General features: G+C 36.6%; 1 protein-coding gene across 5 annotated transcripts; it reads right to left on the bottom strand.

Moving 5' to 3' along the window:
• Window positions 1-4,860: 4,860 nt before the first annotated feature.
• On the bottom strand, window positions 4,861-59,272 carry RBBP8 (RB binding protein 8, endonuclease). Of its 5 annotated transcripts, none has more exons than XM_081952543.1 (19): window positions 59,143-59,272; window positions 45,954-46,174; window positions 39,526-39,568; window positions 37,334-37,429; window positions 35,355-35,467; window positions 34,495-34,570; window positions 33,260-33,417; window positions 28,987-29,088; window positions 26,121-26,206; window positions 24,335-24,414; window positions 22,700-23,510; window positions 22,346-22,469; window positions 21,749-21,840; window positions 18,174-18,288; window positions 11,242-11,394; window positions 10,992-11,061; window positions 10,372-10,468; window positions 8,177-8,318; window positions 4,861-5,400 (listed from the first exon to the last, which is right to left on the bottom strand). In XM_081952543.1, the coding sequence occupies exons 2-19, from the start codon at window positions 46,063-46,065 to the stop codon at window positions 5,303-5,305; spliced, it is 2,568 nt and encodes an 855-aa protein (XP_081808669.1). In that variant the 5' UTR covers window positions 46,066-46,174; window positions 59,143-59,272; the 3' UTR covers window positions 4,861-5,302. The 5 variants fall into 5 exon arrangements, with proteins under 5 accessions (XP_081808669.1, XP_081808671.1, XP_081808668.1 ...); XM_081952545.1 differs by lacking the exon at window positions 59,143-59,272 and adding an exon at window positions 58,171-58,315; XM_081952542.1 differs by lacking the exon at window positions 59,143-59,272 and adding an exon at window positions 47,769-48,743.
• Between the last annotated feature and the right edge of the window lie 63,811 nt (window positions 59,273-123,083).

Below are 123,083 nucleotides of genomic sequence, written 5' to 3'. Positions count from 1 at the left end.
CAGGATTGTGTTTGACCTCGGGAGGTCGGGGTAGGTGTGACCAGGGTGAACATAGCCAGCTTGATATCACTTGTGTCAGTGGGCGCCTGTGGTGGCCCCAGCACTCTGCCAAATAAAACAGGCTCCCGAGCTCCGTTTACAGCCATGACTGCCTCCTGCAACCCTCTACAGCTCTGTTTTTGCTGGCAGACGGGTGCAGAAGGCCGTTGCGGCTGAAAATGGAGCCTGGGCGGGCCACGCATGGCCCTCCCAAGCTCCGTTTTTGCTGACAGAGGCACCACGAGCTGGTCCTCTATTTCCAGGATGGCTGCACGGGCCAGATCTAAGCACCCCATGGGCTGGATCCGGCCAAAAGACCTTGAGTTTGACCCCCCTGGCTTAGAGAGTGATTTACCCAGTGAGCTTCACAACTGATGATCTGAAGACTTGAGTCTCCCTACTCCAACATCTTGACTTCTATACTACACTGGTTTTCATAGCTTATAACCAGCCAGGAAATACCATTTGTAGTGACTCATAGCCTGTGATTATTTATATTAGCAAACCTGTGGCCCATTGGGTCATTGTTCCGAAGATATTTCCTTAGCAGATTCCTCAGTTCCTTCAACAATGGCAGAGCTTCTATTATACCGTCATCATTGGAAAGTGTGGGAGGGAGATATTCAGAGAGGCATCTACTTTGAAAATAGCCTGTTTTATGACATTTCATATTATGTCATAAAATGTTTTATTATAATTTTTATGTCATAAAATGATTTATAAAATTTGCCAAACTTTAAAAAATGAGTTTTAGTAGTACATAAATAAACCACATTGTAGCTAATGTGAATGTTCAGCTTCTGTTTTAGCTGCTATAAACCAAGACTAATTATGTGGTATCACATTGTTTTCAACTCCTAGCAACCATATCGACAGATTTTCTCCATGATGGTATATCCCTAATCTGTTCTTTCAAATCTTCCAAGGATGCGCTCTTCACTACTATAACCATGTTGCACAAATATAGACACCACCTGTTTCCAATAGCATCATCTGTCTGACCAATTTGATCCTGCAGGATTGACCTTCGATATCATTTATTGGGATTTCAGAAATATACCTTTTCTGTAGCAACACTTGCCTTCTGGAATTAGTTTTTTCCTAAGTTCTGAATAGCCCACTCTGTTGTTGCTTAAAAGATCCATGAAGACCTGGGTCTTCACCCAGAACTTTAGTGAGAGAGAAATCCCTATCTTTGTTCCATCTGGTCTGGTATGCTTGCCATTTTTTATCATTATTTTATTGTAATTTCTTAGATTGTTGCAGTGTAATCTTAGATTGACAGTTGGGAAGCATGCATGTTTATGATGATAATATGCAGGGAATCAAAATTTTATTCAAACTAAAATTGATTTATTTTTTGTTTAGCTTTTAAGTGTTTTCTTTCATCCTGCTGCCTTTGCCCTTTCCCTTAATAGGATTGCTGGACTGAACAGTGGCAATAAGAAAATAGTGAATAAGAATATCTTTCCCAGTTCATAATGAAAGTCTAACAGTTATAAAACTATTCTGCCTTAAACTATTAAGAGTGCATTAGAAATAAGATGGTGAACGAGCAGAAAGGACATTTCTTTTTATGCAGAATAAACATTTAAATTGATTCCCTATGTATATTGCAAAAAAAAATTCCCCACAATCAAGGGAAACTTTAATTTGTACCTTACTTTTCCATGCTGAAACACCTGGGCTTCTTATGTAATTCTTGGTGTCAATTTTAGGCCAGGTTACCTATACACTATTGTAAATGATTTAGTAGGCAGATTGGATGAGGACAGAAGGTGAAATTGACTCCGTCTCATCTTTAAGTGAGGAGTAATAGAAATATTGTGAGCCTCAAATACTAGGGTAAGAGCATATGGTATCAGTATTCCCTGCTTAATGAACCACTAATTGCCCAATCAATGAAGTGCTTCCAGGCTAAATCTGAAATAGGAAGAAAAAAATAAGCATTTTAAATATTTTCTCTGGTTAACTTAACATTTGTGCCAGGACCTTATGTTTTTGTTTTTTAAAAAGGCCAAGTCTGAGACAACTGTAGATGATACTCCCCATAAAGCTGGTTTACATGTGACATGGCCTTAAGGACCTATTTTAGTCTGTTTTTAGAGGTTATGTCATCAGATTTAGTTTTAAATCAGTTTTTATTATACTATTTTAATGCAATTTTATCTTGCACTATTTCATAAATATGTGATAATGATAATGACAACACTGATATAGATCAAAAGCAGGTGCTTTCCAAACATTGAGAGACTGGAATAACTTTCCAGTCAGGGTTGAAGTATTGTGGGAAAAAAGGCATTAAATGAAATAAGGAAACTGATATTAGGACATAGTGGATACCTAATGCGAGGTTTTATCTCTGTGAAAAATGATGAAAATTGGATCCCAACATACTGTAAGTCCCAGTTCCACCACGTAGATAGACAAAACTATTAAAAATAACATTTTCCATAAAAGCAGAAGAACGTAGCAATCATTGATTCAAAAAACTTTCATATTAATACGGAGTCAACAGGAAAAGATTCCAAGCAGGGACTTGGAATCAATATCCCCCGTCTCTCCCTTTAATGAACATGTTGAGCTTTCTTCTTGATTTATGTCTTGTGCTGTACTCAGTCTGATTCTTTATTGCTTTATACAGGTTAGAGAACTGAACTTTGTCAGTCCTGATCTATATATCAGGCTAGACATAAGAGAATTATTTCTATTTATACACTTCATGTGATTTTCAATAACATACCATATTTCGGTATAACCAGAGTTTTCTATTTCTTTTGGAGTTTTTAACTAATTTGGAAGTGGCTGACTACTAAGGTGTGATGTGTGTTTATTTCTTTTGGTGTTGAAATTTGGAATTTGGATGCTTTAAATTAAATGGGGGTATTTTATATTTTTGTTTAATTAAAAATGTTGTTATCTGAGATTGGAAGGAAGGACTCAATTCTTCAGTCACACAGGTCTATGTCAGGAATAGACATATGCATTTCAACCTTTGCATTTTCATCTTTTAATTGCCCGAAAGACAGCAACTTATGAAAGTCTTCTTGTGTGCATGTGATGGTAGAAAAAATCACTAAGCCACCATCCCTAAGCTGGAGATGGGAAAACCACATTTTCGAAAGGGTATATGTGAAATACCCCACCTTCTAGTCAATAGGCTTAATCATCTGCTATGGTTTCTAAACAAGCCAAATTCCTCAGATGTGCCCTCTTATATAAACATAGACCAATTCTGAATGAAGTTCAAATGAGTATATGGTGTAATTTGTGAATTCAGCATTACAAATATTGACAGAAGTAAATACAGTTAGGCCTCAAGTTACGAAAGGAGTGGAACCTGCCCATTCCATTTGTAACCATAACTTGAGTATTTGTGGGAGTGAATCTCTTACCTTGGATGAGATCACTCCCTCCTTTCGCCCAAGCATTCGCTAATCGAATGTGAGGCTCGTTAAGTGCACATGAGGTATTTCAGGGTGGGGAAGGCCATGGGGGGGGGGCTACTGATAGAACAGGCTACCTGCCTAAGACCACCCAAGGCCTCCCCGATCAACTGAAATACCTCATGCTGCCCAAATTGCTTTCCCCCTGCAACCTGTCGCACTGGTTCACTTGTGAACATCTAACAAGCAGTCTCCTCCCCAGTCTTGTGCGCTCCTCCAATGCTCGTCTGGGCCTCCGCGGGCTTCCTCTGGCCCGTTGCAGGCTGAAATGGAGCGTCCAAGGACTGGATCTAAGGCTTCCAGGGGCCGGATCCAGCTGTGGAGGCTCCGTTCAGCCTGCAACGGGCCAGTGGAGGTCCGCGGAGGGCCAAACGGAGTCTTGGACCAGATTTGGCCCCGGAGGCTCCATTTCAGCCTGCAACAGGCCGGGGGAGGCCTCTAGATGGCTGAACAGGGCTCCTGAGTGGTAGATCCACCCTTCGGGAGCTCCATTTTGACCGTCACAGTGCCAAGCAAGGCCTCTGGGACTTTTGAGGGGTGGATCCACCCCTCAGAAACTTCGTTTCAGCGGGCAACATGCAGAATGAATGTTGCAGAGCCTCTGAGGTTGTTCATAAGGGTTAACAACTGCCACGGTCCTGCAAGATTTGTAATTTCAGGGCTTGTTCAAAAACGCTAGGGGGCATTGATTGCATAACTCTGAATGTTCGTTAAGGGAACATTCGTAACCAGGGATTATCTGTATGTAGAAGCTCAGAATAGTGAATTAATCATAATTATGATCAGAGAATTAATGGGAGACCTTAATTCCTTTCCTTTTTCTTCTTGCTGATACAGACCAAGTGGGCATTTGTTTTAGTTTGTAGTTTATCAGTGCTGATGGTAAAATGAGAATAATGGAGATTGTTAGCAGATGAGGATGCTGAACGTGCTTGAGGGTGAGAGGATCTTCTGAATGCAAGAAACAGGTTAGGGATTCTGGATCGAGATGAGAAAGACTTGGAAGTGCCAACAAGAGACTTGTCGGTACTTTTTGCTAAGGCAAAATAGGTAAAATTTTGGCCAAGACTATTTTGGGGGGGAAGATTTGCCATCAAAAATTAGCATTTGCGAAACTGAGCCTTCAAGGTAATTTGCATTCTAAATTCCCTTACATATAGCACAGCTGATACAAAGTAAATAAAATAATTTATGATATGATAAAGTGGAATACATTTGAAAAAAGAAAACTTCTATAGGAACAAATACGTTTCAGGGACAAACATAGAGTACCATGCAAAGTCATACACGTAAGGGTTGTTGCCCAAAAATTCTATAAGCTATAACAGATTCCAGATGGGCATGTATAGAATAAAAATGTGATGAATTAAAGTCATAATTAAGAAAGTATACTTTATTATACTTTTTCAAAATATTATTACAAAAAAAAATGGTTACACTTTATTTAAATTATCAAGTGCAAAATAGAAGCACCCTACAAGGTTCCATCTAAAGTTCATGGAACTATTCTAGACCTGAAATAAGCAAATGCAACTTTGCCTGGCCCAAAGAAATCATACTAACTTATACCAAGCTTAATTGCAGGGAGCTAAATGTAGACCTCCAAAAGATCAGAAATACACACAAGGTGCAAAATTAGTCAAGACACAAAAATGTATCTACAAATATATATATTCTTTACATTAAATAGTTGCATTAGGAAGCTATCATTTTCAAATACAACAAGATAATTCCTAGGTCTCTTTATTATTTACCTTTCAATTGATCATAAATATGAATTGAAACAAAAATAGCTAGTTTTAAAAATCATTTCCCACCTATGTTTTTTGTTCTTTGCCTTTTGGAGAAAACATCACGTTATAAGGCTGCCTTCTTTTGGGGCGTGGACAGGGAGCAAACTCTTCTTTTATGTAACCTAAAAACCAAAGACAGAAAATGTTTATACAATGGTTTTGGTAAAAAAAAAACATGATTAAATTGTAGTGACTTATACCAAGCTTAATTTCAATATATAATTTCTGCCAATTTCAATATATAATAATCATAAAAAATTTTGAGTTTCACCTGTACATAGTTTTATATGGAAAAATAAAAAAAAACAGTAAAATAAGTCGAAGTTCTCATACACATACAAAATAAAAATAATATACTGTCTTTGTTAAGATTATAAAAGTTATAATTTATTTCTCAGATAAATAATTTCTCAGATAAAAATATCAGATAAAAATATAATTTTTATCTGATAAAAATATCAGATAAAAATTGTATTAATTTATTTTAAAAGCTGGATCTAAAAGACTAGGATAAATGTGTTCGACTTTCATTCAGAACTTTTATTGTAAAACACTATTCACAGCTATGAAGTGAGTAGGATGTTATGCTACTTGTCATTTTATAAACTTCTTAATAACTGTTATGAAATGATTCATATTTTGAGATGTTAAGGTAACTTTCTATGTGCAAATAGAAATTTTATGCCACATTTTATGCCACATTTTCTGCAGAAATTCTTAAATGAAGAAATTTAATGAAGTTTGCTTCCTAAAGCATGGTGTATTGAAAACTGAATTTTAAATTGGAAAATTTCTCATTCAATTTTTACTTTATACATGGATTTGTAAAAGATTATAGATAAAATTCACTGCAATCAGTAGGCATATCATTTGTTGTTGTAGCTTATGGTTGACCTTTATATCTCTCTAAATAGCAATTATTAGGTATTATAATTGTTTCAAATAACTTTGTCATATAAACTAGGAAATAAATGAAAATAAAGTGTTTCCTGTCCACCAAGTCCTATTCATAACCAACAATGGGCAAAACCAAAATACACTAACCTGCTTAGACACCATGATTGTGCAGAGTGACTCAGTCAAACTGCCTTTGGGCAAATGGAAAAATAATCTTTCCGTCCATCAGATTTCCTAGTCTCCCTGCCTCTAATTGAAATGATTTTCAGGCAGGAAACACTTCCTTCAGATTACCTACTTTAAAAAGGCAACCAGTGAGTTGATGGTCATTGTAAAATTGGATCAGAATTATCCTTGTTTATTGGAGTTAAATTTGTGATGAAATGGCCACAGACTTCCCATGGTTCTTCCTTGACTATTTCCTGCCTGAAACAAGCTGGGGGTGTAGTCTCCAGGAGATGATGAAAGTTTTCTTCTGTATGCCCACAGTGTAAGCAAAGCTTTTTAAAAAAATTTGCAATAGATTCGCCAGAAAGAGAAGGGGCACCATAGGACCACCCCTTCACTTGGTGAATCCCCTCCCAGTGCTTGAGCATAGCCCCATTGTGCCACCATGCTGTAATTCATGGATCTGTTTGTAAAAGATTCACAGACAAGTCTATCATGAGCTCTGTTCTCTGGCTAGTTTTTTAATGCCCTCTCCTAGGTATTTGGGCTGTGTCACAACTTCTGGGAGGTCAGATGTCTCTGTTACCAAAACTCAGACAATGGTGGAAGAACAGCTGTGGCCCTGCTTCTCAAGGCCCTGTTCATTTTTGGTTTGCTTCAGTGTTCGCTCCATCCATTCTTTGTGCAGGGCTGATGGGAGCTGTCGGAAGGTAGGGTAAGATACTATGTGTGAAAGCCCTGGGCAGGGAAAATCTGATGTAATAATTATGCACCCTCTTAAAATACTTGAATTTCAACAAATCTGCTTCAGTTGTGTTTAGACATCTTTAAATCATGTGAATTTTATGATGGCCTATTCTTTCACAGTTCTTCCAAACAACAACCCTGAGCAACCATTAAGACATGAGCTTAGATATGCATTTCCCTTGCTCCTCTCTTGGAATTCAGACATCCCTCTTCTGATATACTGCTATATCAATAATTCTTTGGTTCTCTTGCTGCATTTTTCTAATGAAACTGAGGGAGATCTGTCCGCTCATGCTAGTCTGGAATAAATGAGTATTGTTCTTCTATCTTTCCAACCTCATGACTTGTTTGTCTTCAGGGAATGACTGCCAAAGGCCTACCTGGAGTTTAGCCTGTGTAAGAGTCCAATGGATGCCACACAAAAGTTTTTTCTTGGTTATCACAATTACTGCTGCCCCTTGTTTCATTCAGATGTGAGAGAAAGATGCCAAGAAGCCTCCTGGTCTGCCATGCACAACTACTGGCTGTCAGTCACTGCAACTGATGCTACCTGGGACTTCATTTGTCATGGAGCTGAGGATTTCATGTGGTCTCCTGATCTGTCATGGAGCTGTTGGCTTCTCTGTTTGACAAAATATTCTGAGAAAAGTCTTTGTGTTCATGGATTATTCACCCACATTTTACTGCTTTCTCCCAATCTCTTTGATTTCCAGATGGCATTTGCTTTGTATATTACTTAGCAGGGATATTATTTGAGGAATTGCATTTCATTGAAGGCTGCTTTGCTATCTCTGGTTGTCTTTTTGTCACATTTTTAATAGGCCCTTAAAATGGAGTTTATGGATATGCACTGGTCCTTCCTGAAGGTCAGAACTAAAGATTAAAATTGGGAGGTTGTCTTGGAATAGGTAGATGCTTTCTATCTATAGGAGGAGTTCAGTTAACCCATTTCTGTGACTTCCATTTTCTGTGACCAAGAAACTGAGAAGCAACCACTCTTTGGTGTTTCTATTCAGAGTCTTGCATTAACTTCTGGAAACAAAACTTATTCTTCCCTTTTTGTATAGCATTGCTTTATATAATTACCTCTTTCAACACACATTTGTGTGGAAGGGAATCCAACTTCCCAGAAATTTTCTGGTGTTTCAGGAGGAATATAACGAGAGCGATGTCTAGAACAGGTAGCTAGTTTTTTCTCTCTCTCTTCTTCTGGCAAACCTGCATAATACTAAGATACAATTAGAAATAAGTAACAAATGAAGGAGAATATTTTAGTTGTAAAAACATGGATACCCAACAATATTTAACACCCATCAGCGTATTTCTGAATCTCTGATTTGTACTGTTTGCTTATTATAGTTTTAGGTACAAATGAATCCCACACTTTGGGGTTAAGGTTTTTTCTAAATTAGCAATCTTCAAACAATGGAAACTTTCCTGTACAATACTTATATTCTTAATGGTATATTGTAGCATATCTCTTCTTCTTTCTAAAGATGTGAAAACAACACTCCAAAAAAAAGTGTTACTCCAAACAAAAGTCAATTAAGCATAACTTCTCCTGTCTTGTTTATTTTGATTTAGAAGTCTTCTGCCTCTCACACTATCACTTTGGTATCATGACATACTGACATTACAACATACAACTATGAAAAAATTAATTTTAGATTGTTTGTACCGAACAAACTTTTTTAACAAATGCTTTAGATGTTTTGCCCATATTTTTAACATATTTGAACTAGTGGGAAAAATTCCTGTTTTCAATAAAACAGTTAAGCGCTAACAATCACTTGCCAAAATGTATCAAGAACCAAGTTCCCGGAGAGGAGAAACCTTGCCTGTGCAGGGACAGGAAATTAAAACTGTTCACATACAAACCTTGGCAAAAAAAAACCAATCCTAAAACCCACAAAGTTGCTTTTATGTTCTGTTTCTTTCTTCATTCAAGAATCCAGATGCTGAATGTTTTAGAGAATAGAATTAAGCTTCATCATGGGCTATAATGTACATTAAACAGAAAACACTAGCAACAATCTTATTTGCTTTCAGAAAAATATTGATGAGGATTTTTAAAGATGGCTGAAATAAGCATTTAAAATTGAATTATCACTGAATTTTTGAAAGACATGGTATAGTATAACACTGATATATAACCTCAAAACAAGTTGTACAGAATATTAATAAATAAATTTCATGTACTCTCATATGGAATTTACCCTTATTATTTAAGGCAGTCATAGAAACAAATATACTCAAATGACAATAGCAGTATATACACTTTTTTTCAAATATAATGTTCTCCCAATAATGAAATGGTATAATTATATGAACAGTCGCTCTTAATAAGCCCAATTCCGAAAGTCCGCAAGGACTATAAGGAGAACTTCTGAAGTGAAATCAAGGGAACTATAGCAGTGGTGCTAGAAATCAGAAGAGAATGTTGAGGGATCTTCTGTGATTAGGAACACACAAGAATTTTCCATGGTAAATTCAGTAATATGTTTCTAAAAATTGGCAAAAATTCCATTGGAACATTGTTGGTGGTTTATTCACACAGGCTGTTTGCTAACATACACATAATTTTGGGGGGATAGTTATCATATCAGTCCCTTAACTGTTCCCATGTTATACAACCCATAATGTGGCTCATTGATATTTGATTTGACATGCAAACCCATTGGGGGGGGGGGATGATGGATTATAAATCAATATGAATATACTTATTTTTGCAAAGTCTAATATGAGTTAGTCACCAGGACCAGATTTTTACTCTTCTGAGCTTTCAGACTCATGCTTGAGCCCATCTTCAGGGAATTTCTCTCTACCGGAATACGTGCTTTGGGTTATTCCGTAAGTCATGTTTATACTTATTTTTTACATTTCTCCATGGGACATATTTTAAGCCCTGATCATTTTTAGCTATCTTCCTCTAGTGACCTGGGGGGCGCGCCCCACTATTTGAGAAGCACTGCTCTAGTCACAGGTCAGTTTTATCTACATTATTTTCAAAATATATGACTAAGAACTGACACAGTACTGGCATGTATTTATGATGGTTGCATAATCCCAGGGCCATATGATCACCTTTTGCAACCTTCAGACAAGCAAAGTCAAAGAGGGAGCCAGATTCACTTAGCAAGTGTGTTATTAATTTAACAACTGCAGTGATTCACTTAACTGTGACAAGGAAATTTGTAAAATGAGGCAAAACTCTCTTAACTGTCTTGCTCGCAATGGAAATTTGGGCGCAATTGTGGTCGTAAGACCCACTGTATACTTACTATTTCACATTCTTTACAAGAGTGGCCAGGTAATTTTCTTCTTTCTTCTTTTTTCCGCACAACTTCAATATGAGGAAAATCCAATACAAGATTTGTTCTGCAGTGTAAGCAGAGAAAAACAAGGATATATGTTTCTAAAAAATTGCACAAGTTGTCTATTGCTGTCAAAATTTGATTTTGTCCCTAAATATAAATATACACAATACAGAATCATGACAACAGCCTAGCACTTATAGTATTTCTGAATATATTTCCAGTTTTATATTTATTTATTTGTTTGTTTTGCTACAACAAAAATAAAAAGGAAAATAAATCATTGCAGTAACTAAAATTCTACTGATATCAAAATGACTTCCCTGTATTAGCTAAAAATGGGCAGATTACCGAATATATTCTTTGGGGAAGAGAATTTCCAAAATTAAAAATATTTCGTAAAGAGGTATTTTATTCGTGTGAAATTACAAAATAATCCTTTAAAATATTTTATATTTTCATTTGATTATTTTTAGAAATATTTTCAAAGCAGATTAAATTCTTAAACGTTGATTTTGCCATATTGTGATCTCTGGGGAAAATGTAACTAATATTTATAGTCTGAGGGAACTTTATTCTGTAAATACCTTTCATCACTTTTAAAATATGTTTCCACAAAAGCCTTCTGCTTCATTTTATTTTGCTTGTCTCTTTCCCCTAAAAAAAGATATATATTAAGCCATAAACAATACTGGAAAGAATATGGTATAATTATAAATTTAACTGAAGTAATATGACTACTAGATTTATAACCATTTGGAACAATGAATACATATTTTCTGAGTATCAAAGTTAGTTTTTAAAATAATGTTTTAATAATAATAACAAGTAAAATACTTTGTATAGTGCTTTTTTCATTTCCTTCTTCCTCAGAAGAATTCTTATCGTCACATTCTGGCAGATTGTCATCTTCTAAATAGGATTTATATTCTTCATAAGTTGTCTGATCAAATATTTCTGTTAAGGTATCCTTTTCTCTTTTTTCTCCTTCTACAAATACAAATAACAACAAACATGAGGTCCAATAAATAGAGCACAACAATGATGAGAACTATCTTGAATGCATTTGGATCAATATTAAATGTTGGGGGGGAGGGGGAAATGACATCGCCATAGGTCTATACTACAGGCCACCCAACCAAGCAGAGGAAGTAGATGAACTTTTTGCTAGTCAGCTAACTAAGGTATGTAGGAAGCACACCACAATAGTAATGGGGGATTTTAACTACCCCGACATCAATTGGGGAACAAACTCTGCAGTGGAAGATCCAACAGGTTCCTAACAAACCTAGCAGACAACTTTGTTTCCCAAAAAGTAGAGAAGGAACAAAGGGATCGGCCATATTAGACTTAATTGTCACTAACAGAGAGGAAATGATAGAAGGTGTTGAAGCCATAGGAACCCTGGAGACAAGTGACCATGCAATATTGGAATTCAACATTATGCAAACACATGTAGCAGAACAAAGTCAAACTAGAGTCTTGGATTTTAAGAGAGTTAATTTCAATAAATTTAGAGAGAGCTTGGGAAGAATTCCATGGATGAGAATCCTCAAGGGGAAAACAACTCAAGAATCTTGGGAAATTTGAAAAACGAGATCACAAAAGCTCAGTCTAGCACAATACCAATGAAGAAGAAAAATAACAGCTCCCAAAAGAAACCAGCATGGCTGCATAAAGAACTCTCTGACAAATTGAAAGACAAAAAAGTTAAGTATAAAAAGTGGAAAGAGGGGGACATAACTAAGGCAGAATATCAGCAAATAGCCCGAGCCTGTAAAGATGAAGTAAGAAAAGCTAAGGCTCACAATGAAGAAAGGCTTGCCACAAAAGTAAATAGTAACAAAAAAAGCTTCTTCCAACATGTTAAAAACAAGAAAAAGGTTAAGGAAACAATTGGTCCATTGCTGGGAGAAAGTGGAAAGAAGGTGATAAGCAACAGGGAGAAAGCAGAACTATTTAACGTTTGCATTTGTCTTTACACAAAGGGATAAAACAGTCCAAACTACCAAAAACAGCACCACAAAAATCAGAATAGGAACACAAATTGAAATAGGGAAGAAAATGGTAAGTGACCACCTGTCTACCCTAGATGAGTTCAAATCACCAGGACTGGACGGATTACACCCCAGGGTTCTGAAGGAACTGATAGATGAGATCTCAGAACCACTGAACTATATCTTTCAGAGATCCTGGAGCACCGGAGAACTGCCAGAGGACTGGAAAAGAGCTGATGTGGTTCCCATCTTCAAAAAATGAAAAAAAAAATAGATCCAGGAAACCATAGACCTATCAGCCTGACCTCAATACCAGGAAAGATTCTGGAAAAGATAATCAAGCAACAAATTTGCGAACACCTAGAAGCAAACAAAGTAATAGCCAAAAGCCAACATGGATTTGTCAAAAACAGATCATGCCAGACTAATCTTATTGCATTCTTTGACAAAGTGACAAAATTAGTGGACCAAAGGAATGCCGTCGATATAGTTTACTTGGACTTCAGTAAGGCATTTGATAAGGTAGACCATAACCTACTACTAGATAAAGTAGAAGAATAAAGTAGAAGACAGCATCACCACCAGATGGATTCGTAACTGGTTGACCAACTGCACTCAATGTGTAGTCCTCAATGGAACTGCATCTACATGGAGGGAAATATGCAGTGGAGTACCCCAAGGCTCTGTTTTTGGCCCAGTACTCTTCAACATCTTCATCAATGATTTGGATGAGGGAATAAATGGGGAACTCATCAAATTTGAAGATGACACCAAGCTGGCAGGAATAGCCAACACTCCAGAGGATAGATTTAGGATACAGTGGGATCTTGACAACTTGAACATTGGGCACTATCTAATAAAATAAAATTCAATGGTGAAAAGAGTAAGGTTCTACATTTAGGCAAGAAAAACGATATGCACATGTATAGTATAGGTCAGGGGTGGCGAACAAGTTCGACAAAAAGAGCCAAAATTTTAAACTGTGAGAGTCAAGAGAGCCACACCACGCAGTGACCTGCCAAAACAGACAAACACTCACACAAAAGCATATAATTTTAACAATAATATATTAAACACATAATATAACATGCTCAGTCAGGTGTTTTTGGTTATAAATTTTTATAAACCCATTAGAGCTGCAACGGAAGGCAACGGAAATATTTTTAGACACAAAGCTTTTGACAAGTTAAAATTCACAGTAAATGGAATAATCTCTACAATCTTTTAATATGGAAAGTCAAAGGCAAGGATGGGCATTTTCTCTTTTATTATTTATAATTGGTTAGGACAGGGGTGTCCAAACTTGGCTGGGGAATTCTGGGAGTTGAAGTCCACAAGTCTTAAAGTTCCCAAGTTTGGACACCCCTGGGTTAGGAGGTCCTGGCGGGCCAGAACTGAAAAGCTAAACAAATATTTCAGCTAAAGATTCAGGTAGAAAGAGATACAAGATGAAATGCTATGCAAATGATATAGTAGTAACGATTATGCAAACACAAAGCTCCATAAGATACTAATGGCAGAATCCAAAGATTTTTGGCTACCTTTTAGAGATAAAAAATTAAATGAAAAGTAAGATAATAAGGCATTCAATTTCCAATGAAAAAAAAACATGAAAAGGGGGATTGGGATATGAGAAAAATATAGTGAAATATCTAGAACTCTTATTTAATAGGATATAATAATAATACATTTGAAAACAATTATAACAAATTATTGAATGAAATGAACAATTCCTTGAAACTTAGATATTATCTAAGATAAATGTTTTATTCCAAATGGCACCAACTGGAAGCTGGGTGGTGGGGTGGGGGAGCAAGATTCAAAATCATACAAGACTCAAAAGAAAGATATAGAGGAGCAGCATTTCTTAATCTTAGACTGGATTACAAAGCAAATTGTCTTAATCTTATTTAAAGATAAAATTGAACAATCACCTCTGTGGTCCCTTCCAACCCTGTGATTCTATGGGTTTGGTATATCTACAAATGATTGGCAGATCACCAATCTTTTCCAACTTCCAGTATTTTAAGTTAAATGAAATGTTAAAAATTTAGAAAGATCTCTGCCATAGCCACCATTCTGATAATTGCTTGTCTTTTAACTTCAGTATAATGATTAATTCATTGCATTTGAATTAATCTATTTCCTTGGACACTTTGATCTCTAGTAACTAAGATATAAGTTTGTATTTTTTAAAATATAGAATACTTGATTCATGATGAGGTGCAATAGGTGACTGACAGTACTGCTACAACCTTCCTCTGACTACTTAGCATTTTATTCTGATTAGCAAAGTTCAAGTTCTAAGGGCTGGTTTTTTTGTATTTTTTTTAAAAAGTGGACTCCACAACCCAAAGTCTCAATTCCCCTAATTATTACCCATCTTCCACTTCATCTTAACTTAAGACTTCATCTTAACTTAACACGCGGCTCGCGGCCAAAATAAATGAGGCTCTTTGCCTCTTACCATTATTTAGTATGCTGTGGCTCAGATCGCGCGCTAAACCCGGGAGTACAGTCGACGCGACGACGCTTGCCTGGAGCGTCGTCGCGTCGACCGTACTTCCGGGTTTAGCGTGCGATCTGAGCCACAGCATACTAAATAATGGTAAGAGGCAAAGAGCCTCATTTATTTTGGCCGCGAGCCGCATGCGGCTCGCGAGCCGCATGTTCGCCACCCCTGGTATAGGTGGTACCTTGCTCAATAGTAGTAACTGTGAGCGGGATCTTGGAGTCCTAGTGGACAACCATTTAAATATGAGCTAGCAGTGTGCAGCAGCTGCCAAAAAAGCCAACACAGTTCTAGGCTGCATAAACAGAGGGATAGAATCAAGATCATGTGAAGTGTTAATACCACTTTATAATGCCTTGGTAAGGCCACACTTGGAATACTGCATTCAGTTTTGATTGCCATGATGTAGAAAAGATGTGGAGACTCTAGAAAGAGTGCAGAGAAGAGCAACAAAGATGATTAGGGGACTGGAGGCTAAAACATATGAAGAAGGGTTGCAGGAACTGGGTATGTCTAGTTTAATGAAAAGAAGGACTAGGGGAGATATGATAGCAGTGTTCCAATATCTCAAAGAAGAGGAGTCAAACTATTCTCCAAGGCACCTGAGGGTAACCGAACAAGAAGCAATGGGTGGAAACTAATCAAGGAGAGAAGCAACCTAGGACTGAAGAGAAATTTCCTGACGGTTAGAACAATTAATCAGTGGAACAGCTTGCCTCCAGAAGTTGTGAATGCCCCAAACACTGGAAGTCTTTAAGAAGATGTTTGATAGCTATTTGTCTGAAACAGTATAGGGTTTCCTGCCTAGGCAGAGAGTTGGACTAGAAGACTCCAAAGTCCCTTCCAACTCTGCTATTGTATTGTATTGTATTGTACATTTAAAGGTATTAGTTTTTAGTAGGACATAAACACATTCTCATCTGATTTTTCCTCTTTAAAAAAGATGGGTGAAAGTGATATATTTGTTATAAGAGACTCCTAGCACTGTTTTAAAGGGATGGCTTTAACTATTGGTTCAGTTATATTCCTTTATTAAACATGTAAAAAGTCCCTCTGAGGGGGAGATGGGCAGTTTTAAAATGTGACAAATAAATAAATAAAATATTTTAATTGCATTAAATGTCACCAGACTAGATACAGAAGAAAATTTTGGCAGATTAGTATCTCATATACACATACTCCATTTGTCAAAGCTAATGCCTTTTTTCAAAATCCAAATTAATGTCTGTACTGATAATTTACAGGTAACCTTATAAGTTTTGATAGCAATTGGGATTGCTATTGCTAAGCAATGCAATCATAAGATTCAATATCTTGTGACTACATTGCTTAGTGATGACAATCTTGGCAGTCCTGGTTGCTGTTGTAACCCTAAATTGTGTGAGTCAGTAAGCAGGAACCAGTGGGAGTCTCAGGGAAAGAGCATGGTATATGCCACACACAAACTGGGTGAGAAGGGTGTTGCAGTGCTAGGCAAGTGCAGAGCGGCCAGGTAATGGAAGATGCAGTGGGAGTAGGGGGATGCTGGGGGCCCTTAACAGAGTGACTGGTAACTTTTCCTGCTGGTTTCCCCATTGACTGTGGTTGCGGAAAGCTGGCAGGGAAGGGAGCAAATAATGATCATGAGGTAGTGCAACCATCATAAGTACAAGCCAGTTGCCAAGTACGTGAATTGAGATCACGTGACTGCAGGATTGGTACAATGACCAGAACTTTGAAGACCAGTCATCAGGACCACTTTTTTTAGTGTCATCACAGCTTTAAACAGTCACTGAATGAGTGGTAAACAAGGAGTACCCTATATGCCCTTATTCAAAGACATTACTTTGATTGTCAACTTTCCAGCACAATTTCTGTTTTTACTTTTCAATAAATAGATTAACTTTTTCAATAATTATATTAGGCTCTGAACATATATGGTTATTAAAGGCAGCAAGAGAATCCCTATTGAAGAAGCTCCCACTTTCCTTTGCTTGTATTGTGGCTGTAAGAGAGTTGCCTTCAGCCTTCAATCTTTCCCCTGTGTAGCCAGACACAGTCCATTTACACTTGAAAACCCTTTTTACTCCATATACTTGTGTTATGTGGTTACTCACCTCTTCTAACCCAGCACTTATGCTCCTGTCTTCCTACAACTTGTTTATAGAACTCCACCTGGGTTGTTGCATGCAGTGAATTTACTTTGGTTGCTTCTTTGCAGACTCTCTGGTCAGGTTCCCCCCACTCCCCACCAATGCCTTGGCTCTGTTCTCAGTTAGTCTTGCCCACTGAAGGGTGGCTCCAAATGTTGCCATTTCCTCCTAGGATTGGTGCTGAGTTGCTTGCTTTGGACTTTTCTTGTTTTGCTACAGTCTTACTGACTCAACTTCTTTTTCACCACACCTATACATACTCTGGGTTTCTTGTCTGTTTAATGGGATAGTTCCAATGAAATAGAAGATGGAGCTGATTTAAATCTCTTTCCCACACAGTGTTGAAACTCTGGATCTTAAGAGGGAAGGATAAATGTAGCTTCTTTGTGGCAGTATCCTTTCACAGTGGGCTAATCATGCACTACCATCATTCCCTATGAACTGTAATCCTGATGCAGCTGCTGTTTTGATGCATCTATGGAGTAGAGCAGTGATGGTGAACCTTTTTTGGCTCATGTGCCACAAGTGGGGGGAGCGCAGGGGGGTCGAGTGCGGGCGTGCCGCACCCATAATGCAACGCGCGACCCCCCCATTTTTACATTTTTTTGCCCTCCCCAGACTCCAGGGGCTTTATAGGAGCCTGGGGAGGGTGAAAAGAGCCTCCCCCAACCCTCCGGAGGCTTCAGGGACTGTCCCGGAGGCTTCCCTGATGCCTTCGGAGCGTTTAAAACCACCCTCCGAGCAAACCGGAAGTCACTTCCGGTGTGCTCGGAGAGTGGTTTTAAGCGTTCCGAAGGCTTCAGGGACGGTCTTTTCGCCCTCCCCAGGCTCTTTTCGCCCTCCCCAGGCTCCTATAAAGCCTCTGGAGCCTGGGGAAGGCGAAAAATAGCTTTTAAAAAGGTGAACTCAGCTGGCCAGCGCGCGCATGCGCGCTGGCCAGCTGACAGGGCAGCGCCTCGCATGCCCTGACAAATGGCTCCGCGTGCCACTTGTGGCACGCGTGCCATAGGTTCGCCATCACGGGAGTAGAGTCATAAATCCACATAAGTAGAGTACATTAAGATGATCTCACTTCTTAATGCCTCTATTTGAATAATAAAAAAATATAATAAACAAAAATAAACTTACCTGGATTGCTTACTTCTTTCTGTCTATGTTTTTTCATTCTTAATAGAATACTATCACTGATATACGTGTGGTCCATGTCCAGGGTCTCTGATCCAATTCTTGTTTGAGTTTCTTCCTTTTAATTAACAAAATTAAAGATAACTATGATAGACAAAATTAAAATAGCACTCCTAAAATTCAATTATATTTTTTATTAATTTTCAATAAATCTAAATCAACATTTTAAAAACAAATATACTTATCATCTTTTTAGATTCTAGAACAATCCCAAATATTTTGGAGGTACATCATACAAAGCAGCTGCACAATGTGTAAATTCTGATCAAAACCTCAACAATATTTATGTTTTCCAAATCTTGGAAATTCATAGAGTTTTTCGCATTTTAAACAAGCATAAGCATGATTTGGCATTTCTAACAGATAAAATTCTCTTCATTTATAGGAGTGTTCAATGAAGTTTATCTGTTAGATAAACTTCATTGAACACTCCTATAAATGAAGAGAATTATGTCAATTTTAGAATAGAATAACAGAGTTGGAAGGGACCTTGGAGGTCTTCTAGTCCAACCTCCTGCCTAGGCAGGAACCCCTACACCACTTCAGACAAATGGCTATCCAACATCTTCTTAAAAACCTCCAGTGTTGGAGCATTCACAACTTCTGGAGGCAAGTTGTTCCACTGATTAATTGTTTTAACTGGAAGGAAATTTCTCTTCAGTTCTAAGTTGCTTCTCTGCTTGATTAGTTTCCACCTATTACAGGTGCCTTGGAGAATGATTTGAATCCCAATTCTTTGTGGCAACCCCTGAGATATTGGAACACTGCTATCGTGTCTCCCCTAGTCCTTCTTTCTCTTAAGCTAGACATACCCAGTTCCTGCAATCGTTCTTCATATGTTTTAATCTCCAGTCCCCCAATCATCTTTGTTGCTCTTCTCTGCACTCTTTTTAGAGTCTCCACATCTTTTCTACATCGTGGTGACCAAAACTGAATGCTGTATTCCACGTGTGGCCTTACCAAGGCATTATAAAGTGGTATTAACACTTCACGTGATCTTGATTCTATCCCCCTGTTTATGCAGCCTAGAACTGTGTTGGGTTTTTTGGCAGTTGCTGCACACTACTAATTTTGCTTAGAATTGATACAGGAATGAAATTATATTTTCATGGCAATTCAAAGAAACAGAAAAACAAAGCAGTAATATTGCCCTACCAAATTCTTCAGGCAATTTCATTATAAAAAATATAGTTAAAGTTAAATTTTGAACTTCTCTACATTAGACATATGTCTTAAATATTTATCCATAATTATACTGTGTACATATGTACAATTCAGTTTGTATCTATCTGCAATTGATTAAACAACATTCTGAAGTATCTCTTCTCACTTAAAAAGCCAAAGTACTTTTAACATGAATGTAAATCCTCCAAGAGTCTAATTAGAATTGCACATATATAGGTGATCTATAGAAGTAAAATAGATATGTAAAAGTTTGCTGCCAAAAACCTACTTGGATATAGTATTACTTTTTTTTAAGTTAAAGATGACATTATTAGTGGTATTTCAGAATGAAGATATTCTTCATACAATTCTTTAAAACCAGGAGTTTCTACATTCAGTCTTTTACAGATATCCTTTACAGATTAACAGAGTTGGAAGGGACCTTGTAGGTCATCTAGTCCAACCCCCCACCTATCACAAGCAGATTATAAATGAAAATTCACAAGGAAAATTTCTAAAGTATCAATGTTTCTAAATATATATTTAGAAAACTTTTCACATTTTTAATGGATTATAATGTCCAAAGTGGTAAATGTGGAAGTCAAAAAGAAGAAAACGATACTTTTAGTGAGAACAGAGAAGATATATTAAAGGAACCTCTTTGAATGAGAAGTTTGAATAACATTTTCTTGGTCGATAATCATCAAGTAATCCTTGGCTTATGACTGTAACCCAGAATTACAATTGTAAGTCATGCTGTTAGTTAAGTGAGTCATCATGTGACTGACCTAACCTCACAGTTTTGTTTTGTTTTTGTGGTAGTTATTAAGCATTTGTCTAGCAAAAAATAACCTAAATCAGTTCACAGGACCACAGAATACCACAAACATGTAACTTCATGTACCAGTTGTGCCCTTTCCTGGATTGTAAGACCCTGCGCACAGTCCCTCATGGTCATCTCCCAGTTGAATTACTGCAACACGCTCTACATGGGGTTAGCCTTGAGGAGCATTTGGAAACCATACCGATACAGAATGCAACAGCACAGACAGTTCTGGAGGCCTCTTGGGAGGCCCATGTGACACCAGTACGTGAGCTGCATTGGGTACCAGTTTGCTTCTGGGTCCAATTCAAGCTGTTGGCAATCATCTTAAAAGCCCTTTATGGCATGGGTCCAGGGTATCTGAGCAATGGTGAAATTCAAATTTTTGTTCTACCGGTTCTGCGGGAGTGGCTTTGTGGCTGTGGCAGAGGAAGGATATTGCAAAATCGGCATTCCCTCCCCACCCCTGGAAGAAAGATATCGCAAAATCCCCATTCCCACCCCACTTTGGGGCCAGCCACAGGTGGTACTTGCTGGTTCTCCGAACTACTCAAAATTTCTGCTACCGGTTCTCCAGAACCTGTCAGAACCTGCTGAATTAGGCTCCTCTACCTGTGGAACCATCTTACCCTGATGGGACTAACCTGCCCCACTTGTTCAGCAGAAAGAACCTTCTGCAGATCCCATTGGCCAAAACGTTTGTCTGGTGGAGTCCAGGAAAAGAGCCTTTTCTGGTATTCTCTCATCACAGGTGAGATCTGCCCTCACACACCTGTTCTGACCTAGCTCCCCAAACACAACAAACCACTCTTTGGTTGCCTTGATGCTGATCCTGACTGCCATGCCTCCTCTTCGTCCGATTCGGCTGCTGGAGGGGCCGGCGGCTGACAGGCCACAAGAACTCCCTGCCCTCCAGAAGAGTTTAAACTCTTGGCTCTGCCACTTGGCCTGAGGGTGGCTGACCAGATAGATAAGGTTCTCATCTCCAGGCTCAACTTGATTCTTAACTTTTAATCTTTTATTCTATATTTATTTATTTTTAGCATTTTTTAACTTTGCTATTATATTGTAAGCCGCCCAGAGTCACTGTATTACTGAGATGGGTGGCAAGAAATTTAACAAGCAAAGAAATAAATGTGGGCCAGTTACTGGGAGCCCAAAGTGCAGTCTCATGACTACGGGGGGGGGGGGGGGGGCGGCGGCTATTGGAACTTTGAATTAGGTTGTGTCCCTTTTGGGAGGTCCATTAACTTAGAATGATCATTAAGTGAGGATTACCTATACATGTTTAGAGATTTTAGTAACATGAAATAGTTTCTATGCTATTGTATAAAGAACACTGTTTCACTGTAAAGTTATACTTAGGGAGTAGCTGTAACACTTTTCATTATCAATAATGTATATCATTTTTTATTTAACCTAAATGTTACTTTCAAGAAAAAAATATTCTGTTTTTTTATTTAATCCTTCATAGATCAAGAATCTAATTTATTCAGGGGAGTTCAATGAGCAAAACTGTAAAATTCCTTACTTTTGTGTCAATCAGAGTAACGTCCATTTTGTATTGAGAAAGTTCAGCTCCTGGATCTATACTCCACTGCACATTTTCCAAAGATGTTTTATCTGGAAAAGAAAACAGAAGTTTTAAGTGTAATGAATGTATAGTAACAAAATTCCATACTTACAGTAATCCAATATAAAACACAAATTGTAGCCTGTATAATTACAGACTTCAGGTGTCATAAACACAAAAAGCTATAAAAGTAGTAGTAAATTAAGAGAAGATCCTAGAAACAAAGATAGCATGGAAAGATCTGTAGGTGGAAGCATGTTTTGGTTATGATAATAACAGCAATAATACCAGAGAGAGTAATGCTAGAGAGCCAGTTTGGTGTAGTGGTTAAGGAATCAGGCTAGAAATTGGGAGATCTAGTCCTGCCTTGGACATGAAGCTAGGTGGGTGACTTTCTCTTAGCCCTAGGAAGGAGTAATGGCAAACCATTTCTGAAAAACCTTTAGGAACCGGGCAGTCTCAATCAGAACATAATTGAACAGAAGAAGAAAGAAACAAGCAATTCAAAACCTGTGATAGTCCTATTCATTTATAAATTTATGAGTAAAAAGATACCTTGCTCAAGTTGTGTGATTTTTGTCACCTTGCAAGGATTTGGCTGAAGTACCGATGCTGGCTCACTTATTCCATGTCCCGATCTTATTCTCTTGCGTATTAGTTCATGATCACCAGCAGCCTCCTACCAAAGCAATTGAGAATAAACGACATCCTAATTTTTAGTATAGAATTACTATCTGCCTATGCATATTTTCAGTTGCATTTATCTTCTGATTATCAAACCCATATGCAGAAACAAAAGTAATCTATTTACTTTGCAAAATCTATCCAGGGAGAAATTAATTCAGTTTCTCAAAAAACTCAGAGTTCAGATGGTGCATTATAAAATGAATGCCTTAATCACATACTTACTTTTATACTGTCATCATTTTGCAAAGGTGGATTAGGCAAATTAGCAATTTCCTCTTTTACTTCATGCTCTTCCACTGGGGACATTCTGGTAAGAGATTTTAGGATTGCTTCTTGTATGCAGGGATTCTCCTGTGAATCTTTGTTCATTATAGAATTACTAGTGGTGACTTTAGATGAAGAATCTTTCACTAGAGGTTGAAAAACATCATGGAGTGTTGCCTGCTTCATTTTTATCTTGGAACTCTCAGCAATTATTTTTTCACAGGGAAAATCAGAGAAGCGATCGGACAGATCCAAAGGTTTATCTGTTGTGTTATCTCTGGCAATAGGAAGAACATCTGCATGGGACGGAAAAGCATTTTCTTTTTCACAGCGGATTACATGGTTGCTCTTGTCATCATTTTTTTTCCTTTTAGAACATCTGTTCCCTAACCGTTTCTGTGATGCAAGAAGGAAGCCACCTTTGATGATGTCACTTTTATCCAGATGTTTATTGGTTACACATGTTATGGGTTCCTCTGAATTCTGTTTCAAAGCCACTTGCCTACCAATTGGGGCTTGATTGAGAACTGTTGTTATTTCAGTCCCATGGCTCATAAAACGAATGTCTTCAGATTTTGATCTCACTTTCTCAGATCTTGAAAGGGAAGAACTGTTGATGGAGCTGTTTTGATTTGATTTTTTCTCGGCTGCTAAAACAGATGGGGAGAATACTAAGCTACTTTTAATATTGGCAGATGCCCCAAAAACAGGAGAAGGTATCTTGGAATCCCACGTAGGTGGTGAAATATCCTCAGATGGGTCAGAAAATCTGAACAGAATTAAATTTTATAAATTAATAAGTTAAATGGAAATTACGAAACAAGACTCTTTTGTCTGCAAGTACTTTTAAAGATTTTGAGATATATATATACGACGAGAGCTAATTAGCTCAAAATAGATCTATACTAGTCTCCCTTTATTTATTTATCAGTATAAATACAACATATATATATATATATATATATATATATATATATATATATATATATATATATATATATATATATATAATATTTATACACACACACACACACACATATATATATATAATTTATATATATATAATTTATATATATATATATTTTATATATATATATATATATATATATATATATATATATATATATATATATATATATATATATATATATATATATATATATATATATATATATATATATATATATATATATATATATATATATATATATATATATATATAAAATTATATCATGTTCCCACAAAAAATATTTAGGCTGATTAAATTTTAAAAAGTTAAAATCTTTAAAATGTATGAGCATTTTTGAGTAAGAATTGAAAGGATTAAAATTAATAATACAACAGGTTCATAAGTTGAGCAGCAGACTCAGGTACTTAGGGAATCATGAAAAAACTATTAAAGACTCAACATTAAAGGAATTTTTAAAACTAGGTATTATCTTTGAGAACAATATGTTCCTAGTAGTTATCCACTTATCACACACAAATAGGCTAAAGTATTTATAGAAATATTTCCAAATATAACCCTAAAGTATTAATAAATATGTGGGAGAATATGATCTTTCCATTCCTTAAAAAAAAAAGAAGACTTACTCTAAATTGTCAGTATTACTTTTAAAACACCCTTGAGCCAATTGTTTTCTTGTAACTTCAAGTGGTTTGCTGCGAGGTTTCTATGGAACAAAAATATATGATTTTATAACTAATTCCAATATTGCACAATATAATTTTCTAATGCACCTCAATTATATTTATTCACTTAGTGAACAAAGAATATTATTATTAATTGATAATCTTAAGACCAAACCAACAAACTGGTTGAGGCAAACATCCCAGAAACAAACAGTGTACTATATCAGATATACATGTATAGAGTTCTTATTTAAAAAAATTAATTCTCAGTGAGCTTTGTGGGATGGAAAAGGGGACATAAAGTACATATAGAACCTTGAATATTGAAAAAGTGAACAAACTGTTCCTTGGCTTCCAAAGCAAGTATTTCGTAGTCCTCAACTTATGACCAAAATTTTCATTGCTAAGCAAGACAAGTGAATTTTGCCTCATTTTCCAATCTTTATTGTCCATCTTAAGTGAATCAATGCAGTTGTTAAGTAAAACAGTTGTTAAGTGAATCTGGCTTCCCCATTACTTTCTGAAGGTCGGAAAAGATGATCACATGACCCCAGGACACTGCAACCATCATAAATACATGCCAGTGTCCAAATTTTGATTATGTGACCACCTGGATGCTGCAATAGTTGTATGAAAAATTGTCGTAAGTCACTTTTTTTCCAGTGCCATTGTAACTTTGATCAGTAACTAAACAAATGGTTGTAAATTGAGGATTATGTTTTCTTGGTTTTTAAATATGTATTTATATCATAATTTTCAAATGCATTATATTACATCATAATTTTCTTGTGTTACTAAGGATAAATGAATCTTTCATTGAGTAGTACTTTTGAATATTAGCCTATCTGCCTCTGTGAATTGTCCTGCATAGTTAAAATATATTTCAAGAACTGAGTCAGTTTTTAGTCATATATTTTGAAAATAATGTAGAAGAAAATACTTGTGACTAGAGGAACGTAGCAAAAAATGATGAGAGATTAAACATCAAATCCTACAGAGAAATGTGAAAAACTAAATATATTCACATTGACCTATAAACCATGGATTATTTTCTAGTATGGGATTTTTATGTCAAATTAAATAAAAATAAATGAGCCATATCATGGCTTAGTATAATGTGGGAACAGTTAAGGGACCAATATAATTATTCAAAATTTTTAATTACGAATGAAATAGAAAACAACCAGACTCTGTAAATAAACCACCAATAGTGCTTAGTGCTACCTGTATTAAAAATATGCCTTCTCAAACCTCTTTCTGAAAGCAAATGAATTTTTATACCATGTTCATGTTTATTAAAAAATGGATTAATTTCCAAAACTATAACTAAGGAACCACTGTAAAACAATGAATAGTTATATTTATTCAGCAAAGAAAATGTATATAGCAGTGCAAAAAGATTGGTATCTATTCCTTCATGCTTATTTCTAGTAATTTGCTTGAAATTGAGGCCAAACATTCCTGTAACTGTCTTTGAAAAATTTATGCAGATGCAGGAATAATGTAAACATTTCATTTGGCTTAATTAAAATTTACAGGTAGACTTCAATTTTTAGAATTTACCTTCTTTATTTAGCTTTTTGGAAAAAGATCAGAAGAATCCATTATAAATTACACGTGCATGATCTCTTTATGTACTGTGCTTAACAGCTGGTGGTATGTTTTGTAAGTCATTAGATGGAATAAAGAAAAGGAACTAAACTCGTGTCTATAAAGATATACGACAGATCTTAAAATTAGTACTTACATGTTCATCACATTCAAGTGTTTCTGCAACAATTGCCTTCAAATTAAAATGCACTGAATTGGGACATTCTTCTTTCACTTCATTGCCTGTACCAATGGAAAAGGAAATCAGCAAAAATACACAAGACAAATACTTTCCCATTCGTGGTAATGGTCTTTTCAATCTTTTCTTTACTGAATTAAGACTTAGGTTTTGCATCTCCTATCTAAAGAAGAAGAAGAAAAATATCCTGGTTAGATTTCATTTATTGGATACTTGCTTTCATTAGACATACAAAACTAGTTGTCATACAGTAAACAGGAAGCTACTGTTTTTTTGCTGTTCATTAGGTCAAGATTTTTTCTCCATTTTGATTGGTTTCATCATCTACTGTACTGTGGTATAGTCTCAATATTGAAAATCAATATGTCAATATTGAAAGCCAATGTATGACTATTTAATATTGTCTTATCAATGCTGTCAACAAACACATTTTTTCCAAATGTTTGGTAGTCCATATTTAGGTTATATATTTATAGGTAAAAATATTTTTTAAAATATTATGTGGAGTATTGGTGAAACCAAGAGAAAATGAGAAATACGTAATAGTTCTGAATCAAAGTAGTTTTATTCTATGAAATGGAATTGATGCATGGAAGTACAGATGCAGTGTGGAATTGAATGTATATATACAGACATGTGTACATTAATTAGGAATGACAAATACTAAAACATGTTAGGCACAGAATGCTATAATAAAGATTATTATGGATAAGTAGGAAAATACCAATTTGTAGATTGATGATAATTGGTTTGAATGGTGAAACGAATGGAATGAAAGGTATGACTTTTGACAAAAACTGTGCAAATTCTGATTACATGTCATTCACTAAGAAAATTATGTTAGGAGCCATAAAGAAATGATAGGAATGAGTCAAGAGAGTACAGAAAAATGATTCAACTCTTCAGAGATCCAGAAATGAATGAGAATTGGGATTGTTGGGATATACCTATGTAGAAAGTGTTATTTCAAATATGTCATATAAGCTTATTTATGAGCACATATGGCAAAGGAAGGGATTTAAATCTAAAAGCATGATTTAATTGTTTTTGATGAAATGCTGAGAAAATTTGTGAAGGATATACAAAGATGATGAGAAATTCTGAATATGAGATAGACTATTTCTTAGTAGTGTTAAATGTAACCTGGGGAAAGTGGACATTAAAGGAACAAAACAATGTTATAGTGAACTAGATTTAGCTATATTTCCTTTCTTTTTCTTTAACCTCACAGCTTTAGTTCCTTTTAATTTATTTTCTGCCCTTTGAATAACTTACTATGAAAGGGAATGGCAGTGTGTGTGTGTGCCTATGTATTGCAGAAATAGTTTGTTTAATATATAGATATTAAAAAGAATAAATTAAAAGAATTGTTATTGGAATCCTTGCCAATTTATGTTTTTCAGTGCTGTTTGAAAAGTGAAGAATCCGAAAAGCATAAAAGAGCTTTATAACAATGCCACCACTCTTGTTGCTAAGCAAAAATAACCAAGCTGACCTTAAGTGACTGACCAAAGAAATCAGTATTTATTAAAGCTATCTCCTGTTTTTCAGCCAAGCTGGCTTCTAAAGCACTAAAAACAAAGAACTAAAATAAATGTACAAGCAGTAAATAATAGAAAAACACAGATTAAAAGGAGGCAGGGAGAAAATATTCAGGCTTTTGATCCCCACATGTTGTTTTGGTGATGCACTAACTTGCTGAGGTTCTTTATTGCTTCTTGAAGCATGGTAGGATAGCTTGAAGAACATTATTTTTAAATAATTCAAGGCACATATAAAACACTTGTCTGAGTAGTTCTAATTTGGCCTCATTATCAAGATTACATTTACCACAACTTCTGTTACAAACTTCCAACTTAACCAAAATGTATAACCTTATAACATATCTATATCAAATTTTCTGAGTGTCAAAAAAACAAAAGCATACTACTGAATACTATTCTAGTATGTTTAAAAATGTATTAAAAACATAAAACCTTTTCTATTACAATATACACAGAAACTGAAATTTTAAATTTTAACTTACCTTTCTTAACCAAAAATCAATTACACTAAAATAGTATTGGTTGGATTTATCAATATTAAAACATGTGCATATTAAATTTCTGTGGCAGTATTTTCTAACTTAGCAACCCCCCAGATATAATAGCGTGTCATAAATTTTCAGCAACATAGTTTTTCTGGCTGCAAATTATAGTAATTACATTCCAGCAAAAGCCGAAGCATCAGTTTGATCAGGGCTAGTGTACACCTTAGTTATTTTTGCAAAGCCACGTGGCTCGATAGAGAATTAAATAGACCCAGCATATTAATGCCTTTCTAACCCATTTGCTTCGAATCATCTGCTTGATTTTAATTTGTTGATAAAAATCTTAAAAGTTACATCAGAAAATAAAGGCTTCCAATATTATGCAGCTGAAAGCTCAAGCTTGACAAGCTTGGGAGCAGATAAAAAGCTAAGCTAAGAATAATTAACTTACATAAAGATATAATATAATTGCTTTACTGTTCCATCTGTTTCTTCAGAAATATTTTGGAATGAACTATTTCAGGGGTGTCCAAACTTGGGAACTTTAAGACTTGTGGACTTCAACTCCCAGAATTCCCCAGCCAGGCTGGCTGGGGAATTCTGGGAGTTGAAGTCCACAAGTCTTAAAGTTCCCAAGTTTGGACACCCCTGAACTATTTGAACATCTGCTTCTTTCCTAAGCAAAATTTTCTATAGGAAACCTCTTTAAAACAATTATTTTATTTGTTATTAAACAATAGTGTTGTTATTTATTGTTATTAAATATTAAGTAATGCTAAAAGTGGTGATATTTACTTGAATCTGGGGACAACTGTGGATCACATGTATCTGCCACCAATATTTCTTCTTCAGACCAAACAGGCTTTTGAGTGGAAGACAATGCAATATTTCCAAGTTCTAGAAAAAAAACACAGAATTTATATTTAAATATTTATAGAAAACATTTTTTTAAAGAAAAATCTGATGCACTTAGATCCCAAATGGCTTTGGTTTCTGGTTAACTGTCTTGCCTTCCTTCTTGACATGTTTTGTTTTCTTTTGATTTCTATCTATAAGCTAACCCAGAGCTGCTTTGAAGTTAGGTAGTCTTACCTTAGTTAACCTTCTGGTGACTGATTGCTATGATCTTATGATCAATTCTCTTATGTCTCTTTGTAGTACTTGTGTTTTGGTCTGTGACCGTAAATAAATTTTACATATATATATATATATATATATATATATATATATATAGATAGATAGATAGATAGATAGATAGATAGATAGATAGATAGATAGATATAGAGATAGAGATATAGATATAGATAGATAGATAGATAGATAGATAGATAGATAGATATACATACACACACGCACACAAATATGTAGCCTTAATGTTGACATAGTAAACAGATAAATAAAAGCTGAGTGGACCTGGATGCACAAATCTATTTTCTCTGACAAAATTTGAGTATGGTAATTTCTGTATGTACATGAGTCAGCAAAATAGCTGATTAAGAACTACATTTATTGATTCAAATTTGAATAAAGTACAAATTCAGTATGTACTTTAAACAATTTACTTATTATGCTTAAATAATAGAACACAACTCCCAGCCTACCTTGACAAATTCCCCCCCCCCAAAAAAAGAATTTTGTATTAATTACTGAAAATTCTATGCAACAATCTGAACACCTGTGGATTTCCATTAAAGTGGTTCTCTCTTTCTTGATTGGCTTTTAAATGTCAGAGTTAATTGGCTGTATATTTTAATTAGTTTCCATATTTTGAATAGCCATTAAACTGTATTGTAAAAAAAGTCACTTTCTGTCCAGAATACTACGGGAAAAAGCATTTATTTAGAAGTACTGTATTTTTTGGAGTATAAGACGGACCTTTTTTCCTCAAAAAAGAGGCTAAAAATCTTGGTGCGTCTTAAACACTGAATACAGCATTTTTTACCTCCTGAAGCCCCGCCCCTTCACCAAAATGGCAGTTCATATCCTTATGGAGGCTTTCAGAGAGCTCCTGGGGGCTGGGGAGGGCAGAAATGAGCAAAAACTGGACTTCCCTCCCCCAGCCCCCAGCAGCACTCTATAAGCCTCCATAAGGCTAAGCATGCAATTTTTTTTTGAAGAAAAACGGGCCATTTTTTGCTCATTTTTGTCGTCGTCCCCCCCCCCCCGCCGAGCACTCTGCAAGCCCCCCCAAGGCTATTCATGCCTTTTTTTGGAAAAAGACATGAATATCTACCTACCTACCTAACTACCCTCTCCCTCCCTCCCTTCCTATCTACTGTATCTCTCTCTCTCTCTCTCTCTCCCCCTCTATCTACCTAACTATTCTCTCTCTCTCCCTACCTATCTACCGTATTTCTCTGTCTTTCTATTTCTCTCTCTCTATCCACCTACCTATCTACCTACCTACCTACACACTCTCTCTCTCTATTTCTCTCTCTCTCTATCCCTTTATCTACCTACCTACCTACACTCTCTCTCTCTCCATAGCTACCTACTGTATTTCTCTCTCTTTCTCTCCCTGTCTATCCCTCTATCTACCTACCTACTTTTTAATAAAATTGCCTCTTCAAAACCTTGGTGCGTCTTATACTCTGGTGCGTCTTATACTCCCAAAAATGCGGTACCTAAAGTATTGAAGCCTAAAAATTGGAGAACATTTAAGATTGAGGACCTGGGTATTGAACACAAGTTACTGACCAAAGAACAACTTGTTTGCTAGTCTAAATTAGGCAGGTATGTACAGTGATATATAATGAAATTTAATATATAATAAATATAGTATTTATATTTATAATATAAATATATAATAAATATATAATAAACTAGATAAAATATTCTGCTTTTGCCAATGGCTAACCAGAGTCTTTCAAGAACAGAAGTTATAAAAACCTCAGACCATAGGATAGGTTTGCTTTCTTATAGGTCTTACCATTATTGAATGGTTTTAAAATAAAACCACACCTGAATTTAAACTATTTCAAACCCACTATATATGTGCTATATAAGCACATTTGAAACTAAAATATCAAAAAGAATTTCATGCAGTTTAAAACGCAAAAAGAGGTGACTTGTACATAAGAGCTCTAATACTGAATGTATGTGTTCAGGTTATGATTTTCAAATAAATACATAATTATATTTAAGTATTTAAGAAAAAGTAATAGTGTTTAAAAATACAATCATTCCAAAAAATTCACCTTGTATTACAACTATGTACTGTATATAGTAAGATAATTGCTTTTATTACTTTCAATTTGTATTTTTATCTCTAGTTATATGAATAATAGCTTGGCTTAAAAGCTTTCACATTATTTATTTATCAAATTTATACACTGCCCATCTTACTATCCATGTCTCTGGGTGCTTTACCGATACAAATGATAAAACCAAATATAATTAAAAACATAATTAAAACAGAGTGAAAAATAAAATATGAGTGGAGTTTAAACGTAAATTAAAAAGTGAGTAAGAGTAAATAAAATGAAGGGAGTACCAGCTAATCCCAGGGTTATGTGCCACTCCTTGAACCCAACACCAGATGGCAGAGCCAGATGTACACACTCTTTTGAAGGCATAAAAAAGTAGAGGGCAACCTCTCCTCTGGGGACATGATATTCCATACTGCAAGGGCAATGACAATGGCAGAGAAGATTCTTTTCCTTGAATCTACCAATCAAAATTCTCTAAATGACAGGGTCCATAACATACCTTTCCTGCCTGCCAGGGTGGATGGTGAATGCAATTGGAACAAGATGGTTCCTCAAGTAACTTGGTCCCATGCCATAAAGGGCTTTAAAAGTGATAACCAACATCTTGAATTGAATCCAGAAGAATATTGGTACCCAATGTAGCTCACACAGCAGAGCTGTTACATTTGGAGCTGCAGCTTCTGGATACTCTTCAAGAGTAGCCTCATTTGAAGCACATTGCAATAGTCCATATGGGAGTTGATCAACACCTGAGTGATTGAGAAGGGCCTCCCAATCTAGGAAAGGCTGTAACTGGGACACAACATGAAATTGAGAATAGTCCCTTCTAGCCATCACTGCTATCTGCTTCTTGAGTAAATCAAGTAAATATTTAAAACACGCTTTTTCATTAAATAACAGCTATACTTCAGATTAAAATCACAGTTTTAAACAATTCTCTCTCTGCCCATCTCTGTCTCTGTGTTTGTGTGTATGACTAAAAGATTTTAAACAATAGTTTATCACTGTGGTGAAATTCAATTTTTTTTACTACTGGTTCTGTGGGCGTGGCAGGGGAAGGATACTGCAAAATCTTCATTCCCACTCCACTCCTGGGGCCAGCAAGAGGTAGTATTTGCCAGTTCTCCAAAGTACTCAAAATTTCCACTACCAAATATATCGGAACCTGCTGAATTTCACCCCTGGTTTATCATCTATATTTTATTTATTTATTTATTTGATTTAATCAGTCGCCCCCTCTCCGCAAAGGGACTCAGGGCGACGTACAATCAAAACAAATATACAGATGTGGCATGGAGGAGGTAACATCAATGTTTAACAAATCAGATTCAAATGAAAAGCCACTAGGTTAAAATAAATAGCAATAAATTAAGACAGTTAAAACAATTTAAAACCCCCAAAATTTACATTTACAATAATTAAAATTGCCAGGGAGGTTAGAAGGTACTAGTTAAGCCAGGCCGGTAGTTGGAACATATCTAATTTAAACTTAGATATCATAAAATTAAAATCCTTCTATTGTCCACAAGATGGTGGTGTAATGCTTAAAGAAGAAAAGCAACTAAAATAAAGAACTTATTTTTTTATGCAGCAGAATGTTTCTGAAGATACAATTATATTATTTCACTGAAACAGATGCTTAAACTACCAAATATATCATTTGAATATTGCTTATCTGAACTACTTATATTCAAATGTCTACATTCTGAAGATTTTAGTTTGCTAGTATTGAAAATGAGATTTAGAAATTGACCTGTTTAACGGGCAAAAAAGGAGCACATTTTTTTTGTTCTGTTACCTTTGAAATGACAACTATTCCCAACTACTTTAGGAGAAGAATTAATTATTAAAAGTTATACCATAGATTCTTCCTTTCTTTTCCAAATCTGTGTGCTTTTGTTCTGTGTACCGGACATGCCTATTTTCTCGTTTTCGCCGCATTCGATTAACCATTGAAAGTGACAGTGACTGAACTGGTGAACCTGGAACAACATCTTCCATATATTGCTCTTGCTCCCTAAGAAAACCATAGAAGAACAATATGAATAAAGGCTAAATACATTAACCTCCCCCATTCTCTCATTTTCCTGGAGACTGAATCAATTAAAGTCTGTTATCAAATAACCACTGAATGGTTATTTCGGTATCCTTTTTTATTTTATTTTTATTTTGCTCTTACCTGCACTGGGGGAAAGAAAGTAAAACAGGAGTAAAATTAAGGAAGAAGAAAGATTCTATATCTGGAGAAATTACTGAGGAAGAGGGATGAAAAAGCACTATGAATTTAAAAATATTAATTAGAAAGATTTAAAGTCTGTAGTAGCTGGAAATGATCAGGAAAGGAGCTTCAGAAAACAACAGCAATAAAAGTGGAAAACAGAAATGTTTCATCCTTTCCAGCCTTCAAAACAACAATCTGGAAGAAGCATATAGCAACTGATAAAACTTGGAAGAAAATACTGGTTAAAAAAAAGAATGGCAGAAGTATGCATATAAATGATAATTTTAAAGACTGTAAATCATGCAAGTGTTAAAAACTAGAAATGCCAAGAATTCATTTTCCAAACTTAGCTTATCTACTAAATACAATTTGGTTTTGCTATGACCAGCTCCACTACGTCCCCAATCCATCCAAATAACCTAGTTTTAAGAGATTGAACTAAATGTAAAGAAATTTTCTCAGCAAGGAGTATGTATTTATCGCAGAACTCCGATTTTTCAACTGGAAAACAATGGGATCTTTGAACATTTTGAACATGAAATTCAGAGATGTTTTTTTTAAAAAAGAATGAAGTACTTAGTATTTTACATAAGTGAAACTTTTTTGTTTAGAAAAATGAGTGTCTCATGTTGTACTGAGTGGGAGTACTTGCTTCTATTAGTAAAGTTATCGCATTTTGGTTATATCATGTACATCTTTTTTCCAACACAGAGAGAGGGAGGGAGGGAGAGAGAGAGAGAGAGATTAGAATTGCCTATACTTTAGCTTGACTAGTAATAACTTACATCCATGCATTTTTCTTCATATGACATACAAGTTGTCTTTCATTTCTTCTGAGATAATTTTGTCTTTTATAGTTATAAATAAACTTACTCAATTTTTTGCTGCATTTTCTGAAGCTTTTCTAAAAACTTTTTATTTTCATCCTGTAAGTTGTTTCTTTCATTTACTGAAATAAAATGAAAGCATTATAATTTTCTGCTGTGGTTTATCTTTCTTTATCCTTTTCACAAATCTATATATAATCACTAAGATAATGCTAAAATGATTTACATATTAACGTATATGGAATATTTTATACTATAATTTGTAAATCAATGATATTCATCATAAGGTTTAGCAATATTTTTTTCTTATTTTACCTTTTCATCACTTCAGAGTATTCCTTAATTATTAAGAATTAGAACTATCCACTGAATCAAGTCTAAATAAAATGCTCTTGGTAATTCAGTTCAACATCAACTAAAACCTTTTTATATTTTGTCTCAAGCAAATTATAACTGTTATTTGTCTTAATATATTAATAACTTTGTAAATGTATTAAAGTATATTTCATGAATCCTCAAAAAGTACAGCATTCATAGTGCAATCCCTCACATATCTCTTTTGAAGTATATCAGGTTAATTGTGAAGTCCTCGGTGCTCTCTGAGCTTGGTTCTTTTTTTGAAGATGTCTCAATACTCAACAGTAACATCATTAATGCTAGTTACCCTAGTTGGCTACGGAAATGTCTGCAAAAAAAGTCACGAAGCTCAGAGCACAAACTCCATTGGTCAACCCTGAGCTATAAATATTTTCTTCTATGGTATACTAAGTTAAATTAAATTGCTCTTACTACTGGGTAAATGGTTTTATGCAGAAATCTTACTATGAGATTAACTCTGATTGAAGGACAATAGCCCCAAATGCAAAAAAAATAGCATTAAAAAAACAAAAGGATGCTAAAACTCACTCAGTTCCGTGATTAACTTAAGGTTCTGTTGCCGGATATTTTCAAATTCCTGTTGTTTCTTCTTCATATGCTCCTCAGTTACTGCACACCGATCACATAATCCTGCCCTTAACCTATGTAATTAGAAGGGTGTATTTTCTCCATCTGTTTTTGGTTCAATATAAATTTTGAAAGTACTAGATAAGTCAGCGCACTCTAAGGATGGGCTTATGATAAGTTATAAAGATTTAGCTAATAGGATATAAAAACATTAAGGCTAAAATCATAAGCATACTTACAAGATATTAAGACTTATTGAACATTGCAGGATTTGCTTGTAAGTAATCATTCAATAATTGTTTTGTAGTAGTAACTGAAATACTTATAAATTTTTGAAGAATGTTTCTGGGCTAATTCCAATTTTTGATCACTGAGTGAAGAAAATACTATTTGGTGAGAGAAAAAACATTTTTTTCTCACATATGTTCTTATTTTACAGCTCTTGAATATTCTCCAGAGAATTCATAGCTGGATATTATTGGGAAAAATTTCCTCACAACTCAACCATTATGTGATCCAGTAGGGCATATTCAGACATAAACCTTCAATATACATGTTATCTGCAGCAGTTCTAATGTTATTCTGCAGCAAGACAAATACCTTACAGAAAGCAAAGCAAAAACATTAAATTATATTTTTAAATTTTTAATCAAAAATTATAGGTCTATGACTCTAGAAACCTGAACAGTCAAATGACCCAGGTGATGTTAGGACCATTTTGGACAGGGCCACACAAGAGAGCAAAGCTTTATCTGTGCATGCTTTAGGTCTAGGTAGAATGCAAAATGATGCCCCCCCCCCCCCCAATCCATCGTTTTGTTTTTGTAGAACTGGTCCCTGGTGCCCAAAAGGTTGGGAGCTGCTGTTGTAAAAGAACGTATTTTTAGTCTCATCCAATCAGAGTACAACAAAGATTATTGATAAGCAGTATTTTAAATGAACTACTGGCAATTTTACAACAATGGAAATTTTTGATCCAGTAATATAGCAAGAAGCCATTATTCTAACAGTAAAATTTTAAAAGGAAGTCATTTTCTGGTGCACAAAGTTGCTCTGCTATTTTTATACAAATAGAAAGTGCATTCACATGCGGGCCCTATTATTTTGGAGCTAAGCATAAGAACAAGCAAATCACTTTGTCTTCTTCTATATTATAATAACTGGCAAGTCAGTCCTTACCCACCAGAATGGCTCAATCAGGGAATTAATCTTTACATACTAATACAAACGGAGTGTTCAGGAAACCCATGAATGGCCATGTTGCTGTGGCATAAGCAATTCAGTTGTGCTTTCTACTACTATTGACTTAATGCTTAGACATTAGAAGCTTTTCATCATTTAACTTCTCTCTCTGGGTTTATGCAGAGCAAGGTCTAAGTAAAACAGGATCCCAAATTGTGCTTTAAAATTTGTGTGTTAACCACCACGTTAAACCTAGAGCAGATTCAAATGATTCACTAAGTTTAACTTTGCTATGTGTCATGCAAGTGCTGCTGCCAATGATCAAGTCAGAAAGCTTCTGACTACAGTTTCAAAACATGGGTTAGAGTTCCAACAGTCAGAAGATTGTTACTATATATTTATGGTTTGTTTCCTTGTACCCTGAAGAAAAAGGCAAAGTAAAAGCTAAAGTCTCATCTGTATTTCAATTTATTAACATAACATGATTACCTACATATGGCCATTCTATTGGCTCATGAAAGCCATCACAAAAAAAGGTCAGTGTGGGTGTGTGTTTGTGAATGCAAAAATGTAAAACATACCAGAAAATATTAAAAAACAACATGGTGTTATAGAATCATAATTGATAGGGATGTCAGAGATCATCTACTGAATAAAACCAATAACTAATTTAAGACTGTTCCTTTAAATTCAGTCAACTTGTACTAAAGAAAAAAGTTGCCAAATTCTGTAAACAAAAAGGAATAATTCTTACTTACCGATCTTCCAAAACTGTAATAGTATCATGCAATGATTTTTGTTGTTCTCTAAGCTGCTGGTTTTTTGTGTAGAACTCATCAAGCCTCGCTGCATCCCTATATATAAAGGGAAATTAATTTTTAAACAGAGATTGTATGGGGTTAGGTGCATTTTCATTAAGAAGAATTCCTGTTACTTCAAAGTTAACAAATAGGTATGAGTACTAACACTTAGACTGAATACAAATTCTATATCTTACAAAATTGATGGCTTTAAATGGTAATAAATAACAAGTTTCATCCATAACACATTACAACTAAATGACGTAAATGTAGCTGCACTGGACTTCTACTACAAACAACATAGGGGAAAATGTAAATTCTTATATAATACTGTAGGGAAGAATAAAACGACAGCAAAAATTCTTTTTTCTCTATTATGTGTGTCTATCAAGGGATGCATGCACAGGTTTTCTAGTCTTAATGAATCAGTGTTCTATGTATATAAGCTGGATAGAGAAAATAAAATGACTTATATAGAACAGGAGAAACAGAGAAACAATGCAGTCTGGGACAAATCAAGCACAATGGTTTGTTGTTCAGTCGCTAAGTTATATCCGATTCTCCGTGACACCAGGCTCCCCTGTCCTCCAGTGTCTTCCTGAGCTTGCCATGCCCATGCCCACATATTGATGACACTATCTAATCATCTCATCCTGACGTCCCCTTCTCTTTTTGCCTGCCATCTTTCCCAACATCAGGACCTTTTCCAATGAATCCTCTCTTTCCATTTTGCAGCCAAAGTATTTGAGCTTCAGCTTCATTATCCTTCCAAAAAACAGTCAGGGTTGATTTCCTTTAGGATTGACTGATTTGATCTCCTTGCAGTCCAAGGGGACCCTCAAGAGTCTTCCCCACACCACAAGTTGAACGCAAATACAATGGTAGAAGTATATATTTAAGCATTAAAATGTATTGGCTCAGTTATGGAAACAGAGCAGGTTTGTTTCTAGCAAGAAATCAATTGAATATGATGCTGTATATCTTGTGGCAGCTTTCTTTTTAAATAATTCAAAGCCTAAAACACTATATAATATAAATTAACATAGGCAAAAAAAGAATTTTACTAGCAAAAATGGCAACAAAAAAGAAAGAAAATATTTAAGTGAAATTAAAAGCTAATAGCAACAGCCAATGCAGTAAGGTCATAATCCAGATTTAAAGACAAAACATATTAGTATGAAACATATTTCTTTAGATCAATAAAACTGCTGCACCTTTTTTGAAGGATACATAAGCTTTGTAAGCTGCTCCCAGCTATCTTAGTATGTGCAATCAGCAGCATCCAAGGTACATTTACTTGAAATCTTCTCATTGTTTTAAAAACGAGTTGTTCCCAGCATAAAAATTTCACCCCCAATACTTTCCACATACAGATAGTCCTTGACTTACACCCACAATTGAGCCCAAATTTATGTTATTAAATAATACATTTATTAAGTAAGTTTTGCTCAATTTTACAATCTTTCTTGCCTCAGTTGTTAAGTGAATTACTGCAGTTGATAAGTTAGTAACCTGGGTGTTAGGTGACTCTAGCTTCCCCCTTGACTTTGCTTGCCAGAAGCTCGCAAAAGGTGAACAAATGATCTTGGGACACAGCAATAGTAATAAATATGAACCACCTGCCAAGCATCTGAATTTTGATCACATGACCATAGAAATGCTGCAATGATCATAAATGTGAAAAACAATCATGTCAGTTTTTTCAGTGTTGTAACTTTGAACAGTCACTAAACTGTTGTATATCGAGGACTACCTGCACATTAAATAGGGTTAATTTCCAATTTAATTTGGTATAATGATTAAGATACTCGCCTAGAAACCAGGAGACTGAGTTCTAGGTCTCCCTTATACATGAAAGTTGGATGGATGATTTTGGGCCTGGCAGTCTTTCAACCCAGCCATTTTAAGGGCTGTTGTTGTAGGGAAAACAGGAATATTAACCATGTTTGCCACTTTGCATTACACATCAAAAAGGCAAGATAAAAGTATAACAACTCTAACTTTCAGGAATTAAGGAGGTAATAGTTATAAAGGTGTATCTTGTCAAATTTACATACCTCAATCTGATATATAGTAATTGGCCATAAATAAGGTGGTCAGATCAACTATTAACATCTAATCAAGAACACTTTTTTGCTTAAGATACTTACAAGCACCTTTCTGCTTTCAGTTTAGAGATCTTTGACAATAATCCTAAGAAAAGAAGACAGGATACAATTAATTCTGTGTTTAATTTTTTTCTAATCTGATAAAGGTCTTTCATTCAGAGAGACTTTTAGAAACCGGGATTGCCAACAAAACTGCCCATGTACTTTCTGAAAGTATAAGAAAATTTTATTTAAATATCTGTTTAGTTATGGTTTGATTTTTATGTTAGTTATTTAGTTATCAGAGCAGATAACAGCAAAATAAAATAAAATAATTTTTTAAAAAAAGATAAACTAGAAAGTAAAATAGACAAACATTTGAAAAGTTACTCTTCCAACTTTAGCTACAGACCAATTAGATGTCTACAACTTTCCAGACATTTACAATACCTGTAAAAGATTTATCACTAAATATTATAGGATAGAATCACAAACTCAAGCTAAGAATGATATATCAAATGATATATCATGATATGATAAATGTCAATATCTGACATTTAATCCAAGAATAAATTGTCAGCCATTGAAGCTCTTACAGCATGGAAGGCAGATACGCTGTACTCCTATATAGGATGAAATCATCCAGAATATATAGGACTTCAGAGGCAGTGCTACAAAATAGTCAGTTGGCTCTCACAGCATACATATACCAAAGACTATCTTTTCCATACAGAAGGCACAATTAAAAACCATACGTAGTTGTAACTTCCAACTTAGTTGTCTTTTCTACTAAAACAAGGGTAATGACAAACTGTATGCTTAATGAACTAACAGATGAAGGTAAAGAATTGAAAATATTATTTGTTTCTTGATTGAAAAGTAGAAAAGAGGGAAAGTGTGCTGGCAAAGTTAAGAAGAGCCTAGCCCTATAGAGAAAAGCAACTGCCAATTTAAATAATGACAACAAGGGTCAGAATAGTTAAAAAATATTAGTGTTTCTAGTGATAATCTATAACTGTGCAATATGGAAAGAATTTATCTTTGTAATACATTATGGATTTCGAAATAGTTACAAAAAATGTCTTGGACCAAATCCTGGAACAAGAATGGCTGACTGTTCTTTAGAAGTGTTGATAAGCAAGCAGAAACTGATCTTCACTTGGCATAGGAAAAACAAAAAGATAGACTGTAAAAAATTATTATGCTTGCTAAAGTTACGGAAAGTAAAAGAGGAGTGCAACATAGAAGGTAGATGGGCAAGTTCGAATAAATTCTTGGAATGATCTTGAAATAGCTACAGGCTATTATCAGAGTCAGATCATGATAGCAAGAATTTGTCCACATAATCTCTATGAGTCAAAAGTGATTAAATGGAATGTCAATGCTAGAGATTTTTTGCATTTAAAAAAGATAAGTAATATAAATATATTTATACATTTCAGAAAGGAGGGGGAAATGATGCATGCACATATATTATTAAGTAAAAATGTAGAACATTTCAGGTTTATTAACTAAATAGCCCTATTCAACTGAAAACTGATTTTCCTCACACTTAGCCCATTAATTTCAGCAATAATTTGTAACGATCTGTAATTATTATAACCAATTATTGTATATCTATGTAAGAAAAAAGGAGCAAAGCAAGATTAGAGCCACCATTTCCTATTTCCTCTTAGTTGTGACCAAGACATTATTCTTTGTGAAAATGGTATAGGCATGGATTCTTGATAGCCAAAGTTGTTTTAGTTCTCAACAGTAGCAAGAAATCATAATGAAATAGAATTTTAGACCTGATTATATGAAGTTACTTGATTCAGTAGCTTTGTAATGTAAGCTATTGCTGAATGCAATAAATAAATAATTACAATTATATAAATATTTCAAAATTTATTTTTCTAATTAAAAAACAACAGTGATGTTAAAAATGATCATAGTCATAAACTGGTAAGTGACCGAAAACTACTTCAGAAGAAAATATGAGTATAAAAAACATACATATCAAATCAGCCAATCAGCCACATAACAATTAGATATCTGGATTAAAAATACTAAAAGTTATTCCATTTTATTCCTTATCAACACCCATCAGGAAGAATGAATCTGTAATACAATGGAATACTTCTGCAAAAACAAGTTATTGTTTCAGAAAGTATTTAGAAATGTGATATTAGCAACCTGAAATGTCACTAAATAAACAGTGCTTATATGCTATAATTAAAGTGATCCAATGTCAGAAATCATTTTGCAGGAATTTTCAAAGATTAAATTGGAATTTTAGCATTCACTTTATAATCTGCCAGCTGAAAACAATTTAAAATGACAAAAAGTGATTTTCATAGAATTAGAATCATTATCTTGACAGACTTAAACATTGGACACTATCTAACACAATGAAATTCAACGGTGCAAAAAGTAAAGTTCTACATTTAGACAATAAAAACAAATGCACAGGAATAATATAGGTGGTACCTGGTTCAATAGTAGTAATTGTGAGAGGGAACCTGGGAGTCCTAGTGAACAATCACTTAAATATGAGCCGGCAGTGTGCTGCAGCTGGCAAAAAAACCAACACACTTCTAAGCTGCATTAATAGAGGGATAGACTCAAGATCGCGTGAAGTGTTAATACACTTTATAATGCCTTGGGGTAAGGCCACACTTGGAATACTGCATTCAATTTTGGTTGCCACAATGTAAAAAAAATATTGAGACTCTAGAAAGAGTGCAGAGAAGAGTAACAAAGATGATTGGGGGATTGGAAGCTAAAAATATAAAGATTGATAGCTGGAATTGATTAATTTAATGAAGTTTAATGAAAGGTAGGACTAGGGGTGACACAATAGCAGTGTTCCAATATCTCAGGGGTTGCCACAAAGAAGAGGGAGTCAAACTATTCTCCAAAGCACCTGAGGGCAAGAGAAGAAGCAATGGATGGAAACTAATCAAGAAGAGAAGCAACCTAGAACTAAGAAGAAATTTCCTGACAGTTAGAACAATTAATCCGTCGAACAACTTGCCTCCAGAAATTGTGAATGCTCTAACACTGGATATTTTTAAGAAGAGATTGGGACACTTTGTCTGAAATAGTATAGGGTTTCCTGCCTGATCAGGGGATTGGACAGTTATAATTAATCACTGTTGTGATATTTATATCTAAACTATAGTCCAAGTGGGATGAAAATGAAATGACTTTATATTGCTGCCTTGCATCTTCTAAGAAAATGCACAACAACAATAATAATAATAATTTATTAAATTTCTAGACCGCCCCCTCTCCCCGGATCATAGCTATAGAGCATGTTCCGTATTTTTACAAGTGTTAAAATTCCCATTAACAACATGTTTAGAACAAGTTTACAGTAATTAGTAAATTTCTGCAAGCCCTTCACATAAAAATTATTAAAATAAAATGAATTATAGCCTAAAGTAGGTTGTAATGTGGATTGATATTATTTGGATTCAACGTTATTTATAGAGCAAGTTTTCAGCAACTGACTACAGATAGCTCTCATTTACCAACTGCAATTATGTTCAACAACTCTGTTAGTAAACAACTTGTTGTAAATCAGACATTCTCATGCTGCAGTTAGGAAGAGAATCACCTGCAGTTCTTAAACATTTCACTATATTAGCACTTATTTGCTTTCTGAATGACTCTGTTTTGATCAGGCTCACTTGTTTCAAATCAAAACTGACAGAAAAAAATATAATTTTTACTAAGAAATATGTATTTTAAGCAACTAATATTAAGCATAGTGTAAAGTCTACTTGATCACATTTATCTCAGCCATATTTATTAAAAATCAAATGTTAAAAAACAAATATGGTGTTTTGGAGCTTCTATACAACAAACATAATATAAAAACAAAATTCACTGATTATAGACTTCTATTTTATAAAGCATATTTTGCTGACATCTAAAATTAAAAATCATGAGTCAGTTTTAATTCTTATTTATAGACTTCAGAAACATAGTCCAGACAAGTCTGTGTTTGCCTTATACATCACCATATGATTGTATTGTACACTCACCAACTTTTTAAAAAACAATCCTTTGGGCATGTTTTTTTTTTTTGGAATAAAATCATGCAGATTCTAAATTTGCCATGCATTACATAGAACACAGTAACAAAGTTTCAGAACATGAAAAAAAATCCACTTTATCTGTTTGCACTGACACACCTACAGCCTTCATTAGACTTCCAAAGTTAATATACATAATATGTTTTCAGTTATAGCTCCTAACTATTTTGAAAGTTTACCCCCATTTTTTTCCTAATGTTTAAATTTTAATACTTAGTTTTCTATTATGTGGCTCCATGACATGGAGGTACTCCTTAGGCAGCCAAATGTTATACTGGTGATACCTCAACATGTACTCTGTTGACAGTATCCCACGAATTATAAAACTCAGCTGTGGAATAAATTAAGCCTTAGAAATGTATTTACTTAATAGTCTATAGAAAGTAATCAATATTCCAATAGGTTTTATAAAGCTCTTTTAAACTTGCTATTAAAAGTTTTGAAAGATAAGACAATGGTTTTATTTCACACCAGCAATTTTGTAATGCTTCAAACTCTTATAAAGGGACAGGATGAATTGAAAAAAACAACTGACAGAATTAAATGACCAGCTCAGAGAAACGCAACAACAAACTACACAAAATAAACAGAGAATAGGTGTACTGGAGGAGGGTGCGGCTGGGATGAGGGAGGAGGTTAAGACAATTCAGAAGGGGAATATAGAATTTGAAAACCATATGATAAAGATGGAATTTGAAAGGATGTCTTTTTTCCTTAGATTCCAAAACTTGCCAGAAACAGAGAATGAAGATCTTAAGGAGATTATGACTACAATTTTAGCAGAATACATTAAAAGAGATAAACAACAGCTATGGTGGGATATTGATCTGATTTACAGGATCAATTCAGCATACGCTAGAACACACAATGTTCCAAGGGCAATCTATGTTAAATTTCTTAGAAAGACCACAAGAGATGAGATCCTAGGAGCTCAAAGGGGGGAACCACTAAAATATAAAGACAAAGAAATAACCATTCTTAAACAGATTCCGAAGAAAGTAAGACATAAGAGGAAGAAATATTCCTCTTTAGCAAAGAAATTATATAATAAAGGAGTCTGGTTTAGATGGTTATTGCCAGAAGGTATGCTGATTTTCTGGGAGGGCAACACAATTAGAATCAATACAGTTGTGGAGGCGGAGGCTTTCATTAAAAAACACAATGCCCTCCTAGACGAAACAGGGGACACTACGCAAGATATGAAGGAGGGAGGGACCGAGGCTCTGCCAGCAGACAGGGGGGAGGATGCAACACTGAGAAGACTCAGGTCACAAAAATGAGCTGAAACATTATTGCAATTGTTGTTATAATGTAATTGTTGGAAGTGATACAAAAAAAATGATTGAATATACTGATGATTTAATGTAAAATCAAAAGCTGCCAATGTTTATTCAAATGTTGATATTTTCCTTTTTTTTCTTTGTAAAAGTTGCGAGATTTGGGGGGGATTACCACCTTCCGCATGATGTAGCTGTCAAAAATTTTTATACCTATTTACCCCTTTTCCTTAAAACATTTGTAAAAACCAAATTTTTTTCAAAAAAGATTGTTTCAAATGTCAACCAGATCTTTCAGCAGACACCTATAACCAATTAAATTTTAATTATTGTTATGTCATATATCTTGATTGCTTTAATTATTTCATGAAACAGATGTTTAGCTATTATTCTGTCTCCTTGATCATAATCTTCTTAGCTATTGATATTAGTTTCACAAGTGGATTGCTGTAACAAGTTCTTAATATCTCATGGTACTTTTCTATGATAATCAGCTAGATAAGTTTTAGATTAAGATAGATTAAGTTTTCTCTTTGATTTTTGGAATCTGATGGTATCTTTTGTTGATCTACTTAGATGGAACTTGAGCAGTTTTCTAAGTATACAGGAATCCTAGTTAAAATTTATATCATCATTATACATCTCTGGCTTTGTAAGACTGACTATTGAACCTAATGGGATTTGTTTCTGATTTAGAAGTTATTACAGGATTATACTGTGGATCTTGGATCCATCAAATTCTCCATCACTGGAATCCATCATTATTATATTACATTATGATTATGATACACTATATTATGATAAAAAAGAAAAGATATATAGAATTCAATTGTATTTAACTTGCGTACTGATTACTTAAACTACCATATGTACTGTATACTTGATATTGACTGCCACTGTGATATGATCTCATCAAATATTATAGAATATACAGGGCAAAAAAGCCAATGAAAAACTAAGTATAAAATTAAAATGTGAATCCCAACCACATGAACTCAGTAGGATTCTTAAAAATCAAAAAACAAGTTTTTTTTTAAGGAATTACATTATTTTACAGCTGTTGCTAATTTAGAAATAACCCATGGCTATCAATATTAATGTGACAATGATTAAATACACAGAGCAACCATACCTTTGACATCTTTATCATGACATTCTTTCAATTTGGACCACAGTTCCTTGAAACAGTCAGCTGCAGGTTCTGTAGAGTTGGGACTTCCACAATTCCCTCCAGAAGCACTCATTTTATCTGTTTACAGTTTTTCAATTTTTTCTGAATTCTTGATGTTTGGCTATCTTCAGGTTCACATTACAGTTAGGGAGCGTTGTTGTTTTTTCCAGACAATCAAATTCCTACAATGACAAATACAAGGTTTACAATATAGGTTGTTAAATGATAGTTATTGTGATCAATTTATATCATTATTTTTAGATCTTGATTGTTCATTGCATTTTTTAAAAAATAATGCAGAAACCATTAGAAAGCTGTCTTTTCATTGTTCTCAAAATACAAGTTTTTCCTGAGGAAATAAACAAAAGCCATAATTGGAAGAAACATAAGAGAATTGAGGTTTTATAAATTATTATGCTGTAATAAAATTAATTACATTATTCTGCTAACTATAGATTACATCTTGCCTTGTTTAGTGATTGTCTTGTTTAGAGACAGATCGTTACAGTAATATAATGTTGTCAGTCTTTGCATTTACAACATTTGGATGTCTGGAAAGCATAGGAAAGCTGAAGTAAGATCATAAGCATAGTCATGATTTCACTTAGTGACTGTTTTATTTAACAACCAAGTTTTCAGTTCCAATTGTGGTTGATAAACAAAGATTACCTGTTGATGGAAACATTAAGTGGTATGCAAAGCTAGGCACAATAGTGAAGGAGACTGAAAATGATGAACTCATAGAAAAATTAAATGCAGAAAAGTATCCTAGTGACTAACGTCCAGGAGGCATGGCACAAGTTAAGAGCAGTTTCAAGGCAACTGAAATACACAGTGCTTTTACAATGCTTATATAGTTGTATGTAGGTTGATTCTCATTATTTCCTAGATCTGAATGCCTTAGGATTGGGTTGGGCAACTTGCAACCTGTTGATCACATGCAGTTCTTGGCTCCAAAATTGCAATCTGTATTACTTTGCCTGCTCTTCTCACCAGCAAGTAGCTGGTTGGAAGATCAGACTGCTACCTATTACAAAAAGGAAGAAATCTAAGCAAGCTAGGGAGCGCATGGGAAAGTCTTCACTTTGATCACTGCGGCAGTCGTTGTTCTCAAAGGTGTGCCCGTCCTCATAACGCAGCTCCCGAGCTAAGTTAACTCTTGAATCGTTTTAGCCAGATCCCCATCCAAAGCTCACTGTTCCAGCAATATCTTCCTTTTACCATTTACCATCTCTCCTCAAGATCTGACGCCTTCCATAAACATCCGACGGAGGTCATTTCGCCTCCAGGGGGAACTCTAAGCGTAGCTGGATCGCTTCAATTTATGCCCGCCACGCAGCGGTTAAAAACTTCGCGAGACGGCCCGACATAGCAGGAAACGCCTCCTGAGAGGGCAGACTATTTCTCCAGAGTTTGAAAAGGGCGGCTTTTTCAAAAGGGGCCCAAGGGAAAACGGCGATATTAGCCTGGGCGCAACAGAGCGCGCGCGGGGTCCCTGCATCCCACGGAAAGGAAAACTTTCGGCGGCCCGAAAGGGGCGAAGCGGAGCCCTTTGGTTTTTAGCAAGGGAGGTGCGTGGGCGCTTTTGGGTGCTGAGCGGAGTTTGAGGCGGGGAGGGAGGAAGAGTTTTGCCCCAGACGCGGAAAGCCCTGCGCGGAGTGCTCTCTCCGACCGCGAACAATGGCAAAGGGAGCCGGGAAAGGATAAGCTCCTGAAGGGACGAAGGCAGCGGCCGCTCGTGGCTGCCCAAAAAGGCGGGCTCTGGCGCGCGGATACCTGGCGGCGTTAGTACCTTTCATTGAACGGCAGAACAGGGAAAGCGGGCGAAGAAAGATGCTTCTTTTTTTTCCAGCCCGCCAAGCCGCGGCGTTGTTCGTTCTTAGCTCGCAGACCGCAGCGGGAGAGCCAACATTTGAGTCGCGGGGCTTCCGGAAGAACCGAGCTGCCCCTGCTGGCCGGAGGCTGTTTTGGCGGCTGAAAAAGGAGAGAATTTCCCCTTCTTTTCAAAATGGTCATGAAGAAGCGCAGTTTGGTGGGCCAGGCCTTCTATTGGAGCCGCGGGAAGAAGAGGCGAAGAAGAAAGGAGAGCGAGTCACGGGGCGCGTGCAGAATGGCTGAGGGGAGAAACTTTTGAGCGCATCTCGCCTAAGCGATCCCGTCCTGCCGGTTCAGCCCGAGGAGCAGATGGAGCCCTGAGATCTGAACGACAGCTTAGAGGCCTTTTGTTTATAGAATTAATGCGTTTAAATATAGCCTCAGATCTTCAAATCCGGCCTTGCTTTTAGTACCAGATAGTTGTTTCTGTTCGTTTTACAAAATAATAATTAACAACAACAACAACAATAAAATAGAAAAAGGCCCTAAATGATTTTTTAACTCAAAGAAGTAGTGGAAGATTGGAAGATGTGAAGAAACCTGGCCCATAGAATTGCTAAGGGTCGGACGTGGCTAAATGGATATCATCATCACGCATAGCAAACTAGTAGCATACATCGTCCTCAAAATAAATAAATCTCTAGAGTGGCTGCTTTGTGTGGAAACTCAGAGGAGAAGGCAACAGTATCAAGGGAGAAGATAAAATAGTGAAAGAATATAGAAATGTAGGTTTTTCTGGCAAAACACACTGGCTACAAAACATGCTAAAGGAATATTGTACAATATTGGGATTAACTGCCCTCCGAACATACTTTTTGATGCGATCGTTGTTTAATCCTGCCCTTCAGCACAGCAGTTCCAAGTAACTAATACTTTCAAAGGCTTAGGCTGCATTCATAGCCTTGAAATTAAACAAAGATCAAATTGTCAGTTCTTAGAAACTGCAGTGTTCTTATTTGCCTAGAAACGAGTTTTCCTTGCTATAGGCTATAAGAGAGAAAAAAAGCTGTTTTCAGGCCTGAATATAATATTGCGCTAACAAGCCTATTTGGAAAGTCTCAAGTAGAAGAGACCTCAAGGCATGTCCAAAGTGCATTTGGGAATAGGATAAAGAACAGCTTCATCTTACTCCTACAAGAGTTCTTCCATCTACCTAAAATCTAGAGCAAATTTTGAAGATTTTTAAGACTTTAGCTACTACCTTCATTACTTGGTATATGATTTTCTGCCTAGGCAGGGAGTTGGACTAGAAGACCTCCAAGGTCCCTTCCAACTCTGCTATTGTATTATTGTACTTTGAGGGTACAGTGTGAAAAAGGAAACATAGGATATTTATTCTTGCCTATCTTGATTTTAATTATAATATATTAGTTATGTATTAGTTAAATAAGTTATTTAACATGTTCAGATATTTTACATACCATATTTTTGGAGTATAAGACGCACATTTTTCCCTCAAAAAAGAGGGTGAAAATCTGGGTGCGTCTTAGACAGCATTTTTTGGCCTACTGAAACTCCACCCCCTTTGCAAAAATGGACATGCAGAGGGTTTGGGAGCCTTGCAAAGTGCTCCTGAGGGCTGGGGAGGGCAAAAAAAGAGCCATATAAACTGCTCCATATAAACTGCTGGATTAAACCAAAGATTTATGTGATTTAAATTTTATTTACTAGAGTGGTCAGATTCTTTGTACGTTTTTGGTGAGACATGAGCAAAATGGGCCTCTTCTGCTAATGTTCCACAGTTTCTGGTCAATAAAACAGATCTTCAACTTAGTACTACAATTTAAACCAGAATTTCTCTTAACTTCTTTACGATGGTTGTTAAGCAGATCACTGCAGATGTTAAGTGAATCATGTTTCCAAAATTCCCAAAATTTGATCACATAACCCTGGGATGCTTTTACAGTTATAAATGCAAGATTGTAAATAACTTTTCAGTGCTGTAACTTTGTCCGGGGGCTTAAATGAATGGTTGTAAATTAGATACCATAGATAATAACTATTAGCTTTGGTAGCTGTATGCCCCATGAATTCCCCTTACAGCCATCTTAAGCTGGTAACTGTGATGACTTTGGCATAAAATAAAGGCAGACAGCGAGGAGCTTGACCAGAGCTTGTCTTTATTCAGCGGCAGCCATCTGTAAAACTAACTTCTGCCCTGGATGACATCATTAAAAAGGTTAACTGTTTCCTAGCCGCCTTAAAGAGCTAAGCACAGCAATTGCACTTAAAATATAACATAAAACTTACACATCATTACATCTCCCCTCTTAAGTATAAAACATCTAATATGTTACAAAATCTTTCCATATTTTGGGTTTAATGACTCGACCATAGCGTGAGAACATTACCGCTGTCTGATCATCAGTGAAGTTACTATCAAGTTGTGAGTCGGTCCCAGCATTGTCACATGCTGATATGCTTACATTGTTCTAGTCATTTTCGGTAGGCTGTATATCCGTGTTCAGAAGTTTTGTGCTATCATGCACCTGCGCTTCACTTTCCTTGTTGTTTTCTTCTTCCAACGCAGCGTCGGCAGCCGTGTCTGGACGCAGATGACACCTGTTTCTTCTCAATTGCTGTCCACACTTGGTTTCAACTACATATGATTTGGTGAATTGCCCTCTTTGACAATTCGAGCAGGCTCCCATGTTTTCCCAGTGACTCTATGCCTCACAGCTTGCCCGGCACACAGTGGACGAAGAGGCTTGGTAGATTTATCAAAATACAGTTTTTGCTTTCTCATGTTTATGTCCCTCTGAGCTATTACCCGCTCATGTGCAATGGAACGAGGCTGCAATTTATGCGGAGCAGTAGGCACTGTAGTTCTCAGTGTTCTTCCCATTAACAGCTGAGCTGGTGAGCATAATCCCTCAATGGGTGTTGCACAATAGTTTAGTAGGCCCAAATACACATCCTGCCCTGACGTTTGTGCTTTCTGTATGATGGATTTGGCTATGCCAACATACTTCTCTGCTAGGCCATTGGCCTGTGGGTGATAAGGGCTTGTGGGTTTGTGCTTAATTCCCCATTCACGCAGGAAGCACTGGAATTCGGCACATGAGAATTGTGGCCCATTATCAGACACCAGTTCTTCACACACTCCATGTCGTGAAAGTATTGTCTTTAAGGCCCATATGACTGTTGCCGCTTTTAAACTTCCCAGCTGCACTAGTTCAAAGTATTTGCTGTAGTAGTCTACTATTATCAGATAGTGTATGTTTCCAAAATGAAAAATGTCCGTAGCCAATCTCTGCCATGCACGTGAAGGAGCATTCCACGGTGTAAGAGGTTCTTTCGCATTGTTTTTTTGAAATGTCTGGCAGGTGTCACACTTCTTTACAAGTGTTTCAATGTCAGTGTCCAAATGAGGCCAGCAGACCACCTCCCGTACTCTGCGCTTACACAGAGTGATGCCCAAATGTCCCTGATGAATTTGTTCCATTACTTCTGCCCATTGCAACTTAGGTATAAGAATACGGTCACCCATTAGTATGATATCCTCATAAATGGATAGTTCATCTTTCACAGGCCAGAATTCCTGCAACTCAGGACACAGCTTCTTGCATTTTTCTGGCCAGCCATTGCACATGACGCGTGTTAATTTCTCTAGTACTTTATCCTGTTTGGTGTCTTGTCTTATTTTCTCCAGCCGTACATCTGATATTGGCATGTTGACTAGTATTGTATGTACCTGCTCTTCCAACTCAGGTTCATCCCTGGCTTCATGTCCTTCTGGAAACACTCTTGAGAGGCAATCTGCCATTGGAATTTCCTTCCCAGGCTTATACTTCACTGTGAGATCATACTGCTGTAATTTCATAATCATTCGCTGCAAGCATGGAGGTGTAGAAGCTAGCGGTTTTTGTAGTATGTACTCCAACGGCTTGTGATCGGTTTCTACAACTACTGGACGACCATATATGTACTGGTAAAACTTCTCACATCCATTCACAATGGCCAACATCTCTTTCTCAATTTGAGCATAATTGGCTTGTGTCGTGGTCAGTGCACGTGAAGCATAAGCCACCGGATGTCCTTGTTGAGTCAGTACAGCACCTAACCCAAACTGGGATGCATCCACTTGAAGCACAGTGTCAGCATTTACGTCAAAGTATCTCAGTATTGGCCCGGGATATTTAGTGATCAGTTTCTTCACTTTGTCAAAAGTCCTTTCCATGTTTGCATCCCAACACCAAATGGCATCCTTCTGCAGCAATGCACATAACGGTGCTGTCTGTTGTGCGAGGCCCTTAGAGAATTTCGATAGATAGTTGAAAATGTCCAATGATGTCTCCAGTTCCTTTCTGGAGGCTGGGGCTTTCATGTTAAGAACTGCTGTGATCTTCTTTGGATCAGGCTTCAAACCCTCTTTGGTTAGTAGGTGTCCAAAATATGTCACTTCTCCTACCCCAATTTGCATTTTATTTGGATTGAGTTAAGATTTCTTTCACGACATCGATTGAGCAAAGCAGTAAGGTTTCTGTCATGTTCTACTTGATCCTTTCCATAGACCAACAAATCATCAACTATTACTTCAACACCCTGTAGACCAGCAATTAGTTCATGTGATTTCTTTTGAAATATCTCCTGTGCCGATGCTATGCCGAAAGGCACCCTTGTGAAGCGCCATCGACCCGCAGGAGAGTTGAAAGTAGTGAGATAACTGCTAGCTTCGTCAAGACGCAATTGCCAGTAACCAGACTGGGCATCTAGTACACTGAACACTGTTGCTCCTACTAGCTTGTGTGCTATATCCTCTATGGTGGGGAGTTGTCTTTTGTCTGTCCCAACTTCACCCATTTGCCAGGTCATGCCAGGTGAAAAAGGAATTAGAAGCTGCCTTCGTTCACCTGGTCCCAAAGCCCAAGGCGACTGCCACACCAAGAAGGCAGATGTTGGTTTCTCATCTGGTCAGCTGAAGGGACCGCTGGCAAGACAGACCACAAGTACACAGTCCTGTGACTCCCAGGAAGGAGTTAGCAGCTGCTGTAAAGCTGTGCTGAGATACCTGTTTAGGCTATTCTTGCTTCCCTATCAGCGCTATTTGCCCTGCTTTGGGCGCCCCGGAGTAGCTTCACTCATTGGGGCAAAGCCCAGCCTCCATTCTCCAGAGGTCTCCCATTCTTTTCATTTTGCTCGCAGCCGCCAAGAGAGCAGTTGCCACAGGAGGTCGAAACCCCTCTCTGTCAGGACAATTGCAATTTAGAAACCACCGGAAAGAACGCAGAGCCACCCCGGGCACCCAGTGATCCCTCTTTCCTGCTGTATTTCTTTTGTTCTGTTCCTTGCCTGAGGAAAAGCTGAATGCAGGCAAGTTCTCGCGAGATCTCTTCTATGGGGGGGGGGAAGCGAGCAGGGCAACCAAGGGGAAAAGTGTAGAAGTGATGCATTGCTCGCTTCGCTGAAGGATCATAGAAATGACTAATTGCCATTATTACGTGTCAATTCGGGAGCACATCGCCCATAATAATCAGAATAACAGAGATGGAAGGGACCTTGTAAGTCTTCTAGTCCAATCCCTGCTCAGGCAGGAAACCCTATGGCATACTCTGCTGGGGTGATGCATGTGTGCCTACAGAGAGGGCTCTGAGTGCCCCCCTGGCATGGATGCCATAGGTTCACCACTGGTGTAGGTGGTAATAAGTTACTTGTGCATTGTATATACCATATAAATAAGTTTTTTTCATTTTCTGATCCCAAATCTTAGGTTACAATACAGTATTCGGCTTTATTGACTCCCCAAATCTAGCAAATCTAGAATTCTGAGAGCTAAAAAGTTGATAAGACAGTTATCTTGTCAATTTGCTCATAATGTAAAACATGATTTCTGTGGTCTACAATCCACAACATGTAAAACATACTGTCAGTGAAATTTGGCTTGTCACACCTCCTCCTCAAGTCTCTTGATTCTATCCCTTTAAGGTTAAGCCATTTTTTTAAAAAAAACTTTATTTCTATATTTCTGTAATGAAATTGAAAAGCGTTGCAAATGTAAACATTTGTTGCATATGTAAATTGACTTTAATTGCAGGATCTTATTTAAAAATATGTTCAAAAGATTGCAATTACATCAACTTATGTTCATTTAGTGACCGTTCAACGTTACAATGGCACTGAAAAAAGTGCTTTATGACCATTTTTCACACTTAAGATCTTTGTAGCATTCCCAGGATCATGTGGTCAAAATTCAGAAACTTGAGAACTGGTTCATACTTATGACCGTTGCTATGTCCCAAGGTCATGTGATCCCCTTTTGCAACCTTTTGACAAGCAAAATGAATGGGGAAGCCAGATTCACTTAACAACTGTATTACTAACTATTACTAAACAACTGCAGTGATTCACTTAACAACTGTGGCAAGAAAGGTCGTAAAATGTGACAAAAGTCACTTAGCAAATATCTCACTTGGCAACAGAATTTTGGGCTCCACTTGGTCGTAAGTTGAGACTAGTATAATGTTTAGATTTGATTTTCCATAGAATAAATTTAATAGTTACACTAAACATTTGGCTGTATAAAAGTAAATAATCCTTTCCCAAATTTAGATTTCAAGAAATGTGTTACTTTATATTATTACTGAAAATCCAGGGATATCATGTATATTCCCCACAGAGTTACATCTGCTTTTGGTCAGAAATGAATATACAAACAGAATGAGTTATTTGAACCTATTTAAATGGCCATCTGTTTATCTGTAGTTACAGATTTGTTGCATTGTTTTTATTGTAGAAACAAAATAGGGAAGTATGAAACAAATGCTGTGAACTGTTTGATGTTCACAGTTAATGAGATGACATATTACACCTAGCTCTGTGTTGAGTTCTCATGAAAAGAATACTTCTCAATGGATTCAGAGTTGATATTGAAATATACTACAGCATGTGTCATTTGTCTAGGAGGAATAAAATCAATAGTCAAACAATAAAACAGAAAAGAATTAGCACTATTGTACTGGTCAAATATGGACAGGAACTCAACGACATTTTAAACTACTTAATACATTGATGATAGCAATACTTAACTGACTTAAATGTTTCCCTCTTAATTACATTTATTTTTATTACAATACTTTTTGTTACTACCAGGGAGACCTATTTAGTAGGGATTTTTAAAAAAATCTTAACACATTACTATTTCCAGAAGTATCCCTGTTGTTTCTTTATTGCCATAACTGAATAAAAGTAGATCTCTACTTCCTAATGAAAATCACTCAGTAAGTTTATAAATACATTGGGACTAAAATCTACTCTAGTTTTTTTTTATAAATTGATGTAATCAAGTAAACATTAGTCATTTAGACTTGTGATAAAGCCTTCTGTGTGAAATTTCACTGTATATATGTATTTCAGGAAAATACTGCATTCCTTGGATTTTTTCAGACAATCATTTTGTGTTAGTCTTCCTGCTAGCTACTGTTTGTTTTGTGTCATAAAGATGTAGGGCATTCCAGAAATCTTAAGTGTATATTTTTTCCAATTTGTTTAACTAGTAAGGAATTCATAGTTAAGTGATAGTCCATGCTTCCTTCATGCAGAAGGCCTCAATTAAACTTTGACATTTCCAGTTAAAAAGAAAAGAGCTGGTGATATGAGAAGTTCCTCCAGGACGTTGCTTTGACATTACCAATTAGAATAGCAGTACTAGATTAGACAGATTAGAAGTGCTCTAGGTATAAAAAGAGTTTCTTGTAACTCAGTTCAGATTATGTGATGAAGTAAGCTCAGATATATTATTTCTATACTGTACTACATAAATCTACTCATCATGTAAACATTGAATTGCTAGTGAATGTAATTTTTGAACTACTAATAATTAAAAAATAATTCTATCTTTCCTTGCATTACCACCAACATTAGTTATATTAGAACAAGAAAGACCTTGTCATTAATGTAGTCTCATTGAAGAACACAAATAGATTTGTAAGAAATGCCAGGAATTTTAAATTATTTGAAAATGACCCTAGTGCAAAATGTTCTCATAATCCATGGATTACTGTAGAAAACCTTTAGGAAATCAGAACAAAAAACAAAGTGGATAATCACTGAAATGTTTATTCAGTATATATCTTTTTGTGAAAAGCCTTCAGGAAATTATTAGTTATGGTTTTTTTGAATATGGATCCTGTTACTAACACAAAAGTCTAAAAATCTAATTTTCATAATTCTAACTTAGAATCTAGAGTCTTTTACCATGTTCTCATATCCTTTTAGTAGAGCAGAATTCTGTATCAGAATATTTGAGGCATTGTTGTGAAAAATACTGCATAGTAATATGAGCTTATATGAAAATATCTCTTCTGGCCAAACCCAAATTGGTATGGGTGTTGTAGTTCAAAAAAGAAAAGTAAGATGTCCATTTAGAAAGATTGGACATCTTACTTTGGTTTTTTTGAACTACAACACCTATATCGTATTGCTACACTACAGTTTTCCTTGCTGTCCAAAATGCAGAATTAATTTTCTTCAGGTTGGTTACTCATGTTTGTACTGTGTAAAATCTCGCAACTAGATATACAGTTGGAACAAGTATTGAGATGGCATTTTGATAGATAAGGCAGAAAATCCCAACCATTCATTTGATGTATGTTTTGTCCTATCCTATGCGGGGTCAGCCTGTAAAGGGCATACTGTGTGCATGAAATCATTTTTAAAACATGGTTGTAAAATATATAAAAATTAAATCATTAAGAATTTGTTACCATTTATAATTATGCAAAATCTACCAAAGTGCTCTTTGCTTTATCAAAGAGATTGTCTTAAAACATCATGATAACTAAGAAATATTGAATCTAAAACTCAAATATTCTAATATTGGAGCATGGAAGATGGAGTAGATGTACGCTCACCCCAAAGCTGACTGACAGGGCTGCAGGATGAATTGGAAGTCCTGCTCATTTGACAGGGAAATCTACAGACATTTATACAACTGGCACAAATATCCATTGATGTACTGGCATTGATGTTTGGCAAAAATCCTAAGCCTGTTCTTTTTCCTTACATGCCCAAATGTGGGCCTACAGCTATACCAAATGTTTTGGGTTGATTTTATTTTATACTGTAGTAAGTGAGAAGGTTAGAAAAGTCAAAAGAAAATAATGCCTTCCTGGTCTGACTGCAATAAGCATTGGCTTTGACAGTCACCTAGAACCACTCACCATTCCTTCCTTCCACATATGTATACAAAAGGATAGTAGTGAAGCAGAAAAACCCTATAGCCACTTGTGAGTGAGCCTTTTTGAAGTGCATGAGATTTATTTCTGAGCCAATATATACATAATTGCACTGTGAACTGTAGATACTAGAGTTATAGTACAGATTAAAAGCACTGGGAAGCAGAAATCTACTTTACCAATTCACGTAGCCAGCACTATAGAGCAATACAAGAGAATTTCTTCAAGATATTGGGTTTTGTTGCCTTTTTCAAAAGCAGAAGAAAATGAGCTGACAAGAATTCAGGCTCATACATTTTTCGAATCCATGAATATATTCTTCCATTCCACTGCTAAAGGATGTTATGGGGGTTGATACTATTTTATCAACAAAATAGATTCTTTATCCAGCATTATGTATCCCCAAATAAGACCATTCCATCGTTCCAGAGCAGATATGAGTTGGGGAACAGGAAGGATGAAAAGTGAAGATAAATTCCGTTTCATAAATGGAAACTAACTGACATGAAATCCAGTTACAATTACTCATGAGTATGACCAATTAAAATCCATCCAGTTATTTGCAATTTTTCATTGTAGCGCAGCACTTTTGTGTATTATTAAGAATCAGGGCTTACTGAATTCTCTTTGGCTTTTACCCAAAATAAATGTGGTTCAAATTTAATAAAATAAATCTGTAGTTGGATTAGCATATAAGGTTGCAATCTTATCCATTTGTATTTGGAAGGAGTGCCACTGTATTTGGTAGGAGTAATTTCTATGTCAACGTGCATAGGATTAAGCTGCTAAACTCAACAATTAAACTTTTGAGTAATAGCTTTTAAGTTGATGAGGCCACATTGTCTAAAATATTTCAAAGTAGTTTGCCTAGTGTTGCCTAGGTAAAAATGATTAAGTATGCGATTCCCTGCTAAATCAAGAGTTATTTGGGATTGTCTCAAAGAATAATTAAAAATAGCTGTTTATCAACTTGGATATTTGCAGAGACCAAAGTTATTGAAAAGATTCCATGGAATATTCTGCGCAATTAAGCATTAAACATTGCCCAATAGACACTGATATTTTTACTTACCTTGTAATTAGAAAGATTCTTAATTGTTTCTTCTAAAATTCATATTACAACAACTTACCCTAGGAAAAGAAAGTCCAATGTATACTTCTTTTTGTTTTAATTCCAGTTGAAAGAGGAATACAAAAGTCACATTTATGTTAAACAAAAGTTATTTTGTCCTAACAGACATGACAAAACCTGTCTTCATTCCTTTCTGTTCAGCTCAGCCAATATACTACTTAGCTTCAGCAAGTTAATCAGTCACCAGATTCTACAGCCTTTGTTTTCAAAGATGTCTAATTCTTACATGACACTACCTGTATATATAATAAGATCCATACCCTAAGCACCTAAACTAAAGGTGGAGCTACATTTTGGTCTATACTTTAGAGCACAACGTCTGTGTACAGCCCCTATTTATAATAGCAAAAGACAAACTACCCTTCTAGTGGACAATTTGTAAAGTTGTGCTGAATCAAGATTTGTCAGAATTTCTGTCAGAATAAGAATCTGATATGTTAAATAATTAAAATTAATTAAAAACAAGAACTAATGTTGCAATGAAAAACAACTCATGTGTAGCATTTCCTTTTTTAAATTTTCTGTCCTAAAATTGATTTGAGTTACCATCTATTCTACACAAAGATATGACAACAATGTAATGCCTATTCAGTTTGGCATAAGATCAGTTGAACTTCTGAATAAATTTGCAGAGTTACATTGCAGCACAACAAACAAATTTATACACTGGATCACTGCATCACAGTAGGCAATGATCAGGCTACAATTCAGCTATCCATCTTTAAAATTATTTCCCCATTTTAGAGATGTTTCTACAATCACCTTTGCCTGAAATAAAAATGCTAAATGAAACCTGCTGGGGGAAAAAAACACTCAAGTTACAAACTGATGTAAGTCATAACTATATACTGAGATAGAAAAAATATATTCACCAAAGAACACATACAAAAAATAAGTGGCCTATTTGTACACCATCTAGAATTAAATTTCAGAAATAATATAGTATTAAATTGATGCTTTCAAAACTTACCTTTTAAAAACTGAAACAGGTTTCTCTGATTCTGTTCTTGATCGTCAATGAGGTTTATTAAGCTTCCCTAAGCTGATAAACATCAAGCTTATATAGGATGAGAAAGTCAGAGTGGACCATGCAACAGAACGCAGAGAAGAGTTCTGCTGCACCTAAAATATATACAATGTGCAATGGATAACCTAATATGTCTTTCATTTAACTGGCTGGGCAGGTTTTTGCATTCTCTGGAACATGGAATCATACCAGAATTTGTTGGCATAACAGTCCTGTCAAACCAGTTCCTTGGTAGAACAGAAACCCGTTCAACCAGTCGGCATCAAAGGGCAGTTCAACATGCTGCGGCTCAACTCAACTCTGAAGCTTCATAAGTGGTGAATTATTCACGCCTCCACCAACTCCCAACATAAAATGTAGCCTCCAGCAAAATAATTTACCAAAGGAGTTAGGGAGTGTTGCGTCCGTAACTATCAAATGCACCATTATCCTATTGTTTCAGACTGCCTTTTGATGCATCTATTCTAGAAGGAGTAACTGATGAATAGTTTGAAACAAATCAGAAAGGTTTATTTATGTTAAGGAATGTTTAAAGCATTTTTACAAATTGAATACAAAACCCAAAGTCTACTCCTAGATTACATTTTTTTGCTCATTGGAAATTAAATGCTGAAAAATAGTCAAAATGAATTCCCTTATACATGTGACTGAATTGCTGACAGTTATAAAACACTACACTTTTTTTTTATTAAGTGTCATCTGTTACAGAAATTTATATCAGAAAAGTAGAAAAACTACCGGTACATGTAAAACTAAGACATAAAACCTTTTTGAAAACATCATTATATGTGGATAGACATTTATCCCTAATTTCCAGTCTACTATAACCTATTGTAGACTTTTCCATTAATTACACTAACCCTGCAGAAGTCTCCTTAAATACACATTGTAAATAATCTAATCTCTAATCAAGTACTATTTTCTTGCTGACTTAATGAATTCATAGTGGAGTGTATTTTTTCTTAGATTCCAAAATGTTTGATGCTTCTTTCATGGGGACCTTCCAGATGATTAATTCATTGAGCATAGGAACATGATGGTTCAATCACAGGAACAACTTACTCTGAGACATCTTCCCAAGACAAGGACAAACGCAGCAATGACAGAAAGAAGACCTGGCTTTTGTCATAAGCATGGAATAATATGTGGCTGGAGTCTCGTAAGGAAATGTATTTGTTTATATACATCATTGATGTACCAACCTATCTCACATTAGTGACTGGGTATTTACAAGATCAGAAACAAGCAAGTCCCCAACATTGGATGCCCAAGAATAAACAGGATTTATAATATGGATTGTGTGTGTGTGTGCGTGTGTGTGTGTGTGTAGAGAGAGGTTTCTTTTGTACCAGGATAGATTATAGATAGATAGATAGATAGATAGATGGATGGATGGATGGATGGATGGATGGATGGATGGATGGATGGATGGATGGATGGATGGGTAGATAGATAGATAGATAGATAGATAGATAGATAGATAGATAGATAGATAGATAGATAGATAGATGTGTGTCCGTGTATCATTGTAAGCTGCCCAGGTTTATGATTTGTTGATGACCAAATATTTTTAGTAAGTAAGTTTTGATTGGTGCCAGCTTTCTTTCCTGTTAAAAACATTGCCTTGTCTGCAGAAAATGTACTTGAGGCAATATAAAATTACTTCTACAATATACTGAAACATGAATGGCTAAAAGAAATAGATGTATGCAAGTAAGATGGAGAACTTTGTCAACATAGTATTGGTTTTGCGTAGGTCATTTTAGGTGCTTTACAAAATTCTGAAAGTCAAACATTCAATCACTGAGGAAGGAAATATAATTTGCCTGACATGTTATTTGCCTACTTATTTTTATTTATAGCCTCTCCCATGTTGAAGGAAGACATACTATATGTTGGCCTAATTTGGTATACAAATGAATACTGAATTCCCATTCATGTTCATGTCACTTTGCAACCACCACAGAAGAATAATAGTTATCTGTTGGATATTTAATTTTATTTTAGAGTTTAAACTTATCTTTCAGCTATAAATACTTTCAGGATTTCTAAAGTGGCTGAAAAAACAATAGCAAAACTAAAATCTTTATATAATATTTAACTTTAAATCAGTTGTTGGACATTCATAACCCATAGTTATGAATATCCAAATAACTCATAAGTTACAAATCTTTATGACTAGCTCTAAAGTAAGTAAGCCCCATAAGAATTACCACCTCCTAGTTTATGAGAAGAACATAGAATAGAATAGAATAGAATAGAATAGAATAGAATAGAATATTTATTTCTTAGCCGCCCCCTCTCCCGAAGGACTCGGGGCGGCGTACAATAACATCCTCATTATTATTTTCAGTTTATAACTGCAACATCTTTTTAAAAATTTTTTAAATGCACCCAGTTTAAAAAGATCACTGAAATATCCCAGCATTTGCAGTTCATACTATATGCAGATAATGTATGAATAAAATAGGTGCACTGATAGTTCTCTCTAATTGCAAAACATCTTCCATTCTGATAACATCCCCTTTCAAGGAGAATGAGAAGAAGATGGTAAACATGTGAGAACCATGTGCAGAAGTGAATCTGCAAAGTGAAATGACAGGAAGCCAAGGAGGACCAAGGGGTTGCTTGCTAGCCCGAGTGTCTTGCCCCTGAATCTCTCATTTATCAAAACAGCATGACTCTGGAAGCCTCCTGCCAGATTTTGGACGACCTCAGGATGTTCGTCCTTCAAAACAGTAAACATGCTGCACGATTTAGAATTGTAATGACTACATTGTTATCCCAATTTTTGGAGTTCTAATCATTGTTAAATTTCTATCAGCAAAATCAGGCCCTCGAAGTCAAAAAAGAGACCAGTCACGTTTTGGTGTGTATTATTTGTAAGTATAGGAATATTAGACAAAACCATAGGAGGAAACCTATATGGACTTTCAGATGAAGTTACTACTGGCAGCCTTGATGATGTAACTTCTCATATTGCCTTTCTTTGACCTCTCCCTACAGTGAGAGTTATGCACAGGTGTGTGGAAGCATAGAATTGAAGACTAGCATGCCCTGGAGCAGAGAAGCATTGAGACAGAGGCACAGAAGACCGGTTTCTCCTAATATTTTTTCATCCAAGATCTTTCTACAGACGGTTAACATTTGATTATATATTTAATTAATTTGACTTTTTTAAGGCCAAACAGTATGTCCTGTCATTCACTTTGAGCTGCTTTCCCCATGCCTAACCAACACAACAAGGGTTCACCTATTCTCACCCGTTACATTTATGCAATGGGATGCCCATATTGCAGTTCAGCTGCCTTTAGAGCTGCCTCCCATACTGACCACTAGCAGATTTCTGTTCCTTGTTTTTATTTTTCAACAATGCAGTACAACCCCCAATGGCATTGCAGTACTTGTCATTTTAAATGAAGTAGGACCACTTTTTCCCCCTGGAAGCACAAGATCATGTTGACTTGTTCCAAGGAGTGATTTTCTTGTATTTTAGTTTGGCCTCTGAAGAATCTCCCAGGAACCAATGAAGTCCCAGGAATCTTAGCTAATAACCACGTTAAAGCTATATTAGATAGCAGTTTTCTCCATGTTCACAGATTACATAGGGCCGTTGTACTGTAGTAGCTTCCTGGTCTTTCGATACCTTACTGAGCAATGAGTTATACACTTGATACAGAATCTTGATTGAATTCTACTTAGGGCTACCAAAGAATCATTTATCTGGATGTTGCTCCTAAACTCCAAAGCTAAGCTTGATCATTCAAGCAGACATACATACATATGCATTGGGATTGTTTACAAGTTCCTAGTGCGTATGCATAAAGACATTGGGCAGGAATCTAGGTGTTGGCATGCTATGATACATACGAAATCTAAAATTGGGAAGCATGCACAGACGTGTAGTTTCTTATCTATTTGGCTTCTATGCATAGCTTAAACACAAGAAGTTTCTGCTTTTCGGTCCATGTTCCTTTCTAGTCTTTCTGGTTCACTTCCCACCTCTAGCTCCTCGTCATGTGTTTTTGTGTAAGCAAAGATTAATAGCACAGTATGCATTGTTGAAGTACTTTGAATATTCTGCAGCCTACCCTCAGAACATTGCAGTGGAAGAACTTCTGCTGATGTGCATGGCTGAAAATTTTGTGTTTTGCAGTCGTATCTTATTCTCCACTCCCCACCCCCACCCCAATTTCTTCTGTGTTTTAATCTTTATTAAGTGCCACACTTATATGTATCATTATCGCCACAAATGTTCTGGCACAATCAATAGTAGCAAAGTAGTATATTCAGGGTTGTAATAAATGTGTGGTCCTTTTCCACTCACCCTGTTTTCTTCAGAACACATCTCTCCTAAGCAGATCTCACCTGACATTTCTGTTTGTCCTCTCATTGAGAGAATAATTTGGCTAGCCAATCTGGCCTATTTTATGTTTCCTGAATCCCAGATAGTTTCTTTTGTCCTATAAAACTTCTAACCAGAATTGCATTGTTCTTTCTAGATGATCCAAAGATATTGTGGCCATTCCATTCACTTTCCCTAATGAAGGATTCTGTTAAAAAATAGGAAACATTCCAAAAGCCCACCTCCCTCCGAGGACAGCTTTCTTTAAATGGAAATTGTGAGTAACTGATGTCCAAGAAACTAATGACGTGGTGGCTCAGTGGCTAAGATGCTGAGCCTGTCGATCAGAAAGGTTGGCAGTTCAGCGGTTCAAATCCCTAGCGCCACATAACGAAGTGAGCTCCTGTTACTTGTCCCAGCTTCTGCCAAACTAGCAGTTCAAAAGCACATAAAAATGCAAATAGAAAAATAGGAACCACGTTTGGGGGAACGTAACAGCGTTCCGTGTGTCTTCGGCGTTTAATCATTCTGGCCACATGACCATGGAGATGTCTTTGGACAGCGTTGGCTCTTTGACTTTAAAACAGAGATGAGCACCATCCCCTAGAGTTTATTCCTTCCTTCATTCCTTCCACAGATTCTGTCTTATGAATTACCGCCTTTTGTTTCCACTTTCAATAAAAGAATCAAAAGAATCATTACTGAAAGATAGATACAATAGGACATTTGGCAAACAACAAGTCACCTAACATATACACACACCACCCCTGTGCTTCAAGCACTAGCACCTATGGATCCTGATGAATTGGTACTCTTAGATTGGGTAATGGATAGGCACACAGGCTTAATGGTAACAGCAGCTCTTTATTAAGTACAACAAGTGAGAACAATCCAGCGAAGGTTGAGTCTGACAGCAGCCCTTTTATAGAGAGCTGTCAGACCCTTCAACCAATAGGATTAAACCTCTGTTCCCACTGGAACACTGGAGTTAGAACAAGTATCTAACAGATACCAGCTACATCAAATTGCACAGCATCAGCTCATATTGTGGCAACGTAGAAATCATCATGGCAGCAGAGCTGAATTTCTCCTCATATTACCTGTAGGTGCCAGTTTTGTGGTCTTCTTGGTTAATCATGAGGCGTTGCCTAATCTCATTCCTGGGCCAAGATAGCTGCAGGAGATGGGTGCGAGAGTCTGTTTGGCCATGAGCTGCAACTATCTATTCTGCCAATCTGTACAGAGGTGTGCTGTGCACCATTAATTTAAATGTCAAACTGTAAGCCCCCCGGAAAATGTGGTACAATTAGGGGTAATATGGGCACACTGGGGAGTTATTTATGGATACTGAGATGCAACATCATTTGCAACTGGCATTCAGTTGCCAAATGATGGTATACATTGCAAATATACTGTAATTACTTTTTACATGACTGAAAACTTTACATATTCTCAAAAATGTTATTTTTGAACACCCCAGGTTTTCAGAAGTGCAATTGATTCAGATCTTTTCCTCATGCTCCTCCACTAGCACTTTGTGGATTGTATTTTTGAGGAAGAAGAAATTATTGTCTTTAGATGAAAATGAAGGAGAAGGGAATAACAAAATTGTGACAGAGAATTTTGTCTCTAGCTAGGGCTGCAAAGGAATGATGGAAGTTCTAAACTTGTAGTTAGTAGCACCAAATTTGATAGTGGATGACCAAGGAAAACATGTGTTAGAATGCCATGATTTCACAATCATGCCATTATGATTGATCTGTGCATAATAACAACAGCTTATCATGCCATCTTGTGCCAATGGGATAGATAAAATGTTGCCCCTTTAAAGCTGACTTAAAGAACCACAATGACTTGCATAAACAGCTGTAGAAACTGCACTTAAATGAAATTGTCTCACTCAAGACTATTCTTGTTGCGTTCTTACATTATGTCGTGTTCTTTGGGCTTTTAATTTGTCTGGTTGTTGAACTAGCAGAAAAATACACTGACATAATTTGTGCTGTCCTGATAGTCAACAGTTTCCCATTAACTAATTAGAATGTTTGCATATTATATTAGAATCATGTTTGGAGTTTTCTGCATTCTATCAGACACAGATTTAAAAAGTAATTTCTATATGCTTTAGGACTCTTGGGACAAAAGAGCTTATATTGGGTTTAGTTTCATAGTGGATTGTGCCCTGAAATTCTGAAGAACAGCAATTATTCTTCCAGTTAGTTTGCTTTTCATGGGATAACTTAATTTTGATAATCTTAAACAATGAGTATTAACATCTTTACAATAAATTCATTTTCTTCTAGTATCTCACAAAATACTCTTCTTTTATTGGCCTTCCCCAGCCAAGTTGACATACTAATTAACTACCTGCAATGCTGTCAATTAAAACCATAGGAAATTAGATTCCTATGGTTGAAGTGTAGTTAAACAAAATTAAAGAAAAAAACATGCAACTGGGTGTTTCTCATCTGGGGAACACCGATTTTCATGAGAAGCAAAAGATTGACATTTAGTGTTGGATCAACAATTTAGCTTTGTTAAATATAGGTTTGTGAAATATAAAGAACCATTTGATTCCCCCCCCCCCCAAGAATGCCAATGCTTAAATTACTGGACAAGTAACCCCTGGTTTCTTCTGGAGATACAAAGCCAACACTACTGGTGATGTAGGCACAGTCACCATCTATCTTGGTGTAAGTGCCTTCAATGCACCTGAAAGAAAAAGCATTGGTTAGATGGATGCATTCCACTCTTAACATGCAGAGTTGTTGAGGTGATGGTGGTAAGAAGTTGAGGATCCAGTATCTATGCTACCCATGAGGAGCCAGAAGATGCCTTGTGGCTTTGGGACTAGTTGTCATTAGTTGTAGAAAGTGAAGGGGGTGATCCTCGTTTGCAAACATCACTTTCTACCACAGTCCAAAGCTATTCTGATATTGAAGGATTTTCATTTTCAAAAATTTTGCTGTTGCACAATGCCTACACAGGGCTCTACCTAAAAGCACTGTCCAAATACACTCAGTTCATATTCTGTAAATGGCAATGGATTTATGAAACCATCAGGAAAAGGAAACATATATGTATTTTGTGAAATATAACTTCAGGGAGGATTTGTGATCTAGAATAGTACATTAGTATTGTGAAGCATAGAACAAATGCGGAAAGACAAAACAGTCTCCTCAACACAGAAGAGATCAAAGTTTAATTCTATTATTCCTTTGACTGACAAAGCAACGAAAGCCACATTATGTTTTCAACTAGTCAATTAGCTCCCATATATTATTTGGGCATATTTCTTCATTTGGGTTTAAATGAAGTCTGGGTGCTTGAGTTCCAACTATAAATATTTTGTTGTGTTGAATTTTATTTGTTGGTTTGTTTTGCATTGAATGAACCACATCCCACAGAGTTCTCACTTGAGGCACAAATGACTAGAGTCGAATTATTGTACTTTAAGCACATTATACGAAAGACCTAGTGGAAAGGTGGAAACGAAAGAGTAAGAGGATGATCACTAGTAAGCTGGATGGATTCAATTATAGGTACGTTGGTACACTGTTGGAGATGTAAAGGACCAGGTAGGGGATATATCATCCAAGAGAAGATCTATCGATGTGGTTATAAGAATTGACGCTGTCTTGATGGCAAATAATCAAATTATTTTCCTATTTCTGTGACTAAGTTCCCTAGTGTGTGGGAGGGGATATTTTATCATTACACAGAGTAAAGGCAAGACAGGTCCTTTACCCAATCCCCATCAATCAATGGTTCCATTATACTTCAAGTTCCTATATGTTTTTGAAACACAAGGAAGTAGCCTTACTCTGAGTCAGATCATGAATCCATCAAGTACTGTACTCTAAGTGGGGGCTTTCCAAATAATGTTGTGAGTTCTGTCTTTGCATGTCTGAGATTCAACCTGGTACTTTTTTCAGGCAAAGCATGTATTTTCTTCCAGACTACTTAAGATGACGTTATATACCTTTGCTGACCTGTGCACTATTAGCAGCTTTCTCCAACTAGCATTGAACAGACTGGAATGGACTTTGGTCATTAGAATGGGGAGTTTTGGAGATTCTAGTCCCAGCAGTTTTAGAAGGTGATAGGCTGGGGAAGATTGCTATCCTTGCAGACATGGTGACTATGTTGAGTCATTTTAAAATATACTTTGTAATTCAAATGCGACTATTTCAAAAAGATTAAAACAATTGGGATCAACTAGCTCAGAGGTTTTCAAACTTGGCAACTTGAAGACTTGTGGACTTTAATTCCCAGAATTCTCCAGCCAGCTGGCTGGAGAATTCTAGGAATTAAAGTCCACAAGTCTTCAAGTTGCCAAGTTTGGGGACCCCGAACTAGCTCATATTTGTAGCCACTGTAATTAAGGAAGCATTCAGAAGAGCTTCTTCACATAACTTTCAAAGAAATAATAAAGGAATTCTTTATTAATAATATATCTTCTTTATTGGTAAATTCCAAAGTCTTAAAACAAACCTCTAGTGAACTTACTGAATACTTAGTCAGATCCTTAAAAAAAGATCAGGAGGGATGAAAAGAGATTAACATAATTAATAATGATGTCCATTTTCTGCTCTTCCCACACATGGCAAGGGGAGAACAAATTAATTACATATTCTTAGAGTTGCCATTGCCAATGGATTTATGTTAGGCCTTGATTTGGAAGAGAACAACTTTGGTCCAATTAAAAACACATTGGTTGGTCCATATAATTTTATTTTCTGTCTAGACAGTTGTATTCTAGGCAGTTTACAGACAATAAAAAGCATAATGAAATGACAATAGTAACCAGTAATAATAAATCACAATAATATTAGTCATAGATTATAATTTACAATAATACAATAATACATTAATATAATGTTAAGTCCTAACAGCAGTGCATGACCACAAACTCAATATTTACACAGACTCTTATTACTCAGTTTTGCTGCTAGGAAGAACTGTTTAGATTACAGAAGTTGGAAAATAAATATGCAAAATAAACTCCATTGTATTAAGGAGTTGTTTGAATTTCTTTTCAGAGATTCCTTAAATGATAGACCAAAGCCTTGCTTAAGAGATAAGGAAGATTAAGAGATTGCAGGGTCTCAGCTGCCATTATTTTGAATAGCACCCCAGAGGTGGGTTCCGACCGGTTCAGACTGGTTCGGCCAAGTAGGTAGTAACTCGGCCTGCAATGCCCCCAAACTGTCATCTTGTTTTTTGCTTCTGCGCATGCACAGAGGCATTTTTTTAGTACTGTGCATGTGCTCAGCGCATCCCTGAGCAAACCGGCAGTAGCAGCAGCCGGAACTCACTCCTGAATGATACCCTTTTCTCACCCCAACTCTGAGAATACTTTAATGTTTGCATCAGTGCTCTATCAATAATTCCTAAAGCCCCTTTAGAAGTTCTTTATTTTTACTAGTTTCCAGAGGCTATAGAGATGACGATCAGGTCTTTGCCTCAGGTACAGGTTGTTCCATAGGAAAGTTGCTCCCCTACGGAATACTGATCCTGAGGTCCTCTGTCCTTACACCTCCTTGGTTATAATCTATGAACCCTCCCCAGACATTCCTAGGCTGTTTGGGCTGAATAGGCAGAAACTATTTAGGAGAAACAGATAGATATTTAGATATTTATTCACCCATAAGGATATGTACACTGATTCTGGATAAGCTGATCTTTAAAAGTCGCTTAGTGTAGAATGAATGATGGCCAAGTCCCTGTTGGTGATAGGTACTATTTGACCCTTGAGTAGGATCTGAGAGTCTAAGAGGAATACCAGATTGTAAGTTGTCTCTCTTTGGATGAGTATAACCCACAAAAAAATCAAAGTTGGCATAATGGCTGAATTTACCTGCATTCCATCTTGACTGGCTCTTCCTTATATTTATAATATTACATCCTGCCATCCAACTGAAGAAGAGCCAATTTGGTATAGTGGTTACAGGAACCATGCTAGAAACTGGGAGATCATGAATTTGAGTACTGCCTTAGATACAAAGCTAGTTGGCTGACTTTGGGCAAGTCATTCTCTTACTTGCGTGGAAGGCAATGGAAAGCCACTTCAAAAAATATATTGAAAATCTGAAGGACTGGTCCAGGCAGTCTCCAGGAGTTAATTTATTGAAGGCACAAATTAATATGATACCCTAAAGAGGAGGCGCAAACTTTCCTCACTATCAATATAAGGAGTAGAATTTTAGGTCCTACTTGCATTACAGCTCTTCTCAGATCTGCTGGTATTCATATTTGATACGTACCTCTCACATTTTAATAAGCTTTAACAAAATGCATGTAATTAACTAACTCTGCAATAACTAAATCCTTCCTTCCCCTTTCTCTATTTCAGAGCTTCTGAGGCATGGATACATAATATTGTTATCAGGGTTCTGCAAACAATGGAATTTTAAAGAGGTTAAGAAACTGGATAGGCAACTAAGGTAGTTAGCCAGCATTGAAACAATTTCACCATTCTGTTGACTCATTGTGTGCTGAAAGAGAAAAGGACTTGCTGTGGCACCAGCAGTAGAAAGAAGGAAGTCTTAATCAGAAGACTTAATATGAACAAACAAATGGTCTGAATTCTGTTGTCATTTTATCTGGTATGTGATATAAAAGGGTTTGACTCTTTGCTTCACTCCTAGCTCTTTGGTCATTGCTTTATTACTGTGATTGAAATTTTGAAATCTAAAAATCATTGTATCAATCAAGGCCAGCGCTAGGTGCTATTGCACAGCATGCTAAACATGCTGCATTGTTGAATTGGCTAAATTCCTCATTATTGTGCACATATATTTTTTATTTGTGTGGTATCAAGTTGGGAAAATATCGTGAATATAGGAAGTAGTATTTTTTCACATAATTTACAAACAAAATTCACATTACCAGTTTATTTGGGATACACTATATGAAAAGTTAAACATATGGCATACAATATCTCATTTGTTTTTTGTCTAAGATCATGTAAATGTGTATGAATCCATCATATGAACAGGTCTGCGTGGGTGGGTGGGGGACCTACAAAACCCCTACGCACCAGTTGCCTGGCAAATTTTTCCTTACATAGGAAAAAAATCACAATCCTTGGGAACATGAGCAAATGGCATAGAAGTCATAACTGTTGGTTTAAAAAGAGTACAAATGCAAGATTAAAATATCAGAACAACAATTGTTTCTGTGTAGCAATCTTTACAACAATATGCACAAATATTACATCCTCACGTTGAATTCAAAGGATAGCGTGTACTATGAAAAATGCTAACCTGTACTACAGGTTGGTATGGATTAATGTTTAGAAATATTGTATTTTGCAAAATCAGATCTCCTTTGTTTGATTCGGTATGCGGTATACACTTTCCTATGTTCCGTTTTCTTCCTTCCAAACCCTGACAGCTAAAGAGGTACATATTATATCATAGACATTTTTGTAAAACGAAACATCAGTGGGATCAATTTGCTTAATAGTCCAGATATTTGAAAGCTGCGCCATCTCTCTTTACATGTCCTTTTTAGATGTTTCTTTGAATCCATCCCCCGTCCCTGCCACATAACCCTGTGAAGTAATATAAGTTGGACTGAGAGAGAATGGCTGGCCCAAAGGCAGCCAGGGCATTTCGTAGGTGGACTTGAATCTTCTCAATACTGGCCCATTACTCTACAGCTCTTAGATTTTATAAAATGACTGATCTTCAGACTTAACAGAGAGAATATTGTACTTTGTGTTCCACTTTCATACTCACAATTACTACTAATACAATGTTAGGATAAATAGAGAAAGAAGGAAGGAAGGAAAGGAAGGAAGAAGGAAGGAAAAGAAAGAAAGAAAGAAATGCTAAGGTCCATTAGTGTTTCCCAATCCAGTCCAGGTTGGGCAATATTCCATATATACTTACCATAAATCATAAAACACAATTTACAGCAGGAAAAAGAGCGCTTTATTGCCTCAGGTTGGCAGAGCACCCAACATCTCCTCCCAATTTAAGAAGTGTTAAGCTTCAGTGAGATGCTAGATATTTTAGGGAGAAAAAATATAGCCACAAGGTTAATGATGACAACAGCTGCCAGCAAACTTTCCATTGCAAACATGTAAAGACTTGAAATGAATTTCAGCTCCCTTTTTTGTTTTAGTAGAATAAGTGACAAGTCTGTGCTGGTAGAACTTGTACTGCATTCTTTAACATCAGGAGAGTAGATTTGTATTTGAGAATTATTAATTATAACTACTGTAAATGGTTTTGTAAAGAGAATGTAACATTCATTTATACATATAAAATGCAAATTTATGTATTGCACAAGTTATTCTGCTTCTAGTACTTGAGCAAATTATGGAGTCTCACTTTTGGCCACAAGATTGCTGGTTAATCCTCACCTTAATGTTTGAGCTTTTATTATTATTTTCCAGTTCTTCAGTGGATTTTTAATAAATTGGGATCCCTGAAGTGTTGTATTCTGTTCTCAGTGACAAATAGAAGAAGTTAGTTTGTCAGACAGGATGATGATGATGATTCTTTTTATTAGTCGTAGTAGTAGAGGTCATCTTTGTCTTATTTTTGAAATTTATATTACATATAGATATAGTATATGTATATCTATGCATGTTTTCTAAGAAATTCATCAGGCCCAGAAGAGAGAAAGGAAGATGAGAGTGGCCCAAAGTAGTTAAGTTTTGTGCCTTCGAGTTAGTTTTTGACTCCTGATGAATGTTGGAGTAATCCCTGTAGTTTTCTTGTCAAGGTTTTTCAGAGTGTTTAGCCCTTCTGTTCTTCTTAGGGCTGAAAGAAAATGACTGGCCTAAAGTCAGTATCTAGGTTCCTGCTGCAGCTTCTTCTCTGAGTGATACCACAGCTGTTCTCTTTGCTCCATTCTTCTTTCTGAGGAGAAGGAATAGAGGGAGGTAAAAAATATATATGGAATCTTCACTTTGCTGCATGTCTGATGCATGCAAAGATACGGAGCTTTTGATCTTGGTACAGCTGCCATTTTGACTTTTTAATTCTCCTCTTGTAGCTGCCTCAGGGGGAAGATAACTTTTTTCCCCTCCAGCTGGCAGCACCCACTGTGTTCATCCTTGTTATACAGCACAGCCTTCCCAAACCAGCAATGGAAAAGTGAAAGATCTGTTCCAAGAAAACTTTGGCAAGTGTTTCAGTGATGGAGACTAGGCTTGCCTAAATACGATGATATTGCTGTTTAACACCAGTAAGCTTTGTTTTAATAAGATTTAATCTGTGCAACAGAATTACTGTAGAATATTCCAACACATTTTGCATCTGGGGGATATGTCTATGGAGATTTTCAATAATCCAGGTCATGGTTGTCCCAAAAGTGCTTTTTCCAAAACGCAACTGGACTTTCTTGGGGTTTTTTCTTTGAAAATGTTTCACTTCTCATCCAAGAAACTTCTTCAGTTCGAACGGAAGAAATTTCTCAAGTGAGAAGCGAAACATTTTCAAAGAAAAAACCCCCCAAAAAAGTCCAGTTGCTGTTTGGCAAAAACATCTTTGGGACAGCAAATGATATTTTAGCTTTTATTCCTTTTCCATACACATCCGTCCCTGTAAATATTGGTAACAATTGACACTTATCTTTATTGAAATCACAAGGCCATTGTAGGAAACTTTTGCCTCAAAGCTGGCAAGTGGAAGGTGTGACAGTTAAAGAGAGAAAACCTGGCTGTACTTTCAGTATCCATTGTTTGTGTAGTAATGATATCATTTATGACTTATGTAGAAAGTGAACTAGGCATAGTGAACTTCAGCAAAATGATAACAATTCTTTGCAGCCTTTAAAGGTTATTGAAATAAGCATGCTATACTGCTCTCTGTCAATCAAAATATTTCTAGCTGAATCTCAATGTGATTTATGGAAACATTTATTATAAGGAAACCTCATTATCCTGAAAGAAAAAGTTTACTTTTTAAGTTAATGCTGAACTAAAAATCGGCATCTTTGGACACATTTTAGCAGATCATAATTCTGCACATTTGTATCAACTTGGAATTGAGTGGAAACATAGCTAGACTTTCTCTATATTATTGGAGCTATCCTGAGCAATAGTTCCATCATTTATTTATTTTCAAAAATAAATTCAATGGAGACTGTGAAGCTTAATTACATTAAAGCTAAGTTCAGTTCCTTAATTTAATGTATTAGACCACTGACAAATGATATCTGTAGGGATATGTTGCTACATCAAACCTTGTCAGTTCTATATGAAGAAGAGTTATGGTTTGGGGTATGTTTTTATCTATTTCTTTTATGGAAGATGTTTGTACTTACATAACTGTGAGACGGAGAGCAGTACGTCCTTACAATTATGTCACTGTAAATATATATACAATCTCTGTTCTTGTTTGAACAAGCACAGACTTCCCCTTGCTGAATGGGACCAAGCGAAGCATGAAAGTATTATCCATGCAAATTTTGTGTGTTTGTGAGGGGGTGGGGAGAAGAAGCTGAGTCTGTGAATGCTGCTATTTATTCATGAAGCTTTCTATTGATCAATAGGCATCAACTTGTATTTTTAAGGTAACTGCTGATGTTGTCATCAGACGCACCGTCAGTTCTTGAAACCTGCTATAGAGTTACTGTATTCCATAGCCAGCAATGGAAAACTTGCATGCACTTGCCGCCTACTTGCTTGAGTAATTATACAAAGTGAAGAGTAAACGAATGATATGTCTAAGACAGGGGTGTCCAAACTTGGGAACTTTAAGACTTGTGGACTTCAACTCCCAGAATTCTGAGAGTTGAAGTCCACAAGTCTTAAAGTTCCCAAGTTTGGACACCCCTGGTATAAGAAGTCCCAATTAACCAACAGGAACAATGTCAGAACGTGTATTGTGCAAAGATCACTGTACAAGTTGAAGATAATTTTTCACTGACCTATATAAAGAAGTAAATTATAGGTCATCTTGTTTAGCACTTAGAACAGTGTGCCTAATGTCAGTTAGCTAAACTCTTTAAGGCTGTACTGTAGTCCTTCATTGCCAGAGATTAAATCCCATTGCAATTAGTGAGATAACATGGGACTAGACATACAAAGGTTGTGTTACTGTAGCTTTTGTTAAAAACGAAATTATACAAGACCCTAAAGATTTTGGTATAAGATTAACAAAACAAACGAACGAACAAGGCACATTTAAAAAGTATTCTCTCTTTGTGAACTGTACAATACTGGAAAAAGATTTACATATTTTTTGTAATCCATTTAAACCGCTGTGCTGTTAAATAATTTTAACTGTCACACCAGTTTTAAGTTGCCCTTATTACACCTGGTAAAATCATAGGCCTTGAATCATAATAATTTCTAACCAAGTCTCTTCAATTCTCTCACACAAAGATTTACTGAGTGGTTGTGAATCAGATTGCTGGTATGATTCTTTCAGCTGGAAGCAAATTGCTCATGCTAACTCAAAGGTAAAAGTTTCCAGATATGAAAAATTCCAGAAAAACAGATTTTACTCATTTCCTCTTGCAAAATGTCTAGAAACCCAGATCAGCATGTGTAATGTAATACCAGAGAATTTATGTGAATAAATTAACATCACTATTCTTATAGAATATACTTTTATTGATGAGCTATCCATTCTTTTAAGCTATCTCAAATATTTATCTTTGTTTCTGAGTATTCTTAATTAAAAACCCATCACTTATTATCATACTGTAGTAATAGTCCTTATAACGAAACCCCCAAATGAAAATAACATTTTCTCAAACTCTGTTGTATGTGCATATACAATACAAAGTAATGCTTCTAGCACCCTCTTCTGGCTTTGTTACAATAACCTTAAAATGGTAGTGTTATTGACTTCAAGGTATGGTGTAATGATTAATGAGTACTTACACTGATCTTTAACTTGCTGTTGTGTTATATTACCCCCTGATTGAGTCTTTTTTATTTATGAATGATTTGGAGGAAGAAAGGAAGGAAGGAAGGAAGGAAGGAAGGAAGGAAGGAAGGAAGGAAGGAAAGAAAGAAAAAGAAGAAGGGAGGGAGGGAAAGAAAAAAGACAAGAAAGAAAGAAAGAAGTAAAAATCTATGTCTCTGTGCCTCCTATCAGCTGGTATATATCTTAGTATAATGCAAGTCACCATTATTTTGCCATTTTTAAATTAATTTTTAGTAAGCCTGATTTTAATTTTGGTTTATGTTATAAACTTTTGAGAGACCTCAGAAATCAGCAGTAAGACAGATTCAATAAACAAATAAAATAATTACTTATCCTTGATTTAGGAAATTAAGCTAATGGTTTAGGAGGTATATTGGGAAGCCTTTTTAGTCATCAATCTGGACCCATTAATTAATTATACATAAGTCAGGATTGAGTTCACCACTTGTCTCTCTGACATTTCCATACATGCATGTACCAGTCTATTGCTTCTCCACTATGTTAGATGAATATTGAGACGATCAAAAGACTATTTGATATATTTTGCAGCATTTAAGTACAAACATTCATGGAACAATTCCCACTGACGTACTAAATTCCACTAGCTGCATAGAAATACCATAGTACTATTCTATTATTATACATACATTTCATTCTTAACTTGTCTCTTAATTAAATAGTATGTTTCTGATAGTCTGTTCTAAAAGAGAATATTTGTATCCTCCTGAGTAGTTTGTAGGACGGTCCATGAATGGGATTACCATGTCCTAATCTGCCCAGAGACTGAGTCATACTTGTAACCACGCCTCTCTGACTCTCTCCTCTTGGCTCCAGTTTCAACTCAGTCTGGCCCAAAAGAGACACCTTTTTCTTAGCCCCTGAGCTTTCTTTCCCATTCCTGGACATTCCTTGCACCTTTTCCTTCCCCAGGCCTTCTTAAATGCTGTGGCAGTTTATCTTAGCCATCGGAGGTGAGGAGCACTGAAGGTACCATTCGGGCGGCCATTTAATTAAATAGTATGATTCTGATAGTCTGTTTTAAAAGAGAATATTTGTTTTTTTTCTAGGTTATGTCCTATTTGTAGGTTGGATTGTGGACTTCCTGGTGCTCCCTTTTACCATGATTGCTGAAAACTGCCATTTTAAGGTGGGAAATGTACAAAAACTATACTACAAGCCATGTGCTAATTGGAACAAAATTTAAAAACAAAGAAAGTTCCCCAAACTCTTCCCTCCCCACAAATCTGACAATGACTTACTGTATTTTTCGGAGTATAAGACACACCTTTTTCCCCCTAAAAGAGGGTTAAAATTTGGGTGCATCTTATACACCAAATGTAGCTCCACCCACCCACCAGCCCCCACCCTTTGGCCTCTGCCTCCCAGCAATTTACCTCTTTGCAGCAAACAGGACTTGCGGATGCTTCAATAAGATATAGCAATCCCCAATCCCTGCAGCCTCTAACAGCTGATGATTGGGAGAAATTAAAAGTGAAACTAGCTGTTTGCTCCACATGGCAAATTGCTGGGAGGCAGATTTCTTTTTTTTTGTGCTAATCAGGCTGTTTACTGCAAGGAGGTAAGTCAATAACTATAAATGCCTATAGAATGTTCAAATTGTTAGACTTATTTTTTAAAGACTGCTTTATTATTGTTCTAGACAACTTAACAAAATGAAGGGGCTTTTTAAAATAAATGCTTGATCTGAAGAGGCACAGTGCTATTGTTTTAAAAAGTACTATTCTTTTAAATAGCAGAGAATAACTATACTTCCAGAAAGCACATTTTAACAGCGTCTGTACAAGTATAATCTGAAATATAACACTACAAACAGTGTATATTGTCTGTATTGTTTGTTGCAAGGAGGCAAATTGCTGGAGGCAAAGGTAGGTATTTTTCCCTTGTTTTCCTCTTCAAAATCTAAATGCATCTTATACTTCGGAGTGTCTTATTCTCCGAAAAATATGGTATGGTATGTCCTATACAAATTGCATCTTTCTATCAGCATATGGTCATAAAAATGTATTGATAAGAGCATATCTGAATTACCCCATCGTCTTTTTGTTAGTATGCTCATCATGTAGCAATCACTTCCCACCTAGATAGCTTCCATTAAGTTAAGAGAGAGAAAAGAGGAGTGGTACTGGAGAAATCCAGATATATACTAAAGATACAAGATAGTATAAAAGATTAGCCATTAAATAACATGAAATAAAATGAAAATTTCCCCCTGGCTATATAAAATGTAAGTTAAATTATATTATGTGAATGTCTGTATAACTGGAAGTTTAATCTTATTGTAACTCAAGTAGAGCCCACAGGAAAACTGGAAGAAATTATGTAGTGAAGTTGGCTCCAAAATAAGCCAGGATATACCCAGGATATGAATCTTTAACCACAGGGTACTGATCTCAAGGCCTATGTACCTAAACTGTTTTGGCTTGGATTGCCAATCACGAGGGCAACAAATATCAAAATCTTACAAATCTTTCGATATAAATCAAAATATTCCAAAGGAACAGAAACCAGACATATGGTAGACCCTACAAAATGAAAGGTTATGATTTTATCAAAGCAATGAAGCATAGAGCACGACATTGATGGCTTGGAGCTAGCTCAGCCAAAGCACTTGATACAAACTGAAAAGAGGGATGCAGAGTTGTGCGCGCTGAATCTGTATCAGATTTAACTAAAGTATGAGCAGATATTGTTTAGGTCTGAAGCAAGCAAACAAATATATTCCAGGTCATTGCCAAATAGATTATAGTTAAAGTTTCTAAGACCAGGAGTTCCAATACAACCATATTAAATGCAATCACTGAAATACAGGAATAGTTTGCTTGGAATATGCACTTTCCAACAAGATGAACATGTTGATTCCAATCATATGTACCATCAAACCATTCTGTGCATAATAGAAAAAGAACCGGTGTACTGAGCTATGCTAACTTTTTAGGTTGCTCTGTTCTAGCATTATCTTTTTAAAAGGTTTATGTCCCAATGTTAAACTACAAAAGTATAGGCACAAACATACACAGAAACATACAGAACAACTAATCCACACTGTACTTAAGAAGTCAATTCTATAAAAAACTTAACCAGAAGAAAATTAGCCAGAAGAAGAAATATTGAAATTTTCTCAACAGTAGACTAGGAAGTTGAAAAATATCTACACTGGTCCAGAAATCTCAGTGAAACTCCATCTGCATTTCTCTATTTATTTAATAACTTACTTACTTACTTACTTACTTAGAATTAAGGAATACCAGACTCCACCAGACTCCAAACAAAAGCCACAACAATGAAATAAACAGATCATAGACACCCAGACAATGACACATAGAACATATTTTTATTGAGGCAACTTTATGTCTTCAGAATTATTTTGGCTATAGGTTTCTTTGAAATATGTAAGGAATTAGTTATTGTGTAATAATAGAATGGGTGAGCCACATTTTGCAATAGAATTAAGCTACATTTGGAAACTGGCTTGGACATTGTCCATACTTGAAACATTGAATTTCCTTGTTCAAGATCCACTTTTTAGTCCCACAAGAATTGACAAATGCTCTTTCTTGGCATCATAACACACACTTCAATCTCCGCAGATCACTGAAGGGTAAAATTGTTCAATTTTGAAAAACAGTGTTTGAAGTGAAATAGCCATCGCTTTGTAATTTGTAGTCAAAAGTACTTTTCTCTGATATTCTTTGGAGTTCAGTGTGTTAAAAATACCTTTTGCTTTTTGTTCTTTGTGCTGAAATCCCTGAGTTCAAATCCTCAGCCCCAGTGGAATAAAATAGTGTATCCTTATTCATCCTATCTGTTCATCTGATTGATTAGTCAGTATCACACAAGTTCAAAGCAACATGTCCTGTCAAGACAAGTGCTATTTTCTTTAGTAATTTACCACTTCCTCCTTCCTCCAATCCGGTAGACAAAATAACAATGGAGAGGGAGAAGGAGTTCAGACTGTTCAAGCCACTTGAGAAATAAGAATGTTTTGGCATGAAGTAAATCTAACCTGTTACTATAAACATTAGTACCCCATCACTGTCGAGCCCCATGGCAAGGCACTCATGGTGCTCCACCTAAGGCAGTGAAATATGTGCATAGTTCAGACATACAAGCTAAATCCCAGGCAGCAACAATAAAGAGTAAGAACCCAAAGCCTTTTCCCAGGTTTTATCTAAAGCAGGCATCAGTGCCTCGAGTGGAGCAATTCAGTTACTAATTCCTTTTCTGAAACAACTGCACTTCCTCTGTTTGTGTAGAACTTCCTTCAGTGTGAAGAGTTGGGGCAACACAATGTATACAAATACAATAAAAGTTGTGCTGCATTGTCACCTGTGTTTTTTCATCCTCTAACTTGTAGATTCAGTTGTATGACAGGAAAAATCCACATCTATTCAATATGCAAAACCGAATCAGCTTCTCATAAAAAATGCCTCTCACTGTATTCAGCCAGGATTTCTCCCAGGTAAATGCACACAAAACTGTGATCTTAATCAATGAAGAATGGTTATATGTGGCCATTGGCTAAAGTATGGAATTGTTTTTTTCAAGTATGCGGGTACATGGCTAGGTTGCAGAACCGGATAACACTAGACCAAAGCAAAGCGTTACTTTGCTTTTTCTTTTTGTTGCCATCTAATAATCATCTGAAAGTCTGCACCAAAGATATGGTAGGCAGGATTATCAAAAATAATAGTGTTCATTTACATACAATTGTCTGAGAGAGCATCATTGTAACATGAACATACCTTATCATATTTTTATTTTCAACATCCTATATTAAAATACAAACTAACATAAAAGGAAAAGGAATTGACAGGACACATGAAAAGTTCAAAGAAAAATACATTTAATAAATATAGGAAAGGTGACCTCTTACTTTCTTTTAGTACAGAGATATTAACAATACAACCACCTGTTTCTAAGTTTAAAGAAATAACACCCATCTATAATATTTCTTAAAATACTGATAGTCAACTTAGTAAAAGCCAGAATTCATAACATGTTTTTCTCATAATTTCATCTAAAAGATAGTAAATTAACAAATGTAAGTAAGCTTATATGTAAAATGAATGTACTAAGGCATTAAAATAAATTCAAGTGACCCATTTAACAATACTTTCCTTTCTAAGAGCTCTTTGTTAGGCATATGGGAAGAAAGAAACCTTCTACATTACTTTTTAAAATGCTGCTTTTAGGGAAAACAAAGGCTTTCACTTCAGCCAGATTTCAGTCTGATTTCTTTTTAATAGTAGTTTTAACTGCTTTTTTTATTTTTCCTTTTTAAAATAATCTTAAGTATCCTAAACATACAAAACCTGTATTTCTATGTCCATGTGTATTCCTGCATTTAAATCTGTAGCCAAACATTGCCTCACTATTAACTATCTACTATAATAAATTATTTCTGCCCACTTCCGGGGTTTGCAAATATAAGATGTAAATATTTACAGATTTATCTTTTTAAAAAACCCAAACAGATGTGATAAATAAAAGTTTCACTTCTCTGCTTATATAATCTTCCATCCAAAAGCTAAGTACAGGGCCAGCCAAATTGATAAAACCCAAACCGAATGACATACTGTTTAGTTTCTGGAAGAAAGATAGCATTCATAGTACAAAATGCCCACTGATATTCTGCTGTTGATCTGCTCAAAATACTAGCAGCTGATTTAAGTGTTTGAAGGTCTTTTGCTATATTGTCATCATCAGCACTCATCAGATTCTATTTCCAACTCTTGGCTCTGTCCCATCCAGAATTTTTTGGTGAGCAGGGAGAGAAAGTCAGCAGGCACTGACTGCAGAGGCAGCTTTCATCCTCAAGGAGGTTGAATGTCCTTGAGGCCTTTTTCTTCAGCTAGTTGTCTTCCTGATGTGCTGGACTTCCCCAGTACTTGGAAACTGAAGCTCAGCACCATTTCTTCAGGTTGAAGAATGCTGCTGAGCTGTGAGCATCTCATGCTGGTGAAAGAAGGTGCTGTCTTTACAAGTCCCTGCTTTTTAAACAGGCTGAGATTAAGGCCTTTCTGGGAGTTGGGGACCTGCGGTCTAAAGTTGTGAAGTTTGGAGAACTCTATCCTAAAACGTAAATGGGGCCACCTTATGGCTCCCACTTCACTGACCCTAACCCTGTTACTAACTACCACCAATCTTATCATCTTTCACTCTTCTGGACTTCATCCTACCCCAGCTACCAGTCGTGAAATTCAATTTTTTTTTACTACTGGTTCTGTGGGCATGGCTTGGTGGGCATGGCAGCAGAAGGATACTACAAAATCTCCGTTCCCATCCCACTCAGGGGCCAGCCAGAGGTGGTATTTGCCAGTTATCTGAACTATTCAAAATTTCCGCTACCGGTTCTCTAGAACCTGTCAGAACCTGCTGAATTTCACCCCTGCTAGCTACCCCCTTACAACTGGATGAGTCCCAAAGCTTTTCAGCTTTGGCTTCCATTGCCCCACACCAACTGCAGCATCACCAAGAAGAACCAGCCCTACTGCCTCTCGTTTTCATCTTGTCTACTCCTTCCACCCTACAAACAATGTAAGAAAATACATGCAAATATTTCATTAACTTTTCAAGCTAGTGCCCTTCACTTAAAAAAAAAACCGAGCTCTTTTCTATTTGGCTCCATAGGAGGCTTCATTCAAAAAAAAAAAAAAAAGGAGGAGAGGAGCCTCTGACATATTTTCCAAAACAACAAAAGGCAAGACAAGGAACAATGGGTAGAATTAACCAAGGAGAGAAGCAATCTAAAACTAAGGTGAAATTTCCCAACAGAACAATCAACATCAACCAGTGTAACAACTTGCCTCCAGAAGTTGTGGATGCTCCAACACTGGAAGTTTTCAAGAAGAGACTGGACAACCATTTTTCTGAAATGGTATTGGGTCTCCTGCTCGAGCAGGAGGTTGGACTAGAAGACCTCCAAGTTCCCTTCCAACTCTATTATTCTAGGTTCTAGATTCCTTATCTCTGTACATATTGGACAATTGTATATTCATCTAGAAGAATGAGATACTTGACTTGTGTTTCATGGATGTATTCCAATTGGCTGGCCCTAGCTATTGTGATCAAAAGCCATTTTTAATGTTTTGGAGGAGGCACAAAAAAGGGAGAAGATTTTACTTGCACAATCACAGCCACCATTTTGACTTTTTTACCCCAGGTCCTGTAGGAGCCTCTGAATGAACCATATAAACTGAGATACTGAGCCTTAAATGACAGCAAACATACGGTATATATATATATATATATATATATATATATATATATATATATATATATATATATATATATATATATATATATATATATATATATATATATATATATATATATATATATATATATATATATATATATATATATATATATATATATATATATATATATATATATATATATATATATATATATATATATATATATATATATATATATATATATATATATATATATTCAGCCTAGAAAATAAAATGTCTAAAAGTAATAGGAATATGATATGTAACTGCTGATTAAACAGAAAAGATTTGTAATAAATAAGTTGTTTAGTCTGAATATCGTATGTAACATATTATGTACACGTACTCAACAAGGATGAATAATAAAGATGGACTCATCTACAATGAGGACATTATTTTCTATTTCACTGGTAAACACTCCTTGTCAAAATGTTTATATATAGAAAAGATTATGTATGTACATAGAGGGCACTATAAATTTCAAAAGTATTTTGTTGCATAATAACATCTATTTCTTGACAATTCAGCCTTTTTGAACTGTATTTCCAAGCATATCTGAGGTTGAAAATTTTGTCCAAGTAGGGTGAAGCATAAGGATATGCATTTAGGAACACCTTTTGTTTTCATTTGCAAAACAGATCCTGGATATTCCTGCCACTGAAAAGGCACACTTCCTGGTTTCCCAAATGATATTGTTTCATCAATATTAATATTAAAGAGCAGTGGTTAGAATGTTCAGTGCTTAGAATGCAGTATTGCAGGCAAATTCCACCGACTGCCAGTAGTTTGGCAGTTCAAATCTCACTGGCTCAAGGTTGACTCAGCCTTCCATCCTTCTGAGATCGGTAAAATGAGGACCTAGAATTGTTGGGGGCAATATGCTGACTCTTTAAACTGCTTAGAGAGGGCTGTAAAGCACTGTGAAGTGGTATATAAATCTAAGTGCTATTGCTATTGCTATTGCTAACAATATGATCAAAGTGTGCCCACTCAGCCTGACGTCATCAAATAAACAGAAACATACAGAAACAATTGTATCTCTCAAATAACCAGTCCCATCTCATGAAGAGCTTTAGAGGGGATAACTAGCATCTTGAATTTATAGGTGACAATCAGCACCAATGCAGCTCACAAAATGATGGGAATATGTGAGCGTATTGTGTGATAAACCCATATTGCCCATGCCAACAAGAACCCAGATTACATCCATGACTTGCAGATTACATCACATGAAAGAGTAAAGATGGAATATCCCCAGAACTTCAAAGCAATGCCCCCTCTTCCAATTCCTGAAGCTGGTCTAAAAAAACTATTACGTTGACAGTATAAAAAAACTGCTGAAAGATTAAGAATCCATCAAGATGGATGTACCCGTCCCTCATCCCGATCTGCCACTAGTCATAAACAAGTGTAGCCAATGCTGTTACCATACTGAATCCTGGCCTGAAATCTGACTGAAATGGGCCTGAGTAGTTTTGATTCAACAGCAGACCACAAGTCTTCATGTTCACCAGAAGATTTGGAGGATATCAGATGGATATTCTGTTTGCCCATTGTTAACCAGATCTGCATCTTATCACCCAGGTAAATGCATGTTGGAAGATTCAATAACCAGAGGACCTAATCTCCTTGTCTGAGTAAAATAAAGTGGGCCAAGTGATCTTCATAAAACTTGCTTTGTCTCCATTTCCTTGTAGCACCTATCTTGTGCTGGTATATTGCCAAGTCATTTGGTCAGTTATAATCTATCATCCAAACAAATGTGTTTGTGCGTGTATGTGTAACCCTAACATACATACTGTATCATGAGCCTTCTATTTTAATAGGCCTGAAAGTCACTGGCCTTAAACAATTATGAAAAGTGCAATTGGATTTATATGAGCAGACTTACAGCAGTTAGAATTATCTTTGCTTCTATTCTGTTGATAATGGACAGTGCTATGGTCTTTACAAAGGCTCCTTGATAGGGCAATAAAATCCTATGGAAACCCATAAAATTGTAGAATTTTTAAACCTGGGACCTAACATAATGGATTATATTCCTCACAAATTCAAAAATTTGGATGCTTTGTAGGGAGACAGTTGAGATTCTCTGGTGCCAGGGGGCTTAGCACCAAATTGTCAAGGCTATGCACCATAAATCCAGTTCAGCATTAACAAAGAAAAAAAGTAAGGAATAGCTCTTCAAAACATAAGCTTTATTCATTCCCATTGATGTGTTACACTTTCAGAGACATACCAATAGCAGTTATACAAGAAAACTCAGCTGTCCCCTATCATGACCCTTTATCATAAGTTTTTCATGGACTCATTACTAGAACCAGACAGTTATTTGCCAAAAGAAAACTATGCTTTTCTAAAATTGGCAGAAGGCCTTATGTGTTTAGGCGTCTCTTTTGCTTACACTGAACATTATGAAAGCCATTTCAGAATTGAGAGCCCTATTACTAATGTGCTTTTCTTTAGAATGCACCCTTTTGCCCTAACAGTAAGTACAAGCCCAGATTATCTAGAATTAGTTGAACCGTCTGCTTCATTTCATAATAGACTGTTCTTACGGGTAGATAGAAAACTTTATTGTCTCAAATGCCTTATGATTAAATAAAGCATATTCTCCGACTGGTATTTTAGGCTATATAATATTAATAGATTTTAAAATGTTACCTATTTATAGGAAACAGTATTTCTGGGTTCAAATAATTAAACAATACTGCTGCTTCAATTTGGTACAACAAAAATATCCAGATGATATCAAGTTCAAGGAAGTTAGTCCAAGTTCTGTTGTCCCTGTGTGTGTGTGTGTGTGAGAGAGAGAAGGGGGGGGGAGAAGGGAGGGAAACAGGGAAAGAGAAAAATAATGTATTACTTAGTTTCATTTTTCTCTAGATTCTATACACACCACAAAATATTACAGACAGTCGTAATACTTGACAATGAAAGCTCCTACATATTTTTCTCTTCATTGGTTATGAATAACATAACACAATCTGTGATGCACCACTATCATTTCTTTCCATATCTACACTGCATGAAATTGGCTGAAAGGCAAAAGAAAGCCTTTGTACATAGTGATGTGACAACGATGTTCAGATATTTTGGGGAAACAGATTAGGTGAAAACGAGGTAGGGACATTTTCTCTCCACGTCGCTGGTTTAAACGAAATTCTTTTGAGCATGAATTTTCTATTTTTATTCCATATTCTGAAAAAATTGAAAGGGAAGGGCTGCCATAATTTTTCTTAATTCATTATATATATTTCTCATCTAATGAATAGTTTTGCTCTGATTCTGTATGTAACAAAATACTTCAGATTCATTATTTGGGGAGTTTCAGAATTTGCTGAGTAAAATATTATGGAGTAATTAAATGGCTCTTCATGTCTCGTTCCAGCTATCAATTTTTATTGTAGGTGGGATGTTCCTGGAGAAGAAAAGGCCAGCAGCCTCCCAAAGGGAGTAAGTGGAATCTATTGGCTTACTCACAATATCAGTGAGTCGTAGCTTAGGGTACCTGGCACCAGCTGAAGCAGGAAGGCCGGCCAACAACAATGCCTTTACAGTCAAATTTCATGATAGGCTTAACAGCAGACTGTAAATAATGAAGGGACTTTTTTTTCTATTGGACTGTAAACTCTATGAGTAAACAGCAAGAACAGTAAAAGGCCCTACTCTGCAAATAGGCAAGGCTGTATCTTTGGTGTTTTTGCACGTTTTCATGTAAAGTAATCCATGGCAAAAAATCTATTTACTACCACATAATTTGATCTTGCTATGCTCGTAATATACATATCTATATGCAATACATGTGTGTGGTGTGTATATCTCATCTCTCTCTCTCTCTCTCTCTCTCTCTCTCTCTCTCTCTCTCTCTCTCTCTCTCTCTCTCTCATCTGTCTATCTATTTATCTGTCCTTACGTCTATTTCAACAGACCACAGGACAAATGCAGTAAGAGGACGCCTAAACTACATGGCATAGGGTTGGCTATTTTATCAGCATGTTCAGTTTTGTTGTTTCTCAGGCCAGAGGAGTACATTTTAAAGCATTCTATTTTAAAATGTAATTTTAATCAAATATTTTCATTACAGTAATAAAAACTAACACAAACTAAACATGGAGAAAATGAAAAGGATATAAAAAAATAAAAAGTATAGAAAAAGAAAAGAATGTTAAATAGATAGATGGATGGATGAATGGATGGAGAGAGACAAAGAAAGAGAAAGAGAGGTACAGATGTATTGTGTGTGTGTGTGTGTGTGTCTGTGTGTGTGTGTGTGTGTCTGTGTATGTAGGTATGTAACATACCTCTCATCATATGTACATTTAATAATGTTTCAACTTCTAAGGTATTATAGCTCCAACTGCTGATTTTGAATTTATCATAGTTGACATTGTAGAATGGTTTCAAAGTTGAAAGCATTTCATATGCATTATTTAATTAAGATCTTTAAAACTAGAGTATAAAGTATATCAATATTATTATAGTGTCTACTGTAGATGAAAGATTGAAATCAATAGAATTGCATGTAATTTATGGATTATTTTTGCATGATATGTTTTCGCTAGTTACTGAATTAACCCATTTTCTGGGTTTTCATAATATATTCAACTATGTATAAATTATAGATTACCAACAGTAATACTTCTTGCCCAGATTAAAAGAAATCAAGACTATACATTGTATAACTGCAGCTACCAAGTCTTTAACTGAGTGCATTAAGTACAATATATTGTGCAAACATAGCCAGGAAGTTCAAGGCATAGGCCTGTTCAACACCTAAAGCTTATTGATTTATAGCTCTATCTATTATCAATCTGGAAGACTTATGGATTTCTTTAGGACAAGAGTGAATAGCTTTTTTTTTCATCCTGGGAGGCTTGCACATATTAAAAAGGTGTCTTTCCCTCATTCTCTTAAGGGTGTAGGATGACACTACCAGGGGACAGAAGCAAAATTTCTCAACTTCATTTAAAACTTTATTTTTTTTACTAAAATGGTAAAGAATAAACAATTCCACTCAAAACATTGAACATTGACCTTTTTTGCTGTTGGATGTTATCGCTGTGAAATGCTTAATTATATAGTTCTGATTTTTAGTGCTGGTCAGGCTAAGAGAAGGAAAATGCTCACCTTTTATTTTTAGAATTTATGTCTTTTATTTTTAGACTCTTGATCTAGCCCAGTGGTTCCAAGGACACTGAAAGTATAACACTTAAAATGATTGAGAAACCACATGTTCTATGTCCATAGAGACTATTTGGTGTTAAAAATTATTTGAAGAGCAAAGGCATGACACTTGGCTAAAGAAAACAAAACTTGACAGGAGCAAATATCCATCATTCATTCCTGGTGACATTTTAAAGTGGCCAAGAATGAGAGAATCGAAAAGTGGGCATGGAAGGCTGTTGTAAAAAGTCAGCATAAGAGATTTAAGGCCCAGCAGCTGAATGTGAGAGGATGGGATAGAAGACAGTAGCTGATATACAGGGAAGGGAAAGAGGAGCAGCTGGGAATGAAAATTAGATATGTATCTGAGCATCTTCCTCCCTCAAATGTTCAAGAGAATTCAGACAATGAGTTTTTGGAATACTTTTGGCAGTTAGACTGGACAGACATGATCCATATCCATCTTTAAGGATACAGTATGGTGTTGGCATGTCATAGCCCCACAGTGTAAACCTGTAAACTGGAAAAATTGCTAATCTGTTAAGGCTGGGCAATGCAGTGACATTTTAATATGGGAGGGGATTGAAGGATGCAGAGGGAATGTGGCCCACTTACAGTTCTGGGGCAAGTTTGAGAGTGTTGGGAAAGCTTTCTTTGTTTTTAATATCTGTAATTCAGGACTGAATCCTCATACAGTTCTCATCTCAAAAATGGCAGGAAAGCAAACCACAAGACAGAGATACATACATACATACATGCATGCATGCATGCAGACAGACAGACAGACAGACATTGGAAAATAAAACCCTTAATAAAAATATTGGGTATATTTCAAGGGGGACAGAACACCAGCTTTAAGGATGATTTTAGTGTAATGTGAGAGCTAGTTTGGTCTAGTGATTAAGACACCAGGCTAGTCACTCACTCTCAGCTCAACCAAACTCACAGGGCTATTGTTATGGGGAAAATAGGAAGAAAGATACTTAGGTATATTCACTGCTTTGATTATTTATAAAAAATAATATTATTTGGATAAACAAACAAACAAACAAACAAGAAAGAGTTCTCCAAGTATCCCACCATATATCCCCTGAAAATCTGAAAAAGGGGACCACTTTTCCTTCTGAAAGTTGCCAATTATAATGTGGCAAGTTTAAAGTAAGAAAAATAATTTGTTAACCACCTGAAGAGGAACTGTGTTAATTGTAGTTATTGTACTGTAGTTTGGGTCCTGATGATGACACTGCCTTCCTGCCTTCCTGCCTGCCTGCCTACTTTTTAAAATGCCTGTCACCCCAAAACCAAGTACACCTCAGATCGACCCCCCCCCCCAAAAAAGGTTGCATCTCCCAAGGGTGTAACTTGTGAGTTGTAAGCAGTGTGCAGTTTTGTACTACTTTCTGGCTAGTTTTGAGTACTTTGAGCAAACATCTTTAGGCATTGTCCAACTTTATGGTTCATGTTATCAACTCATAAGCTACTAGAACTGTTTCGGCATTTTGGCAGCTATTGACCATGTGGCAGTTGCAGCCAACAAGCCATTCAAATGAAGTTATGAATTTTCCAGTCCTGATCCAGAACAAGTGGATTGTGGAGAGCAGCCTAAAATAAACCTGGTGTATTATGTCCTAGCAATGCCTGCTGTGGAAAAAAAAAAGCCTTTTGACTCCAGCCTTTCGTATCATAGGCTGAGAAAATGTTGTCTGTTCTACATCGCTTGTCAAAGCTGCTTGTCTACTACAAAAGCATATTGTTCCATTACATATAATGTTAGACATTGAGATTCAGGATCTGGGCTGTATCACATAATAGACAGAACTGAATTGTACAGATCACTAGGGCTCAAATTAAGCTTTTCTGGAGGAGAAAAAAAATCATTTAAAAACTAAAGGGGAAATATGGCATTTCTTTTCTTTTTTCTTAAAAAAAAAAGACAAATGGCTGATGTAATGTATTGTTACTAAAGCAATTGCATTCAAATGCCTTCCCAGATTGATCTGAATCACAGCTCCCTTGTTCAAAGTGATCCGTTACATTTGTATATTGATCAAATATCATAGGTCAGTGATAGCGAACCTATGGCACGCGTGCCACAGGTGGCATGCGGAGCCATTTGTCAGGGCACGCGAGGCTTTCGAAGCCTCCGGAGGGTCCCTGAAGCCTCCGGAGGGCCTCCAGGGGAGTGGGGGAGGCTCTTTTCACCCTCCCCAGGCTCCTATAAAGCCTCTGAGCCTGGGGAGGGTGAAAACATGTAAAAATGGGGGGGGGGTCATGCCTGTTGTGCACGCATGCGCACTGGGAGGTCGTGCATTGCATTATGGGTGCGGCATGCCCGCACACGACCCTCCTGCGCTCCCCCCACTTGTGGCACGCGAGCCAAAAAAGGTTAGCCATCGCTGTCATAGCTGTTACTTTTCTATAGTCAGCAAGACTTCTAGACATAGATGATCCATTATTCCTTATAATTTGATTGACCTGTGTATTTATGATGTAATATAGCAATGTTTCTCAGTCTTGCTGGGGAATTCTAAGTTGAAGTTTGTACAGGTAGTCCTTGACTTGAGTTACCTGCGGGATCGCGTCCTCCCACATACATCCCAGCGGCCAATTCGCTCTCACAGGGAGGGGCTTCTCCTGGTGCCGTCCGCTAGGCAATGCCAGCGGGCGACGCCAAGGAGTAGGGCCTTCTCTGTGATGGGCCCAACCCTCTGGAATGACCTCCCCCCCGACATTAGAACCACCACTGACTTCCGCTCCTTCCGGCAGAAACTGAAGACTCACCTGTTCCGACTGGCTGGCCTGGCATAATTTCAACGCCTATCTCCTGGCATATATATTTTTACTGGTTTTTAGGGGGATTATTGTGTAAACTTAATTTTATAGGGTATTGGGGGTTTAATGTCTGTATATTTTAATTATTTATTAGCAATACAGTCCTGCACATCTTTTATCCTCCTCTTATCTATCTATTTATATTTATATGTACATACTGTCCATTTAGTAATTTTAATTGTTTTAATGATGTATTTTGACATGGACTGTACACCGCCCCGAGTCCCTTTCGGGAGAGGGGGCGGTCTATAAGCGCTAATAAATTCAAATTCAAATTCAAATTCAAATTGACTTAAAGGTAAATGTAAAGGTTCCCCTTGCACATATGTGCTAGCCGTTCCCGACTCTAAAGGGCGGTGCTCATCTCCATTTCAAACCGAAGAGCCAGCACTGTCTGAAAATGTCTCCATGTCACGTGGCCGGCATGACTAAATGCTGAAGATGCCCGGAACTCTTGTTACCTTCCCACCAAAAGTGGTTCCTATTTTTCTGCTTGCATTTTTACATGCTTTCGAACTGCTAGGTTGGCAGAAGCTGGGGCAAGTAACGGGAGCTCACTCCGTTACCCGGCACTAGGGATTCAAACCGCCGAACTGCCAACCTTTCTGATCGACAAGCTCAGCATCTTAGCCACTGAGCCACTGCGTCCAACGATGGTTCATTTAGTGACCGTTCAAAGTTACAACACTGAAAAATGTGATTTATGACCGTTTTTCACAGTTATGACCTTTGCAGCATCCCCAGGGTCATGTGATCAAAATTCAGATGCTTGACAACTGGTTCATTTTTATGATAGTTGCAGTGTTCCAGGATTATTTGATAACCTTTTACAGTCTTCTGAAAAGCAAAGTTAATGGGGAAACCAGATTCAATTAACAACTGGGTTACAAACTTCTCAGTTGTGGTGATCCACTTAACAGCTGTGGCAAGAAAGGTCATAAAATGGGGAAAAACTCACTTAATAAATGTCTCAGTTAACAACAGAAATTTTTGGCTCGATTGTAGTCGTACATTGAGAACTATCTGCATTTCTTGAAATTGCCAAGGTTAAGAAACAGGATGATACAAGATCACTGACACAAACAATGCTGAGGCCTTACAAGCAAGCACATAGATACAAAAGAGGGAAGAATGTGCTAAGGAAGCACATTCTATTCGCTAAATTATTTTTGAATCCCCAGAAAAGGATACTCTTCAAGCCACTTAAATTCTGGGATGTAGTCTGGTCTTTGGACAGTTGATAGCTGCCTGAAACCAATTTGAAATGAAGTTGATTTAGCTCACAATCTGCCACTTGCAAGTCCATAGGTCAGCATTAGGCAGCTGAGGTTCTACATGTTTGTAGATACCCCTTGTCATGCCCACCTTGTCTTCTCTGGCCTTTAAATTCTTTCAATGAAAGTAGATATGGAGTAACAGAACAAAGTACAAGGCTTTCAACTTAGTTAATTGCAGGATCACCTTGGCTTCTACAGGATCCCACAAGGGTGGGAGGGACCACCCTGGGACCTCATTTGTCTTTGGGTATATGAATGGTTTGTGCCCAGCAAGGCACCGTTGCAGCTACCATTGAAAAAAGACAACTCCTCCCCACCAGCATTCCACAAATACGTCTACCATTTGCTTTCACAATTTCAAAGCACTCTAAGTTCAACTTAGCTTGGCATCGTCCCTGTTTTGGTTGGAGATTCTCAGTCATCCAGGTCATGGTTGTCCCAAAGGGGCTTTTTCAAGAGGCAACTGGACTTTCCGATTTTTCTTTGAAGACCTTTCGCTTCTTATCCAATAAGCTTCTTAGCTCTGATCACAAATAGTTCTTGTAGTTGGCAATTTTTCTGGAAATACATTTCATACTCCCTCACCATTGGAAGAGTGTTCATCCCAAAATGCATCGCTAAATGTCTCTGGAGATTCTCAGCCATCCAGATCATGGTTGCCCAAAGGTGCTTTTTCAAGAGGCAACTGGGCTTTCTGGTTTTTCTTTGAAGACGTTTCGCTTCTTATCCAAACATCTTCAAAGAAAAACCAGAAAGTCTAGTTGCCTCTCGAAACAGTGCCTTTGGGACAACCAAACATGGATTTCCCCCCCCCCCCAAGCATAGAAATGGAGGGTACAGTCGTCACTATTTTTCAGTTTCAAAATTGGAAAGAAGAGAATAAGAATTCTTGCCCATTAAACTGAATTAAACATTGCCAGAAATCTGTTCTTTGAGCTTCATCTTACCTCCTTCACAGAGGCATCTGCAGGGAAGGTTAAAAAAAAAATCAAGATGGCGATTGTGACAGTACCATGAAAGTCCTGGCCCTTTTTACATGGGATTCTGCCCATTAAGAAAAGGACAGGGGTTTTGGTTGCACAATTGTGGCTGCCATATTGATTTTTTTTTTGACTGCCCCTGCAACAGCAGCAGCAGCAGCATCTCCTCCTCCCCACTCGTTAGTGGTGTGCTACAGGAGTTGGAACGAAAAAGAAATGAGATCATAATAGGATTCGGTTCTCTCCAAAGGAACTTGACAGCATGACAGTGCCAAATTTTTAATTTTTTTTTGCTCAGCACAAGTTTCAAAGAGCACTCTAACCTTTGAGCTTCAGTTGTAACAAAATGCTACACAGGGCCTGTATGACAAATGGCTTTGGGGATTAGCAGCAGGCTGTGGGAGAATAACCTCATGACATATTTTGTTTTCAGTTCAACGTTTATCTTTTTTCTTTTCTTTCCTTTTTTCTTTTTCTTTTTGGTCTCTGAATTAGTTCCTATAAAACCGGCAAGCCTTGAGAAGGACTTGTGGGGCTCTTCAATAAAAAAGTCACTTTAATGTTATATGATAACACTGGACAGACTCCAGACACCCCATATCTCTTATCTTAGATATACATGCAGCACAACTCGGGCGAAGTAGAGAAGTTAATGCATCTGTAACTCTAGGTAACAGTAGCAGCAGTAGCATATTAGTGTGGCAATCATTCTTGCAATGTGGAATATTTAAAGATGTCTTTTATTGAATTCAGTTTGTTTAACGGAGTTAAACTCTGGAGATATGAATCTCATTTACAAGATGATGTTGGCAAGGAAGTTGATCATTACAAGGACACATAAAAGATAAGGATGAAACTAAAAGTGAACAATGTACTTATATTGTATGTGCATCTTTCCATCTCAACACGGCTGAAGTGGATTAATGGATTGTTCTCATGTTATAAGGCAAGGCTGAAATACTTTGTTTCACAGGAGTAAATATTCTTGACCTGCTTAAGATTTTTTTTTTTTTAATGATCAGGTCTTTTCAGGAAAAGTAAATACATTTATATAACTAATCAGATTAGACATCTATATTTATTTTTCCCTATAGCATGGAACATTCTTAGACTTCTGCTATGGTATTTCTTATAGTAGGAATGTGAATACTAAGTGTATGACTGTATGTCATGTTTTACGGTAATGACCCACAAATATTATGAGCGCTTGGAGTCCTTATTTATCAAGATGTTTACATTTAAGCTTATATTTAGCTGTTTGCTGGTATTCCTTAGAATTTTCACTTCATCAATCCAAATTCTCTAGCAGCACAAATTCTAGCTCCCTTTGATCTAATGCTAATGTTTTGTATTATAATTACATTATAATGTTTTACATATATTTACAGTCTAGGCTAGCAACTGAAATATGGTCTGCTTGAAAATCAGGAATATCACTGAAATTTTAATACTTCAGAAAGTGGGGAAGGGAGAGGGACTCTAGAATGAATGCTGTCTGCCTTTCATACTTGGCTGTTTTTAACTTACTGTAGAACTTTTAAGGAACTCCTGGGTATTTGGAAAAGTATCAAAAACAATTTATATTACCCATATGATAAAACTATCTCTTCGGTTATCTTTAGATACCTTGTTTCGCCTAGAGGAAAAAGTGATGTGCTGAGTGCAATTATACTTGATTTTTCGAAGTGCAGTTTGGCATAGTAATAATAAAACTTTAAAACTAAACACAAAAGGGTATTGTGTGTTAATATTTTCCTTGCATTACATACTCTTCTAAGACATGAATCACATTCTTTGAACATCACAATGTGCTTAGGGTCTAGGATTAAGACTGGGGGTAAAAATAAAGTAAAAATGCCCATGAATTGAGAACAACTCTTTATGACTATATTTATATAATTATATGAGGGAGTTTGAAAGTGATGTGTTGCTATCTTTTCCCCCAAAATATTTTTATCACACTAGTACAGGTTGCAGCTCAGAGATTCTATGGTGGCTTGCTCATGAGATCATGCTGTCCTTTTCACAGGATATTTTGAATATACAGTATGTTTTTGTCCATTGGTGAAACTTTTGATAGTTCACTTGCTTTTGATCCACTTGCAATATTATATCTTTCTGAATCTGCATTGTAGATACAATACAATACAATACAATAGCAGAGTTGGAAGGGACCTTGGAGGTCTTCTAGTCCAACCCTCTGCCTAGGCAGGAAACCCTATACCGTTCCAGACAAATAGCTATCCAACATCTTCTTAAAGACTTCCAGTGTTGGGGCATTCACAACGTCTGGAGGCAAGCTGTTCCACTGATTAATTGTTCTAACTGTCAGGAAATTTCTCCTCAGTTCTAAGTTGCTTCTCTCCTTGATTAGTTTCCACTCATTGATTCTTGTTCTACTCTCAGGTGCCTTGGATAATAGTTTGAATCCCTCTTCTTTGTGGCAAGCCCTGAGATATTGGAACACTGCTATCATGTCTCCCCTAGTCCTTCTTTCTCTTAAGCTAAACATACCCAGTTCCTGCAACCGTTCTTCATATGTTTTAGTCTCCAGTCCCCTAATCATCTTTGTTGCTCTTCTCTGCACTCTTTCTAGAGTCTCCACATCTTTTCTACATCGTGGTGACCAAAACTGAATGCAGTATTTCAAGTGTGGCCTTACCAAGGCATTATAAACTGGCTTTAACACTTCACGTGATCTTGATTCTATCCCTCTGTTTATGTAGCCTAGAACTGTGTTGGCTTTTTTGGCAGCTGCTGCACACTACTGGCTCATATTTAAATGGTTGTCCACTAGGACTCCAATATCCCTTTCACAATTACTACTGTTGAGCAAGGTACCACCTATACTGTACCTGTGCATTTCATTTTTCTTGCCTATATGTAGAACCTTACTCTTTTCACCATTGAATTTCATTTTATTAGATAGTTCCCAATGTTCAAGTTTGTCAAGATTCTTCTGTATCTTAAGCATATCTTCTGGAGTGTTGGCTATTCCTGCCAGCTTGGTATCATCTGCAAATTTGATGAGTTCCCTATTTATTCCCTCATCCAAATCATTGATGAAGATGTTGAAGAGTACTGGGCCTAAATCAGAGCCTTTTGCTTGATTATCTTTTCCAGAATCTTTCCTGGTATTGAGGTCAGGCTGATAGGTCTATAGTTTCCTGGATCTATTTTTTTTTTCCTTTTTTGAAGATGGGAACCACACCAGCTCTTTTCCAGCCCTCTGGTAGTTCCCTGGTGCTCCAGGATCTCTGAAAGATATAGATCAGTGGTTCTGAGAGCTCATCTGCCAGTTCCTTCAGAACCCTGGGTGTAATCCGTCCAATCCTGGTGATTTGAACTCGTCTAGGGTAGACAGGTGCTCACTTACCATTTTCTTCCCTATTTCAATTTGTGTTCCTAATCTGATTTTTGTGGTGCTGCTTTTGATAGGTTGCACTGTTTTATCCCTTTGCGTAAAGACAGATGCAAAAAAATGAGTTGAATAATTCTGCTTTCTCCCTGTTGCTTGTCACCTTCTTTCCACTTTCTCCCAGCAATGGACCAATTGTTTCCTTAACCTTTTTCTTGTTTTTAACATGTTGGAAGAAGCTTTTTTGTTACTTTTTACTTTTGTGGCAAGCCTTTCTTCATTGTGAGCCTTAGCTTTCCTTACTTCATCTTTACAGGCTTGGGCTATTTGCTGATATTCTGCCTTAGTTATGTCCCCCTCTTTCCACTTTTTATACTTAACTTTTTTGTCTTTCAATTTGTCAGAGAGTTCTTTATGCAGCCATGCTGGTTTCTTTTGGGAGCTGTTATTTTTCTTCTTCATTGGTGTTGTGCTAGACTGAGCTTTTGTAATCTCATTTTTCAAAATTTCCCAAGCTTCTTGAGTTGTTTACCCTTGAGGATTCTCATCCATGTAATTTTCCCAAGCTCTCTCTAAATTTATTGAAATTAGCTCTCTTAAAATCCAAGACTCTAGTTTGACTTTGTTCTACTACTTGTGTTTGCATAATGTTGAATTCCAATATTGCATGGTCACTTGCCCCCAGGGTTCCTGTGGCTTCAACACCTTCTATCATTTTCTCTCTGTTACTGAGAATTAAGTCTAATATGGCCAATCCCCTTGTCCCCTTTTCTACTTTTTGGGAAACAATGCTGTCTGCTAGGTTCGTTAGGAACCTGTTGGATCTTCCACTTGGTGCAGAGTTTGTTTCCCAGTTGATGTTAGGGTAGTTAAAATCCCCCATTACTATTGTAGTGTGCTTCCTACATACCTTAGTTAATTGACTAGCAAAAAGTTCATCTACTTCCTCTGCTTGGTTGGGTGGCCTGTTGTATAGACCTAAGGCAATGTCACTCCCCCCCCCCCCCAACATTTAATATTGACCCAAATGCATTCAAGATAGTTCTCATCATTGTTGTGCTCTATTTCTGTAGAGATGTAGTTATTTCTTATATATAGTACAACTCCACCTCCTCTTTTATTTGATCTATTTCTTTTAAATAATTTAAATCCTTCTAGCTGTATGTTCCATTTGTCGGTTTCATCCCACCAAGTTTCTGTAATGGCAACAATATTGTATCTTGTGTCATTTACTTGAATTTCTAATTCACCCTGTTTATTCCTCATACTCTGTGCATTGGTGTATAGACATTTGAGTCCATTTTGATTGACCCTGTGTTTACTGTCTACATAACCTGTGTTATGCCTGACTGCCCCTATTTTCTTGCCACTTGTATGATTCATGCACATGGTATGATACTCACTATTAAATACTTGGTTTTGCTTGACAGCAGTAATGATAATCTTACCCGCACAAACATCTGTGTTACATGCACTGATAACCCTATGAGTTTTAGATTGCTGGGGACAGAAATGTTCTGTATCAATTAATTCTCTGTACCTGCTGTTCTGTTTAAATGTTTATCCAGAAAATCGGAGAATTTAATGCCAAGTAATTCAGTCCCTTTCTTGGATGGGTGCAAACCATCTCTTTTGTACAGTTTTTCATTGGACCAGCTGCAGACATCATGACTAATAAAATCAAAGCCTTCCCTTTTACACCACTCCTTTAGCCACACATTAAACTCTGCTACACACTGGCCCTTCCCTTTTTGTTCCTTATATATTGGTAAAACCTCTGAAAAGATAAGCCTACAACCTATACTATTAAGTTCATACCCCAAGCTCTGGAGATCATTCTTCACAGAAAGTACATCTTTTTGGGACAGATCATTTGTGCCAAGATGTATAATAGCATCAACATCACAGTCCTTACTTGCATTCTTGACTATCTTAAGAATACGCCTCTTGTCTGTGCTGGCAGTAGCACCTGGCAGACACCTGACCTCTTTTAAAACCTCCATATCCTTTCCTAAATTTACATCCCTTACAATTGAATCACCAACCAGAAGGTGACTTCTCTTTTTACATACCTTGATCTTCTTGTGCGACTGATGTGTAATACCTGGGTCCCCATTTCGCCTTTCCAAAGAAAGTTCTTCATTTTGGATCACGATCCCCTGCTTATTTGAGTCATCATTATCACAACTACCTTGACCTGTCTCTTTAGTGTCCCCATTAAGGTGAGCAAAGGTGCTATATCTGTTATACTGGGTCACAGCAAAAGCTTTGTGTTTATGGTTCACAGCTCTCACCCCTCCAGATCCCACGGTTGTCCAGACTGCTCTTCTCCTGCAGGATCTTTGCGGTAGAGGGGGCTGATAGCGTGGCATCTCCATAGTGTGGAATGGCCGAATTGGGCACCTAATTTCTGCTTGGAGAGCACAGTTTAGAGATTCTAGATAGATAATCTGTCTACGTAGACTAGTAATTTGTTTACAAAGGGGACAGTATCCAAATTTGAAAAGAGTACTGCGAAAGACAGGTGCAAAACAGCTATTACATAGAACTAAGCCGGTCATTTTGAAATAAAATAAAATCACAATCTCAAGCACACTAATCCAAAATGTATTATTGCTATTTTGGTTTATAGATATATGATTCGTGCGCTGTTAGGCACGTGGGTTTACTACCTACTCCTCTTTGTCTCTCTGACTCCCCCCTTGTAGCCAGCAGCTCAAATCACCAGCCTCAGGAAAGCTCAAATGAAATGGAGTTAAAGGGATATGATGTGATGGATATGATATTGCAAGATGTTTTATCCTATTGCTGTGATAAAAGGCAAGTGGTGCATAAAAAATAAATATGGATCAGGAAATCAGTGGATGCTGCTTTGCAATCTGATTCTGATTTGAGAAGTTGTGTAATGCACAATGGGCACATGGATTCCATTTGTAACTAATTATGGTTATTGAAGAATGAAATTTAAACATTTTCTGTCAATTTATATGTGTTTTTTTAAAGTAGCTACTAAATTGTTCTGACATAAATACTTATTATTATGTTCATCTTCGGACATAATAAATGGTACCTGGAGTCTCTGTGAGATAGGCAGTTATTTGAATGTGATAGATGATAGGTAGATAGGTAGGTAGGTAGGTAGGTAGGTAGGTAGGTAGATAGATGATAGATAGATAGATAGATAGATGATAGATAGATAGATAGATAGATAGATGATAGATAGTTAGATAGATAGATAGATAGATAGATAGATAGATAGATAGATAGATAGATGATAGATAGTTAGATAGATAGATAGATAGATAGATAGATAGATAGATAGATAGATAGATAGATGATAGATAGGTAGGTAGGTAGATGATAGTAGATAGATGATAATAGATAGACAGACAGACAGACAGACAGACAGACTGACTGACTGACTGACTGACTGACTGACTTTTTAAAGCCTAAGGGTACCATGAAGAAAAAAATTACTGAGTCACTATCTATCTATCTGTGAAAGTTTGGGAACCACTGATTAATTTATTATGTGTATCAGAAAGCACCAACAAGTATAAATAGTATGTTGTATGGAAGATTTTTTCACATCAGTATAATAGTTTTATATCAGGAGATAGATAGATAGATAGATAGATAGATAGATAGATAGATAGATAGATAGATAGATAGATAGATAGATAGATAGATAGATGATAGATAGATAGATGATAGATAGATAGATAGATAGATAGATAGACAGACAGACAGACAGACAGACAGACAGACAGACAGACAGACAGACAGACATATGCAGGCAGGCAGGCAGGCAGACTGCTTAGCCTAAGGATGCCATGAAGAAAAAAATATTGAGTCACTAAGGACACTAAGAACTGTCATAATTTGGGTACCACTGAAGTACTGATTGATTGCTTATGTGAGATCAGGTTAGTCAATTCTTAGCAATTAATTAGATAGATTTTATCCATGTTGCTCCTAACTACGTCCTTCAGGTCTTCCAATGTTGCATCCATCACCACTGTAACTGAATCCATCCACCATGATGCTGATCATCATTTTCTTCTTTTTCCTTCCACCTTTCCCACATTACAGCTTTCTCCCCAGGAGTAAATCTTTACATAATTTGTTCAAAGTTGTATAATTTTAGTCTACTTTGAATCATTTGTGCCTCAAGTGAGAACTCCAAGTTGATTTGTTCAATGATACATTTGTTTTTGGCTGTCAATGGTAATTTCATTGCAGCTGGGCAGCTGTAACAAATTTAAATAAATAAATAAAAATAAAATATTCTCAGGAGTTCCCCCCCCCCAACACTAAATTTCAAAAGCATCAATACTCTTTTTATCCTCCTTTTTCAAAGTGCACTGAGCTATACCCAATTCTATCCAGCTTCCATGCCTACACTGTATTGTTCAGGTGATATTCCTTAGTGAGATAAGACTGGGGGAACGACAACATTCAAATCTTCACAAAGAAGTTTCCTCTGTGTAACCTACCTTGCTGGAATGATAGAGGGGAATTATAGTGAAAAAAGCATCTATATTTCACCTAGATTCCATGCAAGTGAGAGATACTATTTTTGCTTTTCGAATTGAATTGGCTTTATAGGCAGTCCTGGGCTTAGCAACCTTCATTTAGCAAACATTTAAAGTTATAACAGTGCTGAAAAAAGTCAGGCCCTCACACTTATGACTGGTCTTTGCACATCTGACCATGTCAGCATCCACATGGTCATGTAATCACTATTTGTGACTTTCCTAGATGACTCCCAACAAACAAAGTCAATGGGGAAATTGAATTTGCTTGATGATCATGAGATTCACTGAACAGCTACATGGCTTGCTTAATGACTACAGCAAAAAGGTCATAAAATTGGGCATAAATCACTTAATGACCACCTTGTGATCATATGTCAAGGATTACCTGAATAAATAGCAGAAATCATCTTGTGGATAAGCAGTCCCTGAATGGCCTGCAAAGAACAATTCCATACTATTCCAAAATTATAATTATATAGTTCTGACATTATCAAGCCTCCCTATTGGGAAGGATCCTTAAAGCATTTGTGTAGTATGTAAAATGTCAAGATGTAAATCCCTAATTAGTATCTACCTACCTATGTATTATCTCCATTTTTTCTCTTGAGCTGACTTTCTGTCTAACTTTGGTATTATTATGATACAACATAATATTTTAAAGAAGATATTAACAACCACAAAGTCTTAGATAAACACACTACAATAGATTTGTTTGAGGAAGTGAGTGTGATATCAATGAAATGACTTTCCTGTGCCAGCCTGGCCAATATATAACCCCAAAAATGTACATCCTGAAGGTTGTTATAACAATGCCAATACTAATCTACAGAAGCCTGGCACATGTTTGAAATACTCATAGTTTCCCATCACAGCCCTAGCTATGCATCATAATATAGACATGCCTCCAGAAGGTATGCCTGGACAGGGCAAAGATGAACATCTAGAGATGGATGGAGATGCGTGTCTCAATGCAGCACTCTCCATATGGAAACTAGTTCCCACATAAGAACTGTCCTCCCATAATGGGTGCCAATTTGTGAGGTCATGTAATTGGGAGAGTTACAGTACAGCAGGAGTTTAGGGCAGAGAAAGTAGACAATATAAACTCTGCATATTCAAAAAATTTAACGGGACAATTAACTAGGACTATGTGGAATAAAAAATCTGTGGACTATTACAACTTTAGAAGAATGAAGGCATAAAATAGACAGAGTGGCTGCCACAGAGAAACTTTACTGAAATTTAATTCTTGATTTTTTCAGTAGAGGGTGCTATGAGCATTAGCTAAACTCCTCTGGAACCTAGTATCTCCTTAAGAGGAATCCCTTTAGAAGTAGTATTTATTTTCATTCCCGCTCATTTCTCCTCCTCTCTGTTTCTCTCACACACCCAATAAACATTCATAAACCTTCCTCCTAAAGCACATGCAGTATTGCAATAAATCTCTGATGCCTTTATTATTTTTTAATTGGAAAAAGTTCTATCCTCTGAACACTTTTTAAATTATACAGCTGTAAGATTTTGTCAGGAAGAAAAGAATCAGTAGAAGCCCACAGAGTAATTTTAATCATTCAGGTGTTCCTTTCCCAGCAGTAAACCTACTATAACCACCAACCTTCTGGTACTGAAAGTGATGTTAGAAAATGATGTTTTTTGTATGTTTTTGCTCTTTGTGGTAATAAAGTATAGGCTAGTACAATAAACCATTGAAAAACACTACTGAACTGAGTGCTGGGTTATTGATAATCCTTTGCTTTTCTAACTTTGGACTCTAAAATAATTATTCATCTCAAAAAGGATTCTGTCCAGCTATAAATGCTCATTACGAAGGTCAAATAATTTTTAAAATGGTTTCTTAGGTATATTAAAGGAACATCATAAAGATGGATAATCCAATTGACTACTAGCCAAACTAGGAGAGTAATTTATCCTGCACCATAAAAAGTTAGTTAAGGTACATAAATTATTCAGAATACAACTGCAAAACTGCAGTATGTACCGTATTTCCGGGATGGTCAAAATAGATAGCCAGAAGGCACCAGGGCATGAAGAGCCACATTCTGCATTTATTGCCTTTGGCCAGGCAAGAATGACCTTGAAACATGTTTCATCTCTCTGATATGAGGGATGTTTGCAGAAAATTCTGGTACCAGGAGATGGGTTAGTGAAAAAGCCTCTTTTGCAAGATGAAAAACTCTCAGAGAGATGTAAGAGAAGTAGCATCCTCTAACTTTGGAAGGTTTACTATTCCAAAAGACTTTGTATTTCTTGGGTAATTATTAACTTTCATGGTGTATCCCTATGGAGATTTGTTTTTAAAAACCAAATGGCTTCAATAGAAGAGACAGTTAAATATCACAGCAAATATTGAGACTTGTCTCAGTTTCCCCTGTTTAAAAGGAGACTTGGAAAAAATTCTCATTTGATGGTTTTAAGAAAATTTCTCATTTGATGGTTTGGTGAGTTTAGCCAAATATACACAAATAACATCTTTTTCTTTTAATGTTACTTAATTAAGTATTATGTGACAATATTGTTCTCAGTAAAACATATTTGATGTTTCTATATTATCTTCAATAATTTCCCTATATTTCAGTGACACAGTGCTCAATTCCATTTACACCACTAAAGCACCATTAAGTGGGGATAGGAGTAGCATTTTTACTGGAGAACAGCAATGGAAAGAAAGATAGTCCTTGACTTACAACAGTTCGTTTAATGACTGTTTGTCAAAGTTACAACAGCACTGAAAAAAATGACTTATGACAATTTTTCACCCTTACGACTGTTACAGCATCCCCATGGTCACGTGATCAAAATTCAGACACTTGGCAACCGATTCCTATTTATGACAGTTTCAATGTCCCAGGGTCAAGTGATCACCGTCTTCTCACAAGTAAAGTCAAAGGGGAAGCCAGATTCACTGTAATTAACTTAACAGCTGCAGTAATTCACTCAACAACTATGGCAGGAAATGTAATGAAATGGAGTAAAACGCACTTAACAACTGTCTTATTTCGCAACAGAAATGTTAAGCTGAGTTGTGGTCGTAAGTTAAGGACTGCCTGTAAAAGAATCTTGTTTATTGAGATGAAGTTTTTCAGTGAACGATTCCTCAGTGCTGAATTTCCACTATCAAAGGCAGGGAGAAAGGAAAGAACTGCCTAGAAAGAAAGCATGTGCTACACTGTGCCTGAGAGTGCGTAGCCGTGTGTGTGGTGGTAGAGTGAAAGGTGCATGCACGGTTTCCAGGTGACACTTCTGAAAGTTAGAAATATGCTCCTGTTGTAGATCAAGAAGCAGCATGACAGGTTCATTTCAGAGAGAAGGACAAACTCAAGAAACAGTACACACCATCCTTTGACTCAAGAAACAAGTGGGATAATTAAATGACTCTTTCCATTGAATCCACTATAGACTTTGGTTCCCCAGTTATGTTATCAGAGCTTGGCAAGTGGTTTTTAACTAGACTCTATTTGCCATTCCCATAAGAACCAGATTTGGGGAAAACTTTTTCATATATAAAAACTGCCAAAGATAGAATGGGGCAGACCTCTGATTTTCGGTGAGGGATGCTCCTAGTATGAAAAGTCACAGGTAGAAATGGAGTAGAAATAATGAGTAACAAAACTTCAATTTTACACTTTTTCTTAGGCACAAACTGCAACCATCCCATGGCTTATGGTTGACTGGTTCCTATTTATATGCACTGGAATAGCTGTTTTTCAGGAGATTTATCCAACTGTTCATTTCAGGTTTTCAATATTTGAACACATAAACAATCACAGTATTTGTTTATACCAAGCAAAAGATGAAGATCTTCTATGGATTTTGTCTTGATGGACATTCTTGCAGAAAAAAAAGAAAGGTGAACATAATTGGAATCATCAGAAATGTTTAAAAAATTCATTATGTTTGTGTTGATAAATATTTATTGAAAATGGTTTATCTTCATCTGCACATGTGCAATGATTTGTACACTTTGAGAGAGCTAAAAGAAAGGCTAAAGCTAAAGTTAATTTGTGATCAAGATTATGTTCCAAGTTCACCTGATTTCGATGGGACATTATTACTCATTTTTTGATTAATGTTGGACACAACAGAGTACATGTGCGAGTGGGGGAAATGATTTGTTGATCCAATTTATTGGTCAAACTCAGTAAATTAGAAGGCCAGAAGTAATCAGATATTTAATTCTTCATCCATGTGAAGAAGATTTTGTCTGCATGGAGGCAACACAAACTGCATCCTTGAAAACTGAAAGCCAACAAAAACTATGTATGATCCCTGCTGCCTTTCAAGGTTGTCTTCAATGCCATTTGGTGTTGGCTTGGGATTTAACTTTCACCATAAAACAGTAATATGTGCCTATATTCATTGTGAAAGTAGCAGTCTATCATTTATGGGAACTGATGACATGATTTCATTTAGCAAAAACCACTGTTCTGATTAGTAAATATCACACAAATCTTACCCTTTCCCATTATCCAGAACTTCAAGTCTTTATGGCCTTCATTATAAGCTCTCTGACAAATATTGAGGAAAGAGGTATAGTACTAAAGAACAGATGTGATAAAAGGAAGCAAAACATAAATAAAATTTTCTCTGATGATTCTTAATCTAACCTTCATGTTTCATTTATCTTTTACTCTGATTAATGCAAACTAATTCTGCACTTTTAAAAAAGTATCTTATGGACTGTCTACTCTGGATCACTCTGGTTCCTGTTTTGACTGAAGACCCAACTACATGCCATGCAGTAAGTGGGTGTCTGAATTGTCAAAAATCACAGAATTGCTGCATAGAAGAGAGTAGCCACTTGACCTGAGAGGACAAAGTCTAGAAGATTTTTCTTAGGAAAACAATGTTTGAGTCGAGGGGTAAAGATTAAACACCATTACCCTCCACAGCTGAAAGAGAGAGACAGTAAAAGAGAAACAATTCCTATTAGAAAAAAAAAACAAATCTATTCCTGTTTAATAATTATCTACTGAATGACATGTTGTTGCCTAATCATTTAAGAGGTAACTATGTGTTTAGATCATACAGCATATTTAACTCTACTTAAATATGTAAACAAACAAACACATCCAAACACACACACACATACACACACACGCTGTGCCTCGCCATGTATCTGTGAGTTTTACAGCTGAATTACCCTAATGGTCATATCAGATTTCCTCTACTTGATGCCTTTTAGATATTTGGTTATGGAATCGGGGTTTTGGAAACTGAAATGCTGCACATCTGGAGAACACCAGATTGGAAGAAGCTGATTTATATGTTGGAAAAATCCCTAAAAATTATAAGAAAGAGAAATGTGTGTGTGTGTACATACATACATATACATATATACATACATACATACACATACATACATACATACATACATACATACATACAAAAAAAGCAAAAAAAAATTAGTAAGGAGTATTTCAGGTAGATAGATGGTCATAACATTCCTAACCCATAGATATTGCAAAATTTTGCATTTTCTTTTTGAATGCATTCTTTGTGGTAAGAAAAAAAGACAGAAGAATCTGTGGGCAAACACAGGAAGTTTCCAAAGACAGTGACTTCTGTTCCTCTCCCCATGAATTTCCATGACTGAGGGAGCAGAATTGCTCAATACTAGTCAGGGAGTACAAGATCATATTTTCTTTATTAAACAAATGTATTACAGTTGCTTAAAAGTATTACGAGGAGAAAGATTTGTTTACACATTGTCCAGATGAAGAATAGGAGGCAAGGGACAGCGTGGGTGCAGGAACAGATTCTTTTCATGTCCTAAATTGTAGGACCTACAATTTTAGTATTAGACTGAATGATTCCATTTCCTGCAAACGTTCCAGAGATAAAAAAGCTACATAGGTGTCATTCAACCTCTGCAATTAAAATCCACCAACTTTTTGTTGTCCAGGTAATTGTATCCATACAGAAAATATTAGAAATTTGGTAGTTAGTAACTTACTTTTCATTGAGGATATAGCTGAAAACCTAATTTTTCATCTTCTTAAAATGGAAAATGTCTGGGTTTTCCCTCAAAACAGGAACTATCTCACTTATTCTTTCCTCTTTTGAGCTTCGTAACTTGTGACTGTAACCCCAGATTACCTTTTTTTAAAAAAGGTAAGACAACATAAATTGCAAATTCCCTCTGCATTATTAAGTTACATTTTAGGAAATACATTAACCTGATATTTAGGCTGACACAAATTATACTGATTTTACCAATTTTACCAATAAACTCTTTGGCTTCGCACCAGCAGTTCTCTGAGGACAGAAATTGATTTTATTGGTTGTGATACACTTGCTGCATGCTGTATGGTTAATAAGGCTTCATTGTAGTTGAGCTCACTCTTGCATATGCTGTTGGAATGTACATTATGTAGTCTTCTTTAGCATTATTATAATCCACTGGGTAGTTTTATCACTTCATTCTTGCACTCGTGGTTTTCTATTAATGCATGCAGAATAGGTTTGCTTACCACACATACAGAGGGAAAAAATACACAGGATTATCAGTCACAACTTATTGGGAATGCATTCTGTTCAGGCCCCATGAAAAAGAAATACATATTATTCTGGTATATATTGAAATATTGGCTCTGCATTATTTAGTTCTGCCTGAATAGGCTGTGTAACCTATTCAGCAGGACTGTATTTAAATAAAGATGAGCTTGGAAAAGACCTTATAATAATATGTTGCATTTAATTGTGCCTATTGAAATTTGTATTGATTTTCATATTGATTAAAAACTGTTCATGCTTTTGGGGGTCTGAGTAAATTTACCATGGTTTTTTTCTGGATAAGATGCCTGGACTGAATGTTGTAAGGGTATTGCAGTCATCTCAGCCTAAATCACATGGCTCGTTCCAGAAGATGATTATGATGGGTTATTCATCTATTCCTTGGCAGTCATGTTATGGGTTTCCATTAGAGCTTATCCTATCACTCTTTAATATAAGAATGAACTACTGAAGTAGGTAAGTTATGTAGAAAAGTAGACAGAAATGTTAATGTTATTTGGATGATACCCAACTGTTCATTCTTTTTATATTAGGTGAGGTTCTAGCAGTTGTGGGTTGCTCCTGGTTCAGCCTAGTTTGGCTGAACCAGTAGTGGCAGTGGCGGGAGACTCTGCCTACCCACCTGGATACTTCTGTGCATGCACAGAAGCATTGCACAAGTGAATCAGTAGTAAATCGGCTAGCAATCCACCACTGGGTTGTAGGTGTTCTGAATCTGTGCCCTTGCGTGATAATGGACAGAATAAAGGTCTAAACAACCTTCTCCAACTATCCTCTAGATCAGTGGTTCTCAACCTTCCCAATGCCGTGACCCTTTAATACAGTTCCACATGTTGTGGTGACCCCCAATCATAAAATTGGTGCCTCGGTTCCTAAGACCATCGAAAATATGTGTTTTCCGATGGTCTTAAGTGACCCCTGTGAAAGGGTTGTTCGACCCCCAAAGGGGTCCCGACCCACAGGTTGAGAACCACTGCTCTAGATGTAGAGATCAACTCCCACAATTTTCAACAATCAGCATGTATAATAAGAATTTGGGCAGAGCACTCAAGTTATGGAATTCTGACCTAAAACCTGTCTCAGAGTTGGGAATATTCTCTACTTAACTATATTTGAAGGAGGCTGTACCAAATTGGAACTCTATTTATCATCCTAAACCAGGAACAGGCAAGCTCTGGACTCTGTGCAATGTATGTATCAGAGAGCTAATTTAATAAGGAAGTCATCAAAGTCAGTATTTATGGATGGCAAGGGGGACAAATGATAAAAATAGTATCATTCTGTTGTGCTACAAACTCCATCTCTTTTATATGTGCATTACATACAAGGAAAAAATGGAGCTTGTGTTGCAATATTGCAATTTTGTTTTCATCATTTTGATGAAAGTTATAGGTCCTCTAGATATCTCTGGTGGGCAGCTATTTCCAGGAATGTCTTTTTAAAGGTAGAGTTATAGATGGATTAAATGTGTTATACCTAAACAGATCTTAAGCATATTTTAAAATGTATTATTAAAACAATAGGAAATTGCATCATTTTAAAATATTCCAAGATATCATATCCTTCCATATGCCCCTATATTTTTCCTAATTATTGATCTCTGATTAGTTTAAAAAGGAATGATCAAATTTGCTTCAGTTTACTCTTCTTATTACTGAAGTGTAACTCTTTCACTGAATAGTAATTTTAAATAATATATGTATTTTTAAAAAATATGTGTGTGTTTTTAACATATATAAAAATTATCATTTTTCAGACAGTTAATATTTATTATATTATTATAAGTTTATTTTTATAAAATTATATGCTATCAAACAAGATTTGTTATTAATTACATAGAGTCTAAATCTATAACCATAAATTTATTTTATATTTGTTTGCATTTAACTTTCTGGTTTGTATGAAGGGTTTAAACTAAAAATAAGCATCTATAACATATCAACAAACTGTCTTGCTATTGATAAGTGGAAACTTGCTTCTGTTCGTTACACAAATCGTTTCTTTCTCTACCTTTATTTGAAAATAAAGTATTTTTCCTATTTTAAGTATGTCCTTTGGTCACTTTTAAAAAGTAGAGGAAATTGCATTTGTCATTTTCTATAAGTTTATAAACTATGAAGTAGCAGTAAATTTTAGGTATGCTATTGGATTAATAGTATTTAATATCAAACAATATTGTCTTTGTAAACAACAGGATGCATTTGTCCCTAAAGTATTTCTAAATAAAATATCCAGCAACAAACACAGGAAAAATAGATTATGTGAGAAACCATACTTCCGACATGTACGGTCAGTATTCTGAAGTCATTAAGATACTGATTTGTGTAAGAGGGAAGATAATGGGCTCCAGAATCTCATTTATGTTGAAAATGTCAATATATATCCGTGATGTAACTCTGGGTTGAATATTAATTGATGTAGTGGAGATATGTCTAGGTATAGTCAAGCCTAGACAAATTACTCTTGTTGATGCTTTCATCAGGTGCAAAAGGTCAGGTCCACAACATGAAGGTCCAATTAAACTGATTTATTGCTATTCATTCCTGTGTTTATAATATTTTCAACTAATGGTTATAAGTTCTAGGATTTAGATAAGGATCAACAGAATTCAAGGTCCATTTGTGGCTATGTAGAAATTCTAGGATGATCCCTCTTTTAACTCCACTGCCAAATTCTGCTACTTTAGCTTTTAGTTGAAGGGCTTTTCCAATATAAGTGAATTAAATAAAGCAGCTATTCTGTCTTTTCCTCTTGGAAAAAGAATCTGTTGTCCCATGTCTGCTTCTGGAAAACTGACCACCTGTAGTAAAAGCAGCATTGTGGTAGAACAGCTTTCAGCCATTGCTGTTTTCGATACTCAGTGACGTCTAGTAGGTGGGAAACCACTGTTTATCTTGAGTAAAATAAGATGAAAATTTTGGGGTCATTTTGGAAGTACACCTAGATAGAACAAATCTTTTAGTTCCCGTCCAAAGCCAATGAAGGGAAATCAATTAACAACTATAGAAGAGTATGCTTTCCTCTCTAGATGTGAAAATCACAATCTTGAGAAATATACAATAAATCTATATTATATCCGTGAAGTAACGGATATGATTTTTTTGCATAATCATTTTGACTTTTTACTAGCCTTTTAAAATAAAGATTTTCCTGTCATCTATTTAGAAAAGGCCCCAATTTGTACAATTGGCTTGCATGATCATAGTGGAAGATTCTGTCACTATTAAATAAAGCAATGGAAATTACAATATGATGTTACATTTGAAAAGATTATGTAGCTCTATAGAAGTAGAAATGATAAAAGTCTGTTGATAGCTGATTAAAGCCAACAGTAAATCATCCTGCGATCATGTTTCAATGAGAAATTTTTCAAGCATACCATAAAAATAGCTATTATACTTGATGTGTCCATGTTTACATTCAAGAACACTAAAAGATGCTTCTAAAATATGACTATTTGGATTTGATTTTGATTTTGCAAGATCTTGTGTGTTCCTAGGAGAGCCACTCAACAGAACAATGTTAATATGCCTAAAGTGATGCTCAGCACATGCCATTGTAAACATGTGATATCAGATCTCTAGGCTCTGTACTGTCTTCCCAAAGGCTTCCGAGTTCAAAATGTTGGATTTAACCTTTAAAATTAGGTATAGCTGGCCATGGAGAAACTTGTGAATCCCGTATTGTCCAACCAATTTTGACTTGCCTAATTTGTAGAGTCCCTGTTTCATGATTTCAGTGGGTGGAAACCTATAAGTTTTCTGTTCATGTGCCCGGGGTCTGGAATAACCCCATTCCTGGAAAATGCCTCTACATTGTTGACTTCTATAAGGTATTAAAAACATCTATTTTGAAAAGCTTTGTGACATGAACAATGCTAGATTGTGTGTACGTGAAATTGGTTGAATTTGGTTTACCTTTCTTTATTTTTGCTTTGATTTACTGTATCAATTTCATCACATTTATGATAGATGCATTGTAAATTAATGAGTGTCTTTTCTATAGTTTGAAATATAAATCCAATAAATAAATACTATCAGACAACATCATCTTCTATTGTATAATACTTACAGTAAATCAGTATCATAGAGTTCAAAATACTCCAACAGAAATAAAATGTGTGGGGTTTTTTTCACATGCTTTTTGGCCATCCCACCCCAACCCCTTCTGTGTTGAGATTCCCCCATCCAAATATCTGATCCATGTAGCATCATAATCTAAACTAGGCTCCCTCCTGGGGTTCAGAGTTCTGTTCCCTCAAATTGGCCAGCTCTAACTCTGAGAAATGCATTTAGAAAATACTAAAGGTGAACAGAAAGAATTAACTAACTCCATGATGCAGTTTAAATAAGCAAAAGGGTTGTTAAATCAGCGAGGGCAATTACTTGTAGCTCATTTCTAGATAAATACCCATGGAAGCCCTCAGCATCATTAATTCAGTCTGTGTGTGTGAGTGTGTGTATGTGTGTGTGTGTGTGTGTGTGTGTGTGTACATTATTTTGCTGTCTCCCTACGTGTAATTAATTTAGCCCTACAAATCCCCCTTAATCAGAATAAGGCATCACAATGCCTCCTGGAGCTGCCACAGGAATACTAATGGGAGACTAAAATGAGGCATAGAGTGAGAACTCTGTATCTTAATGCCAGAGGCAGCTTGTTCCCTCCCTCCCTTCTTTTGCATTGCCCCCAGGGACGATATGTCCGTTAAGTAAAATGCAGGGCTTAACAGTGCACAGCTAGCAACGAGGTCTGTTGTGGCTCAGAGTAAGTCTCCTTGGCGGTGTTTGTTGTTGTTCGGATGGTGCAGGGAACTTGGCAGATGCAAAGCAGCCTGTTTCCCAGTTGGTCCAATAGTCAGGAAAATCTCACAGCCTGTGGAGGAGACAGGCTGACTGAAAGAGCCAGCCAGCTCCACTGCAGATAAGTTAATGTACACAGAGTGGACATAAATTACCACGACCCTCAGCGGCAGGACATTGGCCAGGGCCTGTCAGAGAGAGGACAAACGTCGGCAAGCTGTGCGTCTCCCTGACATTTACCTCTAGATAGAGCTGCGTATTGCCCTACAAGGAAGGACCTCTTGGAGCCAGAGTTTCCTTGAAAACAGCTGCGTGTCCCTGACACCTACAAGCTAATGCAATTTTAATCAGAGGAATTAGTAGGAGGCGCTGACTGTTTTTCCAAGCTATTTGCATGGGAGCAACATGCATATTTGCCTACTTTGTGACATGATTGACAATTCCATTATATATCTTTATCTGAAGCCCATATTTCCTCTTCTTCCTCTCCAGAGATCTTTTTCTTCCCCAATCTCTACTCACAAACCCTGCCCTATGGAACATGTTTAGATAGCAACATTGAAAATGAAAGGGTCTTTTTTACAGAAAATAATGAATAAATCTAAAATTAAAATCAGACAGTAATCTTGGTGGGTGCCCAGTTTAGGGTTTGCTGAATGTTCTGAGTCATATTTCTGGATTACTATGAGCTACACAGTTAATATGCTTTGCTGGGTCAGATGTACATCCCTATTTGTCTCTATTGTTCTAAATCAATCATTCTTCCTGGGTTGTATTTATTTTAAAAGGCATGGAACATTGGTCAGAGAGATTCGGCTATATCACTATCTTTACCTGACTTGTAGATAGCCTGGTGCAATCTAAACTTTATCATACATGAATGCAACTGAAAAGCAATTTGCAAATATTCCAGTGACCCTAAAAGCAAAGGATGCTTCCTGGAGCCATGTTTCCTAAACACATTGATAATAATTCATGTTGGCTTCAGTGTCTGATGTGGAATGAAAGAAAGCAAAAGCTCTGTAGGTTCTAATACATGTAGGATGTAATACTAACTATGCTTTTTGGAGGATGGAGGGACTTAAGAAAGAATAAGCCGTCATAAAATCCATGTGATTTTATTTAAAGATACCTAAGCACCCATGGAAGCAGACTGTTGCAAATTCAAGTATTTGAATTTAATGGTGAGAATTACCATTGTACCATCTTTTCCCACCCTACTCCTTTCACACATGGTCCTCTGTCTCTATCTTCAGGTAGCTTCCACCATTCCCACTCAGCACAGCAATAAGTTGTACGGGTAAGAGATGACAGCTGTACTTCAATTTAGTTGGAGGGCACAGCTAGTTAGGATTGATCCTTTCCCCATTGATGCATTGAAGTACTATCAATCTATCTCTGAGTAAATCATAATTATACTAGTATGAAATTTGCTAACCCCGTTGCTGATTCTTATCTTGCCTCTATTAGTTCTGTTCCCAGGGACAATCTGTCATCTAATTTCCCCCCCAAGCTGATGGGTGAGAAAGTCTTGTTGATTTAATGCATTATGAGCCTGCCCCTAGAGAGTGTTGTAAAGAGAAAATGGCACTTTAATACCGATCCAATTAAGGATGATAGAAGCTTGTCCCACTCATGGGCTGAAGGTGTGATGAAGGGATACAGCAGGGGGGGAAATGGTGCTGCAGGGGTATATGGTTGAGGAAAAGGCCCTTCAAACTCATTTGAAAATCATTTTAGCAAATTACTATTCCAGTGTTCTGTGTTTAAACAGGATTTCCCCTTCCAACTCGTTAATAATTAACTCATTGCAAAGTTATTATTATCAAATCTAACACTGAAGGTCATGGAGAGAATAAAGCACGTATCTGAAATGTAATAAATGGCAGAGGTGTAGTTTACCTCAATGAGACTATCACATCTTAACATCATTTCAAGATTTCTTTGCTTTCTGGCAGAGTAAGCAAATGAGGCAAAGCTATTCCTTTGGCACCAGGTGGTGTAACGCAAAGAAGAAAAGTGAACCCCAAATGACCCTTTGTGTTGCATATGCCCTTCAACTACATTAGGAAGCCTTTTGTTCTAATATTTAGACAATGGCCAGAAACAAACATATAATCTTATCACTGAAAGGAATAAATTTACTCTTTTATAAAACTTGGTGGGGCTTGTTAATCTCCGTAGGATAATTTATGGGTAAGACTTTTCTACATTTTCTGTTTTGGTTTGATTTTGGAGTTTCATTGTGTATAGTCTCTACTATTCGAGTTTTGTAGTTCTGCCAAAATATTCCTTCAAGGGCACGTACACAGACCAGGTATGCCAGACTTTCTATGATAGGGTTTAGGCAATTTTTAAAATACTAATTGGATTGGATTGGATTGGATTTATTAGATTTATATGCCGCCCCTCTCCCAAGGACTCAGGGCGGCGTACAGCATTAAAAAACACATAGTACAAAAGTTAAAAGGAAATTAGAAACAGTCCAAAAAACAAATCCAATTTATATAACACATTTTAAAAATTAAATAAAATTAACAGGCCAGGCTGGCTTGCTGGAAAAGCCAACTTTTTAGGGCGCGTCGGAAGGACTGGAGGTCAGGGATTATGCAAAGCTCCAGGGGCAGCTCATTCCAGAGGGAAGGCGCTCCCACAGAGAAGGCTCTCCCTCTGGGGGTCACCAGCCGACACTGTCTGGCCGACGGCACCCTGAGGAGGCCAACTCTGTGGGATCGTACTGGACGGTGGGAGGCTATTGGTGGCAGTAGGTGGTTTCGCAGGTACCCTGGCCCTAAGCCATGGAGCGCTTTAAAGGTCATAATTAGTACCTTTAATCGCACCCAGAAGACAACCGGTAACCAGTGCAGGCCGCCTAAAAGGGGTGTAACATGGGAGCACCTAGGTACCCCCATGATAACCCGCGCGGCCGCATTCTGGACCAGCTGAAGCCGCCGGGTGCTCTTCAAGGGCAGCCCCATGTAGAGAGTGTTGCAGTAGTCCAGGCGAGAAAGGACAAGGGCATGAGGGACTGTGCACAGAGCATCCCGATACAGGAAGGGGCGCAACTGACGTACCAGGCGAACCTGGTAAAAGGCCCCCCTGGTCACGGCCATCAGATGTTCTTCTAAACTAAGCCGCATATCCAGGAGGACTCCCAGATTGCGAGCCTTCTCTGAGGGGGCTAATAAAAGAGTTGCTTCCAAACAAATGTTCCTAGTGCTATTAATCAAAATACATTACAGGGAGTCCTCAGCTTACACAACCACAATTGAGCTCAAAATTTCTTTTGCTAAGCAAGACAGTCGGGAAGAGAGTTTAACAACCTTTAACAACCTTTCTTGCCACACGTCTGAAGTGAATCAAGGCAGTTGTTAAGTTAGTAACAGACTTGTAAAGGAAATCTGGCTTTCTCACTGACTTTGCCTGTCAGAAAGTCACAAAAGGTGATCACATGATCCTGGGACACTGTAACCATCAGATATATGAGCCAATTGCCCAGTGGCTGGATTTTGATCACATGACCAGAGGGATGCTGCAATGGTCATAAGTGTGAAAAATGGTCATAATTCACTTTTTTCAGTGCCATTGTAACTTTGAGCAGTTACTAAACAAAAGGTTGTACATCTAGGACAGGGGTGTCCAAACTTGGGAACTTTAAGACTTGTGGACTTCAACTCCCAGAATTCCCCAGCATGGCTGGCTGGGGAATTCTGGGAGTTGAAGTCCACAAGTCTTAAAGTTCCCAAGTTTGGACACCCCTGATCTAGGACTACCTGTATATGCACATTTGGCTTTATGGGTTTGTTTTCTCTGCTAAGAAATGCTGAGAAAAACTGACATACCAAATTCTTCCCAATGAGCTCATAGTTGAGCAGAACCAGTCGTTTAGGCGTACATCCAACACTTTTGTCAGTGTACCAGAGGATAATGTATATACAGCTGAGATTCCAGAAAGAGACATATTTTAATTCCTTCCAAGAACTAAACGTGCTTTCTTAGCCAAATATTTAAATTATTGCTTTTCATTGCACAACCTCTAGTGGTTAAAACCTGTAAAACCTTGTGACAATAGACTGCCCTCAGCTTGTGTTGCAGTCATTCGTGTGTCCCTGTTCTACTTCTTGCTTTCTCATCTGGTATCACAGAAAACATTTGTTTCTGTTACTGTGGTCACTGTGTAATAACTAAGCACTGTGGCCATTTCCCTACCATTGAATAAAATAACTATATATCCTCCATTTGTTTCTATCTAGAAACAAATCAAGTTATAACTAGTGGCCAGCGCGGATTTGTTAAAAACAGATCATGCCGAACTAATCTTATTTCAGTCTTTGACAGAGTGACTAAATTAGTAGACCAGTGAAATCCTGTGGACATAGTGTAGACTTCAACAAGGCATTTGACAAAGTAGACCACAACTTGCTGTACTTCTTGGTAAGCTAGAAAAAAGTGGAATACATAGCATCACCACCAGATGGATTTGTAGCTGGCTGACAAAACCATACTCAACAAGTAGTCCTTAATGGTACTACATCTATATGGAGGGAAGTGGGGTATCATAAATTTTAGGCCCAGCACTCTACAATATCTTCATAAATGACTTAGATGAAGGAATAGAAGGGGAACTCATCGAATCTGCAGATGACACTAAGCTGGCAGGAACAGCCAACACCCCAAAAGATAAGCTCAGGATCCAAAAATATTTTGACAGACTTGAACAATGGGCCCTATCCAGTGGTGGGTTCTGGATCCCATTGCAACTGGTACGTGCAACAGGGCCCGGCATCTCCCACATGCACATGTGCAGCATGCATGCACACACATGCATGCATCCTTATCTCCACGACACCTTCGCGATGCTCCAGCTGCTCAGCAGAGTGTTGCGCAGGCGCCGTACACTCCGTGCGCAGAAGCACCAAAGAGCTCAAAAACAGGTAAGGAGCTCGGGCAGCTGGCCCCTCCAGAGCACTGTACCGGAACAGTACCCGGTGCTCCCGGCAGGCACCAGTACGCCTGTACCGGGGCATACCGCCTGCAACCCACCACTGACCATATCAAACAACATGAAATTTAAAGCAAGGTTTTACACCTAGGAAGGAAAAAAGAGTACAAGTACAGATTAGGTGAAACCTGGCTCAAAAACAGTAATTGTGACAAGAGCCTTGGAGTCCTAGTGGACGATCACTTAAACATGAGCCAGCAGTATGTGGCAGTATCCAAAAAAGCTAATATAATCCTTGATTGTATAAACAGAGGCATCGAATCAAAATCATGTGAAGTATTAGTACTGCTTTATAAATCCTTAGTAAGACCATACCTGCATCGAGTTTTGGTCACTATATTACCGAAAAGATATTGAGACTTTGGAAAAAGTGCAAAGAAGGGCAACTAAGATGATTAAGGACATGGAGACAAAAATACATGAAGAATGGTTGCAGAAATTGAGTATGGCCAGGCTAGAGAAAAGAAGGACCAGGGTGACATGATAGCTGTGTTCCAGTATTTGACGGGCTGCCAACAAAAAAGAGGGGGACAATTTATTTTCCAAAGCACCAAAAGGTAAGACAAGAAACAATGGATGAAAACTAATGAAGGAGAGAAGCTACCTGGAATTAAGGAGAAACTTCCTAACAGTAAGGAAAATTAACCAGTGGAACAGTTTGCCTTCAGAAGTTGTAGGTGCTTCATCACTGGAGGTTTTTAAGAAAAGACTGGACAGCCACATATCTGAAATGGTACAGGGTCTATAGAGAGGTTGAACTAGACCTCCAAGGTCCCTTCCAGCTCTAGTCTGATTCTATGTGTCAGCAAGAAATTTCTGTCCCCCTCACAAAGTCTCTATCCCTACCAAATTATGTTGTCCTAATTTCTGAGCGTACCCCCAATCATAAATGATGGAATTGATGGATTTTTTTCTTCTGACTTTGTGGCCATCCATCTTTGGCACATTGAACATTTTCACTAACCACCTCACACAATGGGGTTGGGTGCAGGGATAAAAGGCTACTGGTTCAGGCCGGTTTGGCCGAACCACTAGTAAAAATGCTACTGTTCATCCAAACCGATAGTAAAAAAATGCTTTAAAAGTTTTTTTTAAAGTTCCAACAATCAGCTGTGCAGCGTGATCGTGGGGACTTTTTAAAAGCATTTTTTTAAACTATCTATTTGCCTGAACTGGTAGTTAAAAAAATGCTTAAAAGCGTTGTTTTTTAAAAAGTTCCGACAATTAGCTGTGCAGTCGCAACTTTTTTTTACTTTTTTAAAGCATTTTTTTTACTACCTATTCGCCCGAAAGTAAAAAAAAAAAAAATGCTAAAAAAATCAGCTCTGCCTGATTGTCTGTGAGGTTCCTGCTTGTTCCAGGGGCCATTTTGTGTCCAGCTGCTTTTACATTGTGTGTGAGTCAGTTGGGTAGCTTTTGTGTTGTTTTTGTGTAAAGTGTGATTATTTTTGAGTTCTCTGTGACTTTGTGAGGTTCCTGCTTGTTGCAGGGGCCATTTTGTGTGAAGTCCAGCTGCTTTTACATTGTGATGGCAATTTGGCCATGCCCACCCGCCCGCCCATCCATCCAGTCACATGACCACCAAGCCACGACCACCTGGTCACATGACCTCCCCAAGCCACACCCACCCAGTCACATGACACTCCCCCAAGCCACGCCCACAGAACCAATAGGGAAAAATTGAATTTCACCACTGGTTGGGTGGGCTTAATGTTGTTCTGAAATTCCAGACTCAGCAGAAGCTTCTGTAGGTGGGCTGATTAGTCTCTTCACCATCTGGGCATTACTCAGCTTCAAAACCATCTGAATAAAGAAACTGCCTCGGAGTGGGAGGACAATCCTAGACTCTTTGTGCAACTCACTAGGGCCTGTAAACCCGGATAATTAAAACTGACTGGTTTCTTGACATTCTTGTCTTTTAGTTCACTGGGGACGTGCTGGAAATAGACAAATACGGGAAACCCCTATATTGGGTCAACAAAAGCCCAATTTAACACCATGTAGTGTTTTCAAAACACTGCAGTGAGGAAATCAAGACTGCCTCAGAAAGTATAAAGACCTTCCATTTCAAAGATGTGGATGTATGCCCCCTCTTCTTCCCAAAGTAAAAGATTAGAAGTCTGCTCTCCTATAATTCATTGGGAACCTAGTGAAAAGTTTGTCTTAAAAAAGATGGGGGAGAGATGACAAGTGTGAAGCACACTTGGAAAATTTAGTGCTAAGGAAGAAGACAAGTAGAGAAATGGTTGGGGCAACCTCTGGCTATTGGATAGAGAAAGGGGCATGCCTGTGCCTCCCAGTGTTTTCCAGACACTCCTCTGATCATACCTACCATTGAACCTCTTATCTTGTCTCCATAACAATAGAGAAGAAAGCATCACAGACTGAAGCATTGAAGCCGTGGTGAGAAAATGTTGGCTTAAGAAGAAAGGGACACCTTTATTCAAAGTTACAAAATGATTATTTATGACTGTTTAACTTAAGGCAGGGGATAAAATGTGGACAACATTGTATGATCAAGGGGAAAAGCTGGGATTGTGAGGATTATCAGGGTAGTGCCTTGATAAACTGCTAAAGGGAGACGTTGCTTGAGACTTACCTCATATACAGCCCCTTGACAAAGGAAAACACATTATTGGGTGGGAGGGTTATAAATACTGAGCAGTTATTTTCTTACAAGATTAACATCACTCTGCAGATATCCACATTAGATATCAATAAACAGTCAGAGGCATTCAAGATAAAATCAAGGAACGGAAAATATGGGGACTGGATAGATGTTGAGAATATCTCCCTCCTAAAGTTTTATACCTTCTTTATGAAAAATCCAAGGCTCAAAATACAAGTAGAAAGCTATTTTGCAATAAGCTCTGATTTCTTCCTAGAATTAATGACTGAACAAGGCAACATATTCTGTTGTCATTATCAGAAAACATCACCACTGCTGAATTCTAGAGAGAAATTCCTAGTATTCCTGATAAAAGGTTAGAAACAGCCAACACCATAAACAATCCACACAAAATAGACTTTCCATCAGCAATGGAGCTTCTTCTTATGCTTTCCTAGTGGCTGAACAGATAGAAGATAACAATGGAAGAAAAAGAGGATCTGTTAAAAGGAGCACCCTGGAACGATAATTTGATAGCTACATGGTCATTAAGTGTTGACAGTTTGCAAACTGTAGCCTAGAAGTCTAATTACCTATACATATCTGATACCATTTGGGATCATCAAGAATCAGATATGTTGCCCATGATAAATTTCATAAGATATGAAAGCTGTCTTAAGTTACCCCTGATACAGTAGGCTCTTTCTAATGGTGATGTAGTTAGTTATTTATACATGACTCAGAAACACTCTGACTGGTGAGAAACAGAATGTTATTTTTAAACATTTATAGGACTCATAAATGCTTTCCAGTTCTTATCGGTGCAACAACAGTTATTGTTCTCACTGTTCAGATAAAACACAGAAAAACTGAGTCAGTGGCTTGCTTAAGACCATTCACCGAGTCCTTGGCTGGTGATATCTCTATGCATTGTGCAACTGATTGCTAAAAAGTCACCAGATTTTTGCCACTGTTTCTTGCAGCATAAATTGCTTTAATGCCTTGGTCTAAGATATAAAGCACAATGGTAATGGTTCAGTTCAGATCAAATGATAAGCCAGATCAGGCAAGACATAATATGGGAAAGCAAAATGTGGACATAGGGAAGTGTATTTTTTTATTTTATGTATCAAAATTATTTAGCTTCACATCAAACCCAAAACAACTCTGGACAGTTTATATTTCCAACCACATTTTAAAGGGCTGGTATTAAATTTTAAAATACTTAACCAACAGTCTACACACCTTTTGGTGCTCAGGGTCATTTCAATAGGGATGAAAACTACTATCAAATTTCAGCAACCCAACCTTGAAATTTGTCTACTTACTCAACGAGGTTATTGAGGGTATATAAAAGAGTATTGGGGACTATAGGTGCCTATCCTATCTTAATCAGTTTAATCCCAGTTTACTAAAAATATCCGTCACCTTAATATCTGAAGCTTTGCTCCTTGTTTCAAGAATGACATAGTGACAAGCGGGTATAAGAAGAGATCTTTTCTGTGGCTGGCTTGATAAAGCAGAATGACCCACCTGCTAATGGGTCCTTTAAGACAAGGGTCCCCAAACTTGGCAACTTTAAGACTTGTAGACTTCAACTCCCATAGTGGGCTGGAGAATTCTGGGAGTTGAAGTTCACAAGTCTTAAAGTTGCCAAGTTTGAAGACCTCTGCTTTAAGATGTATTGTTTGCCGAAGCATCCAGGAGGATGCTGGGCATCAAAAGACAGGATGATGGTTATGATGTACCTAGAAAGGGATGACGTCAACTGTGTGGTTGTAACTGTTGTGTTTAATTTTTGACCCCTCTCCTCTTAGATACCCATCTGAACTGCATTTGATAATCTTGCTGAGAAGTTTTTTTTAAGATGATTGATTTTGGTTACAGTATTTGAAAACCATATTTTTTTCTGCTTTCCATATATTAGATTTGGAGAGAAAGATCAATCAAATGATCCTGTTTATAGTGCAAGAAAGTGGTAGATCCAAGTTAGGGCAGAAATATTCTATTTGTGAATTCTTCTGGAGTGGCAAAAAGGATTAAAGCAAATGAAATAAAATAGAAACGTGGATAGCATAGCCACCAAGCAACAGATTAAGACATATCAGTTAGGACCAGGCTTTAAAAAAAATAATTAAATGTATTTGTTGCCCATTTTACCCCACTGTCTCTTTATGTCTTAAGTAAAAATAGGTTTATTTCAACTTTCTATGATTGATTTTTAAGTAAAATTTGTTCCTAGAGCTAGATGTCAATAATTTATTTTGTTGGTGTCTAGCACATTAGAATTCACTGCAGAAATATAAGTTTTAGAATGACAAAAATATAATGGTCTCCTTTGTTACCATAGGAGGCACAATAATACATTTCCTTGATTATGGAAGCACTTTTGAAAGGATCATGCAATCTGTGTTTTACAGAGACTAATGAAGTTGTTGATTCTCATGATTTGAAAAATGAAATTTTGGATGCAGTCCCACCTTCTAGCTTTATGCCTGTCAGGAATAGGATCTATTAGTTTGAAAAGAAATAATAATAAGGACAAGCAGCCAAGGAGAGCTGTGTGAATTGGCTTTCAATCAATGTTTTGTGTTTCTTCTTTTACTACGTTTTTGTAGTGTTTTCTTAATAAAAGAAATGAGATTTTTCCATCTTCAAGACCCTTTTGCTTTCTACTTTTTCATGGGGTGAGGTTATAAACTCTTGTAGCTTTCCTTTCCTCATAATGGCCTGTACCCAAATAAAAATCCAGATCACCCATGGGATAGAGTTCCTCAATAATACAAGAGAAAAGAAAGAAATGAATGCCATATTTAAGTTTCTGTATATCTTTAAATGTGTCACAAATGATCTCTTAACTGAATTAACAAATCCTGAAAATCTAGAATAAGGTAATATACAGTATGCATTAGGCTACGTGTTTTTGGCCCTATGGCTGTAATAAAGATTGATTATCTGATTGGGTTGAACATGCCATAAGTCAAACTTTTAAGATGGAACCAGGAAAGGAATAGGGGGAGAGGAGAGGCTTTGCAAAGTGCTGTTTCAGGTTCAGTTTGTTCCTAGATCTCACACAATAAAGAAGTTTACGACTGACTTTCCCCACTCCTGATATTGGAAAATAAAATCACATATTGCAACCCAGATTTATTTACACTTAGGCAACATGTTGCTAATAGAACTAAAGAGGAACTAAATCATTTTGCTTACATTAACACAGCTGGATATGAATTTTTGGTAGTTATTACATTTTTTAAAAGGATTTTGCTTATGGAAAGAAAACTTCCTG

This window comes from Natrix helvetica (assembly GCF_964273705.1).
Source record: "Natrix helvetica genome assembly, chromosome: 4".
NCBI classification, from domain to species: Eukaryota; Metazoa; Chordata; class Lepidosauria; order Squamata; family Natricidae; genus Natrix; species Natrix helvetica.
This window is presented reverse-complemented; position numbering and strand designations above follow the sequence as displayed.

Coding starts and splice junctions, on each gene's coding strand:
- RBBP8 (XM_081952543.1), bottom strand. CDS start 46,065: ATGAGTGCTTCTGGAGGGAATTGTGGAAGTCCCAACTCTACAGAACCT. Junction 35,468..37,333: donor ATTACAGTTTTGGAAGATCG/GTAAGTAAGAAT, acceptor CTAATTACATAG/GTTAAGGGCAGGATTATGTG. Junction 24,415..26,120: donor CACTTGAATGTGATGAACAT/GTAAGTACTAAT, acceptor TTTGTTCCATAG/AAACCTCGCAGCAAACCACT.